The sequence below is a fragment of the Ahaetulla prasina genome, chromosome 2, assembly GCF_028640845.1.
Source record: "Ahaetulla prasina isolate Xishuangbanna chromosome 2, ASM2864084v1, whole genome shotgun sequence".
Lineage (NCBI taxonomy): Eukaryota > Metazoa > Chordata > Lepidosauria > Squamata > Colubridae > Ahaetulla > Ahaetulla prasina.
Genome location: NC_080540.1, coordinates 7,104,721 through 7,229,388, shown reverse-complemented (window position 1 = coordinate 7,229,388; position 124,668 = coordinate 7,104,721). Strand labels below are relative to the sequence as shown.

At 41.5% G+C, this 124,668-nt stretch overlaps 6 protein-coding genes across 9 annotated transcripts; all 6 read left to right on the top strand.

The window, feature by feature from the left end:
• The first annotated feature begins 3,169 nt into the window (after positions 1–3,169).
• LOC131189562 (uncharacterized) lies at positions 3,170–53,766 on the top strand. Its single transcript, XM_058165735.1, is given in 19 exon segments — positions 3,170–3,269; positions 6,527–6,681; positions 12,708–12,834; positions 19,747–20,774; positions 20,776–20,876; positions 22,368–22,492; positions 40,080–40,591; positions 41,578–41,692; positions 41,820–41,902; positions 42,507–42,633; positions 43,362–44,524; positions 46,464–46,531; positions 48,244–48,380; positions 48,838–48,955; positions 49,633–50,137; positions 50,404–50,518; positions 50,645–50,727; positions 51,389–51,515; positions 52,433–53,766. Coding segments are annotated over 19 exon segments (5,259 nt in total). The 3' UTR covers positions 52,903–53,766.
• A 6,729-nt stretch (positions 53,767–60,495) lies between these two features.
• LOC131191227 (zinc finger protein 883-like) lies at positions 60,496–67,628 on the top strand. 3 transcript variants are annotated; one of them, XM_058169139.1, is made up of 6 exons: positions 60,496–60,984; positions 62,017–62,593; positions 62,857–62,971; positions 63,102–63,184; positions 63,750–63,876; positions 65,727–67,628. In XM_058169139.1, the coding sequence occupies exons 2-6, from the start codon at positions 62,432–62,434 to the stop codon at positions 67,187–67,189; spliced, it is 1,950 nt and encodes a 649-aa protein (XP_058025122.1). In that variant the 5' UTR covers positions 60,496–60,984; positions 62,017–62,431; the 3' UTR covers positions 67,190–67,628. The 3 variants fall into 3 exon arrangements, with proteins under 3 accessions (XP_058025122.1, XP_058025121.1, XP_058025123.1); XM_058169138.1 differs by having other exon boundaries at positions 60,496–62,593; XM_058169140.1 differs by having other exon boundaries at positions 60,500–62,593; positions 63,132–63,184; positions 65,727–67,627.
• A 5,131-nt stretch (positions 67,629–72,759) lies between these two features.
• Positions 72,760–79,003, top strand: LOC131191230 (zinc finger protein 626-like). Of its 2 annotated transcripts, XM_058169144.1 has the most exons (6): positions 72,760–72,824; positions 73,876–74,433; positions 74,697–74,811; positions 74,911–74,978; positions 75,642–75,768; positions 77,338–79,003. In XM_058169144.1, the coding sequence occupies exons 2-6, from the start codon at positions 74,029–74,031 to the stop codon at positions 78,324–78,326; spliced, it is 1,704 nt and encodes a 567-aa protein (XP_058025127.1). In that variant the 5' UTR covers positions 72,760–72,824; positions 73,876–74,028; the 3' UTR covers positions 78,327–79,003. The 2 variants fall into 2 exon arrangements, with proteins under 2 accessions (XP_058025127.1, XP_058025128.1); XM_058169145.1 differs by lacking the exon at positions 72,760–72,824 and having other exon boundaries at positions 74,309–74,433; positions 74,590–74,811.
• Positions 79,004–85,449: 6,446 nt separating this feature from the next.
• On the top strand, positions 85,450–86,010 carry LOC131189553 (zinc finger and SCAN domain-containing protein 16-like). Its single transcript, XM_058165717.1, has one exon. It carries the CDS (start codon positions 85,450–85,452, stop codon positions 85,963–85,965), a length of 516 nt encoding a protein of 171 aa, XP_058021700.1. The 3' UTR covers positions 85,966–86,010.
• Positions 86,011–87,135: 1,125 nt separating this feature from the next.
• LOC131189552 (putative zinc finger protein 56) lies at positions 87,136–102,052 on the top strand. The gene is made up of 3 exons (XM_058165716.1): positions 87,136–87,256; positions 89,407–89,772; positions 101,925–102,052. Exons 1-3 carry the CDS (start codon positions 87,136–87,138, stop codon positions 102,050–102,052), a joined length of 615 nt encoding a protein of 204 aa, XP_058021699.1.
• Positions 102,053–102,156: 104 nt separating this feature from the next.
• Positions 102,157–105,882, top strand: LOC131189551 (zinc finger protein 429-like). Its single transcript, XM_058165715.1, has 2 exons — positions 102,157–102,383; positions 104,697–105,882. The coding sequence occupies exons 1-2, from the start codon at positions 102,157–102,159 to the stop codon at positions 105,844–105,846; spliced, it is 1,377 nt and encodes a 458-aa protein (XP_058021698.1). The 3' UTR covers positions 105,847–105,882.
• Positions 105,883–124,668: the final 18,786 nt, after the last annotated feature.

Below are 124,668 nucleotides of genomic sequence, written 5' to 3'. Positions count from 1 at the left end.
CTTGTCACTTCCCGCTTGGACTATTGCAATGCTCTCTACATGGGGCTGCCCTTGAAGTGCACCCGGAGGCTGCAGCTAGTCCAGAATGCAGCTGCGCGGGTAATAGTGGGGGCAACTCCCATGTAACACCAATCCTGCGCAGCTTGCACTGGCTTCCTGTGGTCTTTCGGGTGCGCTTCAAGATTTTGGTTACCACCTTTAAAGCGCTCCATGGCTTAGGACCCGGGTACTTACGGGACCGCCTGCTGTTACCTTGTGCCTCCCACCGACCCGTACGCTCACACAGAGAGGGCCTTCTCAGGGTGCCGTCCGCCAAGCAATGTCGGCTGGCGGCCCCCAGGGGAAGGGCCTTCTCTGTTGGAGCTCCTACGCTCTGGAATGAACTTCCCCCTGGTTTACGTCAAGTGCCTGATCTTCAGACCTTTCGGCGTGAGCTGAAAACGCACCTATTTATTCAAGCGGGACTGGATTGAAATTTTATTGGGGTATTTATGTTTTAAGATTTTAAATGGTTTTAAAATTTTGGCCACATTATAATATTTCTTTTTAACTTCTTTTTAATGTTTATATATTGAATTTTTACTTGGCTGTACACTGCCCTGAGTCCTCCGGGAGAAGGGCGGTATAAAAATCGAAATAAATAAATAAATAAATAAATAAATTGTTTTAAAGATTAATTGGGTTTTGGGAAAAAATAATCAGGATGCTGCCAGGAGGGAAAGCTTCCACTTTCCATGATGGCCAAATGTGTTAACGGTTAACCTCTTGCGCCGCAGAGTTTTTTTCCTTTTGTAGCTCTTTCTGAGTATCACCTGCTGGTTTTTTTTGAAGCAAGCAGTTTGCTGCCTTTTGTGGGTCCCAAGAAAGGATCTGACACATGGAGCTGTACCTCCCACTGGGAATTCTCGGGGTGAATTAATTTCCCACTGCCAGGAAGTGATTGTGTTTGTGATGGCTGATGCCAAAGTGTCAGTCATCTTTTGGAAGTCCCACTATCTAGCTTACTTATTTATAAAAATTATTGGCTGCCCAACTTAACACAGTGTAACTCTGGGAGGCTTACAATTATAGAAGTATATATATATATATATACTTGCTCCCAGAAGCATGAAGCTGAAGCCTGAAGATGACAAATGAGACTTCGTCGAAACGTTGCTAAGACACTTCCAATTTTACACGGGAGAAAACCCGAACAACCAAAGACCTACATATAGATAGATAGATAGATAGATAGATAGATAGATAGATAGATAGATAGATTAGATAGATAGATATAGATATAGATTATATAGATATAGATATGGAGAGGGTGGGGTCAGAATGGGGCAGAGATGGGCTCAATCAATAACTTCCATTGTGATGCTCCTCCATTAGAGCTCCAATTCAATTGTCAGAACCAGATCTTTAGACCCTTGTGAAAGGGGCTGATGTCACATGGGGGGTGGAGACATTCCAGAGAGCAGGAACGACATCAGAGAAGGGTTTTCTCTTCGACCCCACCAGCCAGAATAATGGGGCCAATGGGTTCTGCATCATGCCTCTCTTGCTATCTTGCCAGGACAGGTTTTGACTTCCCCTCAAGACCAACAATTCGATAATCATTCATCAAAAAAGATCTGGGATCCATTATACTGTGACACATTTCCAACAGATGGAAGTTGTAGGGATTTTAATGCAGCTGTCAGTAAGATTTTAACTGTTGGAGGGTTTCAAAAAAATCTCTAAGAAATGTGTCCCTGTAGAGTGTTTGTTCCCTCATTTACAAACAAAGGAGAGAGAAGGTCATGGCAAGCCGTGACTTGTACACACATTCTAATACTCATACCTTCTCACAACACATCAGTATTGGGAGAAAATGTCTCAGAAGCATCATTTTGAAAGATGGCCAACCCATCCCTCTGAACCCAAAACCTTCCCAAATGTCCAGCTCTTCAGGAGGATGTAGAGATTTCATGTAAACGTGAGGATGTGGCTTTTTTAAAGGAAAACACCAGGGACTGATCCTCTTCTGGGCTATCCTGCTTATCCAACTCTCCTTTGTGATATCTTGGGTTGGCCCCATTCCACTGTTGATGGCCACTCTTTTAGACCATATATATATAGATACATCTATCTTAGCAGAGTTAATCTTATTGGGTTACACAGCACACTGTATTCCCCCCCCCCAAATGTTGCAGTGGGAACATTTAATCAAAGAAAATCTCTCAAAAGTCAGGATTGAACCAACAGCCTGAGAGTAAGTGAAACTGTGTCCTCCGTCCTTCATTCCACCAGCTGAGCTCTGGAAGGACACAAAGCATGGGGAATAACATCTCATCAACTCTTGTGACGCTGCAATCGCCAGACTGAGACGGCCGGCAAGAGTTAAGGCCATTCTGATTGAGAGCTGCCCATTCCTGTCATTTCTATGGTGTAGTGGTTATCACATTTGCCTCACACTCCAAAGGTCCAAAACCAGGTAGAAACACATCTTTTTTTCAGCATTTTGTTTTCTATTTTATTGCTGAGGGAATGAATGAGGAGAGGCAGATTTTGAGCCAGCAGTCCAGGAAGGCTGGTTATCCCAAGTCAGCAGATAGTGAAAAAACAAAGCCTGTCTTGAGTTTCAACTCCTAGAATTGTGAGAATGAGGGAAATTGGAGGGTTTCCCACCCATAGACTTCCTGAATCATCTTAAGCACAGGAGGAGGTGGGAGGAGGAGTTCTCCTGAGATGCATCCAGAAAACTAAGGATCTGAGATTGATCTTCAAAGAAAAAGCTTCAACAAAGATTTCTTCAATATTTGCAAATCACACACATTTCCCAGACATTAAGAAGAGGACGTTCTAGAACTGCATAGATGACGGCCACCTATTTGGAAAGGCAAGATTTTAGAGAGACGCTTTTCTTCCAACCCCAATAAACTATCAATAGACCTGGAAAACTATTTTAATTGGTTTCACTGAAAGGCATCGCAATCCTCCCAGTGTGATGAAATGTGCTTCAGTGGTGCCATCAGCCAAAAGCGGTGTGATCCTATTCTGAATTCTGCAGAAGATGCCCATTTTGTTCGTAGGATCTCTCGGCTTGAATTGGTGAAAGAAAATTCTTATATTATTCTTGGGATTATCTGTTACTTGGGAATCTTGTTTCTTTGTTCAGGGTGTTATATCTTTTGAGGAAGTGACCATGTATTTCTCTGAGGAGGAGTGGTCTCAGCTGGATCCTGCCCAAAAAGCTCTCCATGGGGAAGTCATGATGGAGAATTCCAGGAATCTGGCTTATCTGGGTAAGAACCCCCATCTGTGCTCAGAAACAAAGAGAAGGCATGGGAGGGCTTACAAAATTTTGATAAAAAGAATCACTTTTTATTTATATCCTGCCTTTATTATTTTTTGCAAATAACTCAAGGCAATGGACACAACCAGTACTCCCTCCTCCTATTTTCCTCCTAACAACAACACTCTGGCATGGATTGGGCTGAAGAGAGACTCGCCCAAAGTCACCCAGCCAGCATTCATGCTTAAGACAGAACTAGAACTCGGAATCTCCCAGTTTCTAGCCTGGTGTCTTAACCATTGGACTGAACTGACTGAGATGTGCCCACTTGTGTTCTGAGTTTGGCATCATTCTAAGTTGAGTGTGGGAAGTTATTGCCAACCAGAAATTTTATTGACTGTCAAATATTTTACTCTGCAGACAAGTGGAGATTTTTCATTGAAGTTGGGGAGCTGGTGGGTCTGTTGCTGTCCCAGCATTATACAGTGTCCAAAGCCCTTTGGGGGTTTGTGGCCCCATGGAATTGTTCCAGGTTGCCAAGGGGCTCACACACACTGGCGCTCAAAGATTAGATCAGGCCTTTGTCTTAGTTTTGTTGGGATGTCACCCAATTCTGATACATGAGAATTGTTGGGAGCCCACTTGGAAATCTGTCTTTGAAAAAATGTAGTTTGAAATCTTCATGCTTGCAACAAAACAGCCAAACACACTGAATATTCTTTTGCTAATTTTCAAAAGAAAAGATTGGACCCTTCTCCTTGTTTTACATTTTACATTCTTCTCTTTCAAGGCTATAATGAGCAATTGAATAATTGTAAGGAACAGTTTCAACTGATCCATCTAAAAGAGAAAAACAGGAAGGTTGCAGATCAGGTGCAAACAAAGGTTGAAACAAACCGATCACAAAGTGAAATTAAAAAAAGCTTTCCTTTGAGCAATAGTGTTCTAAGCCATACAATCATCAATACGGGAGAAATACCATATAAATGCATGGATTATGAAAAGAGCTTTAATAAATCAGATCATTTTTGTTTCAAATGATACCGGTGCTTAAGAATGACACCAAATTACAGGAATGGCAAAAGGGGGTTAATAACTTTGTATGGATGCGCAAAAAGCCAAGAATAAAATTAAAAAGAATGCAGGATATAAGGGAAAGGGGGGGTCTTAAAATGCCTAATTTAAAATTGTATTATGAAGCAGTTGTCTTATCATTAATTACTGATTGGATTAATTTGACTGAGGAAAGAGTTTTGAATATAGAAGGTTATGGTTTGTTATATGGGTGGCATGTCTATTTATTATATGATAAGAAAGTAGATAAAATATTTAAAAATAATATAATTAGAAATGCATTATTGAGGGTCTGGAGGAAATATCAATATAAATTAGATGGAAAGATTCCAATATGGGCAATCCCGAGACACATGATAGAAAATATAAATATATATCAAAAGATGGAGGTAGTTACCTATAAAGAACTTCTTTGTATGGAAAAGGGGGAATTACAATTAAAATCCAGAGAAAAGATGGGGGAAGAAGGGAAAAATTATACATGGTTCCAATATGGACAATTACAAGCTAGATGGAAACTAGATCAAAAAATAGGTGTTAAGCAAACTGAGGATAATTTGTTAAAACAAATGAGAGATCAAGGCCAACAGCATATTAAGAGGTTGTATAATGTATTAGTAGAAATAGACTCAGAGACTGAACTGGTTAAGGATTGTATGATTAAGTGGGCACAAAATTTTCAGCAACCAATAATGTTGGAAACTTGGGAAAGAATTTGGGTGAGGAATGTTAAATTTACACAAGCGCAAAATATGAGAGAAAATTTTTATAAGATGTTTTACAGATGGCATTTAGACCCCAAAAAGTTGTCATGTATGTATTCTAATGTACAGGCTAAATGCTGGAGATGCGATTGTGAAGATGCCACTTATTACCATATATGGTGGACTTGTAAAAAAGTTAAAGCATTTTGGATTAAAGTATGGTGGATCATGCAGAATATTTTGAAAAAGAAGATTAAGTTTACTCCGCAGTTCTTTCTACTAGGAATAATTATGGATTGTACAGCTATAGAGACTAAATTGATTTTGAACTTAATAACAGCCGCAAGACTTTTGATTGCTCAATATTGGAAGAAAGAAGAATTACCTACAATTGAAGAATGGACACTCAAAGTATCAAATCTGGCAGAAATGGCTAAAATCTCTGCTTATTTGAAAGACTATACACAAGAAAAATATATTTTAGAATGGAAAATGTGGATTGATTATATTCAAAATAAGTATCAGATAAAAAAATATCAAATAGCATATGAGTAAATTTAGGAAATATTTTGTATTAGGTATATTTCTGAAGGAGAGGGGAATTGAGAGTGTGATTAAGTGTGGAGTGACTAGAGATTATAATTTAGGAATTATTTTGGATTATGATTGTTAGTTTTGATACCCTGCATTTTGTTCTGGGAAGTCGGGTGGGGGTAAGGGGAGGAACTGGGGGTTGAGGGTAGAGAGGGAGTGATGGTTAATGTACAGGGATTATTGAAGAATTAATGTAGGGTCGGGTCTGCCCAGTTACCATTTTAGAATGGTGGGGAGGGAGAAAAGAGAGAGTAGGAGGTAGGAAAGAGGAGAAGAGGAAGGAAGAGGGGTAGAAGAGGGAGAAGGAGTGGAGGGTGGAGGGAGGAGAGGATGTAGATAAGAGAAGGAGAGGAAGGTTTGGAAAGAAGGTAGAAGAAGGTAGAAGAGGGAAGAGTGTTAAAAAGGGGGGTGGTGACTGGGCAAGCCCGACTAATTGTATATAACTGTACATTGGATGAATTATTTGATATGATTGTAAAAATAAAACTTTTTTATAAATAAATAAATAAATAAATAAATAAATCAGATCATATCATTTCCTATAAAGAGACACATTCGGAAGACAAAAAATATATCTGCATGGATTGTGGAAAGATCTTCTGTTAGAATTACTCTCTTACAATCCATCAAAGGAATCACACAGGAGAACGACCTTATAAATGCATAGAGTGTGGAAAGGCCTTTAATTGTAGCACTAGTCTTAATGTGCACAAGAGGATTCACACAGGAGAGAAGCCTTTTCAATGCACAGAGTGTGTCAAGGCCTTTAATTGTAGGAGTCATCTTAATCGCCACAGGGTGGTGCACACAGAAGAGAAACCATATCTATGTCTTGAATGTGGAAAGAGTTTTAAGTGGAATTGTGTTCTCACCTCCCATAAAATGATACACACAGGAGAGAAGCCATATAAATGTATAGAATGTGGAAAGGCCTTTTCAAGAAGATACACTCTCACTTGCCATAGAAAGATCCATAAATGGGAGAATCCACATGGTGTTCTGGCTTACCATAAAAAGAGCATAAAAATTCGAGAAGCCATGTCAATGCAGGTGATAAAAATAACAATTCAGATTTACTGTGTGAGATGGGACTGAGAAAATATTTTTCAATATGAAGTATCTGTGTCGCTGGCTCCTCCCCGCAAACCTGAACACATACATGTTCTATGGAAGAAGGTTCAGAGGAAGAGCTCTGAAAGGAGCCACAACAGTGGGAAGTCCTATAAACACATATGCAAAAGTTTTTTTTCAGCAAAGGCCAAATTCTGTTTTCCTGTGGAATGACAAAGTCTCAGATAAAAACTAAAATGGATTTTTTTTTATATGTATCTGTAGCATTAGATCAAAGGAGTACACTTTGTATGATTATTTAACAGGTGATCAATATATTCCAAAGGAAAAGGGGAATTCAAAGTATTTTGGCATCAGAAGCTGTTGAGCATCAACTGAGGAAAGGGACTTTTGAAAACTGTAGAGCCTGAAATAAAGTTAGGACAATCACTGCAGGAATTGGCAGTAGAGATCTGCCACATTGGGATGTGATGGAATTCGCTAAGGAATTACCACTACTATGTGTTTAGGAATCTCCCTCCATCTTGAAATCATTTACTCAAAAGAGAGCTTAGCAATATGCTGTCAGATCTCTGAGGCAGCCAGATAGGAATCATGGCCAGACAGGCTAACTCTATTGTAAGGCTATTGTACTACTACTATTCATAATCTGTTGTAAGGCTGTATTAATAGAATTGTGCAAGTCTGAAAGTACAAATCTGTCGTTGCTTAAAGTTGCTTCTAACTGTGAGGTGGAATGCATATGCATTGAATAAATAAATAAATAAATAATGAATAAATAATGAATAACAGTCTGATACATCAATGCACAGTTTTTAAGATTTTTTCCTTGCCCGTTATACAGCTGCATCCTCCTCCACCTTTTATTTGATATTTCCCTGAGTAGCATCTTTTTCCCTTCTCCCTCAAGGTGATTCCTAGAAACATTTACAAGTTCCTAGTGGTGTGGAAATATCCATACCTTTACATTTATTAGCTGTGTCCAAAGGCAGTAACGGTCAAGGAAAGTTCTTTTAGAGGGAAATGACTGACTAGCCGAGCATTCAAGAAGAAGCTTGATGAATCAGATTTTATAGGACTACATGACATACAGAATACATATGGGAGAATATTTGTAGCTCAGGGTTGAGATGAGGGGGTCCTTTGTGGTCTCTAAGTTTGGTCATTTTGCCATTTTTGGGCTGTTCTTTTGGCTGTCATTGGCCCATTTTTCGACCTGTTTTGGGCCGATTTTTCAGCCATTTTGGACCCAGTTTTCAGTTCGTTTTGGGCCTGTTTTTTGACATGTTTTGGTCCATTTTTCAGCCTTTTTTGGTCCATTTTTGGCCTGTTTTTCAGCCATTTTGAGCTCTGTTTTTCCCCCATTGTTCGGCCTGCTATGGGCCTTTTTTCGGCCTGTTTTTGGGCTGTTTTTTGTGCTATTTTTTGTGGTGTTTTTGGCTTGCTTTTTGGCCGTTTTGGCCCATTGTTTGACCCATTTTCAACCTGTTTTTCAGCCCGTTTTGGTCCCATTTTTGGCCTGCTTTTCAGGGGTTTTTTGGCCTTTTTTGGGACGAAAATGGCCCATTTTTTTCTGTTTAGGCCTAGTTTTTTGGCTGTTTTTTGTGCCATTTTTTGTGCTCTTTTGGGCCCATTTTTTGGCTATTTTTGTCCTTTGTTTGACCCATTTTCCACTTAATGTTCAGCCCATTTTGGTCCCATTTTTGGCCTATTTTTCAGGGCATGTTTTGACCTGTTTTGGGACCAAAACAGCCCATATTTTTCCTTTTGGGCCTTGTTTTGTGGCCTGTTTTCAGCCAGTAGAGTGCTTCAGGAGGCCATGGAGGGTGATATCGAGGCGCGGGTGATGTACATAGCCCGTCTTAGCTGCCAGAGGCACTGTGGGCCTGTCCTTTCATATTTGGAGACTGGCCCCACGGATCGGATTTAAGCACCCTGGCTGCCAGAGGAGGCCTATGGGGGTTGAGTTTGACAGCCCTGTTGTAGATGATTCCTGTTTCTTTGGGGGCAAGGCCAACTTTCCGCCTGCCTTCTGTGGCCATGCCCTTCTTTTGCAGGGTCCAGAGAAAAGAAAAAGAATAGAAATCCTCTAGAATTGAGGACGCCGACCAGAATTGAGCACAAAATTTCTATTGCTAGACAAGAAAGTTGTTCAGTGAATTTTGCCCCATTTCACATTTTTTATTCCCACAGTTGTTAAGTGAATCACTGTAGTTGTTAAATTAATAAAAAGGTTGTTCAAAGAATCTGGCTTCTCCATTGATTTTATTTATTAGAAGATTGCAAAAGGTGATCTTCTAATAGGACCCAGGAACACTGTAACTGTACACTGTAACACTATAAATATGAGTCAGTTGCCAAGCATCTGAATTTTGATCACAGGATCATGGGGATGGTGCAGTGTTGGTAAGTGCAAAAAATGGTCATGAATCATTTTTTTTCCAGTGGCATTTGGATTTTGAATGGTCACTGAATTATTGTCAATCAAGGACTATCTGTGCATGGCTGGCTTGATATTTGCTTTGTCAGGCATACCTATTCAATGATTGCTGACCTTTTTAGCCCCTAGGATTATTCTGAGTTTCAACTCCTAGAATTGTGAGCATGCAGGGAGAGGGAGGGTTTCCCACCAATAGTCTGCCCGAATCACCTTAAGCACAGGAGGAGGTGGAAGGAAAAGATCTCCTAAGGTGCATCCAGAACAACTAAGCATCTGAGCCTGATCTTCAAGAAAACGAACTTCAACAAAGATTTCTTCAATGTTCACAAATCACACACCGTTCCCACACATTAAGAAGAAGAAGTTCTATAACTGCATAGGTGATAGCCACCTATTTGGAAAGGCAAGACTTGTAGAGAGACGCTTTCCTTCCAATCCCATGCCCATCATCCCTGGGCCCCATGGAACCTGCTCTGATCAGTGCCTTGATGAAGGTATCTGTTCTTTTATGTACACTGAGAGCATATGCACCAAGACAAATTCCTTGTGTGTCCTATCACACTTGGCCAATAAAAAATTCTATTCTATTCTATTCTATTCTATTCTATTCTATTCTATTCTATTCTATTCTATTCTATTCTATTCTATTCTATTCTATTCTTTGCAGGATCCCCTGGTATAGCGCACACAGTCCACCAGGGGTCTCCCTCGGCAGCGCTTGGAAGGGATGGTCAGCCTCCTTCCAGAGGGAACTGAGCATGCGCCTGGCTCTTTCGCGAACTCAAAACTTTCCGGGAAAGGCTGAAAGCGTGCCTGCTTTTTCTACGACGTCCGATTCTTCTCCCGCTCGCTGTGAATCTTGGCTTGAGTCAGGAGGCCGAGAGGCTGTAAGGAATTCTCTCACCGGGGGAGATCCAGGCGGGGCTCGGAGTGAGTGGGGGTCTTTTCTCTGAGGGTGGAGGCGAGCATGGAGCATGCAAAGCTTCATCAAGTTCCAAGTAGCGGAAAGGGCGGGGAGGGGGGGGAGCTCGGGGTCCCATATTCCCCAGCCATCCCTTGGAAGAAGGAACACGCAGGGCAGCTCTGCACCTGCCGGGTTTTCTCCAGGAAGAAAATCAGGGTCGCCAGAAAGTGTGGATCCATTTACCCTCCGTTCCCTCCGGCAAACCTCTGCATGCGGGGAGAGGGAGAGGTTGCCTTTCCAAAACACACAGAATGTCTTGATTCCTGCACAATTTCCTGCAAATTAATTGGCCCTTTTTCAGAAGGGGTTTCCCTCATCTCCCCTTTCCTGGGCCGAGAAAAGTGACCGGCCAAAGTTCCTCCGGTTGCTGCAAGGCTGCAATTCCGTGTGTAAAGAGTCGAGTGCAAGGCGTGTAAGGACTGGAACTCGGTTTCCCGCCTTTCCCCACCATCTTTTTGGTGTCTCTGCCGGTAGGCAAGCAAAGAGCCTGTTACAATTGCCTTGTTAATTCTGGCATGCTTTTTTTTTTTTTTGGTGACTGGAGACATAATCTGGATTGTGCAAAGGGTTGTAGGCAGCAACAAAAATGATATGATGTAAATAATTAGGAAATAGAAAGCCAAAAGATATTTTTAATGGATTCATGCAATATTTTGATTCCTTGATAGAAGTTGAGGCAGAGGAGTCCTAGCAAATTTTCCCCAAACATAAAGAAGTATATCTAATAAAATCCCGCCTTCCCCTCCTTTGTGGAACTTGGTGGGTTCGTAAGAATTTCTTTTGTTGCTTTATTTATTATTTATTAGGATGCTTGTGTTTTGCATTTCAGTTCTGTAAGCTGTAAATCTTTTCTGATTCCTCTGGAGACCGAAATATCTTGTGAGGGAAGAGGGCTGAATGGCGTTAGGAGGTTTGGCCAGACCTCTTATGATTAGGAAGACCTGGGGAGATGCATGGGTCCATTTTGGAGCTGGATTAGAGACCAGAGAGAAGATGGAGGGACAATGCCCAGCAGATGCAGGATCTGGAAAAGGCCGTCCAGTTGCTCAGCCTTGGAACTATGGGAAGAATAGGGCAAGTCCTGGGCAGAAGAGCCAAGAAGAGGAAGTCAGCACTTTAGAAGTCCAATGGTGTGACTTTAGCAAAGTGCAATTCCAGGAGGGGAAGAGTCCCCGAGATGTTTGCACCCAGCTTCACCGCCTTTGCCGTCAGTGGCTGCAGCCAGAAAGACACACCAAGGCTGAGATGCTGGACTTGGTGCTCCTGGAGCAGTTCCTGGCTGTCCTTCCCCCAGAGATGGAGAAATGGGTGCGGGAGTGTGGAGCGGAGACCAGTTCCCAGGCGGTGGCCCTGGCCGAAGGCTTCTTGCTGACCCCGGAGTCTGAGAAGATGCAAGCAGAGTTGCAGGTGTGAAAATATAATCATGGCAGTTTTAAAGAGAATCTTTCTGAATTTGTCAATGTCTCTCTGGCAGAATTTTCTGGGCTTATGAGCTGCTAAGATCTCTTGTTCTATTCTTCTTCCGGAGGATGAATTTGGGCCAATTTTTCTATTCTTGCTTTCCAGCTTAACTGATGGACATTGGTGTCTGCTGGGCTGAGTGTTCAATATTGATAATTCATTTCTATGTCTCTACTGTTCCTTCCTTTCTCATGCCACATCTTATCCACAAGTCCTTGCAAGCTATCACTGAGAATCCGCAGGGGTGGAAAGATTCATCAGAATCCTCTCAAGAGCTGCTATTCAAGGAGAGCTTCCAGAAAGGTCAAAGTCAGGACATCACAACAGGTAACAGAAGCTCTTTCCACGGGACATGAAGTTTGGACATCCATCCATCTGATTGTTTTGTTCATCTTGAGTGGAATCTCTCCCTTTTTTAACAGTCTGCTTCTACCATTTTTTATCTCTCTCAGATAATAGAAAGCTCTCATTATTTTTAGAACAACCTTCTGTTTGTGATAGAACTGAAAGACTGGCTGAACTTCTACCTCAGGTAAGAGGAGAAATATTGGAATGGTCCACGAAACTTGGAATGGTTTCATTTTATTCTGTATAATATTCAATGAGTAATATTGCTGTTTTCATGCAACACAAATTATAGATCAGATCATTGAAAATTCTCACTTGGCATAACCTGCCTATCTTTTCTGATAAGCTTTCTCCACCCTCTTGGTTCAGGCTCAGATTTCATTGACCAGAAGTTGCTTTGACCGGAGATCTTCCTCTTGTCTCCCAGGGTCATTCTCCACTACCATTACAAGGTCTATCAACACTTCCAACACAGATGGATTTCCCCTTTATTTCCTTCTGCCAACTCTAGGAATAATTGGAGGCAGTGATAAGTAGTGGGTTTAATACCTAACTATCAATCAACCAAAAACACTATTTTAATTGGGTTCACTGAAAGGCATCGCAATCCTCCCAGTGTGATGAAATGTGCTTCAGTTGTGCCATTAGTCAAAAGCGGTGTGATCCCATTCTGAATTCTGCAAAAGATGCCCATTTTGTTTATAGGATCTCTCTGCTTGAATTGCTGAAAGAAAATTTTCAACATTACTTTTGGGAGTATCTGTTAATAGGCAAACTTGTTTCCTTGTTCAGGATTTTGTGTCTTTGGAGGAAGTGACCGTGTATTTCTCTGAGGAGGAGTGGTCTCGGCTGGATCCTGCCCAAAAAGCTCTCCACGGGGAAGTCATGATGGAGAATTCCAGGAATCTGGCTTATCTGAGTAAGAACCTCTGTGCTCAGAAACGTAGAGAAGGAATGGGTGGGTGGAGGACTTAAAATTTTTTGATAAAAAGAATCACTTTTTATTTATGTCCTGCCTTTGGTATTTTTTGCAAATAACTCAAGGCAATGGACACAACCAGTACTCCTTCCTCTTCCTATTTTTACCCCAACAACAACGCTATGATATGGTTTGGGGTGAAGAGAGACTCGCCCAAAGTCATCCAGCCAGCATTCATGCTTAAGACAGAACTAGTACAGGTAGTCCTCGAGTTATGACCACAATTTTTTTATTGAAAAGGTTTTACAACAACAATTAAATTTTCCCCCTCCCCTCCCCCCCTCCCCCTTCTTCCCCCCTCCCTCCAAAACCCCCCTCCCCCGCCCCGACTTCCCGGAGCAAACACAAGGTATAGTTCAATAAACAAACAGTCATACATTAAATTTTTAAAATCTAACACAAATATAATCTTTCTCTCTCATTATACCTGACTTCTTCCATTAAAATCAAAACAACATCCTTCATTCAAAGACAATCCGAAATTTCTTAATCTGATATCTATTTTGAATATAATCAATCCAATTCTTCCATTCATTTAAATATTTTTCTTGAGTACTGTCTTTCAAGAAGGCTGAGATTTTAGCCATCTCAGCCAAATTGGAAACTTTCAATATCCATTCTTCTATTGTGGGTAATTCTTTTTTCTTCCAATATTGTCCAATCAACAGTCTTGCTGCTGTTATTAAGTTCAAAATCAACTTAGTCTCAATCACTGTACAGTCCGTTGTTATTCCCAAAAGGAAAAATTGCGGTAGGAACTTTATCTTCTTCTTCAGAACATTCTGCATAATCCACCAAATTCTTATCCAGAAAGACTTAATTTTCTTACAAGTCCACCATACATGAAAATATGTAGCATCATCACAATTACATCTCCAACATTTCGCTTGCATATCTGGATACATACATGATAATTTCTTAGGATCTAAATGCCATCTATAAAACGTCTTATAAAAATTTTCCTTAAATTCTGCGCTATGTAAATTTAACATTTCTAACCCAAATTTTTCCCGTGTTTCCAACATTATTGGTTCTTGAATATTCTGTGCCCATTTTATCATACAATCCTTTATTAAATCTCTTTCAGAATCTATTTCTATCAACACAGTATACAATCTCTTTATATGCCCCTGGTTTGATTTCTAATTTGTTTAACCAAATTTTCTTCATTTTGAATAATACCAATTTTCTGATCTTCTTTCCATCTAGCCTTTAACTGTCCATATTGAAACCAAGTATAATTCCTCCCTTCTTCTTTTAATGTATCCAAAGATTTTAGTTGTAGATTTCCCCTCTCATTATATAAAAGATCTTTATAAGTAATCATTTCTTGTTCCTGTTCTATATTTATATTCTCTACTGCATGTCGAGGACTTGCCCATATAGGAATTTTATAATTTAACTTATAATAATATTTTTTCCAGACACGCAGAAGAGAAATTCTCAACACATGATTCTTAAAAGCTTTATCTACTTTCTTATCATACAATAAATATGCATGCCAACCATATAATAAATCATAACCTTCTATATTCAAAATCCTTTCCTCCGTCAAATTAAACCAATCACTTATTACCGAAAGAACAACTGCTTCATAATACAGTTTTAAATTAGGCATTTTTAATCCTCCTCTTTCCCGTGTATCTTGCATTATTTTCATTTTGACTCTCGCTTTTTTCCCTTCCCATATAAATTTATTAATTCCAATCTGCCATTCTTCCAAATTTTTGTCTTTCTTAATTATTGGTATCATCTGAAACAAGAACAAGAATTTAGGCAAAACATTCATTTTTATAGCTGCTATTCTCCCCAACAAAGATAATTGTAATTTTTTCCAAGTATTCATTTCCTTCTGAATTTTTTTCCATAACACATCATAATTATTCTTATACAATTTTACATTTGATGAAGTAAGAAAGACTCCTAAATATTTAACCTTTTTTACAATTTCAAATCCTGTTATTTCCTCTAGTTTTTCTTTCTGATTCTTAATCATATTTTTGTTAACACTTTTGTTTTGTTTTGATTCACTTTAAACCCTGAGACCCTTCCATATTGATTAATTACTTCCAACAAATATACACTCGAATTTATAGGCTGAGTCAACATAACAACCAAATCATCTGCAAATGCTCTGACTTTATATTCATGTCTTCTAATTCTAATACCCTCTATCTCCCTTAACTCTCTTATCTTATCCAATAAAGGTTCCAAAGACAAAATAAACAATAAAGGTGATAAAGGACACCCCTGCCTTGTTCCTTTCGCAATTTTAAAACTATCTGTCAAACTACCATTAATTATTATCTGAGCTGTTTGCTCTCCATAAATTGCCCTAAGTATTCTTATAAAACCATTTCCAAATTGCATTTTGTCTGTTAATTTAAATAAAAATTCCCAATGCAAACGATCAAAAGCTTTCTCTGCATCCAAAAATATAAACGCTGCCGGAATCTGATTTTTCTTTTCCAAATATTCCAATAAATTCACTATCTGCCTAACATTATTCCTCATTTGTCTCCCTTTTATAAAACCAGACTGGTCAGTATGAATCCTTTGTTGTACAATTTCCATTAACCTATTTGCCATTATTTTCGCAAAAATCTTATAATCATTATTCAAGAGTGAAATCGGTCTATAATTCCCAGGCTTAGTACAATCCTGATCCTCTTTTGGTATCAATGAAATAAAAGTAGTCCTCCATGATGGTGGCACTCCTCCTCCCATCAGTATCTGATTAAATAACTCCATAAGTGGACCAACTATCTCATCCTGTAACTTTTTATAATATATTGCTGTAAGTCCATCTGTGCCCGGGGATTTCCCTATTTTTAATTGCTTTATTACCAAAATAATTTCCTCAGAAGTTATAGGCCGATTCAACTCTTCCCTTTGTTCATTAGTTAAACCTTTAACCTTATATTCTTTCAAATATTTATCAATATCCATATTCAATATTGTATCTCTGGCATATAAATTTGTATAATATTCCAAGAAAGCTTTTTTAATTTTATCCTGTTGAAATCCTGTTGAAATCTCATTTTACCCTTATATTCAATTCTTTCAATACGTGCTTTCTGTCTTTTCCTTAACATGTAAGCCAACCACCTCCCTGATTTATTGGCATTACAAAAAGTATTATGTTTAGCATATTGTATATTGGTTGCCACCTGATCTGCCATTAACATATTAAATTGACACTCTAATATCTTTATCGCCTCATTAATTTTTAAATCATGTGGATTATATACCAGTAATTGTTGTTTCCTCTGAATTTCCTCTTCTAAATCCCTATGCTGTTTTTGTAATTTTCTCCTCTGTCTACTATTAATATATATCAAATTACCTCTCATAAAGGCCTTGCTAGCATCCCACACCATTTCTATCGAAGTTCCCATATTCAAATTATAATCAAAAAATTCTTTCATTTGTTTTTTACATTGATTTACATTATCCTCATATCTAAACAAATTTTCATTTATTCTCCATGATCTTCTTCCACCTTCATATTGCAACTCCATCCATACCGGACTATGATCAGTTAAACACCTTGGAAATATCTTTGTTTTCTTAACCCTAGAAAGCAAGTCATTGGTAATTAATATAAAATCAATACGTGAAAAAGATTGGTGCCTGTCCGAAAAATAAGTATAGTCTCTATCATCAAAATTCTGCCTTCTCCATATATCTTTCAACTCAAAATCTTCCATCAAATCAAAAAAAGATTTAGGCAGTTTTGCATGCATAGGAATTTTCTTAGAAAGAGTTCTTTTATCTTTTCTAATATCCATTACACCATTCCAATCCCCTAATATAATAAATGTTTTATAGTCCCAAAGAGTCAATTTTTCATGTAACAGTTTATAAAATTTTTCTTGTTGATTAGGTGCATATATGCCAATCACAAGTGTCTTTTTTCCTTCTAAAATCAATTCAATAGCAATATATCTTCCTTGAATGTCCGTTTCAATTAATTTAGCTGATATATTTTTCTTCAAATATATAACTATACCATTTTTCTTATTCGGAGCAGAAGAAACAAAATGTTTACCTAATTTCGAATTAATCAAATATTTCTGATCTGATAATTTTATATGTGTCTCTTGCAAACATATCACATCGTTTTTAAATTGTTTCAAATAATGAAATATTTTTCTTCTTTTCTGTGCTGAATTCAAACCATTAACATTCCATGTCAAAAATTTATTTGCCATCACTGGCCTCTTGAAGCTTCTGAGCAATTAGCTGAAGACTCTCACTCTTCGGCTTGGCTCCTCCCACAGCTTCAGTAGTAGAATCCCGTCCCTGTCTTTGAAGTCATTCCTCTATCTCCATACGCCTAATAGCTCCCCTTGTCACTCTTTGTTCTTGAGGTTGTTCTGGAGGTACTGACATCACAGGTGTGGTTTCAACTTCCCCACTCTGTTTCTCTTGAAGACTTTTATCCACTGTTTCTACATTCACTTTCAATACATTAAAAAGAAAATCTTTTGCTTTCAACTCAGTATCAATTCGATATCTCCTGCCTTGACAAAATACTGTTAAGCCAATTGGAACCTCCCATTTGTATTGAATCTGATGCTTCTAAAGCTCTTGTGTAAAAAATCTAAAGTCCCTTCTATCCTTTAACATTTTAGCAGGGATCTCTTTCAAAACCAACACCTCCTGTTCTCCTATTTGCAATTTCTTTTGGTATGTAGCTTGCAAAATCTGATTTCTTATTGTAGAAGTCAAAAAATAAATTACAATGTCTCTTGGGAGCTTTTTCTGCCTCGCTACCCAAGAATTAACCCTATATGCCTTATCAATTTGAAAATCAACTTCTCGAGGGTCCATTCCTAACATTTCAGCTAAGGCTTCTGATATAACTTTTTTAATATCTTCTTCCATCCGATCCTGGAGACCCCTAATTCTCAAAGCCTTCTCCAACGCTCTATATTGCAATACCACCACATGGTCCTCATTTTTATCCACTTTATTTTGGAGCTCTCCAACTTTATTATCCAAATACTGATTTGCTTGACTAATTACTTCCACTTTATCCTCCATTACTTCCAAATTTTTTGCCAAACTTTGAAAAACCATCAATAAATCATCTCTAATTTTTTTATTAGTCTCTTTAATTTCTTCCCTAAGTTGATTCTTCACACCATGAATATTATTCATAATTTCTTTAAATCTCTCTTCAGAAACTCTGTTCTGTTCCTTTAACATATCTTCCAAGTTAGTTTCAGACCCCCTTCTCGTCATGGGAGCTTTTGGTGGCTTAAAAGCCATTTTAATTTAAGTAAAGTCTCTAATTAGAATTGTAAAATCTCAAAGTCTCAAAAAGTCTCTATTAAAGTTGTAAAATAAAAACTTTCACCTTGCGTCCTATGGAGAGCTTCTATTCAGCTAAAATCCACAAAGACGAACTTCACTTTCTCTCACAAGCAGCCTCCAATCCACTTCCTCTCAGATGCCATTTTTTCCTTCACTAAGTTAAAGTGAGAAAAAGTTTTCCCCTTTTTTTTAAAAGAAGTAGAAATCAGCTCTCTTCTTGCTTCCCCAGTAATCGATCACTTGTATTTGTCCCCCTCTGCTTCTGGTATTCAAAACGGAATCAATTGAGCAGAGGTGGGCGTCTTCCTCTTGTCCTGCCTAACTAGCAGGATCTACCCGAGTCTGGAGTAGGGCTGGGTTGGGCAGGCACCCCTCCGAGACTCTGCATAAGAAAGCAGAGCCCCTGGGGCAATCTTCTGCTATCCAGCCACTCTTGCTAATCTCTTTCACCCAGAGAAAAGCTTTGAAGCTGGCTAACAGCTGTTCTCCACTGTTACACCAGCTTTTACAAGATCTCGGTTTGGGACGCCATTCCAGACGTCCTCCGGGGAAGACGGAAGCCACCGGAAGTCGAGTTATGACCACAATTGAGCCCAAGATTAATGTTGCTAAGCGAGAAATTTGTTAAGCGAGTTTCCCCCCATTTTATGACCTTTCTTGCCACAGTTGTTAAGAGAAGCACTGCAGTTAAGTTAGTAACACGGTTGTTAATTGAATCTGGCTTCTCCATTGTCTTTGCTTGTCAGAAGGTTGTAAAAGGGGATCACATGACCCCAGGACACTGCAATTGTCATAAATATGAACGAGTTGTCAAGCATCTGAATGTAAATTACATGACTATGGGGATGCTCCAATGGTAAAAAGTGTGAAAAAAGTCACTTTTTTCAGTGCTGTTGTAACTTTGAATGGCCACTAAATGAACTATTGCAATTTGAAGACTACCTGTGCTCACAGTCTCCCAGTTTCTAGCCTGGTGCCTTAACCATTAGAACAAACTGACTGAGATGCGTCCACTTGTGTTCTGGGGTTGGGAAGGTATTGTCATCCAGAAAGTTAGATGTTATTTCTGATTTTAAAAAAATCACCTTTTATTTATATACAGCGGACACATCTAGTACTCCTTCCTCTTCCTATTTTCCCCCTAACAACAACACTGTGGCATGGGGTGGGTTGAAGAGAGACTGGCCCAAAGTCACCCAACCAGCATTCATACTTAAGACAGAACTAGAAGTCACAGTCTCCCAGTTTCTAATTCCCATGGAATTGTCCCAGGTCGCCAAGGGACTCACACATACTGGCGCTCAAAGATTAGATGAGGCATTTGTCTTACTTTTGTTGGGATGTTACCCCATTCTGATACATAAGAATTGGGAGCTCATTTGGAAATTGTCTTTGGAAACAATGTAGTTTGGAATCTTTATGTTTGCAACAAAACAGCCATAATATATTGATGATTCTTTTGCTAAATTTCAGAAGAAAATGTTCGATCATTCTCCTAGATTGCTACATTTTACATTTTTCTCTTTCAAGGTTATAATGAGCAAGTGAATAAGAATTGTAAGGAACAATGTCAACTGGTCCATCAGAAAGAGAAAAACAGAAATTTTGCAGATCAGATGGAAACAAAGATTGATGAAACAAACCAATCACAAAGTGAAATTAAAAAAAGCTTTCCTTCAGCCAATCATCTTAGCCATACGGTCATTGATACGGGAGAAATACCATATAAAGGCATGGATTATCAAAAGAGCGTTAATGAATCAGAGAATCTCATTTCACATAAAGAGACACATTCAGAAGATAAACCATATACCTGCCTGGAATACGGAAAGACCTTCTGTTATTATGACTCTCTTACAATCCATCAAAGAAATCATACAGGAGAAAGACCTTATAAATGCATGGAGTGTGGAAAGGCCTTTAATTGTAGAAGTAATCTTAATTCCCACAAGAGGATCCACACAGGAGAAAAGCCTTATACATGCATGGAGTGTGGAAAGGCCTTTAATTGTAGCAGTCGTCTTAATTCCCACAAGAGGATCCACACAGGAGAGGTGGGATATCAATGCATGGAGTGTGGAAAGATTTTTAATTGTAACAGTCATCTTAATTCCCATAAAAGGATCCACACAGAAGAGAAACCATATCAATGTCTTGAATGTGGAAAGAGTTTTAAATGGAATTGTGTTCTCACCTCCCATAAAAGAATCCACACAGGAGAGAAGCCATACATATGTATGGAATGTGGAAAGGGCTTTAGGAAGAATTGTGATCTTACAGCCCATAAAAGGATCCACACAGGAGAGAAGCCATATATATGTATGGAATGTGGAAAATGCTTTAAGCAGAACAGTGATCTTTCTTCCCATAAAAGGATCCACACAGGAGAGAAGCCATATCAATGTATGGAGTGTGGAAAGACGTTTACTTCTAACAGGAGTCTTAAAAATCACACGTTGATCCACACAGGAGAGAAGCCATATCAATGTACGGAGTGTGGAAAGGGCTTTAGGAAGAGTTGTCATCTTACATCCCATAAAATGATCCATACAAGGGAAAAAACCCTATGAATGCATGGAGTGTGGGAAAAGCTTTTCAAGAAGATGCACTCTTATTTGCCTTAGAAAGATCCACAAATGGGAGAAGTTGTATCAATACAGGTGATGAAAATAACTGAATTCAGATATACTGTGTGAGATGGGGACTAGAGATAACCAATGGGACCGAGAAAGTATTTTTCAGTCTAAAACCAGTCATGTCACTGGTTTCTCCCCATAAACCTGAACACCTATATATTTTATGGAAGAAGGTTCAGAGGAAGAGCTCTGAAAAGGAGCCACAACTGTGGAATGTCCTATAAACAGACATGCAGAAGTTTTTCTCCAGTGAAGGTGCCAAATTCATAATTCGAATTTGATAAATTTAACTTATCAATTTAGTTCACAGACTGTCAAGGTTACATCCCTTTTCTCTCTCTTATGTCTTCCAGATTTCACATTTACCTGTAGATATCACTGTTGCTCTGCTCCCCTCTTTCTTTTAACTATATCTCCAAGCAAGTTATAAAATGCTATGTTTATAAGAAAAACAAAGTTCATATAGTCATTTTTATATTAACCAATAGTTCCAAATTTAACATTTAAGGTATCCAGTCCAAATTTCTAATTTTACTCTTGAACCAGATCCTTATAAGCCAGTTTCTGTTTTTATAATGGCTCCAAAAGCCTTCCTCGCAGTTTTTCTTCCGGAGGTGGGAAAAAACCCCAATCCCATCACTTTTTTTTGTGTCACACTTTTCTCTGTTATTCCCCGGAAGGCTTTCTTTAATAAAATTTAAAAATCTAAGAGTCCTGTATTAAAAATATCTCACCTGGATCAATCACACCTTCCTTCTGTCTTCTTGCTCTTCTATTGACTGCCCCAGCTTCGTAGCAGCTCGCAATGGCCATCTTCCCAGCTGTCAGTTTAGGGAGCCTTCTTCAGATTAGTCAGGGAGTTTGTGGGCTCCCTGAGATCGATGGAGTGTTTTCCCCTTGTTTATCACCCCTACGAGGCGATTTAGTCCGATTAGGACAGACCAGCAGCTGGGATTTCAACGGTCCCACGTTGAACCGTGCGACGTCAGCAATGCCCCCAAGTGATCATCTCACTGCGACGTCAGCCATGCCCCCAAGTGAATCATTAGTTGTTAAATTAGTAAGATGGTTGTTCAGAGAATCTGGCTTCTCCATTGATTTTATTTGTTAGAAGATCGGAAAAGGTTATGACATGACCCCGGGAAACTGTATCTGTCATAAAAAGGAGTCAGTTGCCAAGCATCTGAATTTTGATCACAAGACCATGGGGACGGTGCAGTGTTCGTAAGTGTGGAAAATGGTCATGAATCATTTTTTTCCAGTGGCATTGTGATTTTGAATGTTCACTGAATTGTCAATCGAGGACTATCTGTGCATGGCTGGCTTGATATTTGCTTTGTCAGGCAAACCTTTAGGATGACAGCTGACCTTGTTGGACCCTAGGAGTTTTCTGTTGCCTAGAAAGGGAGCAGCCTCATGTCCTAGCAGAGAGCATCAAGGAAGCCAACCATGGAATATATAATGAGAGGAAAGCAAGGAATAGCTGGTTTTGGGGGGAAAGGGTGGCTGTTCCAGGACCCTGGAGAACCTCCAGGACAAGTTCCTAGGAGTTGCCTTAACCTTGCCTGAAAGGGACACCACCCCCGATCAATTAGGTGTCTTCATCCTCTGCATTCTGAAAGAGAAAACTCATGCTGCAGGTAACCCAATAGTTAGTTAGAAAAAATCAGAGCCCTCAGAGGAAGAGCTGGATGCATCCCACCCATTTCATCCTGGAATCATCAAGCAGGCCATCCCTGGGTGAGCTCACACCACCATCCTTCTGGTTAACAGCCAGACATGCTAACCCCTTGGGCCACAGAGACCCAACACAGGCCTCCCTCTAAGCTCCCTGAGCTTGAACATCCATAGCTGGCACTGGCTAGATAGCAATGCAATAAGGTATACTAGTTAGAAGACCCAGGGTGTTCCTCTCTCCATCTACCAGAGATATGAATCTTCCGAGTGAGAGGCTGACGCCAAGCTATGTGCTCAATCTGTGGTGCAAGAGGTTAGGGCTGTTAACTAGAAGGATGGAGGTTTGAACCCACCCATGGATGGCCTGTTTCATGACATAATCCAGAAGTGAAGGTAATGGATTATTATTGTATGGAGGTTTTCAACTGAGGCCTTCAATTACCACACTTGTCAATTATTTTTCTCCTAGAACCGTGATGGCGAATTTATCGCATGCATGATAGAGGGGGCACACAGCACCCTCTCTGATGGCATGTGAGTCGTCACCCCAGTTCAGCTCTGCCCTGCATGCGCGTGCAGCTTCCACCAGCCAGCTATTTTTAGGGTCTCTGCCACGCATGTGTGGGAGGCGGTGTGTGTGCAGGGGGTGTCCCATAATCGTGCAGGGGGTCATGTGTGGATGCGTGGAGGAATGATGTGTGGAGCCGCACGTGGGGGCAAGTGTGTGAGCGCACACAAATTGCATTTTGGGCACTCAGTCCAGAAAAGGTTAGCCATCACTGTCCTAGAATTTAAATATTACTTTTACCCTCCGGAATGTAATACGAGGATGAAGACCTATCACCTCTCGAGGATTTTATTGGCCACAGACCAGAATGTGACTTTTTCAAAGGAAACGCCAGGGACTGATCCTGGTCTGGGCTATTGGGCTTATCCAACTCTCCTTTCAACTCACCACCATCCTTCTGGTTAACAGCCGGACATGCTAACCCCATGGGCCACAGAGACCCAACCAGTGGTGAAATCTAAATTTCTTTCCTACCGGTTCTGTGGGTGTGACTTGGTGAGGTCATGTGACTGGGTGGGTGTGGTTATGTAACCATGTGACTGGGATTGAAAGACAGAAACTCACTAACAATGTCCTGCTGGAGCAGGGTTTGACTAGATGCCCTTCAGATCCCTTCCACCCCTGGATTATCCTCTGAAGCTGCGTCTAGTGCCAGGTTTGTAGTCCTTCTCCTTTTTCCTTCCTTCCTCCCTTCCTTCCTTCCTTCCCTCCCTCCCTCCCTCTCTCTCTCTCTCTCTCTCTAAAACAAACTCCCCACCCCCTAATTTTTTGCCTTTACCCCTCATTTTTTTCCTAGCAGGCTTCAGCTTTTTTACCTTTTAAACGCATTTAAAATTTTAAAATTTTAAAAAAATTAAAAGACTTTGATGATCCCAGCTGAGTTGCCTGATCATTAGAGGCTTTTTTTTTTACTTTTAAAAGCATTTTTTTACAATCTCTTCGGCTGAATAGGTTGTAAAAAATGCTTTTAAAAGTAAAAAAAAAAAGGCTCTGACGATTGTGTGTCCCCAGCTGGGCATGGGTGGGTGGGGGATTTTTGCTACCAGTTCTCTGAACCACCCGCTACCGGATCAGCTGATCTGGTCCTAACCGGGAGCATTTCACCCCTGAACTCAACATATGTCTACCCCCTAAACTCCCTCAGCTTGAACATCCATAGCTGGGGCTGGGTAGACAGCAATAAGACACATTATTCTCTCCCACTATCAGGTGTGAAAATAAATGTTGGACGTAAATATTTCTTACCGTGAGGCAGAATCTCAACAGCCGTGCCAGCGATGTAGGGGCATCATGCACCATGAATCTGGGATTCAGGTTCGAATCCTAGCTGACACACAACTTTTAACTTTTGCCCTTCTAGGATGGGCAGGTAACATGACCAGATTTAAGTTTTCATTCCAGATTTTGTTTTTGGTGGGAGAAAAGGAGCTGCACTACAAAAAACAAAGAACAGCTGTAGCAGAGTTATGAATCTTCTGATTGAGGGAGGTTGACATCAAGCACTATGCCAAATCTCTGTAGTGCAAGAGGTTAGTGCACCTGGCTGTTAACTAGAAGGTTGGGGGTTTGAACCCACCCATGGATGGCCTGTTTCATGACATAATCCAGAAGTGAAAGTGATGGATTGTTATTATATGGAGCTTTTCAACTGGGGGCTTCAATTCCGACACTCAATTATTTTTCTCTTACAATTTAAATATTAGTTTTACTCTCTGCAATGTAAAACGGGTGAACATCTATCACTTCTTGAGGATTTGATTGGTCACAGACCAGCACTGGAATGGTGTCTTCCTTAGGGAAGTTTAATAAGGAGCAGGCCACACGGGACTGGTAAAGGGGTGAAATCTAAAAATTTTCCCTACCGGTTCTGTGGGTATGGATTATTTGGAGCGCATGGTTTGGTGGTCAGGTGGGGTTTAATGGCCAGGTGATTTGGTGGGCGTGGCTTGGTCATGTGACCAGGTGGGCATGCTTGGTGGTCATGTGATCAGGTGGGCGTGGGTTGGTGGTCATGTGACTGGTGAGGCTTGGTGGTCATGTGACCAGGTGGGTGTGGCTAAGTCTATGTCACTTTGCCCTTTTTGACCTACAAAAAGAAAATACGCCAATTTCATGCAATTAATGCTTAAATAGTAAACAAAGTACACAAAACAATAAGAGGTACACAAATACTTACAAAAGAGCAATACAAGTGTTGTCTTTGACGTCGCTTCTTGCTCCAATGATAATGACCTATAAAAAGAAGATATACCATGATATACAAATCTAACCATTTAATACTTAAACAAGAATAAAAGAAGTACACAAAACAATAAAAAAAGGATAAAAGAGGTACACAAATACTTACCTAAAACTGTTAGTTGTCTTTAGCTATAAGATGTTTCCACATAGCTATTTCAGTGGCACTCTCCTCACTTCCGCTTTTGTTGAACTTGATGCGCGGATCATTGGCTGAGCGATGGTGTTCTCTGAACCACTTTTTCACTGCAGGAGTAAGGTCCCGTTTTGGAAGAGGTAGGCCAGTAACACTGATGGTCATGAGGCTGGTTAAATTGGAAACAGTTAAGCGACTTCTGCTCTGAACATATGAAGTTCATTTTTGAAAACCCCCTTTCCGCTTCTGCAGAACTTATTGCAATTGTTCTGAGAATTTCTTTTGCTTTTTTTTAATACTGTCAGGAATTGCATACCTCTTCGAATCTTTTAACACATGCGCCACAAAATCTCTTTAGTTGTTGATGTTAATGTTGTAATTGAAAATGTCACTAAATGCGCGCAGTTGTTCTTCAGCTACTGTCCATTGAACTATTATTTCCTCAAAATCCCAGTACTCTGGCACCAAAAAATGTAGAAACTAGTTTGTGGTGTCTTGCAATTGGCTACCAGTTTTTAAATGTTCACAGTCCATCAGTCGTTTCTGCAAATTTTTTATGGCTTTCTAACAGTTTTTCCTGATGAAATCCAACAAATCGATGAATTTCTATGAAGCTTATATTTCTGAAGCTTTCTGAAGTAATTAGTCCATCAACTTTTCTTTCATATGGGCCCTTTCCCTTTGTAAGCAGTTCAAATGCTTTTATTGATCTTGTCACCAATTTTTCAGCCTTTATTATGTCCGTATTGCATGCTTGCAATGCAGTTGAAAGAAGTGAGATTTCCTCCAAAATATCAATCATCAACGCCAAATCATTTAAGAAATATTTACTTTCCAGACGGGCAGCCATACCAGAGTATTTTGCATTTGCATGAAAATATTGATGCAGCACTGGATAAGCATACCACACAGCTATGGTTGCCCTTAAACTACAGGTAGCCCATCTTGGCCCAAAAACCAATCCTTATGATGTTAATGTCAAGTTCTTCAGATATTTCGTCAAATTCAATCTGGTTTATTTATTTATTTATTTATTTATTTATTTATTTATTTATTTATTTATTTATTTATTTATTTATTTTGTCATAACAATATATGTAGGTATCATACAAAAAGATTATATAATATATAAACACATATATGAGTAAATATAAGGAGGTATAAGCATATATGTATATAGGAAGAAGAAAAGAAAAACAATAGGACAGGAACGGTAGGCACGTTTGTGCGCTTATGCACGCCCCTTATGGTCCTCTTAGGAATGGGGTGAGGTCAATAGTAGAGAGTTTTTGGTTAAAGCTTTTAGGATTATGGGAAGAGACCACAGAGTCAGGTAAAGTATTCCAAGCACTGATGATTCTGTTACAGAAGTCATATTTTCTGCAATCTAGATTAAAGCGGTTGACATTAAGTTTAAATCTATTGGTTGCTCTAGTATTATTGCAATTGAAGCTGAAGTAGTATTTAACAGGAAGGACATTACAATAGATGATTCTGTGAGTTAAACTTAGGTCTTGTCGAAGGCAACGGAGTTCCAAGTTTTCTAAGCCTAGGATTTCAAGTCTGGTGGGATAATATTTACAATATTTACAGACCCCTCGCATCCTGGACATAAACTGTTTCAACTCCTACCCTCAAAACGACGCTATAGAGCACTGCACACCAGAACAACTAGACACAAGAACAGTTTTTTCCCGAAGGCCATCACTCTGCTAAACAAATAATTCCATCAACACTGTCAAACTATTTAATGAATCTGCACTACTATTAATCTTCTCATAGTTCCCATCACCAATCTCTTTCCATTTATGACTGTATGACTATAACTTGTTGCTGGCAATCCTTATGATTTATATTGATATATTGACCATCAATTGTGTTGTAAATGTTGTATCTTGATGAACGTATCTTTTCTTTTATGTACACTGAGAGCATATGCACCAAGACAAATTCGTTGTGTGTCCAATTACACTTGGCCAATAAAAATTCTATTCTATTCTATTCTATTCTATTCTATTCTATTCTATTCTATTCTATTCTATTCTATTCTATTCGGTATTTTGTTGTTTTCAGAGGAATGGAGAACTCTTCTTGTAAAATATTTCTGGACACGTTCAATTGTATTGATGTCAGAGATGTGGTGAGGGTTCCAAACAGGCGAGCTGTATTCTAGAATTGGTCTAGCAAATGTTTTATATGCTCTGGTTAGTAGTGTGTTTTTGGAAAAGAAGCTACGCAAGATTAGGTTTACAACTCTTAGAGCTTTTTTTGCTATGTAGTTGCAGTGGGCTTTGGCACTTAGATCATTTGACCTGAAAACTCCAAGGTCTTTAACGGGATGGGGGTCATCTGTAAGGTAATGCCCATCAAGTATGTACTTAGTGTTTGGGTTCTTTTTTCCTATATGTAAGACTGAGCATTTGCTGGTTGAGATTTGGAGTTGCCAAGTTTTAGACCAAGCGGTTAGATGATCAAGGTCTTTTTGAATGATAGATGTATTGTCTGTGGTGTTAAATAGTTTGACATCGTCAGCAAAGAGAACACAATTACTTGAGATATGGTCACAAAGATCATTAATGTATAGTATGAAGAGTGTTGATCCAAGGACGCTGCCTTGAGGGACGCCACTCTTGACAGGAACAGGATTTGATAGAGCATTGCCAATTTTGACCACTTGTTGTCTGTTAGACAGAAAAGCAGATATCCATTTGTGAAGGGGTCCTGAGATGACATAGGATTTTAGTTTTAGGAGAAGTTTATCGTGTACTACTGAGTCAAAAGCTTTGCAGAAGTCTATGTAGATTGCATCTATTGTTTTGCCTTGATCAAGATTTGTAGTCCATATGTTTTTACAGTGGAGAAGTCACAGGGTGGCTCAGGCTGTAAGATAGCCTGTTATTAAATACAGCTGCCTGCAATTACTGCAGGCTCGAGTCCCACCAGGCCCAAGGTTGACTCAGCCTTCCATCCTTTATAAGGTAGGTAAAATGAGGACCCAGATTGTTGGGGGGGGCAATAAGTTGACTTTGTATATAAATATACAAATAGAATGAGACTATTGCCTTACACAATGTAAGCCGCCCTGAGTCTTCGGAGAAGGGCAGGATATAAATGTAAATTAAAAAAAAAAAGTTGTAAGTTACATGATAATTTTTTCCAGAAAGCAAATTGTTTATTGGAGAGTAGGTTGTTAGTTTCTAAGTGTGAGGTAATGGATTGGTTGATGATCGATTCCATGACTTTGCAGGTGACGCAGCACAAAGAGATCAGTCTGTAATTTCCGACTAAGCTGGGGTCTCCTTTTATGAAGATAGGGATGACTGTGGCTAGTGACCAAAGTTTGGGAAGGGAACTGGTAGTGAAGGCTTTATCAAAGATAATGCTTAGGGGTTCTGCTATATTAATGGAAAGTTTTTTTTAAGAAGTATGCACATAGTCCATCGGGTCCAATAGATAGCGATGGTTTTAAGTTATGAAGAGCTTTTTCAATGTTATTTTCTGTGAAATCTATATGAGTTAAGTCATCATAATCATTGCTGGTACGTTTGTGGAATATCGGATGTGTGTTATCGGAGTTAACAAAAACTGAGCCAAAGAAAATGTTGAAGAGGTTTGCTTTAACTGTTTTGTCATTGCATTCTTTGTTGTTAGAATCTTTTAGTGGTGGGATGGATCTTGAGTCTTTAAGTTTATTGTTAACAAAATTATAAAAGGCACGATTGGAATTTGTGCACAAAAGGTTCTCTTCTTGCTTGGTGTGGTAATTTGTGCATTCAGTTTTTATTTGGTTGCATATATTTCTGTAGCGGATTTTGAAATTTTCAACATAGCCTTTTTTGTTTCTTTTCCAGAGGGATTTTTTTTTGATTGAAGCTTTTTTATTGATATGGGTAGTTTGCTTTTCCTGATCATGGTAGTCATTTGTGGTACATATAGTTTAATGACTCTATTGATTTCAAGTAGGAAGACTCTATAGTGGTCTTCAGCGGTTATGCAGGTTGCAAACAGATTTTGCCAGTCCAGAAATGAAAGATCATTATTTATAAGGTCATAATTGGCTTTTTTGAAGTTGTAGTTGGGAATACTATTGTTATGACGATTTAAGTATGGACGTATATTGAGACGAAAATCAATCATGCAGTGGTCACTGTTGGAAAAAGGTTCTTTAATTTGTAGTCCGTAAATTGAATTTGGGTTGTTGCAGAAGATGAGATCAAGGCAGTTGTTGAGTCTTGTATTGTTAGTTACAAGTTGTTCAAGACCTAGGTTTGTAACAGCATTGTACAGTGTAGTATGGATTGGGTCAGTTGAACATTCATTAGTTATCCAGTTAATGAGAGGTAGATTTAGGTCACCCAGGAAGATGAGAGGATATGGGCAAGAGGTAGCCCATGTTAGCATTGAGGTTAGCATATTTGCATGGTTAATGTCATAGTCAGGGGCTCTGTAGCATAGTAAGAATCGAAGAGTAGTGTTAAGGGATAGGTCGCATACAATAGTTTCAGGAAGAGAAAGTTTATGTGCTACTTGGATATTTTTTAGATTCAGTGACTTTTTGTAAAAGATAGCCACTCCGCCACCTCTTCGGTTTTCACGATCTGATCGATAGACTTGATATTCTTTGTTTGAGATAATAGAGTCAGGAAGGGATGAGTTCAGCCATGTTTCACAAACAAAAATGATATCAAATGTGCCACTGTTTAACAAGAGGATAAATTCAGGTAATTTGTTAACAATGCTTCTTGCATTTATCAATTTGCATTTGAGATCTGTAGTGATTGGTGTTGAAGAGGTAAGGGGCGTGCATACCTAGTTTTGGATGTTAGTAGGTTGGGGGTTGTGTACAACAGATGGTTGTATAGATGGTTGGATGGTAGTTTGGCTGGTTGGATGGATGGTTGTTTGGATGGCTGGTTGGGTGGCTGTTTGGATGGCTGGTTGGGTGGATGTTTGGATGGCTGTTTGGATGGTTCTTATTGGATTGCTGAAAAATGGAGCATATCTTATCAATAAATATTTTAGTGATTTACTTGCTTTATTTCCTTTATTTCCGACCCGGATACAGCACGGAGACAGCTTTGGTCGCATTGGTGGATGATCTCTGGAGGGCCAGGGACAAGGGATATTCCTCTGCCCTGGTCCTATTAGACCTCTCAGCGGCGTTTGATACCATCGATCATGGTATCCTGCTGCGCCGGTTGGAGGGATTGGGAGTGGGAGGCACCGTATATCGGTGGTTCTCCTCCTATCTCTCCGACCGGTCGCAGACGGTGTTGACAGGGGGGCAGAGGTCGACCGCGAGGGGCCTCACTTGTGGGGTCCTTCAGGGGTCGATTCTCTCGCCCCTGCTGTTCAACATCTACATGAAGCCGCTGGGTGAGATCATCAATGGTTTCGGGGTGAGATACCAGCAGTACGCTGACGACACTCAGCTGTACTTTTCCACCCCGGACCACCCCAATGAAGCTGTTGAAGTGCTGTCCCGGTGTTTGGAGGCTGTACGGGTCTGGATGGGGAGAAACAGGCTCAAGCTTAATCCTCCAAGACGGAGTGGCTGTGGATGCCGGCACCCGATTCAGTCAGCTGCAGCCGCGGCTGGCTGTTGGTGGCAGTTACTGGCCCCAAAGGATAGGGTGCGCAACTTGGGTGTCCTTCTGGATGATCGGCTGTCGTTTGACGATCATTTGACGGCCGTCTCCAGGAGGGCCTTCCACCAGGTTCGCCTGGTCCGCAGTTGCGCCTTCCTTGATCGGGATGCCTTATGCACGGTCACTCATGCGCCTGCTACCTCTCGCTGGATTACTGTAATGCTCTCACATGGGGCTCCCCTGAAGTGCGCTCGGAGGCTTCAGTTAGTCCAGAATGCAGCTGCGCGGGTGATAGAGGGAGCTACACGAGCTCCCATGTAACACCGCCTCCTGCGCAGACTGCACTGGCTGCCTGTGGCCTTCCGGGTGCACTTTAAGGTGTTGGTTACGACCTTTAAAGCGCCCATGGCTTAGGACCTGGGTACTTACGGGACCGCCTGCTGTTACCATACGCCTCCCACCGACCCGTACGCTCCCACAGAGAGGGACTTCTCAGGGTGCCGTCCGCCAAACAATGTCGGCTGGCGGCCCCCAGGGGAAGGGCCTTCTCTGTGGGGGCTCCCACACTCTGGAACGAGCTTCCCCCGGGCTTACGCCAAATTCCTGACCTTCGGACATTTCGTCGCGAACTCAAGACTCACCTTTTTATCCGCGCGGGGCTGGCTTAAATTGGGATTTTAAATTTTAAATTTATTAATTTTAAATGGGGTTTTAGTAGAGTAAATTTTAATCATTGGGCTAATTTAAATAAGTTTTTTAAATTGGATTTTAAATTTGTATATTGTATTGCTGGTTTTTATTATGCCTGTACACCGCCCTGAGTCCTTCGGGAGAAGGGCGGTATAAAAATTAAATAAAATAAATAAATAAAATAAATAAATAAATTATGGCGTCATCTAAAACAAGTTGAAGGCAATGGTTCAAGCAGTGCCATATGATGATGTTTGGAAACTTTTACTATTCTGGTGCTCACTCCAGATTTTCTTCCAAGCATAACGCTGGCACCATCAGAGCAGAACGCTATTAAATTTCGGGCACAGTGGGTGACTCCATACTTGACTTGCTGCTTTCTTCAGTTTCAAGTGGTGGAAGTGGCGGTGCTTGTGGTGCTTGGGATGGTTTTGGATCCACTTCTGATGGTGGTTGTGCAAGTTTTGGTTTCTTGGCCAAGAAACCCATCAAAGCCTTTTCATCCTTCCTGTTAGTAATAGTAACAACAGAGTTGGAAGGGACCTTGGAGGCCTTCTAGTCCAACCCCCTGCCCAGGCAGGAAACCCTACACCATCTCAGACAGATGGTTATCCAACATCTTCTTAAAAATTTCCAGTGTTGGAGCATTTACAACTTCTGCAGGCAAGTCGTTCCACTGATTAATTGTTCTAACTGTCAGGAAATTTCTCCTTAGTTCTAAGTTGTTTCTTTCCTTGATCAGTTTTCACCCATTGCTTCTTGTTCTACCCTCAGGCGCTTTGGAGAATAGCCCCTCTTCTTTGTGGCAACCCCTGAGATATTGGAACACTGCTATCATGTCTCCCCTAGTCCTTCTTTTTATTAAATTTATTAAATTTATTTGTTAAAGGCGGCAGCTACTGCAAAAGGAAAAAAAGGAGCTTTGTTAGCTGAGGACACACAATGTAAAAGCACACAAAAAGGTCAAAAAGCTCAAAAACCAACTTTCACACTTTACACACATACACAACCCAACTGACTCACTCACAATGCAAAAGCAGCTGTACTTCACCCAAAATGGCCCCTGCGAGCAGGAACCTCACAGAGCCACAAAAACCAACTTTCACACTTTTTCCACACAAAATATCACATACAGCTTTGTGAGATTTTGTGTGTTTGTGTAGTTAGAGTGAAACTACAGAAACACACCAAATCTCAGAAAGCTGCACAAATATTTTATTTTATTATTTTATTTTATTTATATTTTTAGATAAAAGCAGCTAAATTTAAAACTTCCTAAATTTGAAATGGTTATGTCTAAAAAAAAAACCTCCTTAAAAAATTCCCAATTAACTTTTTCTAAAGCTGCCCCCACAAAAAAAATCAGTTACTTACCCATTTGAAGGTACAACACAGGCAGGCAGGCAGATTCAGTTGCTAGCTGATGAAATTGATTGCAGGCAGGCAGATTCAGTTGCTATCTGATGAAATTGATTGCAGCAGGCGAAGCAAGGCAGGTGTTACGACCAATGGCTTGGAATTCGGTCTGAAGAGCGAAGGTAAGCAAGCTGGAGGCTGGGGGGAAGGTGGGTAGTTAGCTAGGCAACTTAGCCAGGCCAGGCAGGTGGACCCGGGGGGGGGGGGCAGCATGAGGCCCGCAAACGATCCCTAGTGGCTGCGTGAACTACGCGAGCCTGGGGATGGGGGGAGTGACACGCTAGGCCACAACTGGAAATGCTTATCTTTTTGAGTGAGCGGCAGTCGGCGAGGTGTCCTAGCAAGGCAAGTTCTGACCAGGCAGGCGTCTGTGAACTTCTGAACGAAGTAACTGGGCTGCGTGGAAAGGGGGATTTATATAGACCAGGGGTAGGGTGGGTGGGCCGGAAGCACCGAGTAGCAGGAAAAGCGAGTGGCATGAAAAGCAAGTGGCGTGAAAAGCGAGCAAGCTGGAAAGAAGCAGCAAGCGTGCGACCAGGTGGGAATTTTTTTTTATTTTTTTTTATTTTTTATTTTGTCATATCAGTATATATAGGCATTAACATGAAATGAAATAGCTATATAATATATAAGCATATATATGAGCATAAGTATGTAATAACTATATTAATTGGATGTAATGAAAAGAAACAATAGGACAGGAACGGTAGGCACTTTTGTGCCCTTATGCACGCCCCTTACAGTCCTTTTAGGAGTGGGGTAAGGTCAATAATAGATAGTTTTTGGTTAAAGATTTTGGGATTTTAAGAAGAGACCACAGAGTCAGGTAGTGTGTTCCAAATGTTAATGACTCTGTTACAGAAATTATATTTTCTGCAATCAAGTTTGAAGCGGTTAACATTAAGTTTAAATCTATTGTTTGTTCTTGTATTGTTGCAATTGAAGCTGAAGTAGTTTTCAACAGGTAGGACATTGCAATAGATGATTCTATGAGTTAAGCACTGGTCCTGTCGGAGGCGGAGGAGTTCTAAGTTTTTTAAACCTAGGATTTCAAGTCTGGTGGCATAAGGTATTTTGTTGTTTTCAGAGGCGTGGAGAACTCTTTTTGTAAAATATTTCTGGACACGTTCAATTGTGTTGATGTCAGAAATGTGGTATGGGTTCCAGACAGGCGAGCTGTATTCAAGAATTGGTCTAGCAAATGTTTTATATGCTCTGGTTAGTAGTGTTGTGTTTTTGGAAAAGAAAAAAAGAATGGGTGGGTGGGGAGGGATTATTTCTATCGGTTCTCTGAACCACCTGCCGCCATTGCTACCGGTTCAGCCGAACTGGTCCAAACCAATAGCATTTCACCCCTGGACTGATCTTGTTCTAGGCTATTGTGCTTATCCAACTCTCCTTTGTGATATCTCAGGTTGACCCCATTCTACTGTTGGTGGCCACTCTTTTATTTATTTATTTATTTTATTAAACTTTTATTAACATTTAAAATCCTAAAATACAGGTTAAAATATATCTATAACAAAAATACATTCGTAATAATTATACAATTCAACATCATTCTGACAGTACATAATTCTTAACTTTGTACATCTATTCCCACATATTCCTACTTAATCATCATATTTAAACATATTTTGTATCTTATTTTATTCTATACATTCCTTATTTTTAATTTCTGTCCATTGATACCAATTTTCCCAAGTTAAATAGTATTCCAAGTCTTCCTTATTATTTAAGTTTGTCCATTTCTGCACATTCGAAAATTTTCCGGATTATTGCACAGTCTGTTGGTATAGTGGACAATTTCCAGGCTTGTGCGAGTACGATTCTTCCTGCTGTGGTTATGTGAATAATCAAATATTTAATCCTTTTAGGGTAATTTCCTTTAATAATCCCCAGAAGAAACAGTCAGGTTTCAATTCTATATTATAGTGTGTGATTTCTTTTAGCCATTTTTGTATTTGAATCCAAAATTTTTTGACTTCTAGGCAAAGCCACCATACATCCAGCAATTAGGTTTTAGGTTGGGGTACATTGGTGGCCACTATTTTAGATCATTTATATGTCCTAGCAGACATCTTATTGGGTTACATAGCACACTGTATTCCCCCCACCCCGCCAAATGTTCCAGTGGGAACATTTAATCAAAGAAAATCTCTCAAAAGCCAGGATTGAACCAACAGCCTGAGAGTCAGTGTCCCCCGTCCTTCACTCTACCAGCTGCGCTCTGGAAGGGCACAAAGCATGAGGAATAACATCTCATTAATTCTTGTGATGCTGCAATCGCCAGACTGAGACGTCCCAGCAAGTGATAAGGCCATACTGATTGAGAGCTGCCCATTCCTGTCGTTTCTATGGTGTGGTTATCACATTTGCCTCACACACCAAAGGTTCAAAATCAGGCAGAAAACACTTCTTTTTCTCAGCATCGGAGCCACTCCTTGCGCAAAGAGAAGGCAGGAAAAAGGCTGCATCGCTAAGACAAGCAAGAACCTCATTCTATTTTCTATTTTATTGGTGAGGGAACGAATGAGGAGAGGCGGATTTCGAGCCACCAGTCAAGGAAGGCTGGTCTTCCCAAGTGAGCAGATAGTGAAAAATTAAAGCCTGTCTGAGTTTTAACTCCCAGAATTGTGAGCATGAGGGAAGAGGGAAGGTTTCCCACCCATAGCCTTCCTGAATCATCTTAAGCGCAGGAGGAGGTGATCTCAGGTGCATCCAGAACAACTAAGCATCTGAGCCTGATCTTCAAGAAAACAAGCTTCAACAAAGATTTCTTCAATGTTCACAAATTACACACAGTTCCCACACATTAAGAAGATTAAGTTCTAAAACTGGATAGATGACGGCCACCTATTTGGAAAGGCGAGACTTGTAGAGAGACGCTTTTCTTCCAATCCCTTCCCCCTCATCCCTGGGCCCCGTGGAACCTGCCTTGGTCTTTTGCGCTCTTACAGGATCCCCTGGCATAGCGCAAAGAGTCCACCAGGGGTCTCCCTCGTCAGCGCTTGGACGGGATGGGCAATCCCCTTCCGGGGGAAACTGAGCATGCGCCTGGCTGTTTCACGAACTGAAAACTTTCCGGGAAAGGCTGGGAGCCTGCCTGCTTTTTCTACGGCGTCCGATTCTTCTCCCCCTCGCTGTGAATCTTGACTTGAGTCAGGAGGCCGAGAGACTGTAAGGAATTCTCTCACCGGGGGAGATCCAGGCGTGATTCGGAGTGAGTGGGGGTCTTTTCTCTGAGGCTGGAGGCGAGCCTGGAGCATGCAAAGCTTCATCAAGTTCCAAGTAGCGGAAAGGGCGGGGAGGGGGCGAGCTCGAGGTCCCATATTCCCCAGCCATCCCTTGGAAGAAAGGGACACGCAGGGCAGCTCCGCACCTGCCGGGTTTTCTCCAGGAAGAAAATCAGGGTCGCCAGAAAGTGTGGATCCATTTACCTTCCGTTTCCTCCGGCAAACCTCTGCATGCGGGGCGAGGGAGAGGTTGCCTTTCCAAAACACACAGAATGTCTTGATGCCTGGATAATTTCCTGCAAATTAATTAGCCCCCTTTTTTACAAGGGGTTTCCCTCGCCTCCCCTTTCCTGGGCCAAGAGAGGCTTTGTATGCAAGGCTGCAGTTCCGTGTGTAAAGAGTCGAGTGCAAGGCGTTGTAAGGACTGGAACTCCGTGTCTTCCTTTCCTGCCTTTCCCTACCATCTCTTTGGTGGCTCTGCCGGCAGGTAGATAAAGAGCCTGTTGCAAAAGAAGGCCCGTGTATTGGATGGTGGCTTCTGGCATGATTTTGTTTTTCTGTGTGACTGGAGACATAATTTGGATTGGGCAAAGGGTTATAGGCAGCAACAGAAACAATATGATGTAAATAATTAGGAAATGGAATCCCAAAACATATTTTATTTTTTTTAAATGATATTTATTAAATTTCCAACATATTAAAACAGAAAATACAAAAAACACAGCAAAAGGAAAAAAAAACACAGAAAGAAAGACACAGCAAAAATTTAACACTAATGGCAGCTTTTCCATATCGGTATCTCTATCATAACAAACATATTTTCAAAGATTCTAATTCTATCTTGAATTACATCCTTATTTCAATTATAGTAATATCTATTTACAATTTGGTTTCATATCCTATACAATTTTACATTCTCCGTATAATATTTAACAAATTATCCCTTAGATTTTGCGTTTACTCTCAAGCCAGGAGCACCATGTGTTCCAAATTTGATAGTACTCAGTCTCTTCCCTCGCCTTCATTTCCAAAGACAGTCTGTCCATTTCTGCACAGTCGTGTATTTTTTTACTATAATTTGGTCTGGAGGAATATCTGATTGTTTCCAATTTTGTGCTATGACAATTCTACTTGCAGTTAATATATGTAAAGTTATATATCATAATTTTTTCTCCATTTTCCCTTCAAAAATGCCCAAAAGAAATAGTTCTGGTTTCATCACTATCCTGTGTTCTATTATCTCTTTGACCCATTTTCTTATCTTGCACCAACATTTTCTAATCTTAGGGCAGGTCCACCACATATGGTAAAATGTTCCTTGTTTATTATGCCCACATCTCCAGCATTCTGTACGCTGATGATACTCAGCTGTACTTTTCCACCCCGGACCACCCCAATGAAGCGGTCGAAGTGCTGTCCCGGTGCCTGGAAGCCGTACGGGTCTGGATAGGGAGAAACAGACTCAGGCTCAATCCCTCCAAGACAGAGTGGCTATGGATGCCGGCACCCCGGTACAGTCGGCTGCAGCCGCAGCTGACTGTTGGGGGCGAGTTAGTGGCCCCAAAGGAGGTGGTTCGCAACTTGGGTGTCCTCCTGGATGGACGGCTGTCCTTTGATGAACATCTGGCGGCCGTCTCCAGGAGGGCTTTCTACCAAGTTCGCTTGGTTCACCAGTTGCGTCCCTTCCTTGACTGGGATGCCTTATGCAGTCACTCACGCTCTGGTCACGTCTCGGTTGGATTACTGCAATGCTCTCTACATGGGGCTGCCCTTGAGGTGCACCCGGAGGCTACAGTTGGTCCAGAATGCGGCTGCGCGAGTAGTAACAGGAGCCGCCCGCAGCTCCCATGTAACATCACTGCTGCGTAGTCTGCACTGGCTTCCTGTGGTCTTTCGGGTGCGCTTCAAGATTTTGGTTACCACCTTCAAAGCGCTCCATGGCTTAGGACCCGGGTACTTACGAGACCGCCTGCTGTTACCCTATGCCTCCCACCGACCCGTACGCTCTCACAGAGAAGGTCTCCTCAGGGTGCCGTCCGCCAAACAGTGTCGGCTGGCAGCCCCCAGGAGTAGGGCCTTCTCTGTTGGAGCATCAACGCTCTGGAATGAACTTCCCCCTGGCCTACGTCAAGTGCCTGATCTTCGGACCTTCCGTCGTGAGCTAAAAACATATTTATTTATTCAAGTGGGACTGGCGTAATGGTTTTTATAGTTTTAATCTTAAATTGGGGTTTTTATTGGGTTTTTTAAATTTTTTATAATTTTAAATTTAAACTTTTAATTATCAGCCTTTTGTAATTTGCTAGGTTTTAATTGTTGGTTTTAATTGTATATGTATTGTATTTTATCTTTGGCTGTACACCGCCCTGAGTCCTTCGGGAGAAGGGCGGTATAAAAATTTAATAAATAATAAAAATAAAAATAATTCTGGGGACCAATTCAAGAACATCTTGGCCAATCTTGGTAGTGGCAAATGCCATTGATAAAACATTTTGTAAAGATTCTCCTTATATGCAGCTGACATCGTTAGTTTGTAGTTTGTCTCCCATAATTTATCCCATTGATCTAATTGAATACTGTGTCCAAATTTTTTTGCCCAACTAATCATTGTTTCTTTCGCCATTTCTTCTTCCATTTTAAATTTTAACAAAAAATTGTATGTTCTAATAATCATTTTTCCCCTGTTCCTAATAGTATATTATCAAGTTCCAATTGTTCTCTATATATAACGTATTGTTCCTGATCTTTTTATATTTTGTTCTAATTTGCAGGTATGGCCACCAGTCATTTTTTATTCCCTGGTTTTTTAGATCCTGTACTGATTTTAAATTTCCAAGTTCATTTAATAATTCTGAATACCTTACTACGTATTTATGTCCAATACATTGGGGTAAATTATGGCCTCCATTGTTGATATCGAAACTGGGATTTTCATATAATGATTTTACCTTATATTATTCCAAATAGTTATCAAAGCATTTTGCACATATTTTAAATGTATTTATCCAATATTTTGATTCCTTGAGAGAAGTTGGGGCAGAGGATTGCTAGCAAACTTTCCCCAAACATAAATAAGTACATCTAATAAGATCCCCCCTTCCCCCTTGCATTGGTTGATGACTTGTTAATTGTGGCTTGTGGACTTCACCCAAGGGTTTGGGCCAGAAAGTTCATGGGGTTCTGCTCCTCTGAGTTTTACTAGAAATTCAAATGCTGATTGAGCTCCTTCCAAATTGATTTAGATAGGCATTCACATGGTTGTTTTTGTGTACCTGGAGACATAATCTGGATTGTGCAAAGGGTTGTAGGCAGCAACAGAAATGATTTGATATAAATAGTTAGGAAAAGAAACCCAAAACAAATTTTAAATGTATTTATCCAATATATTGATTCCTTGATAGAAATTGAGGCAGAGGATTGTTAGCAAACTTTCCCCAAACATAAACAAGTATATCTAATAAGATCCCCCCTTCCCCCCAAAAGAGAACCTTTGTAGAAATTGGTGGGTTCATAACAATTTTGTTTTTTGGTTGGTTTGTTTTGTTTATGGAGGAGGATGCTCAGTATTCAAATTTGCCACCCTATTGAACACTCTTGTGTTTTCCATTTCAGTTCTGTAAGCCGTAAATCTTTCCTGGTTCCTCTGGAGACCGAAATATCTTGTGAGGGAAGAGGGCTGAATGGCGTTAGGCAGTTTGGCCAGACCTCTTGTGATTAGGAAGACCTGGGGAGATCCATGGGTCCATTTTGGAGCTGGATTAGAGACCAGAGAGAAGATGGAGGGACAACACCCAGCAGATGCGGGATCTGGAAAAGGCCGTCCAGCTACTCAGCCTTGGAGCTGTGGGAAAAATGGGGCAAGTCCTGGGCAGAAGAGCCAAGAAGAGGAAGTCAGCAGTTTAGAGGTCCAATGGTGTGACTTTAGCAAAGTGCAATTCCAGGAGGGGAAGAGTCCCCGAGATGTTTGCACTCAGCTTCACCGCCTTTGCCGTCAGTGGCTGCAGCCAGAAAGACATACCAAGGCTGAGATGCTGGACCTGGTGCTCCTGGAGCAGTTCCTGGCTGTCCTTCCCCCAGAGATGGAGAAATGGGTGCGGGAGTGTGGAGCGGAGACCAGTTCCCAGGCGGTGGCCCTGGCTGAAGGCTTCTTGCTGACCCAGGAATCTGAGAAGATGCAAGCAGAGTTGCAGGTGTGAGAATGTAATCATGGCAGTTCTAAAGAGAATATTTCTGAATTTGTCAATGTCTCTCTGGCAGAATTTTCTGGGCTTATGAGCTGTTAAGATCAAAATGCAAAACAAAATGCACCGGTACCGTATCTGTGGCACCTTGCTCAATAGTAGTACCTGTGAGAGGGATCTTGGAGTCCTAGTGGATAACCATTTAGATATGAGCCAGCAGTGTGCAGCAGCTGCCAAAAAAGCCAACACAGTTCTGGGCTGCATAAACAGAGGGATAGAATCAAGATCACATGAAGTGTTAGTGCCACTTTATAATGCCTTGGTAAGGCCACACTTGGAATATTGCATCCAGTTTTGGTCGCCACGATGTAAAAAAGATGTTGAGACTCTAGAAAGAGTGCAGAGAAGAGCAACAAAGATGATTAGGGGACTGGAGGCTAAAACATGAAGAACGATTGCAGGAACTGGGTATGTCTAGTTTAATAAAAAGGACTAGGGGAGACATGATAGCAGTGTTCCAATATCTCAGGGGTTGCCACAAAGAAGAGGAAGTCGGGCTGTTCTCCAAAGCACCTGAGGGTAGAACAAGAAGCAATGGGTGGAAACTGATTAAAGAAAGAAGCAACTTAGAACTAAGGAGAAATTTCCTGATAGTTAGAACAATTAATAAGTGGAACGACTTGCCTGCAGAAGTTGTGAATGCTCCAACACTGGAAATTTTTAAGAAAATGTTGGATAACCATCTGACTGAGATGGTGTAGGGTTTCCTGCCTGGGCAGGGGGTTGGACTAGAAGGCCTCCAAGGTCCCTTCCAACTCTGTTGTTATGTTATGTTATGTTAAGATCTCTTGTTCTTCCAGAGGGTGAATTTGGGCCAATTTTTCTATTCTTGCTTTCAAGCTTAACCGATGGACATTGCTGTCTGCTGGGTTGAGTGTTCAATATTGATAATTCATTTCTATCTCTCTACTCTTCCTTTCTGTCTTGTCCACAAGTCCCTTCAAGCCATCACCGAGTATCCCCAGGGTTGGAAACACTCATCAAAATCCTCTCAGGAGCTTCTATTGAGCGAGAGTTTCCAGGAAGGTCAAAGTCAGGACATCACAACAGGTAACAGAAGCTCTTTCCATGGGTTATGAAGTTTGGACATCCATCCATCTGATTGTTTTGTTCATCTTGAGTGGAATCTCTCTCTCTCTTTTTTAACAGTCTGCTTCTACCATTTTCTCTCTCACAGATAATAGAAAGCTGTCCTTACTATTTTTAGAACAACCTTCTATTTGTGAGAAAACTGAAAGACTGGCTGAACTTCTACCTCAGGTAAGAGGAGAAATATTGGAAAGGTCCACAAAACCTGGAATGGTTTCATTTTCTGTATAATATTCAATGAGTAATATTGCTGTTTCCATGCAACACAAATTATAGATCAGATCATTGAAAATTCACACTTGGCATAACCTGCCTGTCTTTTCTGATAAGCTTTCTCCACCCTCTTGGTTCAGGCTCAGATTTCATTGACCAGAAGTTGCTTTGACCAGAGATCTTCCTCTTGTCTCCCAGGGTCATTCTCCACTACCATTACAAGGTCTATCAACACTTCCAACACAGTTGGATTTCCCCTGTATTTCCTCCTTACCACTCTAGGAAAAATTGGAGCCAGCGATAAGTAGTCGGTTTAATACCCAACTATCAATCGACCAAGAAAACTATTTTAATTGGTTTCACCGAAAGGCATCACGATGCTCCCAGTGTGATGAAATGTGTTTAGATTGTGCCATCAGCCAAAAGCGGTGTGATCCCATTCTGAATTCTGCAGAAGATGCCCATTTTGTTCATAGGATCTCTCTGCTTGAATTGCTGAAAGAAAATTCTCACATTATTCTTGGGATTATCTGTTAATAGGGAAACTTGTTTCCTTGTTCAGGATTTTGTGTCTTTGGAGGAAGTGGCCGTGTATTTCTCTGAGGAGGAGTGGTCTCAGCTGGATCCTGCCCAAAAAGCTCTCCATGGGGAAGTCATGCTGGAGAATTCCAGGAATCTGGCTTATCTTGGTAAGAATCCTGTCTATGCTCAGAAACGTAGAGCAGGCATGGCTGGGTGGAGGGCTTACAAATTTTTCATTAAAAAGATTATTTTATTTATATCCTGCCTGTATTATTTTTTGCAAATAACTCAAGGCAATGGACCCAACCAGTACTCCCTCCTCCTATTTTCACCCTAACAACAACACTGTGACATGGGTTGGGCTGAAGAGAGACTCGCCCAAAGTCACCCAGCCAGCATTCATGCTTAAGACAGAACTAGAACTCAGAATCTCCCAGTTTCTAGCCTGGTGCTTTAACCAATCGACCAGACTGACTGAGATGTGCCCATTTGGTTCTGAGTTTGGCATCATTCTAAGTTGAGGGTGGGAAACTATTGCCATCCAGAATTTTTATTGACTGTCAACAATTCTGCTCTGCAGACAAGTGGAGATTTTTCATTGAAGTTGGGGAGCTGGTGGGTATGTTGCTGTCCCAGCATTATACAGTGTCCAAAGCCCTTTGGGGGTTTGTGGCCACATGGAATTGTCCCGGGTCCCCAAGGGGCTCACACACACTGGTGCTCAAAGGGTAGATCAGGCATTTGTCTTACTTTTGTTGGGATATCACCCAATTCTAACACATGAGAATTGTTGGGAGCCCACTTCGAAAAAACAAATATATTGATGATTCTTTTGCTAAATTTCAGATTTGAATATTCTCCTAGTTTGCTACATTTTACATTTTTCTCTTTCAAGGCTATAATGATCAAGTGAATAAGAATTGTAAGGAACAATGTCAACTGATCCATCAGAAAGAGAAAAACAGGAATTTTGCAGATCAGATGCAAACAAAGATTGATGAAACAAACGAATCACAAAATGAAATTAAAAAAAGCTTTCCTTCAGTCAATCGACTTAGCCATACAATCATTGATACAGGAGAAATACCATATAAAGGCATGGATTATCAAAAGAGCGTTAATGAATCAGAGAATCTAATTTCACATAAAGAGACACATTCAGAAGACAAACCATATATCTGCCTGGAATGCGGAAAGACCTTCTGTTATTATGACTCTCTTACAATCCATCAGAGGAATCATACAGGAGAAAGACCTTATAAATGCATGGAGTGTGGGAAGGCCTTTAATTGCAGAAGTAATCTTAATTCCCACAAGAGGATCCACACAGGAGAGAAGCCTTATACATGCATGGAGTGTGGAAAGGCCTTTAATTGTAGCAGTCGTCTTAATTCCCACAAGAGGATCCATACAGGAGAGATAGGATATCAATGCATGGAATGTGGAAAGAGCTTTACTTGTAACAGTCATCTTAATTCGCATAAAAGGATCCACACAGAAGAGAAACCATATCAATGTCTTGAATGTGGAAAGAGTTTTAAGTGGAATTGTGCTCTCACCACCCATAAAAGGATCCACACAGGAGAGAAGCCATACATATGTATGGAATGTGGAAAGGGCTTTAGGAAGAATTGTTATCTTACATCCCATAAAAGGATGCACACAGGAGAGAAGCCATATCAATGTATGGAGTGTGGAAAGAGTTTTACTTGTAACAGTAGTCTTAATTCCCACAAGAGGATCCACACAGGAGAGAAGCCATATCAATGTATAGAGTGTGGAAAGACTTTTACTTCTAACAGTAGTCTTAAAAACCACAAATTAATCCACACAGGAGAGAAGCCATATCAATGTGTGGAGTGTGGAAAGGGCTTTAGAAAGAGTTGTGATCTTACTTCCCATAAAAGGATCCATACCAGGGGAAAAAACCCTATGAATACATGGAGTGTGGAAACAGCTTTTCAAGAAGATACACTCTTACTTACCATAGAAAGATCCACAAATGGGAGAAGTATCAATACAGATGATACAATCTGTATCATCAATACAGATGAAAATAACTGAATTCAGATATACTGTGTGAGATGGGGACTAGAGATAACCAATAGGACTGAGAAATTATTTTTCAGTCTAAAAGCAGTCGTGTCACTGGTTTCTCCCCATAAACCTGAACACCTATATATTCTATGGAAGAAGGTTCAGAGGAAGAGCTCTGAAAAGGAGCCACAACTGTGGAATGTCCTATAAACAGACATGCAAAAGTTTTTCTCCAGTGAAGGTGCCAAATTCATAGTTCGAATTTGATAAATTTAACTTATCAATTTAATTCACAGGTTGTCAAGGTTACGTCCCTTTTCTCTCTCTTATGTCTTCCAGATTTCACATTTACTTGTAGATGTCACTGTTGCTCTGCTCCCCTCTTTCTTTCTCTTTTAACTGTATATCTCCAAGCAAGTTATAAAATGCTATGTTTATAAGAAAAACAAAGTTCATATAGTCATTTTTATATTAACCAATAGTTCCAAATTTAAAATTTAAGATATCCAGTCCGGATTTCTAATTTTACTTTTCAAGCAGATCCTTCCTCACAGTTTTTCTTCCACAGGTGGAAAAAAAATGCAATCCCACCTCCTCTTTAGAGTTACACTTTTCTCTGTTATTCCCCGGAAGGCTCTTATTTAATAAAACTTAAAAATCTAAGACTCCTGTATTAAAAGTGGCTTTACCGGTGGCTGCCCCAGCTTCGTAGCGGCTTGCAATGGCTGCCTTCCCAGCTGTCAGTTTAGGGAGCCTTCTCCGGCTCATTCAGGGAGTTTGTGGGCTCCCTGAGATTGATGGAGTGTGCTCCCCTTGTTCATCAACCCTACGAGATGATTTAGGTCTGATTAGGATTGACCAGCAGCTGGGATTTCCATGGTTCCATGGAAATCCCCGTGAGGCACATCATCTCGCCGCCACATCAGCCATGCTCCTAACTGAATAACTAGTTGTTAAATTAATAAGATGGTTGTTTAGAGAATCTGCCTTCTCCACTGATTTTATTTCTTAGAAGATCGCAAAAGGTTATGACATGACCCCAGGACACTGTAACTGTCATAAATATGAGTCAGTTGCTAAGCATCTGAATTTTGATCAGAAGACCATTTGGGATGATGCAGTGTTTGTAAGTGTGAAAAATAGTCATGAATCATTTTTTTCCAATGGCATTATGATTTTGAATGGTCACTGAATTAATGTCAGTTGAGGACTATCTGCATGGTATATGCTTGATATTTGCTTTGTCAGGCAAACCTTTAGGATGACAGCTGACTTTGTTGGACCCTAGGAATTTTCTGTTGCCTAGAAAGGGGGCAGCCTCATGTCCTAGCAGAGAGCATCAAGGAAGCCAACCATGGAATATATAATGAGAGGAAAGCAAGGAATAGCTAGTTTTGGGGGGAAAGGGTGGCTGTTTCTTGTCCTGGGAGAACCCCCAGGACAAGTTCCTAGGAGTTGCCTTAACCTTGCCTGAAAGGGACACCACCCCAGATCAATTAGGTGTCTTCATCCTCTTTGCATTCTGAAAGAGAAAACTCATGCTGCAGGTAACCCAATAGTTAGTTAGAAAAAATCAGAGCCCTCAGAGGAAGAGCCTGATGCATCCCACCCCTTTCATCCTGGAATCATCAAGCAGGCCATCCCTGGATGAGCTCACACCACCATTCTTCTGGTTAACAGCCAGACATGCTAACCCCTTGGGCCACAGAGACCCAACACAGGCCTCCCGCTAAGCTCCCTCAGCTGGCACTGGCTAGATAGCAATGCAATAAGGTATACTAGTTAGAAGACCCAGGGTGTTCTCTCCATCTATCAGATGTGAAAATAAATCTTGGGCATAAATATTTCTGACCTTGAGGCAGAATCTCAACAGCCGTGCCACTGATGTAGGGGCATCATGAATCTGGGACTTAGGTTGGAATCTTGGCTGGCAAACGCCTTTTAACTTTTGCGCTTCTAGGATGACCAGACCAAGTTTTCATCCCAGATTTTGGTTTTGGAAGGTGAAAAGGAGCTACACTACGAAAAGCAAAGAACAGCTATAGCACAGATATGAATATTCCGAGTGAGAGAGGCTGATGCCAAGCCATGTGCTCAATCTGTGGTGCAAGAGGTTAGGGCTGTTAACTAGAAGGATGGAGGTTTGAACCCACCCATGGATGGCCTGTTTCATGACATAATCCAGAAGTGAAGGTAATGGATTATTATTGTATGGAGGTTTTCAACTGAGGCCTTCAATTACCACACTTGTCAATTATTTTTGTCCTAGAACTGTGATGGCGAATCTATCGCATGCATGATAGAGGGGACACACAGCACCTTCTCTGATGGCATGTGAGTCGTCACCCCAGTTCAGCTCTGCCCTGCATACGTGTGCAGCTTCCACCAGCCAGCTATTTTTAGGGTCTCTGCCATGCATGCGCGGGAGGCGGTGTGTGTGCAGGGGGGAGTCACACAATCATGCGGGGAGTCACGTGTGCATATGTGGAGGGATGGAGTGTGTGGAGCCGCACGTGCATGCGCGGGGGGCAAGTGCAGGGCTCACACATTTCATTTTGGGGGTTTGAGCATGCACACGTGCATTTATGTGTGCACTTGCAGACTTTGGGCACTCAGACCGGGAAAGGTTAGCCATCACTGTCCTAGAATTTAAATATTACTTTCACCCTCTGGAATGTAAAACGGGGAAGAAGACCTATCACCTCGCGAGGATTTTATTGGCCACAGACCAGAATGTGACTTTTTCAAAGGAAACACCAGGGACTGATCCTGGTCTAGGCTATCATGCTTATCCAACTCTCCTTTGTGATATCTAAGGTTGGCCCCATTCCGCTGTTGGTGGACATTATTTTAGATCATTTATATATCCTAGCAAAGTTAATCTTGCTGGGTTACACAGTGCAAATGTTGCAGTGCGGACATTTAGTCAAAGAAAATCTCTCAAAAGTCAGGATTGAACCAACATTCTGAGAGTAAGTTAAACTGTGTCTCCCATCCTTCACTCTACCAGATGAGCTCTGGAAAGACAAAGCATAAAGAATAACATCTCATTAAGTCTTGTAATGCTGCAATTGCCAGACAGACTGCCTGCAAGCGATAAGGCCGTGCTGACCGAGAGGCGGTACATATCTGTTGTTTCTATAGTGTAGTGGTTATCACATTTGCCTTACATGTGAAAAGTTCAAAACAAAGGTTGATCCTCTCAGCATCCAAGCCATTCCTTCCGCAGGAAAAGGCTGCATCGCTATTAAAAGCAAGAACTCCATTTTGTTTTCTATTTAATTGGTGAGGGTATGAATGAGAGGCTGATTTCAAGCCACCAGTCAAGGAAGGCTGGTCATTCCAAGTGAACAGATAGTGAAAAATTAAAACCTGTCTGACTTTCAACTCCCAGAATTGTGAGTTTAAGGAAAGAGGGAGGGTTTCCCACCTTAAGCACAGGAGGACTTGGAAGGACAAGATCTCCTGAGATGCATCCAAAACAACTAAGGATCTGAGACTGATCTTCAAGAAAACGAACTTCAACAAAGATTTCTTCAATGTTCACAAATTACACACAGTTCCCAGACATTAAGAAGAGGAAGTTCTAAAACTGATAGATCAGTTCTAAAACGGTGCTAAAACTGATGACGGCCACCTATTTGGAAAGGTAAGATTTATAGAGAGACACTTTCCTTCCAATCCCATTCCCATCATCCCTGGCCCCCATGGAACCTGCTCCGATCTTCTGCACCTTACAGGATCCCCTGGCATAGCTCACAGAGTCCACCAGAGGTCACCCTCGTCAGCACTTGGAAGGGATGGGCAGGCCCCCACTTCCAGAGGGAACTGAGCATGCGCCTGGCTCTTTCGAGCATTGAAAACTTTCCGGAAAAGGGTGGGGGCGTGACTGCTTTTTCTACGGCGTCCAATTCTGCTTCCTCTCGCTGTGAATCTTCGGTTGAGCCAGGAGGCTGAGAGGCTGTAAGGAATTCTCTTCCGGGGGAGATCCAGGCGTGAGTGGGGGGGGGTCTTTTCTCTCAGGCTGCAGGCGAGCCTGGAGCATGCAAAGCTTCATCAAGTTCCAAGTCGCGGAAAGGGCGAGGAGGGGGGGAGCTCGAGGTCCCATATTCCCCTGCCACCCCGTGGGAGAAAGGGACACGCAGGGCAGCTCCGCACCTGCCGGGTTTTCTCCAGGAAGAAAATCAGGGTCGCCAGAAAGTGTGGATCCATTTACCCTCCGTTCCCTCCGGCAAACCTCTGCATTCGGGGCGAGGGAGAGGTTGCCTTTCCAAAACACACAGAATGTCTTGATTCCTGCACAATTTCCTGCAAATTAATTGGCCCTTTTTCAGAACGGGTTTCCCTCGCCTCCCCTTTCCTGGGCCGAGAGAAGCGACCGGCCAAAGTTCCTCCGATTGTCTTTGTATGCAAGGCTGCAATTCCGTGTGTAAAGAGTCGAGTGCAAGGCGTGTAAGGACTGGAACTCAGTTTCCTCCTTTCCTGCCTTTCCCCACCATCTCTTTGGTGTCTCTGCCGGCAGGCAAATAAAGAACGTGCTACAAGAAGGGTTTGCATTGGATGGTGGCTTGTTAATTGTGGCTTTGGACTTCACCCAAGGGTTTGAGCTAGAAAGATCATGGGGTTCTGCTCCCCTGAGTTTTACTAGAAATTCAAATGTTGAGTGAGCTCCTTCCAAATCGATTTAGATAGGCACTCACTTTTTTTTTTTTTTTTGGTGACTGGAGACATAATCTGGATTGTGCAAAGGGTTGTAGGCAGCAACAGAAACGATTTGATATAAATAATTAGGAAAAGAAACCCAAAACAAATTTTAAATGTATTTATCCAATATATTGATTCCTTGATAGAAATTGAGACAGAGGATTGTTAGCAAACTTTCCCCAAACATAAACAAGTATATCTAATAAGATACCCCCTTCCTCCCCAAATAAAACCTTTGCAGAAATTGGTGGGTTCATAACAATTTTGTTTGTTTGTTTGTTTGTTTATGGAGGAGGATGCTCAATATTCAGATTTGCCACCCTTTTGAACATCCTTGTGTTTTGCATTTCAGTTCTGTAAGCCGTAAATCTTTCCTGGTTCCTCTGGAGACCCAAATATCTTGTGAGGGAAGAGGGCTGAATGGCTTTAGGAAATTTAGCCAGACCTCTTACGATTAGGAAGACCTGGGGAGATGCATGGGTCCATTTTGGAACTGGATTAGAGACCAGAGAGAAGATGGAGGGACAATGCCCAGCAGATGCAAGATCTGGAAAAGGCCGTCGAGCTGCTCAGCCTTGGAGCTATGGGAAGAATGGGGCAAGTCCTGGGCAGAAGAGCCAAGAAGAGGAAGCCAACAGTTCAGAGGTCCAATGCTGTGACTTCAGAAAAGGAAAATTCCAGGAGGGGAAGAGTCCCCGAGATGTTTGCAGTCAACTTCACCGCCTTTGCCGTCAATGGCTGCAGCCGGAAAGACACACCAAGGCTGAGATGCTGGACTTGGTGCTCCTGGAGCAGTTCCTGGCTGTCCTTCCCCTAGAGATGGAGAAATGGGTGCGGGAGTGTGGAGCAGAGACCAGTTCCCAGGCGGTGGCCCTGGCCGAAGGCTTCTTGCTGACCCAGGAGTCTGAGAAGATGCAAGCAGAGTTGCAGGTGTGAGAATGTAATCATGGCAGTTCTAAAGAGAATATTTCTGAATTTATCAATGTCTCTCTGGCAGAATTTTCTGGGCTTATGAGCTGTTAAGATCTCTTGTTCTCTTGTTCTTCCAGAGGGTGAATTTGGGCCAATTTTTCTATTCTTGCTTTCAAGCTTAACCGATGGACATTGGTGTCTGCTGGGTTGAGTGTTCAATATTGATTATTCATTTCTATCTCTCTACTTTTCCTTTCTTTCTTGTGCCACATCTTATCCACAAGTCCTTGCAAACTGTCACCGAGTATCCCCAGGGGTGGAAACATTCATCAAAATCCTCTCAGGAGCTTCTATTGAGCGAGAGTTTCCATGAAGGTCAAAGTCAGGACATCACAACAGGTAACAGAAGCTCTTTCCATGGGATATGACATTTGGACATCTATCCGATTGTTTTGTTCATCTTGAGTGGAATCTGTCTTTCTATTTTTTAAACAGTCTGCTTCTACCATTTTTTATCTCTCACAGATAATAGAAAGCTGTCCTTACTATTTTTAGAACAACCTTCTCTTTGTGATAGAACTAAAACAGTGGCTGAACTTCTACCTCAGGTAAGAGGAGAAATATTGGAAAGGTTGACGAAACTTTGAATTGTTTCATTTTATTATGTATAATATTCAATGAGTAATTTTGCTGTTTCTAAGGAAGATAAATTTTAAATCAGATCATTGAAAATTCACACCCGGCTTAACCTACCTGACCCTTCGGATAAGGTTTCTCCACCCTCCTGCCTCAGGCTCAGATTTCATTGACCAGATGCTGTCTTGACTGGAGATCTCCCTTCTGTCCCCAGGGTCATTCTCATTACAAAAACTTCAAACACTTCCATGAAGGTGTGGAGTAGGGGAAAGAGTTGATCCCTCAGTGGATAAAGCAGTCCACTGGCAAAATATCAGATGGATTTCCCTTGTATTTCCTTCTGTTCACTCTAGGAAGAATTGGACCCAGTGATAAGTAGTTGGTTTAATATCCAAGTATCAATCAACCAAGAAAACTATTTTAATTGGTTTCACTGAAAGGCATCACAATCCTCCCAGTGTGATCAAATGTGCTTCAGTGGTACCATCAGCCAAAAGCGGTTTGATCCCATTCTGAATTCTGCAGAAAATGCCCATTTTGTTCATAGGATCTCTCTGCTTGAATTGGTGAAAGAAAAATCTCACATTATTCTTGGGATTATCTGTTAATAGGCAAACTTGTTTCTTTGTTCAGGGTGTTATGTCTTTTGAGGAAGTGGCTGTGCATTTCTCTGAGGAGGAGTGGTCTCAGCTGGATCCTGCCCAAAAAGCTCTCCATGGGGAAGTCATGCTGGAGAATTCCAGGAATCTGGCTTATCTGGGTAAGAACCTCTGTCTGTGCTGAGAAACGTAGAGAAGGCATGGGTGGGTTGAGGGCTTACCAATTTTTTGATAAAAAGAATCACTTTTTATTTATGTCCTGCCTTTAGTATTTTTTGCAAATAACTCAAGGCAGTGGACAATAACCTGTACTCCTTCCTCTCCCTATTCTTCCTCAACAACAGCACTATGATATGGGTTGGGGTGAGAGAGTCCCAAAGTCACTCAGCCAGCATTCATGTTTAAGGCAGAACTAGTACAGGTAGTCCTTGTGTTACGACTACAATTGTGCCCAAAATTAATGTTGCTAAGCAAGAAATTTGCTAAGCATGTTTTGCCCCATTTTATGACCTTTCTTACCACAGTTGTTAAGTGAATCACTGTAGTTAAGTTAGTAACATGGTTGTTAAATTAATCTGGCTTCTCCATTGACTTTGATTGTCAGAAGGTCATAAAAGGGGATCACACGACCCTGGGACACTGCAACCATCATAAATATGAACCAGTTGTCAAGCATCTGAATCGGGTGAAATCCAGCAGGTTCTGACAGTTCTGGAGAACCGGTAGCGGAAATTTTGAGCAGTTCGGAGAACCGGCAAATAACACCTCTGTCTGGCCCCAGAGTGGGGTGGGAATGGAGAATTTGCAGTATCCTTCCCCTTCCATGCCCACCAAGTCACGCCCACAGAACCGGTAGTAAAAAAAATTTGGATTTCACCACTGATCTGAATGTAAAGCACATGACCACAGGGATGATCCAATGGTCATAAATGTGAAAAATGGTCTTAAGTCACTTTTTTCCAGTGCAATTGTCTGACTGAAATGTGCCCACTTGTGTTCTGGGGTGGGGAGGTATTTCCATCCAGAAAGTTAGATGTTATTTCTGATAAAAAAAATATTACCTTTTTTTTATATCCAGTGGACACACATTCCCATAAAAGGATCCACAAAGGAAAGAAGCCATATAAATGTATGGAGTGTGGAAGGACCTTTTATTGTAGCAGTCATCTTAATTCCCACAAGAGGATCCACACGGGAGAGAAGCCATATCAATGCATGGAGTGTGGAAAGGCCTTTAATTGTAGCAGTAATCTTAATTCCCACAAGAGGGTCCACACTGAAGAGAAACCATATCAATGTCTTGAATGTGGAAAAAGTTTTAGGTGGAAAGTTGTTCTCACCTCCCATAAAAGGATCCATACAGGAGAGAAGCCATATAAATGTATGGAATGTGGAAAGAGTTTTAGGTGGAATTGTGATCTCACCTCCCATAAAAGGATCCACACAGGAGAGAAGCCATATAAATGTATGGAATGTGGAAAGGGCTTTAGGAAGCATAGTAATCTCTCGGACCATAAAATGGTCCATGCAAAGGGAAAAACCCTATGAATGCATGGATTGTGGAAGAAGCTTTTGAAGAAGATACCCTCTTACTTGCCATAGAAAGATCTACAATTGGATTGGAGAAGCCATATCAATACAGGTGATGAAAATAACTGAATTCAGATATACTGTGTGAGATGGTGACTAAAGATAACCAATGGGACTGAGAAAGTATTTTTCAGTCTAAAACCAGTCGTGTCACTGGTTCCTCCCCACAAACCTGAACACATACATATTCTATGGAAGAAGGTTCAGAGGAAGAGCTCTGAAAGGAGCCAAAACTGTGGGAAGTCCTATAAACACACATGCAAAAGTTTTTCTCGAGCAAAGGTGCCAAATTCTGTGGTCCTGTGGAATGACAAAAACTATAATGGATTTATTTTATACATGTCCCTGTAGCATTAGATTAAAGAAGTACAGTTGGTGTGATTATTTAACAGGTGGTCAATATATCCCAAAGGAAAAGGGGAATTCAAAGTATTCTGGCATCAGAAGCTGTTGAGCATCAACTGAGGAAAGAGACTTTTGAAATCTGTCACATTGGGATGTGCTGCAATTCACTAAGGAATTACTACTACTTTGGTTTTTGGAATCTCCCTCCATCTTGAAATCATTTACTCAAAAGAGAGCTTAGCAATATGCTGTCGGATCTCTGAGGTAGCCAGACAGGAATCATGGCTAGATAGCCTAACTCTATTGTAAGGCTATTGTACTACTACTATTCATAGTCTGTTGTAAGGCTGTATTAATAGAACTGTGCAAGTCTAAAAGTACAAATCTGTCATTGCTTAAAGTTACTTCTACCTGTGAGATGGAAGGCATATGCATTGAATAAATTAATAATAAGTATCAGTCTGATACATCAATGCACATTGTTTTTAAGATTCCTTCTTTGCCGGTTATGCAACTGCATACTCCTCCACCTTTTATTTGATATTTCTCTGAATAGCATCTATTTCCCTTCTCCCTCAAGGTGATTCCCACAAACCTTTACAAGTTCTTAGTGCTGTGGAAATATACATACCTTTAAATCTACTAGCTGTGTCCAAAGGCAGTAACGGTCAAGGATGGTTCTTTTAGGGGAAAATGACTGACTAGCCAAGCATTCAAGAAGAACCTAGATGAACCATAAACATATTTTATAGGACTACATGACATAGAGAATAAATAGGGGAGAATGTTTGTAGCTCAGGGTTGAGATGAGGGGTCCTTTGTTGTCTCTGAGCTTGGTGGTTTTGCCTTTGTAAGGTTTTTGAGTTCAGCTCAGAATCTAATAAATCCAATGAAACTCTGAATACGAGGCTACTGATAATCACCTTTTATTCCTACAGAAACAAAACTGGCGATCTTTAATCTCCCGTTTTAAACAGAGGAGGCAGAGAGAGAAAAAGCAGGCGCATGCAAAAAAAACTTTCTCAGACTTCCTATAGTTCACACAGCTTGCACAGATTGTCATAGTGTTAGAAACATTATTTCATATCACGCAAACCTCATGATTTTCTCAGCGCTTTGAAAACAATGAACCTTAGAAAGGAGGAAAAGGATACATTTTCTGGCATATAATCCAGAGCTTTGTTAAGGAATGCTATCACATTAGTTTGCTGAGAATACACATTTTAAGTTACAGCAAACAGGCAGAATGGAGTTCCTCTCAGCAGCAATTAACAAAAGCTGAATTAGGTTATACTCTGTGTATGCTCTAATCCTTGGGCAGTTTTTTCAGCCGTTATTGGCCTGTTTTCAGCCCATTTGTCAGCCATTTTGGACTCAGTTTTCAATTCTGTTTGGGACCACTTTTTGACCCATTTTTGGTCCATTATTTGGCCCATTTTTGGTCTGATTTTGGCTCGTTTCCAGTCCATTTTTAGGCCAATTTGGTCCTGTTTTTCAACCTTTTGGGGCCCGTTTTTCAGTCATTTTGGGCCCATTGTTTGGCCTGGTTTTTTTTACACTTTTGGTCTGTTGTTCGACCCATTTTCTACCTGTTTTTTAGCAGATTTTGGCTGTTTTTCGGCCCATTTTTCAGGGCATTTTTACCCTGTTTTGGGACTAAAACGGCCCATTTTTTCCATTTTGGCTTGTTTTGGGCTGGTTTTTTGGGCTGGTTTTGGCCAGCAGAGTGCTGCTGCAGGCCATGGAAGGTGAAAACGGGGCACGGATGATGGGTGCAGCTTGTGTTGACTCCTTTCATAATTTTCAGGCTGGCTCCGCAGGCTGGATTTAAGCACCCTGTGGCCTGGATGTGGCCCGCAGGTGTTGAGCAATGGTAGCTTATTTGGTTCCAGTAGATTCCATGAATACTTAAAAGGACGATTCCCAAACAAAGCACAAGACTTACTGTATTTTTTGGACTATAAGACGCACCAAGATTTCAAAGAAGTAAGCAAGAAAAAAAAAGTTTTTGCCCTCCCCAGCCCACAGGAGCACTCTGCAGGCCTCCGAAAACCTCTGCGAGCCGTTTTTGCGAAAAATGGGACATGCGGGGCAGGGCTTCAGGAGGCCAAAAATGGCTGTATTCAGTGTATAAGACGCACCAACATTTCCACCCTCTTTTAGAGAGGACGAAAAATGTGTCTTATACTGCGAAAAGTACAGTAACGATGCAACCCTTTGTTTCAGCCCAAACAATCTTTTCTGTCCCTTTTCCTATGTCAGTGACCTTTCCAGCAAGGCCAACTTTCTGCCCACCTTCTGTGGCCATGCCCTTCTTTTGCAGGGTCCAGAGAAAAGAAAAAGAATAGAAATCCTCTAGAATTGAGGACGCCGACCAGAATTGAGCACAAAATTTCTATTGCTAGACAAGAAAGTTGTTAAGTGACTTTTGCCCCATTTCACAATTTTTATTGCCACCGTTGATAAGTGAATCACTGCAGTTGTTAAATTAGTAAAAAGGTTGTTCAGAGAATCTGGCTTCTAAATTGATTTTATTTATTAGAAGATTGCAAAAGGTGATCTTCTAATATGATCCTGGAACACTGTAACTGTCATAAATATGAGTCAGTTGCCAAGCATCTGAATTTTGATCACGGGACCACGGGGATGGTGCAGTGTTGGTAAGTGTAAAAAATGGTCATGAATCATTTTTTTCAGTGGCATTGTGATTTTGATTGGTCACTGCATTATTGTCAATCAAGGACTATCTGCATGGCTGGCTTGATATTTGCTTTGTCAGGGAAACCTATACAATGACTGCTGACCTTTTTAGCCCCTAGGATTACTCTGTTGCCTAGAAAGGGGGCAGCTTTACGTCCTAGCAGGGAGCATCAAGGAAGTCAGTCATGGATTATAAAGTATAATGAGAGGAAAGGAAGAAATTGCTGGTTTGTGGAGGGGGAGGGTGGCTGTTTCAGGACCCCGGAGAGCTCCCAGCACAAGTTCCTACCAGTTGCCTTAACCTTGCCTGAAAGGGACCTCCCCCACCCCCGATCAATTAGGTGTCTTCATCTTCTTTGCATTCTGAAAGAGAAAACTCATGCTGCAGGTAACCCAATATTTAGTTAGAAAAAAATCAGAGCCCTCAGAGGAAGAGCCGGATGCATCCCACCTGTTTCATCCTGGAATCATCAATTTTTGATTGCAGTGCTATTACTATGCAATCTATAGCTATTTTTCTTGAGGCTCCATGCTAGACCTCAGTACTATGAATGACACTACTACTCCCTCATAGTGTCTTAATTGTCCTGTAAAGAGTGGTTTAATTGTTTTTAAAGTTTAATTGGGATTTGGGAAAAAATAATCAGGATGCTGCCAGGAGGCAAAGCTTCCATTTTGCATGATGGCCAGATGCGCACACCACAGAGTCTTTTCCTTCTTCAGCTCTTTCTCTGAGCATCACCGGCTAGTCGTCTTTGAAGTGAGCACTGCCTTTTGTGGGTCCCAAGATGGGATCTGACACATGGAGCTTTACCTCCTACTGGGAGTTCTCTGGGTGAATTAATTTTCCATCAGGTCCCATCAATGGGTCTCCCAGGAAGTGATTGTGTTTCTAATGGCTGATGCCACAGGGTCAGTCATCTTCTGGAAGTCCCACTGTGTGACTTATTTATTTATAAAAATTATTGGCCAGCTGACTTAACACAGGGTAACTTTGGGAGGCTTAGAATCATAAAAGTAAATATATATACAGATGGAGGGTGGGGTCAGGATGGGAAAGAGGTAGGATCAATCAACCACCTCCATTGTGATGCTCCCCCACTGGGGCTCTAAGGTAATTGGCAGAGCCAAATCTTTAGATGCTTGTGAAAGGTCAGGAGGGTTGGGGCTTATATCACATGGAGGAGGGAGACGTTCCAGAGAGCAGGAACAACATCAGAGAAGGATCTTCTGCTGGACCCCACCAGCAAGAATAATGGGGTCGATGGGTTATGCATCATGTCTTTCTTGCAAGCTTGTGTGGGACAGATTTTGACTTCCCCTCAAGACCATAAATGTAATCAGTCATCAAAAAAGATCTGGGATCCATTATACTGTGACACATTTCCAAGAGATCGAAGTTGTAGGGATTAAAATGCTGGTTTCTGTAAGATTATAACTGTTGGAAGGTTTCAAAAAAATCTCTTAAGAAATGTGTCCCTGTAGGATGTTTGTTCCCTATTTACAGACAAAGGAGAGAGAAGGTCATGGCAAGCCATGACTTGTATGCACATTCTAAATACAGACCTTTATTATTTATTTATTTATTTATTTAATTAATTAATTATAAACAAGTACAAGGAAACAGGTAACAGTATAGACATAGACATGGACACATGAAATTTTTTTGGCACAAACAAAAGGATATAAAGAAGCAAAACATAGCCATAAACATATAAAATGAATACATATAAATGGGAAGAGTAGGACAGTGACTGTAGGCATACTGGCATGCCCCCTTAGGGATCTCTTAAGGAACATGGAAGGCCCATGGTAGACAGTTTAAGGTAAAAGGTATGGGGATTAGAGAGACTAACAACAGGATCAGGTAGAGTGTTCCAGACATTTACTACTCTATTGCAGAAGTCATATTTCCTACAATCAAGATTAGAGCAAATTACATTGAGTTTGAATCTATTGATGGTCCTTGTGTTATTACAGTTGAAATTAAAGTATCATTTACAGGTAAGATGTTTTGGTAAATAATCTTATGAACTAAGCTTAGGTCGGAACGTAGACGGCATAGTTTGAGGCTATCCAGACCTAAAATTTCAAGCCTGGTGGTATAGGGAATTTTATTTTGAGCAGAGGATTTGAGTACTCTTCTAGTAAAATATCTCTGGACCCCCTCTAATGTATTGATGTCTGAAATACAATGAGGATTCTAGGCAGGTGAGCAGTATTCAAGTATAGGTCTGGCAAAGGTTTTATATGCTCTAGTTTGAAGTATAGCATTACCAGAGAGAAAACTTCGTAAAATAAGATTGACAACTCTTAATGCCTTTTTTGCAATGATGTTACAGTGAGCTCTGGGGCTTAGATCTTTTGAAATGAGTACTCCTAGATCCTTGACAGAGTGTGGGTCAACTTTTAGACTGTTTCTGGCCAGCAAATATTTAATGATCTTATTTCTATTGCCAATGTGCAGGACTGAGCATTTGTTAGCAGAGATTTGCGTTGCCGATTTTTTGACCATTCAGATACATAATCTAGGTTATTTTGAAGGGTAGTAGAGTTGTCTGTTGTGTTGAATAGTTTAACGTCATCGGCAAAGAGGACACAGCTGCTTATAATTTGATCACAAAGGTCGTTGATATAAAGCACAAAGAGTGTTGGACCTAGAGTGCTGCCTTGGGGAACACAGCTTTTAACAGGTGCAGGATTTGATAGGGCACTGCCTATTTTGACCACTTGTTGCCTGTTTGACAGGAACGCAGCTATCCAATTATGCAGGGGTCCAGAAATGCCATAAGATTTTAGTTTCAGAAGTAGTTTGTCATGCACTACTGAATCAAAGGCTCTACAGAAGTCTATGTAAATTGCATCTATTGCTTTGCCCTGGTCGAGTTGAGAGGTCCAAATGTTTTGTATGAGTTGCAGATTATATGACAATTTTTTCCTGACACCAAATTGTTTATCAGAGAGTAGGTTATTTGTCACTAAGTGGAGGATGATGGATTGGTTTATGATGGATTCCATGACTTTACACGTGACACAGAAAAGAGAGATTGGTCTATAAATCTCAACAAGGCCGGGGTCACCTTTTTTGAAGATAAGTATGACTGTTGCTAATGACCATATGTCAGGCAAGGAGCTCATTCTAAAAAATACTTCATAGATGATGCTTAGAAGTTGAGCTATGGCGGAGGAAAGCTCTTTAAGAAAGAAGGCACATATTCCATCAGGACCAATAGGTAGAGATGACTTTAGTTTTAATTTCCTTATTGATAAAGGTAATTTGTTCTTTTTGGCTTTGGATGTTACTAATGGTACACATAGATTAATGGCCTTCTCACAACATTGCAGTATTTGGAGAAAATGTCTCAGAAGCAACATTTTGAAAGATGGCCAACCCATCCCTCTGAACCCAGAACTTTCCCAATTGTTCAGCTCTTTAGGAGGATGTAGAGATTTCGTGTAAATGTGAGGATGTGGGTTTTTCAAAGGAAAACACCAGGGACTGATCCTTTTCTGTGCTGTTGTGCTTATCCAACTCTCCTTTGTGATATCTCAGGTTGGCTCCATTCCACTGTTGGTGGCCACTCTTTTAGACCATATATATATCCTAGCAGAGCTTAATCTTATTGGGTTACACAGCCCATTTTATTTTGCCCTCCAAAATCTTGCAGTGGGGGCATTTAGTCAAAGAAAATCTCTCAAAAGCCAGGATTGAACCAACAGTCTGAGAGTTAGTGAAATTGTGCTGTCCCACCCTTCACACTACAGATGAGCTCTGGAAGGACACAAAGCATGGGGAATAACATCTCATTAACACTTGTGATGCTGCAATAGCCAGACTGAGATGGCCGGCAAGCGCTAAGGCCATACTGATTGAGAGCTGTCCATACCTGTCGTTTCTATGGTGTAGTGGTTATCACATTTGCCTCACATGTCAAAGGTTCAAAACCAGGTAGAAACACATCTTTTTCTCAGCATCAGAGCCACTCCTTGCACAAAGAAAAGGCAGGAAAAGGCTGCATCGCTAAGACAAGAACCCCGTTCTATTTTCTATTTTATTGGTGAGGGAATGAATGAGAAGAGGCTGATTTCAAGCCACCAGTCAAGGAAGGCTGGTTATCCCAAGTGAGCAGATAGTGAAAAAACAAAGCTTGTCTGAGTTTCAACTCCTAGAATTGTGAGCTTGAGGGAAGAGGGAGGGTTTCCCACCCATAGTCTGCCTGAATCACCTTAAGCGCAGGAGGAGTTGAGAGGAGGAGATCTCCTGAGGTGCATCAACTAAGGACTTTTTCAAATATTGTTTCAGTTTCCAAACAACCTTCTGATGCTAAGGAGTTCTACTCCCTCTCCCCACCTGAAAAGAAATCCGTTCGAAATGCAAAACACAAGCAGAGGAGAGGAGTTTCAATTTCAGTTTCACAGCAGCAAGCAGGGGATAGGATAGGGGAGGCTTCTGTGGGGCAAGCCTGAGCGAGAGAAGGGGAGAGGAGAGGCCGATCAATTAATTTTCAAGCTGTAAGTGTTGATTTATCAAGCCCTCAAGAAAATGAGTTTCAACAAAGATTTCTTCAATGTTCATAAATTACACACAATTCCCAGACATTAAGAAGAGGAAGTTCTAAAACTGATAGGCCACCTATTTGGAAAGGTAAGATTTATAGAGAGAAACTTTCCTTCCAATACTATACCCAGCATTCCTGGCCCGTGGAACCTGCTCTGGTCTACTGCGCTCTTACAGGATCCTCTGACACAGCGCAGAGTCCACCAGGGATCTCCTTTGACAGCGCTTGGAAGGGATGGGCTGCCCCCTTCCGGAGAGAACTGAGCATGCGCCTGGCTCTTTCGCGAACTCAAAACGTTCCGGGAAAGTGGGGGGTACTTCTGCTTTTTCTACGGCGTCCGGTTCTGCTTCCTCTCGCTGTGAACCTTCGGTTGAGCCAGGAGACCGAGAGGCTGTAAGGAATTCTCTCCCAGGGGGAGATCCAGGCGTGACTCGGAGTGAGTGGGGGTCTTTTTTCTGAGGCTGGAGGCGAGCATGGAGCATGCAAAGCTTCATCAAGTTCCAAGTAGCGGAAAGGGCGGGGAGGGGGAGAGTTCGAGGTCCTGTATTCCCCAGCCATCCCTTGGAAGAAAGGGACACGCAGGGCAGCTCCGCACCTGCCGGGTTTTCCCCAGGAAGAAAATTAGGGTCGCCGGAAAGAGTGGATACATTTACCCTCATGCGGGGAGAGGGAGAGGTTGCCTTTCCAAAACAAACAGAATCTCTTGATTCCTGCACAATTTCCTGAAAATTAATTGCCCCCCCCCTTTTTAAAAAGGGGTTTCCCTCGCCTCCCCTTTCCTGGGCCGAGAGAAGCGACCGGCCAAAGTTCCTCTGGCTTGCTTGTATGCAAGGCTGCAATTCCGTGTGTAAAGAGTCGAGTGCAAGGCATGTAAGGACTGGAACTCAGTTTCCTCATTTCCTGCCTTTCCCCATCATTTCTTTGGTGTCTGTGCCGGCAGGCAAATAAAGAATGTGTTACAAGAAGTGCTTGCATTGAATGGTGGCTTGTTAATTCTGGACTTCACCCAGGGGTTTGGGTCAGGAGGTTCATGGGGTTCTTCTCCCCTGAGTTTTACTAGAAATTCAAATATCAATTGAACTCCCTGCCTAATCAATTTAGATAGGTACTGACATCAATTTGTGTGTGCGCGCCTGAAGACATCATTTGGATTGTGCAAAGGGTTGTAGGCAGCAACAAAAATGATTTGCTATAAATAATTAGGAAATAGAATGCCAAAACATATTTTAAATATATTTATCCAATATATTGATTCCTTGACAGAAGTTGAGGCAGAAGAGTGCTAGCAAATTTCCCCCAAACATAAAAAGTATATCTAAAAAGACATCCCCTTCCCCCCAAAATAAAACCTTTGCAGAAATTGGTGGGGTCAGAAGAATTTCTTTTGTTTATTTATTTATTTATGGAGGAGGATGCTCAATATTCAGATTTGCCACCCTGTTGAACACTCTTGTGTTTTCCATTTCAGTTCTGTAAACCATAAATCTTTCCTAATTCCTCTGGAGACCGAAATATCTTGTGAGGGCTGAGGGCTGAATGGCGTTAGGAGGTTTGGCCAGACCTCTTTGATTAGGAAGACCTGGGGAGATGCATAGGTCCATATTGGTGCTGGGTTAGAGACCAGAGAGAAGATGGAGGGACAACGCCCAGCAGATGCAGGAGCTGGAAAAGGTCATCCTGCTTCTCAGCCTTGGAGCTGTGGGAAGAATATGGCAAGTCCTGGGCAGAAGAGCCAAGAAGAGGAAGTCAGCAGTTCAGAGGTCCAATGTTATGACTTCAGCAAAGTGCAATTCTAGGAGGGGAGGGGTCCCCGAAATGTTTGCACTCAGCTTCACCGCCTTTGCCGTCAGTGGCTGCAGCCAGAAAAACACACCAAGGTTGAGATGCTGGACCTGGTGCTCCTGGAGCAGTTCCTGGCTGTCCTTCCCCCAGAGATGGAGAAATGGGTGAGAGAGTGTGGAGCAGAGACCAGTTCCCAGGCGGTGGCCCTGGCTGAAGGCTTTTTGCTGACCCAGGAGTCTGAGAAGATGCAAGCAGAGTTGCAGGTGTGAGAATGTAATCATGGCAGTTCTAAAGAGAATATTTCTGAATTTGTCAATGTCTCTGGCAGAATTTTCTGGGCTTATGAGCTGCTAAGATCTCTTACTCTATTCTTCTTCCAGAAGATGAATTTGGGCCAATTTTTTATTCTTGCTTTCCAGCTTAACTGATGGACATTGGTGCCTGCTGGGCTGAGTGTTCAATATTGATAATTCATTTCTATCTCTCTACTCTTCCTTTCTGTCTTGTGCCACATCTTATCCACAAGTCCTTGCAAGCTGTCACCGAGTATCCCCAGGGATGGAAAGATTCATCAAAATCCTCTCAAGAGCTGCTATTCAGGGAGAGTTTCCAGAAAGTTCAAAGTCAGGACATCACAACAGGTAACAGAAGATCTTTCCATGTGAATATGAAGTTTGGACATCCATCCATCTGATTGTTTTGTTCATCTTGAGTGGAATCTCTCACTCTCTCTCTTTTAAGAGTTTGCTTCTACCATTTTCTGTCTCACAGTTAATAGAAAGCTGTCCTTACTATTTTTAGAACAACCTTCTCTTTGTGATAGAACTAAAAGAGTGGCTGAACCTCTGCCTCAGGTAAGAGGAGAAATATTGAAAAGTCCATGAAACTTGGAATGGTTTCACTTTATTCTGTATAATTTTCAATGAGTAATATTGCTGTTTCCAAACAAGACAAATTTTAGACCAGATCATTGAAAATTCACACCTGGCTTAACCTACATATCCCTTCAGATAAAGTTCCTCCACCCTCACTACCATTACAACACTTCCATGAAGGTGTAGAGTAGGGGAAAGAGTTGATCCCTCAGTGGATAAAGCAGTCCACTGGCAAAAAATATCAGATGGATTTCCCCTGTATTTCCTTCTGCCCACTCTAGGAAGAATTGGAACCAGTGAGTTTAATAAACTATCAATAGACCAAGAAAACTATTTTAATTGGTTTCACTGAAAGGCATCGCAATCTGCCCAGTGTGATGAAATGTGCTTCAGTGGTACCATCAGCCAAAAGCTGTGTGATCCCATTCTGAATTCTGCAGAAGATGTCCATTTTGTTCATAGGATTTCTCTGAATTGTTGAAAGAAAACTCTTACATCATTCTTGGGATTATCTGTTAATAGGGAAACTTGTTTCCTTGTTCAGGATTTTGTGTCTTTGGAGGAAGTGACTGTGTATTTTTCTGAGGAGGAGTGGTCTCAGCTGGATCCTGCCCAAAAAGCTCTCCATGGGGAAGTCATGCTGGAGAATTCCAGGAATCTGGCTTATCTGGGTAAGAACCTCTGTCTGTACTGAGAAATGTTGAGAAGACATGGATGGATGGAGGGCTTAGATATTTCTGATAAGAAAGATCACTTTTAATTTATATCCTGCCCTTATTATTTTGTGCAAATAAGTCAAGGCAATGGACACAACCAGTACTCCTTCCTCTTCCTATTTCCCCCCAACAATAATGTTGTGATATGTGTTGGGCTGAAGAGAGACTGACCCAAAGTCACCCAACCAGCATTCATGCTTAAGACAGAACTAGAAATCACAGTCTCCCAGTTTTAACCATTGGTCCAAACTGAGATGTGCCCATTGTGTTTGGCATCATTCTACGTTGAGGGTGGGAAGCTATTGCCATCCAGAAATTTTATTGAGTTTCAAAGATTCTCCGTAGACAGATGAAGATTTTTCGCTGAAGTTGGGGAGGTGGTGAGTATGTTGCTGCCCCAGCATTATACAGTGTCCAAAGCACGGGTGAAATCTAAAAATTTTCTTTAACGGTTCTGTGAGCGTGGTTTAATTGATGGGCGTGGCTTGGTGGTCAGATGACTGGGTGGGCGTGGCCAATAACAATAAATAATAAAAATAATAAAGTATACAAAACAATAAGCGGTACCAAAAACCAACTTTCACACTTTACACACACACACAACACAACACAACACAACTGACTCACACACAATGTAAAAACACTTCACTTCACCCAAAATTGCCCCTGCAACATGCAGGAACCTCACACAGCCACAAAAAGCTCAAAAACCAATTTTCACACTTTACACATACACAACACAACACAACACAACAGACTCACACACACACAAAATGCCACATACAGCTTTGTGAGATTTTGTGTGTTTGTTTATTTAGAGTGAAACACTACAGAAACACACCAAATCTCTGAAAGCTGCACAAATATTTTATTTTATTATATTATTTTATTTATATTTTCTAGATCAGGGGTCTCCAACCTTAGTAACTTTAAGGTTTGTGGACTTCAATTCCCAGAGTTTCTCAGCCAGCAAAGCAGTCAAATTGAGTTGCTGACTGAGATGGATTTCAGGCAGGCAGAATCAGTTGCTAGCTGATACAACTGATGTAAAGCATGGCTTTCCCAGCCGGAAAGGAGCAGTATAAGGTAAGTGCTTCATTGCAGCCCAGAACCTCTTAAAAGGAGGTTTTCTACAAGCTATTCGGCTGAAGAGCTTGTAGAAAACATGTTTTTAAGGTTCTGGTGATGAGGAACTCAGCTGGGATCGCCAGAGGAGCCTTTTAAAACTTTTTTTTTACAACCTCTTCGGCTGAAGAGGTTGTTAAAAATACACAAACTTTTAAAGGGTTCTGACGATTTCAGCTGAGCTGCGGAATCCTCAAAGGCTTTTTTTTACTTTGAAAGGCATGTTTTCGGCTGAAGAAAAACTGCTTTTAAAAGTAAAAAGAAAAACCTCTGATGATGGTGCGGCTCAGCAGAGGCAGGTGGCGGGGCCAGGGATTTTTGCTACTGGTTCTCCGAACCACCAGCCGCCATCGCTACCAGATCAGGCAAGCCGGTCTGAACTGGGAGCACCCTTTGGGAGTTTCTAGCCCTATGGAATTATCCCAGGTTGCCAAGGGGCTCACACACACTGGCGCTCAAAGATTAGAACAGGCATTTGTCTTAGTTTTGTTGGGATGTCACCCAATTCTGATACATGAGAATTGATGGGAGCCCATTTTGAAATATGTCTTTGAAAATATCGTAGTTTGGAATGTTCATGTTTGCTACAAAACAGCCAAAATATATTGATGATTCTTTTGCTAAATTTCAGATTTGAATATTATCCTAGTTTGCTACATTTTACATTTTTCTCTTTCAAGGCTATAATGAACAAGTGAATAAGAATTGTAAGGAACAATGTCAACCAGTCCATGCGAAAAAGAAAAACAGGAATTTTGCAGATCAGATGCAGACAAAGATTGATGAAACAAACCAATCACAACGTAAAATTAAAAAAAGCTTTCCTTTGCCCAATCGCCTTCTTAGCCAAGCAATCATCAATATGGGAGAAATACCATACAAATGCATGGATTATGAAAAAAGCTTTAATAAATCAGATCATCTCATTTCCCATAAAGAGACACATTCAGAAGACAAACAATATACCTACATGGAATGCGGAAAGGCCTTCTGTTATTATGACTCTCTTACAATCCATCAAAGGAATCACACAGGAGAACAACTTTATAAATGCATGGAGTGTGGAAAGGCCTTTAATTGTAGCAGTCGTCTTAATGTGCACAAGAGGATCCACACAGGAGAAAGACCTTATAAATGCATGGAGTGTGGAATGGCGTTTACTCGTAACTGTTATCTTACTATCCACAAGAGGGTCCACACAGGAGAGAAGCCATATAAATGCATGGAGTGTGGAAAGAGCTTTACTCAAAGCAGTAGTTTTAATTCTCACAGGGTGGTCCACACAGGAGAGAAGCCTTTTCAATGCATGGAGTGTGGAAAGAGCTTTACTCAACGCTGTAGTCTTAATTCCCACAAGAGTGTCCACACAGGAGAGAAGCTTTATCAATGCATGGAATGTGGGAAGGCCTTTACTCGTAACAGTCGTCTTATTACCCACAAGAGGATCCACACAGGAGACAAGCCTTATAAATGCATGGAGTGTGGAAAGGCCTTTTTTCATAGCAGTTCTCTTAGTTCTCACAAGAATGTCCACACAGGAGAGAAGCCTTATCAATGCATGGAGTGTGGAAAGACTTTTACTCGTAGCAGTCGTCTTAATTCCCACAAGAGGATCCATACAGGAGAGACACAATATCAATGCATGGAGTGTGGAAAGAGCTTTACTCGTAATAGTCATCTTAATTCCCATAAAAAGATCCATACAGGAGAGAAGCCATATCAATGTCTTGAATGTGGAAAGAGTTTTATGTGGAATTGTGCTCTCACCTCCCATAAAAGGATCCACACAGGAGAGAAGCCATATAAATGTATGGAATGTGGAAAGGGATTTAGGAAGAATTGTGATCTTTCTTCCCATAAAAGGATCCACACAGGAGAGAAGCCATATCAATGTCTTGAATGTGGAAAGAGTTTTATGTGGAATTGTGCTCTCACCTCCCATAAAAGGATCCACACAGGAGAGAAGCCATATAAATGTATGGAATGTGGAAAGGGATTTAGGAAGAATTGTGATCTTTCTTCCCATAAAAGGATCCACACAGGAGAAAAGCCATATCAATGTCTTGAATGTGGAAAGAGTTTTATGTGGCATTGTGCTCTTACTTCCCATAAAAAGATCCATAGAAGTGGAAAAAACTTATGAATGCAAGGAGTGTGGAAAGAGCTTTTCAAGAAGATATACTCTTACTTTTCATAGAAAGATACATGAATAAAGTTAGGACAATCACTGCAGGAATTGGCGGTAGAGATCTGCCATATTGGGATGTGCTGCAATTCACTAAGGAATTACTACTTTTTTGGGTTTTGGAATCTCTCTCCAGCTTGAAATCATTTACTCAAAAGAGAGCTTAGTAATATGCTGTCATATCTCTGAGGTAAGCCAGACAGGAATCATGGCCAAACAGGCTAACTCTATTGTAAAGCTATTGTACTACTACTATTCATAGTCTGTTGTAAGGTTGTATTAATAAAATGGTGCAAGTCTGAAAGTACAAATCTGCTGTTGCTTAAAGTTGCATATGGATTGATTAAATAAATAAATAAATGAATGAATGGATGAATAAATAATAAATAACAGTCTGATACACCAATGTACATTGTTTTTAAGATTTTTTCCTTGCCCGTTATACAGCTGCATACTCCTGCATCTTTTATTTGATATTTCCTTCGGTAGCATCTTTTTCCCTTGTCCCTCAAAGTGATTCCCAGAAACATTTATAAGTTCCTAGTGCTGTGGAAATATACATACCTTTAAATTTATTAGCTGTTTCCAAAGGCAGTAACTGTCAAGGAAGGTTCTTTTAGAGGAAAATGACTGACTGGCCAAGCATTCAAGAAGAAGCTAGATGAGTCATAAACAGATTTTATAGGAATACACGATATATAGAATACATACGGGAGAGTATTTCTAGCTCAGTGAGATGAGAGGTCCCTGGTGTTTTCTGAGTTTAGTTATTTTGCAAACATTTCATTAGCCAACCTAGGTGACATCATCAGTGCTAGTAATAGTTGTTTTTGTTCTCTGTTTTATATTTTAGTGGCTTGCCCTTTCACTTTTGATGGGGTTGATTATAAGAGGTTCTTTGGTTGGGCTGCTTAATGTAAACTTGCTTGGCAGTTCCTTGTTTGGGGAATTTACTTCTTGATTGTTGATCTGGGCTAAATGTGGAGTTAATCTGTGGTTTTCCAGGTGCTAATTACTGGTGAGCACATGTTTTGGTCCTTTTGTTTCCCTTTTGGCTTGTTGATTGACTCTTTTGCATAGAACATAAATATTGTTTATATTTACTGTATGTGTCTACTGATGGCTCATTTGTTAGGGTGCCGGTCTTCTAAAGATTCCCTAGCATTTTTGGACTTGGCTTGGACCAGGGCTTAACTATGGTTAAGTCTATCCACATGTTGTAGGATTAAAGAGTTTTCATCATGTTTTCTGACTGGTAGTTGGTGTTTATGTATGCATTCTGCCAGTTTTCTGTCTGTCCTACATAGTGGCTGTTGCAGTACTTACACTCTATGTTAAAGCTAGATGATTTCTGTTTCTTCTTTGGGGGCCTTTCAGAAACCACAACAGATGGCAGTGGTCCCTTAATTGGTTCTAGGAGATGCCCCTGAATACTTAAAATGACAATTTCCATAGAAATCACATGACTTAACCATGCAACCCTTTGTTTCAGCCAGAAGAACTTTTTCGTATGTCAGTGACCTTCTTAGCATGACCAACTTTCTGTCCGCCTTCTGTGGCCATCTCCCTATTGCAGGGACCAGAGAAAAGAGAAAGAATATACGGAATCCTCTACTTATGACCAGAATTGAGCACAAAATTTCCTGTGCTTGATGAGAAAGTTGTTAAGTGAATTTTGCCCATTTTATGACTTTTCTTGCCACACTTGTTAAGTGAATCACTGCAGTTGTTAAATTAGTAAGACGGTTGTTCAGAGAATTTGGCTTCTCCATTGATTTTGTTTGTCAGAAGATCACAAAAGGTTTTCACTTGCCTCCAGAAGTTGTGAATTGTCGAACACTGGAAATTTTAAAGATGAGATTGGACAACCGTTTGTCTGAAATGGTATAGGGCTTCCTGCCTGAGTACGGGGTAAGACAAGAAGACCTCCAAGGTTCCTTCTAACTCTGTTATTCTATTCTATTCTACAATGAGAGAAACCAAGGAATAGCTGGTTTCAGGACCCTGGAGAGCTCCCAGCACAAGTTCCTAGGAGTTGCCTTAACCTTGCCTGAAAGGGACACCACCCCAGATCAATTAGGTAACTTCATCCTCTTTGCATTCTGAAAGAGAAAACTCATGCTGCAGGTAACCCAATAGTTAGTTAGAAAAAATCAGAGCCCTCGGAGGAAGAGCCTGATGCATCCCACCCATTTCATCCTGGAATCATCAAGCAGGCCATCCCTGGGTGAGCTCACACCACCATTCTTCTGGTTAACAGCCAGACATGCTAACCCCTTGCGCCACAGAGACCCAACACAGGCCTCCCCCTAAGCTCCTTCAGCTTGAACATCCATAGCTGTGGCTCGCTAGACAGCAATAAGATACACTAGTCAGTATCCCCAGGGTGTTCCTCTCTCCATTACCAGAAGTGAAAATAAATCTTGGACATGAATATTTCTTAGCTTGAGGCAGAATCTCAACAGCCGTGCCAATGATGCACCATGAACCTGGGACTCAAGTTTGAATCTTGGCTGGCACACGCCTTTTAACTGTTCCCCTTCTAGGATAGGCAGGCAACATGACCAGACCAAGTTTTCATCCCAGATTTTGTTTTTGGTGGGAGAAAAGGAGCTAGACTACGAAAACCAAAGAACAGCTGTAGCAGAGTTATGAATCTCCCAACTGAGGGTGTCTGATGCCAAGCCATGTGCCCAATCTCTATGGTGCAAGAGGTTAGTGCACCTGGCTGTTAACTAGAAGGTTGGGGGTTTGACCCACCAATAGACAGTCTGTTTCATTACATAATCTAGAGGTGAAAGCGATGGATTATTATTGTATGGAAGTTTTCAACTGAGGCCTTCAATTCCCACACTGTCAATTATTTTTCTCCTAGAATTTAAATATTAGTTTTACCCTCTGCAATGTAAAACAGGGGTAAACATCTCTCTTGAGGATTTGATTGGTCACAGACCAGCACTGGAATGGTGTCTTTCTTAGGGAAATTTAATCTAATAAGGAGCAGCCCACGTGGGGAGCTATCCAGGGTGCTGAATGCTGTCTTCTGGCACATGCAATTTTTGATTGTAGTGCTATTACTATGCAATCCATAGCTATTTTTCTTGAGGCTCTGTGCTAGAAGTCCTCAGTACTACGAATGACACTATTACTATCCCATAGTGTCTTTTAACTGTCCTGTAAAGCAGGAGTCTCCAACCTTGGTCCCTTTAAGACTTGTGGACTTCAACTCCCAGAGTCTCTAAAGCTGGCTGAGGGACTCTGGGAGTTGAAGTCCACAAGTCTTAAAGGGACCAAGGTTGGAGACCTCCTCTGTAAAGAGTGGTTTAATTGTTTTTAAATATTAATTGGGATTTGGGAAAAAATAATCAGGATGCTGCCAGGAGGCAAAGCTTCCATTTTGCATGATGGCCTGATGTGTTCACCCCTTACACCACAGAGTCTTTTCCTTCTTCAGCTCTTTCTCTGAGCATTACCTGCTAGTCTTCTTTGAAGCGAGCACTGCCTTTTATGGGTCCCAAGATGGGATCTGACACATGGAGCTTTACCTCCTACTGGGAGTTCTCTGGGTGAGTTAATTTTCCATCAGGCCCATCAATGGATCTCCCAGGAAGTGATTGTGTTTCTAATGGCTGATGCCACAGGGTCAGTCATCTTCTGAAAGTCCCACTGTGTGACTTATTTATTTATAAAAATTATTGGCCAGCTGACTTAACACAGGGTAACTTTGGGAGGCTTAGAAATCATAAAAGTAAATATATATACAGATGGTGAGGGTGAGGTGAGGATGGGGCAGAGGTGGGATCAATCAACCACTGTGATGCTCCCCCACTGGGGCTCTAAGGTAATTGGCAGAGCCAAATCTTTAGACCCTTGTGAAAGGTCAGGAGGGTTGGGGCTTATATCACATGGAGGAGGGAGACATTCCAGAGGGCAGGAACAACATCAGAGAAGGATCTTCTGCTGGACCCCACCAGCAAGAATCATGGGGCCGATGGGTTATGCATCATGCTTTTCTGGCAAGCTTGTGTGGGACAGATTTTGACTTCCCCTCAAGACCATAAATGGAGTCAGTCATCAAAAAAGATCTGGGATCCATTATACTGTGACACATTTCCAACACATGGAAGTTGTAGAGATTTTAATGCAGCTGTCCATAAGATTTTAACTGTTGGAAGGTTTTTTTTAAAAAATTCTAAGAAATGTGTCCCTGCAGAGTGTTCCCCCCACCTCATATACAGACAAAGGAGAGAGAAGGACATGACAAGCTGTGACTTGTATGTACATTCTAAATACATACCTTCTCACAACACTGCAGTATTTGGAGAAAATGTTTCAGAAGCAACATTTTGAAAGATGGCCAACCCATCCCTCTGAACCCAGAACCTTCCCAATTGTTCAGCTCTTCAGGAAGATGCAAAGATTTAATGTAAATGTGAGGATGTGACTTTTTCAAAGGAAACACCAGGGACTTCTGGGTTATCGTGCGTATCCAACTCTCCTTTGTGATATCTCAGGTTGGCCCCATTCCACTGTTGGTGGCCACTATTTTAGATCATTTATATATCCTAGCAGAGCTTAATCTTATTGGGTTATACAGCACACTTTATCCCCTCCCCCCAATATTGCAGTGGGAATATTTATTCATAGAAAATCTCCCAAAAGTCAGGATTGAACCAACAGTCTGAGGGTAAGTGAAACTGTGTCCCCCGACCTTCACTCTACCAGCTGAGCTTTGTAAGGGCAGAATGCATGAGGGATAACATCTCATTAACTCTTGAGATGCAGCTTTTTCTCAGCATCAGAGCCATTCCTCGCTGAAAGACAAGGCAGGAAAAGGCTGCATCACTAAGACAAGCAATAACCTCTTTCTATTTTCTATTTTATTGGTGAGGGAATGAATGAGGAGAGGCTGATTTCAAGCCACCAGTAAAGGAAGGCTGGTCTTCCCAAAGTGAGCAGACAATGAAAAATTAAAGACTTTCTGACTTTCAACTTCCAGAATTGTGAGCATGAGGGAAGAGGGAGAGTATAGTCTGCCTGAATCACCTTAAGCACAGGAGGAGGTGGAAGGAAAAGATCTCCTGAGATGCATCCAGAACAACTAAGCAACTGAGCGTGATCTTCAAGAAAACGAGCTTCAACAAAGATTTCTTCAATGTTCACAAATCACACACAGTTCCCAGACATTAAGAAGAGGAAATTCTAAAAGTGCATAGATGACAGCCACCTATGTGGAAAGGTAAGATTTATAGAGAGACGCTTTCCTTCCAATCCCATGCCCATCATTTCTGGCCCCCGTGGAACGTGCTCTGGTCTTCTGCACTCTTACAGGATCCCCTGACACAGCGCACGATTCCACCAGGGGTCTCCTTTGACAGCGCTTGGAAAGGATGGGCAATCCCCTTCCAAAGGGAACTGAGCATGCGCCTAGTTCTTTTGCGAACTCAAAACTTTCCGGAAAAGGGTGGAGTTGGTTCTGCTTTTTCTACGGCGTCTGGTTCTGCTTCCTTTCGCTGTGAACCTTCGGTTGAGCCAGGAGGCCGAGAGGCTGTAAGGAATTCTCTCCCAGGGGGAGATCCAGGCGTGACTCGGAGTGAGTGTGGGGTCTTTTCTCTGAGGCTGGAGGCGAGCATGGAGTATGCAAAGCTTCATCCAAGTCGCGGAAAGGGCGGGGAGGGGGCGAGTTCGAGATCCCATATTCACCTTCCACCCCGTGGGAGAAAGGGACACGCAGGGCAGCTCCGCACCTGCCGGTTTTCTCCAGGAAGAAAATCAGGGTCGCCAGAAATTGTGGATCCATTTATCCTCCGTTTCCTCCGGCAAACCTCTGCATGCGGGGCGAGGGAGAGGTTGCCTTTCCAAAACACATAGAATGTCTTGATTTCTGGATAATTTCGTGCAAATTTCTTGGCCCCTTTTTCAGAAGGGGTTTCCCTCGCCTCCCCTTTCCAGGGCCGAGAGAAGCGACCTGGCAAAGTTCCTCCGGTTGGCTTTGTATGTAAACCTGCAGTTCCTGTATAAAGAGTCTAGTGCAAGACATGTAACGACTGGAACTCGGTTTCCTCCTTTCCCGCCTTTCCCCACCATCTCTTTGGTGGCTCCACCGGCAGGCAAATAAAGAACATTTTACTAGAAGGGCTGTGCATTGGATGGTGGCTTGTTAATTGTGGCTTCTTGAGTTCACCCAGAGGTTTGGGCCAGAAGGTTCATGGGGTTGTGCTGCCCTGAGTTTTAGTAGAAATTCAAATGTTGATTGAGCTCCTTCCAAATCGATTTAGATAGGCACTCACATGATTTTTTTGTTACTGGAGAGATAATTTGGATTGTGCATAATGTTGTAGGCAGCAACAGAAATGAATTAATATAAATAATTAGGAAATAGAAACCCAAAACATATTTTAAATGTATTTATCCAATATTTTGATTCCTTGATAGAAGTTGAGGCAGAAGAGCGCTAGCAAACTTTCCCCAAACATAAATAAGCATATCTAATAAAATCCCCCCTTCCTCCCCAAATAAAACCTTTGCAGAAATTGGTGTGTTCATAAGAATTTCTTTTATTGCTTTATTTATTTATTTATTCAGTAGGATGCTCAGCATTCAAATTTGCCACCCTGTTAAACACCCTTGTGTTTCTATTTCAGTTCTGTAAGCCGTAAATCTTTCTGTTTCCTCTGGAGACCAAAATATCTTGTGAGGGAAGAGGGCTGAATGACAGGAGGTTTGGCCAGACCTCTTTGATTAGGAAGACCTGGGGAGATGCATTGGTCCATTTTGGTGTGGAGACTAGAGAGAAGATGGAGGGACAATGCCCAGCAGATGGAAAAGGCCGTCCTGCTTCTCAGCCTTGGAGCTGTGGGAAGAATGAGGCAAGTCCTGGGCAGAAGAGTCAAGAAGAGGAAGTCAGCAGTTCAGAGGTTCAATGCTGTGACTTTAGCAAAGTGCAATTCCAGGAGGGGAGGGGTCCTCGAGATGTTTGCAGTCAACTTCACCACCTTTGCCGTCAGTGGCTGCAGCCAGAAAGACACACCAAGGCTGAGATGCTGGACCTAGTGCTCCTGGAGCAGTTCCTGGCTGTCCTTCCTCCAGAGATGGAGAAATGGGTACGGGAGTGTGGAGCAGAGACCAGTTCCCAGGCGGTGGCCCTGGCCGAAGGCTTCTTGCTGACCCAGGAGTCTGAGAAGATGCAAGCAGAGTTGCAGGTAGGAGAATGTAATCATGGCAGTTCTAAAGAGAATATTTCTGAATTTGTCAATGTCTCTCTGGCAGAATCTGGGATTATGTGTTGCTAAGATCTCTAGCTCTATTCTTCTTCCAGAGGATGAATTTAGGCCAATTTTTCTATTCTTGCTTTCCAGATCAATCGATGGACATTGGTGTCTTCTGGGCTGAGTGTTCAATATTTATAATTAATTTCTATCTCTCTACTCTTCCTTTCTTTCTCTTGCCACATCTTATCCACAAGTCCTTGCAAACTGTCACCGAGTATCCCCAGGGGAGGAAAGATTCATCAAAATCCTCTCAAGAGCTGCTCTTCAGGGAGACTTTCCAGAAAGTTCAAAGTCAGGACATCACAACAGGTAACAGAAGCTCTTTCCATGTGAATATGAAGTTTGGAATCCATCCATCTGATTGTTTTGTTCATCTTGAGTGGAATCTCTATCTCTCTTTTTTAACAGTCTGCTTCTGCTTAGAACAACCTTCTATTTGTGATAGAACTGAAATAGTGGCTGAACTTCTGCCTCAGGTAAGAGGAGAAATATTGAAAAGGTCCATGAAACTTGGAATGGTTTCATTTTATTCTGTATAATTTTCAATGAGTAATATTGCTGTTTCCTAGCGAAACAAATTTTAGACCAGATTATTGAAAATTCAAACTCAGCATAACATAACTGTCCCTTCTAATAAGCTTTCTCCACCCTCCTTCTTCGGGCTCAGATTTCATTGACAAGATTGACTTTCATTGACTGGAGATCTGTCTCCAAGGTCATTCTCATTCTCATTACAAACTCTTCCAACACTTTCATGAAGGTGTGGAGTAGGGGAAAGAGTTGATCTCTCAGTGGATAAAGCAGTCCACTGGCAAAAATAACAGATTGATTGTCCCTGTATTTCCTTCTGCTCACTCTAGGAAGAATTGGAGCCAGTGATAAGTAGTGGGTTTAATACTGAACTATCAATCATCCCAGAAATTTTTTTAATTGGTTTCACTGACAGGCATCACAATCCTCCCAGTGTGATGAAATGTGCTTCAGTGGTGCCATCAGCCAAAAGCGGTGTGATCCCATTCTGAATTCTGCAGAAGATGCCCATTTTGTTCGTAGGATCTCTCTGCTTGAATTGGTGAAAGAAAAATCTCACATTATTCTTGGGATTATCTGTTACTTGGGAATCTTGTTTCTTTATTCAGGATGTTGTGTCTTTGGAGGAAGTGGCTGTGCATTTCTCTGAGGAGGAGTGGTCTCAGCTGGATCCTGCCCAAAAAGCTCTCCATGGGGAAGTCATGCTGGAGACTTCCAGGAATCTGGTTTATCTGGGTAAGAACCTCTGTCTGTGCTCAGAAAAAGAGAAGGCATGGTTGGGTGGAGGACTTAGATATTTCTGATAAATAGATCATTTTTTATTTATGTCCTGCCTTGAGTATTTTTTGCAAATAACTCAAGGCAATGGACACAACCAGTACTCCTTCTCTTCCTATTTTCCCCCAACATCAATGCTATGATATGGATTGGGCTGAGAGAGACTGGCTCAAAGTAACCCAGCCAGGATTCATGCTTAAGGGAGTAATAGTACAGGTAGTCCACGAGTTACGACCACAATTGAGCCTAAAATTAATGTTGCTAAGCGAGAAATTTGTTAAGCGAATTTTGCCCCATTTTGTGAGCTTTCTTGCCACAGTTGTTAAGTGAATCACTGCAGTTAAGTTAGTAACTTAACATGGTTGTTAAGTGAATCTGGCTTCACCATTGACACTGCTTGTCAGAAGGTTGTAAAAGGGGATCACACGACCCTGGGACACTACAATTGTCATAAATATGAACCAGTTGTCAAACATCTGAATGTAAATCACATGACCCCGGGGGTGGTGCAATGTTCATCAGTGTGAAAAATGGTCTTAAGTCAATTTTTTTCAGTGCTGTTGCAACTTTTAATGGTCACTAAAAGAACTATTGTTCATTGAAGACTACTTGTACTCACAGTCTCCCAGTTTCTAGCTTGGTGCCTTAACCACGGGACCAAACTGACTCAGATGTGCCCACTTGTGTTCTGGGGGTGGGAAGGTATTGTCATCCAGAAAGTTAGATGTTATTTCTGATAAAAAATATCACCTTTTTTTATATCCAGTGGACACAACTAGTACCCCTTCTTCTTCCTATTTTCCCCCTAACAACAACACTGTGGCATGGGTTGGGCTGAAGAGAGACTGGCCCAAAGTCGCCCAACCAGCATTCATGGTTAAGACAGAACTAGAAGTCACAGTCTCCCAGATTTTAGCCTGGTGCTTTAACCATTGAACCAAACTGACTGAAATGTGCCCACTTGTGTTCTGAGTTTGGCATCATTCTAAGCTGACGTTGGGAAGCTATTGCAATGCAGAAATTTTATTGAGTTTCAAAGATTCAGCTCTGTAGACAGATGGAGATTTTTCACTTGAAGTTGGGGAGCTGGTGGGTATGTTGCTTCTTCAGCATTAAACAGTGTCCAAAGCCTTTTGGGAGTTTCAGGCCCCATGGAATTGTCCTGAGTCCCCAAGGGGCTCACACACACTGGCGCTCAAAGATTAGATCAGGCATTTGTCTTAGTTTTGTTGGGATGTCACCCAATTCTGATACATGAGAATTGGTGGGAGTTCACTTGGAAATATGTCTTTGGAATCATGGTAGTTTGGAATCTTCATGTATACAACAGAACAGCCAAAATATATTGATGATTCTTTTGCTAAATTTCAGATTTGAACATTCTCCTAGTTTGCTACATTTTACACTTTTCTCTTTCCAGGCTATAGTGAGCAAGTGATTAATATTGATGCTTCTTTTGCTAAATTTCAGAAGAAAAGGTGTGATTATTATACTAGTCTGCTTTATTTTACATTTTTCACTTTCAAGGCTATAATGAGCAAGCAAATAAGAATTGTAAGGAACAATGTCAACCGGTCCATCTGAAAAAGAAAAACAGGAATTTTGCAGATCAGATGGAAGCAAAGATTGATGAAACAAACCGATCACAAAGTGAAATAAAAAAAAAATTTCCGTTGCCCAATTGCCTTCTTAGCCATGCAATCATCGATATGGGAGAAATACTATATAAAGGCATGGATTCAGAAGGCAGACCATATACCTGCCTGGATTGCGGAAAAACCTTCTGTTATTATGACTCTCTTACAATCCATCAAAGGAATCACACAGGAGAACGACCTTATAAGTGCATGGATTGTGGAAAGGCCTTTACTTGTAACAGTCGTCTTAATGTGCACAAGAGGATCCACACAGGAGAAAGACCTTATAAATGCATGGAGTGTGGAATGGCCTTTACTCAGAGCAGTTATGTTAATATCCACAAGAGGGTCCACACGGGAGAGAAGCCATATAAATGCATGGAGTGTGGAAAGGCCTTTAATAGTAGTAGTAATCTTAATTCACACAGGGTGGTCCATACAGGAGAGAAGCCTTATCAATGCATGGAGTGTGGAAAGAGCTTTAGTCAAAGAAGTAGTCTTAATTCCCACAAGAGTGTCCACACAGGAGAGAAGCTTTATCAATGCATGGAGTGTGGAAAGGCCTTTACTCGTAACAGTCGTCTTATTACCCACAAGAGAATCCACACAGGAGAGAAGCCTTATAAATGTATGGAGTGTGGAAAGGCCTTTTTTCAAAGCAGTTCTCTTAGTTCCCACAAGAGTGTTCACACAGGAGAGAAGCCTTATCAATGCATGGAGTGTGGAAAGACGTTTACTCATAATAGTTATCTTAATACCCACAAGAGGATCCACACAGGAGACAAGCCTTATCAATGTATGGAGTGTGGAAAGACTTTTACTCGTAGCAGTCGTCTTAATTCCCACAAGAAGTTCCATACAGGAGAGATGCGATATTAATGCATTGACTGGGGAAGGGGTTTACTCGTAACAGTTGTCTTAATTCCCATAGAAGGATCCACACAGAAGAGAAGCCGTATCAATGTCTTGAATGTGAAAAGAGTTTTATGTGGAATTGTGTTATCGCCTCCCATAAAAGGAACCACACAGGAGAGAAGCCATATAAATGTATGGAATGTGGAAAGAGCTTTAGGAAGAATTGTGATTTTACTTCCAGTAAAAGGATCCAGACAAGGGGAAGAAATGTATGAAGGCATGGAGTGTGGAAAGAGCTTTCCAAGAAGGTATACTCTTACTTTCCATAGAAAGATACACGAATAAAGTTAGGACAATCACTGCAGGAATTGGTGGTAGAGATCTGCCATATTGGGATGTGCTGCAATTCACTAAGGAATTATTACTTTTTGGGGTTTTGGAATCTCACTCCAGTGTGAAATCATTTACTCAAAAGAGAGCTTAGTAATATGCTGTCATATCTCAGGTAAGCCAGACAGGAATCATGGCCAAACAGGCTAACTATTGTAAGACTATTGTACTACTACTATTCATAGTCTGTTGTAAGGTTGTATTAATAAAATGGTGCAAGTCTGAAAGTACAAATCTGCTGTTGCTTAAAGTTGCTTCTAACTATGAGATAGAGGGCATATTCATTGAATAAATAAATAATAAATAACAGTCTGATACATCAATGCACATTGTTTTTAAGATTTCTTCCTTGCCAGTTATGCAGCTGCATACTCCTCTACCTTTTATTTGATTTTTCTCTGAGTAGCATCTTTTTCCCTTCTCCCTCAAGGTGATTCCCAGAAACATTTACAAATTCCTAGTGCTGTGGAAATATCCATACATTTACATTTATTAGCTGTGTCCAAAGACAGTAGCTGTCAAGGAAGTTTCTTTTAGAGGAAAATGACTGACTGGCCAAGCATTCAAGAAGAAGCTAGATGAGTCATAAACAGATTTTATAGGACTACACGATATATAGAATACATACGGGAGAGTATTTCTAGCTCACTGAGATGAGGAGTTTAGTTATTTTGCAGACATTTAGTTAGCCAACCTAGGTGACATCATCTGTGCTAGTAATAGTTGTTTTTGTTCTCTGTTTTATATTTTAGTGGCTTGCCCTTTCACTTTTGGTGGGGTTGTCTGTCTCATCTCTCTCTTTCTCTCATCTCTCTTTCTCTCTCTCTCTCTCATCTCTTGCTCTCTCTTTCTCTCTCTCTCTCTCTCTCTCTCATTCTGATTTTCCAGTGCTCTCTCAGTCTCGTCAGTGCTTCTTTGGTGTCTGTTGAAGCTGGATGCACCTTGGTTGCTTGGGGAGACTCATGACCTGCTCTCTGCCTCGAGACACTTGCTTGACCTAGCTGCAGCTGATGCTCCGTGTCGTAATGGGCTCTAGGAGGAGGAGGGGACACTCTCTCCCCCATTGTGAAGCACGCTAAATTTAAGTGCTGCGCAAGGCGCTGCAAGAGCAGCAAGCAGGCCATGGAGGCAGCGAGAGCAGTGGCGTCAGCTGCAGCCGGGCCAGTCAGAGGAAGTCATGCGTCTCCCAGTTGCGCAGCATCAAAAGGGCCAGAAGAAATGCCTGCGAGACCCAGCAAGAGATGAAGCTTCGCTCCCACTCTGGAATATGGAGTGAATCTCCATCCTCTGCCCTGACTTTCTCAGGCCAGGCGATGAGTGACTGGGAGGGGAGGGCAAGGGGCAGGGCCAGCCAGTGGTTGGATCATCTGACAGGGAGCCACAAAAGGGGGATGAAAGAGCTGTGGGTTGCCGACACCTGTTGCTTCAGCCCACCTCTGCTGCCATCCCTCCCTCTTGCCGCAACAGCACCATTACCTCATTCTGGCCGGCAAGTGCTGCGCTACTCCTTGCACATTGCACCACCTGCAAAGTTGCACATTGCACATACCACCCTCTACAGCGGAGATTTCCAGCCCCACCACAAGCTGACTGGCCAGTCCCATATTCCAGAACTCTAGTCACAGGACTGGCCCATTGGTCATCCTGGAGCAGCTCCTCCACCTGGGTGCACTGCGGAACACCAACATTTTCTTGTGGACCACCAATGGTCCACGGACTACCAGCTGGTGACCTCTGTTATAGATGATTCCTGTTTCTTCTTTGGGGGCCTTTCAGAAACCAGAACAGACAGCAGTGATCCCTTAATTGGTTCTAGGAGATGCCACAAATACTTAAAAGGACAATTCCCAAACACGCATGACTTAATATGTGACCCTTTGTTTCAGCAAGAAGAACTTTTTCTGTCCTTTTCCCTAAATCAGTGACCTTCTCAGCAAGGCCAACTTCCTGTCCGCCTTCTGTGGTCGTTTTCCTCTTTTTGTAGGGATGAGAGAAAAGAAAAAGAATATACGGAGTCCTTTACTTATGACCAGAACTGAGCACAAAATTTCCCATACTTGAGGAGAAAGTTATTAAGTGAATTTTGCCCATTTCATGACTTTTCTTGACACAGTTAGTAAGCGAATCACTGCAGTTGTTAAATTAGTAAGGTTGTTCAGAGAATCTAACTTCTCTATTGATTTTATTTATTAGAAGATTGCAAAAGGTTATGACATGACCCTAAGACACTGTAACTGTCATAAATACGAGTCAGTTGCCAACCATCTGAATTTTGATCACAGGACAATGGGGATGGTGCAGTGTTTGTAAAATGGTCAAAAATGGTCATGAATCATTTTTTTCCAGTGGCATTGTGATTTTGAATGTTCACTGAATTATTGTCAATCGAGGACTATCTATGCATGGCTGGCTTGATATTTGCTTTGTTAGGCAAACCTTTACGATGACTGCTGACCTTGTTGGACCATAGGAGTATTCTGTTGCCTAGAAAGGGGGCAGTCTCATGTCGTAGAAGAGAACATCAAAGAAGCCAACCATGGATTACAGTATATAATGAGAGGAAAGCAAGGAATAGCTGGTTTTGGGGGGAAAGGATGGCTGTTTCAGGACCCTGGAGAGCTCCCAGCACAAGTTTCTAGGCGTTGCCTTAACCTTGCCTGAAAGGGACACCACCCCAGATCAATTAGGTGTCTTCATCCTCTTTGCATTCTGAAAGAGAAAACTCATGCTGCAGGTAACCCAATATTTAGTTAGAAAAAATCAGAGCCCTCAGAGGAACAGCCAGATGCATCCCACCCCTTTCATCTTGGAATCATCAATTTTTGATTGCAGTGCTATTACTATGCAATCTATAGCTATTTTTCTTGAGGCTCCATGCTAGACCTCAGTACTATGAATGACACTACTACTCCCCCATAGTGTCTTTTAATTGTCCTGTAAAGAGTGGCTTAATTGTTTTTAAAGATTAATTGGGATTTGGGGAAAAATAATCAGGATGCTGCCAGGAGGGAAAGCTTCCATTTTGCATGATGGCCAGATGCGTTCACCCCTTGCACCAAAGAGTCTTTTCCTTCTGCAGCTCTTTCTCTAATCATCACCTGTTAGTCTTCTTTGAAGCAAGCACTTTGCTGTCTTTTGTGGGTCCCAAGATGGGATCTGACACATGGAACTGTACCTCCTAGTGGGAGTTCACTAGGTAAATTAATTTTCTATCAGCTTCCCACCAATGGGTCTCCCAGGAAGTGGATGTGTTTGTGATGGCTGATGCCACAGGGTCAGTCATCTTCTGAAAGTCCCACTGTGTGACTTATTTATTTATATAAATTATTGGCGAGCTAACTTAACACAGGGTAACTTTGGGAGGCTTAGAATCATAAAAGTAAATATATATACAGATAGTGAGGGTGGGGTAGAGGTGGGATCAATCAACCACCTCCACTGTGATGCTCCCCCATTGGGGCTCTAAGGTAATTGGCAGAGCCAAATTTTTAGGTCCTCGTGAAAGGTCAGAAGGGTTGGGGCTTATATCACATGGGGGAGGGAGACGTTCCAGAGGGCAGGAACAACACCAGAGAACCAGCCAGAATAATGGGGCCAATGCAGGGGTGAAATCCAGCAGGTTCTGACAGGTTCTGGAGAACTGGTAGTGGAAATTTTGAGCAGTTCGGAGAACCGGTAGTGGAAATTTTGAGTAGTTTGGAGAACCAGCGAATACCAACTCTGGCTGGCCCCAGAGAGGATGGGAATGGAGATTCTGCAGTATCCTTCCCCTGGAGTGTGGTGGGAATCGAGATTTTGCAGTATCCTTCCCCTCCACGCCCACCAAGCCACACCATGCCCACCAAGCCATGCCACAGAACCGGTAGTAAAAAAATTTGGATTTCACCACTGGGCCAATGGGTTATGCATCACGCCTCTCTTGCCAAAAAAGATCTGGGATCCATTATACTGTGACACATTTCCAACAGATGGAAGTTGTAGGGATTTTAATGCAGCTGTCAGTAAGATTTTAACTGTTGAAAGGTTTCAAAAAAATCTTTAGAAACGTGTCCCTGTAGGGTGTTTGTTCCCTCATTTACAGACAAAGGAGAGAGAAGGACATGGCAAGCCGTGACTTGTACGCACATTCTAAATACGGACCTTCTCACAACTCTGCAGCATTGGGAGAAAATATCTCAGAAGCAACATTTTAAAGATGGCCAACTCATCCCTCTAAACCCAGCAGTCTTCAGGAGGATGTAGAGATTTTATGTAAATGTGAGGATGTGGCTTTCTGAAAGGAAAACACCAGGGACTGATCCTATTCTGGGCTATCCTGCTTATCCAACTCTCCTTTGTGGTATCTTAGGTTGGCCCCATTCCACTGTTGATGGCCAGTCTTTTAGACCATATATATATCCTAGGACAGTTAATCTTATTGGGTTACACAGCACACTGTATTTTGCCCCCCCCCACGTTGCAGTGGGAACATTTAGTCAAAGAAAACCTCTCAAAAGTCAGGATTGAACCAACAACCTGACAGTCAGTGAAACCGTTTCCCCTGTCCTTCACTCTACCAGCTGAGCTCTGGAAGGGCACAAAGCATGAGGAATAACATCTCATTGATTCTTGTGATGCTGCAATAGCCAAACTGAGATGGCCAGCAAGCAATAAGGGCATGCTGATTGAGAGCTGCCCATACCTGTCGTTTCTATGGTGTAGTGGTTATCACATTTGCCTCACACGCCAAAGGTTCAAAATCGGGCAGAAAACACTTCTTTTTCTCAGCATCAGAGCCACTCCTTGCGCAAAGAAAAGGCAGGAAAAGGCTGCATTGCTAAGACAAGCAAGAACCCCATTCTATTTTCTATTTTATTGGTGAAGGAAGGAATGAGGAGAGGAGGATTTTGAGCCACCAGTCAAGGAAGGCTGGTTATCCCAAGTGAGCAGATAGTGAAAAATTAAAGCCTGTCTGAGTTTTAATTCCTAGAATTGTGAGCATGTGAAGAGGGAGGGTTTCCCACCCATGTCTGCCTGAATCACCTTAAGCACAGGAGGAGGTGGGAGGAGGAGATCTTCTGAAGTGCATCCAGAACAACTAAGGATCTGAGACTGATCTTCAAAGAAAATGAGCTTCAACTAAGATTTCCTCAATGTTCACAAATCATACACAGTTCCCAGACATTAAGAAAAGGAAGTTCTAAAACTGGATAGATAACAGCCACCTATTTGGAAAGGCAAGACTTTTAGAGAGATACTTTCCTTCCAATCCCATGCCCATTATCCCTGGGCCCCGTGGAACCTGCTCTGATCAACACCTTGATGAAGGTATCTTTTCTTTTATGTACACTGAGAGCATATGCACCAAGGCAAATTCCTTATGTGTCCTATCACACTTGGCCAATAAAAAATTCTATTCTATTCTATTCTATTCTTTGCAGGATCCCCTGGTATAGCGCACAGAGTCCACCAGGGGTCTCCCTCGGCAGCGCTTGGAAGGGATGGTCAGCCTCCTTCCAGAGGGAAGTGAGCATGCGCCCGGCTCTTTCGCGAACTCAAAACTTTCCGGGAAAGGCTGAAAGCGTGCCTGCTTTTTCTACGACGTCCGATTCTTCTCCCCTCGCTGTGAATCTTGACTTGAGTCAGGAGGCCGAGAGGCTGTAAGGAATTCTCTCCCAGGGGGAGGTCCAGGCGTGACTCGGAGTGAGTGGGGGTCTTTTCTCTGAGGCCAACCTCAAGAAAGCTTCATGAAATTCCAAGTCGCGGAAAGGGCGGGGAGGGGGGGAGCTCGAGGTCCCATATTCCCCAGCCACCCCGTGGAAGACAGGGACACACGGGGCAGCTCCGCACCTGCCGGGTTTTCTCCAGGAAGAAATTCAGGTGGAACCATTTACTCTCATGCGGGGCGAGGGAGAGGTTGCCTTTCCAAAACACACAGAATGTCTTGATTCCTAGACACTTTCCTGCAAATTTCTTGGCTCTTTTTCAGAGGGCTTTTTCCCCTCACCTCATCTTTCCAGGGCCGAGAGAAGCAACCGGCCAAAGTTCCTCCGGCTGGCTTTATGCAAGGCTGCAATTCCGTGTGTAAAGAGTCAAGTGCAAGGCGTGTAAGGACCGGAATTCTCTTTCCCCATTTCCCGCCTTTCCCTACCATCTCTTTGGTGGCTCTGCCGGCAGGCAAACAAAGAACCTGTTACAAGAAGGGCTTGCATTGAATGGTGGCTTATTAATTATGGCTTCTGGAGTTCACCCAGAGGTTTGGGCCAAGAGGTTCATGGGATTCTGCTGCCCAGAGTTTTAGTAGAAATTCAACTGTTGATTGAGCTCCTTCCAAATAGATTTAGATAGGCGCCCACATAGTTTTTTGTGAGTGCGACTGGAGACATCATTTGGATTGTGCAAAGGTTTTTAGGGAGCAACAGAAATGATGTGATATAAATAATTAGGAAATAGAAACCCAAAATATATTTAAATGTATCCATTTTTTGATTCCTAGATAGAAGTTGAGGCAGAAGAGTGCTAGCAAACTTTCCCCAAACATAAATAAGTATATCTAATAAGATCCCCCCTTCCCCCCAAAAACAAAAACCTTTGCAGAAATTGGTGGGTTCATAAGATTTTTGTTGTTGTTTTATTTATTTATTTATTGAGGAGGATGCTCAGCATTCAAATTTGCCGCCCTCTTGAACACCCTTGTGTTTTCCATTTCAGTTCTGTAAGCCGTAAATCTTTCTGTTTCCTCTGGAGACGGAAATATCTTGTGAGGAAAGAGGGCTGAATGGCGTTAGGAGGTTTGGCGAGACCTCTTCTGATTAGGAAGACCTGGGGAGATGCATGGGTCCATTTTGGAGCTGGATTAGAGACCAGAGAAAAGATGGAGGGACAACGCCCAGCAAATGCAGGATCTCGAAAAGGCCCTCCAGCTGCTCAGCCTTGGAGCTGTGGGAAGAATGGGGCAAGTCCTGGACAGAAGAGCCAAGAAGAGGAAGCCAACAGTTCAGAGGTCCAATGCTATGACTTCAGGAAAGGGCAATTCCAGGAGGGGAGGGGTCCCCGAGATGTTTGCAGTCAACTTCACCGCCTTTGCCGTCAGTGGCTGCAGCCAGAAAGACACACCAAGGCTGAGATGCTGGACCTGGTGCTCCTGGAGCAGTTCCTAGCTGTCCTTCCCCCAGAGATGGAGAAATGGGTGCGGGAGTGTGGAGCGGAGACCAGTTCCCAGGCGGTGGCCCTGGCCGAAGGCTTCTTGCTGACCCAGGAGTCTGAGAAGATGCAAGCAGAGTTGCAGGTATGAGAATGTAATCATGGCAGTTCTAAAGAGAATATTTCTGAATTTGTCAATGTCTCTCTGGCAGAATTTTTTGGGCTTATGAGCTGCTAAGATCCCTTGTTCTATTCTTCTTCCAGAGGGTGAATTTGAGCCAATTTTTCTATTCTTGCTTTCCAGCTTAAGCGATGGATATTGGTGCCTGCTGGACTGAGTATTCAATATTGATAGTTCATTTCTATCTCTCTACTCTTCCTTTCTTTCTTGTGCCACATTTTATCCACAAGTCCCTTCAAGCTATCACCGAGTATCCCCAGGGGTGGAAAGATTCATCAAAATCCTCTGAAGAGCTGTTCTTCAGGGAAAGTTTCCAGGAAAATGAAAGTCAGGACATTTCAACAGGTAACAGAAGCTCTTTGCATAGGATATGAAGTTTTGACATCTATCCATCTGATTGTTTTGTTCACTTTGAGTGAAATCTGTCTCTGTTTTTAACAATTTGCTTCTACCATTTTCTGTCTCAAAGATAATAGAAAGCTGTCCTTACTATTTTTAGAACAACCTTCTATTTGTGATAGAACTAAAAGAGTGGCTGAACCTCTGCCTCAGGTAAGAGGAGAAATATTGAAAAGTCCATGAAACTTGGAATGGTTTCCTTTTATTCTGTATAATTTTCAATGAGTAATATTGCTGTTTCCAAACAAGACAAATTTTAGACCAGATCATTGAAAATTCACACCTGGCTTAACCTACCTATCCCTTCAGATAAGGTTTCTCCACCCTCACTACCATTACAACACTTCCATGAAGGTGTAGAGTAAGGGAAAGAGTTGATCCCTCAGTGGATAAAGCAGTCCATTGGCAAAAAATATCAGATGGATTTCCCCTGTATTTCCTTCTGCCCACTCTAGGAAGAATTGGACCCAGTGATAAGTAATCGGTTTAATAATTAACTATCAATAGACCAAGAAAACTATTTTAATTGGTTTCACCGAAAGGCATCACAATCCTCCCAGTGTGATGAAATGTGCTTCAGTGGTGCCATCAGTGAAAAGCTGTGTGATCCCATTCTGAATTCTGCAGAAGATGTCCATTTTGTTTATAGGATCTCTCTGCTTGAATTGGTGAAAGAAAATTCTCACATTATTCTTGGGATTATCTGTTAATAGGCAAACTTGTTTCTTTGTTCAGGGTGTTATGTCTTTTGAGGAAGTGGCCGTGTATTTCTCTGAGGAGGAGTGGTCTCAGCTGGATCCTGCCCAAAAAGCTCTCCATGGGGAAGTCATGATGGAGAATTCCAGGAATCTGGCTTATCTGGGTAAGAACCTCTGTCTGTGCTCAGAAACGTAGAGGAGGCATGGGTGGGTGGAGGACTTAAAATTTTTTAATTAAAAAGATCACTGTTTATTTATAACCTGCCTTCATTATTTTGTGCAAATAACTCAAGGCAATGGACACAAGCAGTACTCCTTCAGCTTCCTATTACTGCCCCCCCAACAACAGTGCTATGATATGGGTTGGGCTGAGAGAGACTTGTCCAAATCATCCAGCCAGTAGTCATGTTTAAGGCAGAACTAGTATAGGTAGTCCTCGAGTTGCGACCATAATTGTGCCCAAGATTAATGTTGCTAAGCGAGAAATTTGTTATGTGAGTTTTGCTCCATTTTATGACCTTTCTTGCCACTGTTGTTAAGTGAATCACTGCAGTTAAGTCAATAAAACAGCTGTTAAATGGTTCTGGCTTTTCCATTGTCTTTGCTTGTACAAAGGTCGTAAAAGGGGGTCACAGGACCCTGGGACACTGCAACTGTCATAAATATGAACCAGTTGTCAAGCATCTGGTTGTAAATCACATGACCACAGAGTTGCTGCAATGGTCATCAGTGTGAAAAATGGTTTTAGGTCACTTTTTTCAGTGCCATTGCAACTTTGAATGGTCACTAAATGAACTGTTGTACATGGAAGAGTACCTGTGCTCACAGTCTCCCAGTTTCTAGCCTGGTGCCTTAACCACTGGACCAAACTGACTGAGATGTGCCCACTTGTGTTCTGGGGTGGGGCGGTATTGCCATCCAGAAATTTAGATGTTATTTCTGATAAAAAAGTATTACCTTTTATTTATATCCTACCTTTTTTATTTTCTGTGAATAACTCAAGGCAGTGGACACAACCAATATTCCTTCCTCTTCCTGCTTTTCCCCAGCAACAATGCTGTAATATGGATTGGGCTGAAGAGATACTGGCCCATAGTCACCCAGCCAGCATTCATGCTTAAGATGGAACTAGAACTCACAGTCTCCCTGTTTCCAGCCTGGTGCCTTAAGCATTGGACCAAACTGAATGAGATAGAATAGAATAATAGAGTTGGAAGGGACCTTGAAGGTCTTCTAGTCCAACCCCCTGCTTAGGCAGGAAACCCTACACCACTTCAGACAAATGGTTATCCAACATCTTCTTAAAAATTTCCAGAGTTGGAGCATTCACAACTTCTGCAGGCAAGTTGTTCCACTTATTAATTGTTCTAACTATCAGGAATTTCTCCTTAGTTCTAGGTTGCTTCTCTCCTTGATTAGTTTCCACCCATTGCTTCTGCCTTCAGGTGCTTTGGAGAATAGCTTCACTCCCTCTTCTTTGTGGCAGCCCCTGAGATATTGGAGCACTGCTATCATGTCTCCCCTAGTCCTTCTTTTCATTAAACTAGACATACCCAGTTCCTGCAACCGTTCTTCATATGTTTTAGCCTCCAGTCCCCTAATCATCTTTGTTGCTCTTCTCTGCACTCTTTCTAGAGTCTCAACATCTTTTTTACATCGTGACCATTTGTGTTCTGAGTTTGGAATCATTCTAAGTTGAGTTTGGGAAGCTATTGCGATCCAGAAATTTTATTGACTTTCAAAGATTCTGCTCTGCAGACAGATGGAGATTTATCATTGAAGTTGGGGAGCTGGTGGGTATGTTTCTGCCCCAGTGTCCAAAACCCTTTAGAAGTTTGTGGCCCTATGGAGTTATCCCGGGTCTCCAAGGGGCTCGCACACAGAGAGCATAGTTTGTAATCTTCATGTTTGTAGCAGAACAGCTAAAATATATTGATTCTTTTGCTAAATTTCAGAAGAAAAGGTGTGATCATTCTCATAGTTTGCTACATTTTATATTTTTCTCATTCAAGGCTATAGTGAGGAAGTGAATAAGAATTGTAAGGAACAATGTCAACTGATCCATCTGAAAGAGAAAAACAGGAAGTTTGCAGATCAGATGCAAACAAAGATTGATGAAACAAACCAATCACAAAATGAAATTAAAAAAAGCTTTCCTTCAGTCAAAATAAAAAATAAAAATAAATAAATAAATAAATAAAAATAAATAAAAATCGACTTAGCCATACAATCATTGATACTGGAGAAATACCATACAAATGCATGTATTATGAAAAGAGCTTTAATAAATCCGAGCACCTCATTTCCCATAAAGAGACACATTCAGAAGACAAACAATATACCTGCATGGAATGCGGAAAGACCTTCTGTTATTATGACTCTCTTACAATCCATCAAAGGAATCACAAAGGAGAAAGACTTTATAAATGCATGGAGTGTAGCAATGCCTTCACTTGTAGCAGTAATCTTAATTCCCACAAAAGGATTCACAAAGGAAAGAAGTCATATCAATGCATGGAGTGTGGAAAGAGCTTTACTCGTAGCAATGATCTTAATTCCCACAAGAGTATCCACACAGGAGAGAAGCCATATAAATGTATGGGATGTGGAAACGGCTTTAGGAAAAAAATTGATCTTACTTCCCATAAAAGGAACCACATAGAAGAGAAACTATATCAATGTCTTTAATGTGGAAAGAGATTTAGGTGGAATTGTGGTCTCATCTCCCATAAAAGGATCCACACAGGAGAGAAGCCATATCAATGTATGGAATGTGGAAAGGGTTTTAGGAAGTATTGTGATCTTACATTCCATAAAATGATCCATACAAAGTAAAAAAAACCCTATGAATGCATGGAGTGTGGAAAAAGAAGAAGATACCCTCTTACTTGCCATGGAAAGATTCACAAATTTGAGAAGCTATGTCAATGCAGGTGATAAAAATAACTGAATTTAGATTTTCTGTGTGAGATGTGACTAGGGATTACCAATAGGATTGAGAAAGTATTTTTCAATATGAAGTATCGGTGTCACTGGTTCTTCCCTACAAACCTGAGCACATACATGCTGTATGGAAGAAGGTTCAGAGGAAGAGCTCTGAAAGGAGCCACAGCTGTGGGAAGTCCTATAAACACACATACAAAAGCTTTTCTTCAGCAATAGTCTGCCAAATTCTGTTTTCCTGTGGAATGACAAAATCTCAGACAAAAACTAAAATATATTTTTAAATAGGTATACCTGTAGCATTAGATTAAAGTAGTACACTTTGTATGATTATTTAACAAATATATATACCTGTTAAATATATTCCAAAGGAAAAGGGGAATTCAAAGTATTTTGGCATCAGAAGCTGTTGAGCATCAACTTAGGAAAGGGGCTTTTGAAAACTGTAGAGCCTGAAATAAAGTTAGAACTATCACTGCAGGAATTGGCAGTAGAGATCTGCCACATTGGGATGTGATGGAATTCACTAAGGAATTACCACTACTATGTGTTTAGGAATCTCCCTCCATCTTGAAATCATTTACTCAAAAGAGAGCTTAGCAATATGCTGTCAGATCTCTGAGGTAGCCAGACAGGAATCATGGCCAGACAGGCTAACTCTATTGTTAAGGCTATTGTACTACTACTATTCATAGTCTGTTGTAAGGCTGTATTAATAGAATTGTGCAAGTCTAAAAGTACAAATCTGTCGTTGCTTAAAGTTGCTTCTACCTGTGAGATGGAAGGCATATGCATTGAATAAATAAATAATAAATATCAGTCTGATACATCAGTGCACATTGTTTTTAAGATTCCTTCCTTGCCAGTTATGCAACTGCATACTCCTCCAACTTTTATTTGATATTTTCTTGAGTAGCATCTATTTCCCTTGTCTGTCAAGGTTATTCCCACAAACCTTTACAAGTTTCTAGTGCGTGGAAATATCTACACCTTTAAATCTATTAGCTGTGTCCAAAGGCAGTAACTATCAAGGAAAGTTCTTTTAGAGAAAAATGACTGACTGGCCAAGCATTCAAGAAGAAGCATTCACTGAAGAAGATGTTGAAAAAGCTCTTCGCAAACTGAAACCATCCCTATCTATAGGACCTGATGGACTACATGCATACTTCTTAAAAAAGCTTTCCACTAATATAGCAGAACCCCTAAGCATAATCTTTGGAAAAGCCTTCACGACCAGTTCCCTTCCCAAACTTTGGTCATTAGCCACGGTCATCCCTGTCTTCAAAAAAGGAGACCCAAGCTTAGTTGAAAATTACAGACCAATCTCTCTATGCTGCGTCACCTGTAAAGTTATGGAATCTATCATCAACCAAGCCATTACCCTCCACCTAGAAACAAACAACCTACTCTCTAATAAACAATTTGGTTTCAGAAAAAAAATTATCATGTAACTTACAACTTCTTCACTGCAAAAACATATGGACTACAAATCTTGATCAAGGCAAAACAATAGATGCAATTTACATAGACTTCTGTAAAGCTTTTGAATCAGTGGTACATGACAAACTTATCCTAAAATTAAAATCCTACGGCATCTCCGGACTCCTCCACAATTGGATAACAGCGTTCCTGTCAAATAGACAACAAGTGGTCAAAATAGGCAGTGCCCTATCAAATCCTGTTCCTGTCAATAGCGGCGTTCCCCAAGGCAGTGTTCTTGGACCAACACTCTTCATATTATACATTAATGATCTCTGTGACCATATTAAAAGTAATTGTGTTCTCTTCACTGACGATGTCAAACTATTTAACACTACCAACAATACAGCTACCCTTCAAAAAGACCTTGACTTTGTGTCAGAATGGTCAAAAACTTCGCAACTCCAAATCTCAACAGGCAAATGCTTAGACATTGGAAAAAAGAATCTAAACACTAAATACAAACTCGATTGACATTATCTTACAGATGACCTCCCACCCAGTTAAAGACCTTGGAGTTTTCATATCCAATGATCTAAGTGCCAAAGCCCACTGCAACTACATCGCAAAAAAGACTTTAAGAGTTGTAAACCTAATCTTACGTAGCTTCTTCTCTAGAAACACTACACTACTAACCAGAGCTTATAAAACATTTGCTAGACCAATTCTTTTTTTCCCCAAATTTTTTTTATTTTTTCCATAATAATTCCAACATCATATTAATGTACAATCTGTTATCCATCATTGATCATTAATTTTTATTTATTACGAAATCGGGCCTGCCCGACTGCCACTTCCTTTCTTCAACCTCCCTCTACCTTCTGCTACTTTCCCCTTCCTTCATCTCCTTCACTTTACTACTTCCTCTCCTCCTTCTCCACTCCTCCCTACTTCCACCCTTTCTAACTTTCTTATTCCCCACCACCTTCTCACCTCTTCCCTACCTACCTTCTTCCCTCTTCCTCTCTCCCCCTTCTAAAATGGCAGTCGAGCAGCCCCAATCTCATTTCAAATTATAATTTCATATAAATCGTTACTGTACATTGATAACCATTCCATATATCATTTCCACCCCTCTCTCCCTCTCTCCCCCCTCCCCTTCCCCCCACTCCCCCGGACATCCCAGAGCAAATACCGGGTATTATAACCAACAATCACAAGCTAAAATATACTAAATATACCTAAACTCCCACCCTTCTCTAAAACTTTAAATCTCCTTACAATAAAAGTGAAAAGATAAGAAAGAATAACAACAACACCAAAAAAAGAACAATACAAGTACAGTCTTCCCTTCATAGATTACTTCTTCTTACAGTCCATTTTTAAAATTAGTCTATCTTCTCAAATTCAAATTTTCTCCACTTATATTTTTTCAAATTTCATAAGTCCATTTCTTAAATTACAGTCCAACTTCTCGAACTCAAATACTCATCACTTATATATTTCTTCAGTTGCCATAACGTTTACTGCCCAATCTTCATATATTACTCCATCAATCGAATATCATTACGAATAAAGTCTCTTAGATACAATATTTACTTAACTTCATAACTTTTGCTATCTATAGATTTATATCCAAGGCATATCAATTAAAACAAATGATCATTTAAATTACATCCAAAATATAACAATAAACAATTAACATCATTATAACCACAACATTATCTAAATTCATAAATTTTTATTTCCATCCTTCAAAATTAAATAATATCTTCCCATAGGTTTATACCTTACATATAACAAATAACAAAAATCCTATAATTTATATCCTAAACAAATCAATTCTAAAAATTAACCATAATCATCATATTCACATCTTAAACATTCCTCCCCTCTCCTATTCTATTTTCCATCATCTCCAGACCAGTTAACTTAGCATCTAACAACAAAGAATTCCCACTCTTTAAAACATTAGTGTAAAAATTTCTTGCTTTCATAACTGTATTAAGAAAATACTTTCTACCTTTAAAATTTACTGACAAACCCATTGGAACTTCCCATCTAAAATATATTTGATGTTTCTTAAACTCATCCACTAAAAAAGCAAATTCTCTTCTCTTTCTTAACATTTTAGGAGGAATTTCCTTCATCATTTTTATATCTTGTCCCATTATTTGAAATTTATTTTTATAAAAGGCTTGCAGAATACCATACCTAACCTTTTTAGTTGTAAAATAAATAACCACATCCCTCGGTAATCTATTTTTTCTTGCCCACCAAGAATTAACACGATAAATTCTTTCAATATTAATCTCAAAGTCTTTTGGTTCCACACCCTTTATCTGAGCAAAAGCTTGTGTAAAAATCTCTTTGAATTTTTCCTTCCTACCTTCCTTCAACCCCCTCACCCTTATAGCATATTCCATTAATCTATATCGTAATATTACTCTTTCTTCATTTGCCCTATCTACCTTAACCTGTATATCTTCTATCTTATTATCTAGATTCCAATTATTTTGATCCTTTTGAATTTCCTCTATTTTCCTTTGCAACTCTAAATTGACTTTATTAAGTTCTTCCAAACTATCCTCCATCTGAATACAAGACCTTAATATTTGCAAAATTGCATCCTTTACCATTCATTTCCCTCTTCTGCTCTTCCACCACTTCCTTAAAATCCAACATCTCTTTCTCCATTTCATCAATTTTTTGATCTATTTTTGAAAAATGAGCCTCCAGAAACTCCTGTAAAAAATTCCTTAATTCCTCCTTAATATCTTTTAATTTTCGTATCTGAACTGAAGAAATTTCAAAGTTTTTAGTAGCTGTTGGTATTATTTGCTTAAAAGCCATTTTTAAAATATATAACCTACCCAATAGCAAAAAAGGAAAAAAGAAAAGAAAAAAAAGAGTTAAAAAGGGAAGATTCAAAAGGCTTTCTTTCTAAATCAGTATAATTCCAAAAAAAGAAGAAAAAATATAAATCAGAACATTCTTATTTCTTCCATTTAATCAGAATCTTCTCGTATACCTTCTGGTTCCACGCTGGCTGTTAATAAGCATTTCCTTAACTTTTGTTTCCAATACACAAATCGCCATTTGCTTACATTCCACAAAATGCCATTTGCTTTCTTCTCTCCTATCTTCGCAACAAATATATATCTTCGCTTACGGTCTTATTGCAAACAAATGCTAGAACTCCAGTTTCTACTCTATCCGCGTTACAATCCTTCACAAATCCATTTCTGTTGCGGAGATTGGTGCTAGACCAATTCTTGAATACAGCTCGCCTGTACCACATACCACATGTACCCATACCACATACCACATGTACCCATACCACATTTCAGACATCAATACAATTGAACGTGTCCAGAAATATTTTACAAGAAGAGTTCTCCACTCCTGAATACAACAAAATGCCTTATGCCACCAGACTTGAAATCTTGGGTTTAGAAAACTTAGAACTCTGCCGCCTTCAACAGGACCTGTGTTTAACTCATAGAATCATCTATTGAAATGTCCTTCCTGTTGAAGACTACTTCAGCTTCAATCACAACAATACAAGAGCAAACAATAGATTTAAACTTAATATTAACTGCTTCAATCTTGATTGCAGAAAATATGACTCCTGTAACAGAGTTATTAATACTTGGAACACACTACCTGACTCTGTGGTCTCTTCTCAAAATCCCCAAAGCTTTAACCAAAAACTGTCTACTATTGACCTCACCCCATTCCTAAGAGGTCTGTAAGGGGCGTGCATAAGAGCACAAAAGTGCCTACCGTTCCTGTCCTATTGTTTCCTTTCATTATATCCAATTAATATAGTTATTACATACTTATGCTCATATATATGCTTATATATTATATAGTTATTTTCATGCTTATGCTTATATACAGTATACTGTTGTGACAAAATAAATAAACTAAAATAAATAAAAATAAATAAAGAAGCTAGTGACTGGTGAAACAAGCTGAGGGGAGAGTATTTTAAGGGAATTAAAAGAGGAATTGGAGTTGCAGGAAGGTATTTTTGGAAGAGAAATAGGGGCAAGAGTAGATACTTTGAAAATTAGATAATGGAATAAGGCAGACAAGGGAGAAATGTTTAAAATGATTTGTCAAGATGTGGAAGCAGATAGAGAGAATGATCCAAGAGAGGAATATGGGAGGCAGGTTAAGAAACAAATAATTAAAGGTTTAAAGCTGGCAAAAGACAATGGAGAGAAAGGGAATTAATTAAGGGTATTAAGCATGTTTGAATAATATGGTGATTGGCATAAAAATAACATATTGAAATGCTGAATAATTAAATAATGGAAGATTATAAATTAATATAAATTTGTCTGTTATTAGAACTAAATGTTAAATGTAATGAATATTATTAATATTCTGTTCCTAGTAAAAGGAACAATACTTAGAATATGATTGGTATAAAAATAATGTTGAAATATTGAATAATTAAATAATGAAAGATTATCATTCAAGAAAAATATGTGTATTATTATCAGAACTCTAAGCTTGTCAAACGTAGTAAATATGATGAATATTATTTTATTTGTATTAAAATATGGATAGAAAGGGAATATTTTTAAATATAAGAGTGGCATAATTAAAAATTAGAAAGGGGATGGAAATTAGAGAGGAAGATTAGTGGAATACACATTTTTATATAATAAGGTGAAGTAGTAATAATTGGAATTTAGAATTTCAATGATGGAAATATTGAGAATGTTTGAACAATATGTTCCCTTTGATTGTATCCAATTCATATAGTTATATCATGCTTATACTTATATATACTGTTGTGACAAATAAATAAATGAATAAATAAATATGGTGATTGGCATAAAAATAACATACTGAAATATTGAATTTAAACAATTGAAAATTATAATTGAATATAAGTACGTGTATTAGTATTAGAACTATATAAGTGTAAGGTGTTTGAATGCAGCTCAGTCTGATAAATCCAATGAAACTCTGAACACGAGGAAACTGATAATTAGCTTTTATTTCTAGCTAGTGTTGTAACCTAGGCTTACTGAGTCATTAAAACACATGAGTAATCCCAAAAACCTCTTTTATTGCAACAGCTGTGAATTACTTTCATTCCCAGCTGAGTCCCAATTAGTTGCAAAAAGTTCTTTGGGAGAAGTCCTTTGGGATAAATCACCAATCTTTATCTCTCTTGACACGCTGCCAAAGACCTACTTTGCAAAGCCACACGGAGTCCAGAATCAAACAGAGATGCTGACTGGGAAAAGAATTAACAATGCTGCTTTCCTGCAAAGGGCCCACGTGCTTTTGCTCCTCTTTTAAGCCTTATGGGAGGAGCCAATCATCTCTAGACCTTTTTCCCATGTCATCCCTTTTGTTTTAACTGTTCTTGCCTTCTGGCAGCTCTGCGCATGCGCGCACTAGGAACAGGCTCCTCCTGTTCCTCTGCCTCTCTGAAGTCCGACTCTGGAGGCTCTGGAGTCCGTGCATAACTCCCAGATTGCCCTGGCCCCATCTGTCATGTCCCACTCCTCCTCTGACGGCCGGGTCGGGGAAGTCCGTATCAAGCGTGGCTGCAAAGCCTCTGCAGCTTTGCCAAAGTTCTGTCAGAGTTCTCAGGGCAGGCAGGAGACCAGGATGTGACTTCAGCAGTCCAAGTTAGACTTTGCCTGACTCAAAGAATGCCAGAAAGCAGATCCTTTATATAGGCCATGGGGTGTGGCTCCATGACTCAGCACTTATCCAGGCCTGCCCCTCCCTTCCTTTTGCTGATGTCGCCTCTCCATTCTCCGGAAGTGTGGATCTATCCATTGCATCGTTTCGTCCCCGGCTGCCGGTAATCCCAGCTCGTGGCTGGCTTCAGGCGTACATGCTATCGGAGGGAGGTTTGTTTGCTCGGTTTGTCCGGGCATGGTGCCAGGGCTGGGGGCTGGAGGCATGCCAGGACATTCTTCTGTACTATCAGTCTCTGGCTGAGATAGCAGGAGATGAGAGGGGCCCGGCTGTGGTGGGGAGGGGGGCGAGCGAGGCACAACACCATCTCTGCCTCCAATGCAGAGCCCTCGTCTGAGCCTTCCCCAGATTCTAGGACTGGCCCATGTTCCTCCCTAGCCTCCTCACTGTCCAACTTCGCTGCCAGCGCCGCAGTCTGTTGGCAGACCACAACAGATAGAAAGCAAAACTGGGCGACCCTTTTTAGTCTCCCACCTTAAACAGCAGGCAGAGAGAAAAGCAGGCGCGCACAAAAAACATCAAACAGGCAGAATCCACATTTTGCATTTCACAAATTACTTGGCAATTTGCCTAGAGGCTTTATCTTTGCAGTTGGTACCTTAGGTTACAATGGAGCTCAGCTCAGCAGCAATTAACAAAAGTTATTATTATTATTATTATTATTATTATTATTTAAATTTTTATACCGCCCTTCTCCCGAAGGACTCAGGGCGGTTCACAGCCTGGTAAAAAATACAAAATAATACAATATACATACGATTAAAATATAATTAAAAAACTTATTGAATTGGCCACCGTTAAAAATTTAGAATAAAACCCATTAAAAAACCCATAAGTTTAAAAACTAACCCAGTCCAGCGCAGATGAATAGGTGAGTTTTAAGCTCATGACGAAAGGTTGGAGGTCCGGAAGTTGACGGAGTCCTGGGGAGTTCATTCCAGAGGCGGAGCCCCACAGAGAAGGCCCTTCCCTGGGCCGCCAGACGACACTGTCGCGCCGACGGCACCCTGAGGAGTCCCTCTCTGTGAGAGCGCACGGGTCGGTGAGAGGTATTCGGTAGCAGCAGGCGGTCCCGTAGATAGCCCGGCCCTATGCCATGGAGCGCTTTAAAGACGTTCACCAACACCTTGAAGCGCACCCGGAAGGCCACAGGTAGCCAGTGCAGCCTGCGCAGGATAGGTGTCACATGGGAGCCACGAGGGGCTCCCTCTATCACCCGCGCAGCTGCATTCTGGACTAACTGAAGCCTCCGGATGCCCCTCAAGGGGAGCCCCATGTAGAGAGCATTGCAGTAATCCAGACGAGACGTCACAAGGGCGTGAGTGACTGTGCATAAGGCATCCCGGTCTAGAAAGGGGCGCAGCTGGCGCACCAGGCGAACCTGGTGGAAAGCTCTCCTGGAGACGGCCGTCAGGTGGTCTTCAAAAGACAGCCGTTCATCCAGGAGAACGCCCAAGTTGCGCACCCTCTCCATCGGGGCCAATGACTCGCTCCCAACAGTCAGCCGTGGACTCAGCTGACTGTACCGGGATGCCGGCATCCACAGCCACTCCGTCTTGGAGGATTGAGCTTGAGCCTTTTCCTCCCCTTCCAGACCCGTCGGGCTTCCAGACACCGGGACAGCACTTCGATAGCTTCATTGGGGTGGCCCGGTGTGGAAAAGTACAGCTGGGTGTCATCAGCGTACAGCTGGTACCTCACACCGAAGCCACTGATGATCTCACCCAGCGGCTTCATGTAGATGTTGAACAGTAGGCGAGAGAATCGGCCCGGCGCCACCCCACAGGTGCGGCGCCGCGGGGTCGACCTCTGCCCCCCCGCCAACACCGTCTGCGGCCGGTCGGAGAGATAGGAGGAGAACCACCGATAAACGGTGCCTCTCACTCCCAATCCCTCCAACCGGCGCAGCAGGATACCATGGTCGATGGTATCGAAAGCCGCTGAGAGGTCTAATAGGACCAGGGCAGAGGAACAACCCCTATCCCTGGCCCTCCAGAGATCATCCACCAACGCGACCAAAGCCGTCTCAGTGCTGTAACCGGGCCGGAAGCCGGACTGGAACGGGTCTAGATAGACAGTTTCCTCCAGGTGCAGGGGAAACTGATATGCCACCATACTCTCTACAACCTTCGCCGCGAGACCGGACAATAATTACCTAAAACAGCCGGGTCCAGCCGGGTCCAGGGAAGGCTTCTTGAGGAGGGGCCTCACCACCGCCTCTTTCAAGGCGGCCGGAAAGACTCCCTCCAACAAAGAAGCGCCAGAATCCCTGAGCCAGCCTCGTGTCACCTCCTGAGTGGCCAGCACCAGCCAGGAGGGGCACGGGTCCAGTAAACACGTGGTGGCATTCAATCTACCCAGCAACCTGTCCATGTCCTCGGGAGCCACAGGGTCAAACTCATCCCAAACAATATCACCAAGACCACCTCAGGCGCTCATCTGAATCGCCACAATTTTGGTCCAGACCGTCCCGAAGCTGAACGATTTTATCGTATAGATAACCGTTAAACTCCTCAGCACGTCCCTGCAACGGGTCATCCCGCTCCCCCTGGTGAAGGAGGGAGCGGGTCACCCGAAACAGGGCAGCTGGGCGGTTATCTGCCGACGCAATGAGGGAGGAGGCGTAGCAACGCCTCGCTTCCCTCAGTGCCACTAGGTAGGTCCTAGTATAGGATCTAACTAGTGTCCGATCAGCCTCTGAACGGCTGGACCTCCAAGAACTCTCTAGGCGTCTTCTCCGGCGTTTCATCCCCCTCAGCTCCTCGGAGAACCAGGGAGCCGGTTGGGATCTGCGCCGGGTCAGAGGCCGCAGAGGCACGACACGGTCTAAAGCCCCAGCCGCAGCCCGTTCCCAGGCTGCAGCTAGTTCCTCTGCCGTGCCGTGAGCCAGACCCTCAGGGAATGGCCCAAGCTCCATCCGGAACCTCTCTGGGTCCATCAGGCGCCTGGGACGGTACCAACATAATGGTTCCGTCTCCCTGCGGTGTTGGGTGGCGGTCAGAAAGTCCAGGCGAAGGAGAGAGTGATCTGACCATGACAAAGGCTCTGTGACTATATCTCCCAAGTCCAGATCCTTCAACCACTGACCAGAGATAAAAATCAGGTCCAGTGTGCCTCCCCCAATGTGAGTAGGGCCATCCACTACTTGAGTCAGGTCCAGGGCCGTCATGGAGGCCATGAACTCCCGAGCTACTGTCGATGACGAGCCAGCAGATGGCAAGTTAAAGTCCCCCATGACTAAAAGTCTGGGGGTCTCCACTGCCACCTCGGCAAGCACCTCCAGGAGCTCGGGCAGGGCAGCTGTCACGCAGCAAGGGGCCAGGTACGCCACCAGCAAGCCCATCTGACATCTATGACCCCACCTCACAAGAGGATTCACACCCGGCAATCTGAGGTACAGTGGTCTCCCTCGGCTCTAGACTCTCTTTAATAACAACGCCACCCCCACCCCTACCCTGGGCCCTCGGCTGATGGAATGCACGGAAACCCGGTGGGCACATCTCAACCAGGGGCACGCCCCCTTCAGTGCCCAACCAGGTCTCCGTAACGCCTATAATATCCGCGGCACCCCCCTGAATCAGATCATGTATTAGGGGGGCCTTATTGGCCACGGACCGTGCGTTGCATAACATCAGACGAAGGCCCAGGCTCTGAGGGTCTTGACCATCCGGGGAACGGGAGAAGTCAGGGGGATCGGGGCACGCGATCGCCTGTATACATCGAACGCGTGACCCCCTAAACCGATGCGATCCCCCCCTTCCGCCATATCTGCCCCTCCCACTTACCGTGCAGATGGACTCACCCTCACACAAAGGAACACACTCCCCATAACCTCCGAACCCATTTGATAGTCGCCACGAGCATGCGCTGGAACTGGTTTCCCTCCCGACGGGCTACCCCCATCACCCACCCTAACCCTCCCACCCACCCCCAACCCGAACCCGTCGGTTTCCCTCCCCCCCTTAAAATTTCCATTAAAACTCCCACCCGGGTTTCCCCAACACCCGCCTACCCTCCCACCCTTAAAATCCCTCACCCTTAAAATCCCCATTAAAACTCCCCTTAAAAAATCTATTAAAACAATTAGTTAAAAATCCCCTAAGTCTCCTGGATTTAGCATGCCAACTCTCGGGGTTCCAAAACCCGTCCTCAAGGTGGGCCCTCGGTAGTGTGGAGGGCCAAACCTGCGAGAGAGGGGAATCTCGCAGGGCAAGAAGGTCCGCAGTTGAAAATCTTCGCATATCAAAAAGTACGGTAAGCAGCCCATCGAAGCCGGTCAAGATGTCAACCACAGCAGAGCGGGCTCTCAGGCTGGCAGGACGGACATGGACATCTAGGGCTCCATGGGGCCGCTTCTCCATCTCAAACCCAGCGGCCACCACTGCCCTAGGTCCAGATGACACCCAATCGAATCAGTCACTCTCCTCTGAGCCAGTCTAGCCAACCAATGATGTTTAGAAGACTATATGGTCTTAATCACAGTCTTAATCTTGGTCTTAGTCTTAGTCTTAGTGAGGACACAATCCAGGACAAGCCCATCAGATGATAAGGCCATCGCCGACAGCCAGGATCCCAGCTGACGCCGACGCCGCCACCATGGGCCATCCTAGTCCAAACTGCTGAGGGTCCAATGAGGCCAACCTCACCTCCAGCTCCAACTCCCTTTCAAATTGGGCCCTCAGATGACTCTTCGGGCCCTCTGCCTCTCATAAGTCCGGCCCTCTGCCTCTCCAGCGTTGATGGAAAAGAAACCTCTGTCCCATGAGGAGGTCGCTGCTGCCGCCGCCGCCGCTGCAGCCCGAAAGCTACACCGCGACCGCCGCGGCCAGCGCCCCAGCACAAGGGCCCAAAGAGAACGCTGATACCTGCCACTCATCCCCGGCCTCACCAGCACAGATGGCAAAAGGGCTGGTGGACAAAAGGCTCCAGCGCCGAAGCTCAAAAGGCTCTCCAGTAACAGAGAGCGATGACAGAAAGCTCCCAGTCCCCTGAGGAAGCCGCCGCCGCCGCCGCCGCCGCCGCCGAAGACCCGGAAGTTCGGAGGCCCAGCCGCAGCCGCCGCAGCAGCAGCAGCCGCCCCAGCAGGAGCCTGGAGAACGCCAGCCGGCCCGACCGTTCCCAGGCCACTAGCTCATCCAGCCTTACCCCGTTCGCCGCTTCTGATGTTCCCCCGGCCGGGGCTGGGACCGGAAGGTAAAAAATAGCCATCTCCCGGTCCCAAGCCCCCGAAAAGGCCGCTCCCCCGTTCCTATTAGTTCAATTAGGTTATACTTTGTGTATGCTCTAATCCTTTCATTAGTCTGTTAAGTACAACAAATATGATTATTAATATTTTATTTGTAGTAAAAAGTGTGACATTAGAATATGATGATTGGGATAAAAATAACATTGAGATATTGAATAATTAAATAATGTAAGATTATAATTCAATAAAATGTGTACTATTATCACAACTATATAAGATTGTCAATTGTAGCAAATATGAAGAATATTATTTTATTTGTACTAAAATGAAAGACGCTAAGGTGCCACACTGTTCACACATTGAAATATTTGTAAAAATATAAGAAAAAACTTGGAAAAAAAGAAGCTAGATGAGTCATAAACAGATTTTATAGGACTACACGATAATACATATGGGAGAATATTTCTAGCTCAGTGAGATGAGGGGTCCTTGGTGTTCTTTGAGTTTACTTATTTTTCAGACATTTCGTTAGCCAAACTAGGTGACATCATCAATGCTAGTAAGGAGTGGGGTTTGCTCTCAGTGTATATTTTAGTGGCTTGCTCTGTCACTTTTGGTGGGGTTGGTCATAGAGGTTCTTTAGTTGGGCTGTTCGATGTTAGCTTGCTTGGAAGTTCCTTGTTTGGGGAATTTACTTCTTGATTGCTGACCTGGGTTAATTTTAGAGTTAATCTGTGGTCATCTAGGGGCTGATTGCTTGTGAGGTGTTTTGGTCCTTTTGTTCCCCTTTCAGCTGGTTAATTGTCTCTTTTGTATAGAAAGTAGATATTGTTTAAATCTACTGTATATGTCTACTGATGGCTAATTTATTAGAGTGCCAGTCTTCTAGAGGTTCCCTAGCCTAGTGTTTTTGGGTTTGGTTTGGTTCAGAATGGTTACAGTTTCCCAGTTCAAACTATGGTCAAGTCTATCCACATGTTTTAAAATTAAGGAGTTTTCATCATGTTTTCTGACTGGTAGTGGTGTTTATAGATGCGTTGTGCCAATTTTCTGCCTGTTTGTCCTACATAGTGGCTTTTGCAGTCATTACACTGTATGTGTAGATGATTCCTGTTTCTTCTTTGGAGGCCTTTCAGAAACCAGAACAGACAGCAGTGGTCCCTTAATTGGTTCCAGGAGATGCCCTGAATTCTTAAAAGGATGATTCTCAAACACACAACTTGTGACCCTTTTTCTCTCCCTTATCCTATGTCAGTGACTTGCCTAGCAAGGCCAACTTCCTGTCCACCTTCTGTGGTCATCTCCCTCTTTTTGTAGGGACCAGAAAAAAGAAAAATAATACATATACATGTAGAAAGTTAGATGTTATTTTTGCTTTAACCATTGAACTAAATTGATAGAGATGTGCCCACTTGTGTTCTGGGGGTGGGGAGGTATTGCCATCCAGAAAGTTAGATGTTATTTCTGATAAAAATACTGCCATTTATTTATATCCTATCTTTGTTATTTTTTGCAAATAACTAAAGGCGGTGGACACGCCTAGTACTCCTTCCTCTTCCCCCCTAACAACAACACTGTGGCATGGGTTGGGCTGAAGAGAGATTGGCCCAAAGTCACCCAACCAGCATTCATGCTTAAGATGGAACTAGAACTCAGAGGCTCCCAGTTTTTAGCCTGGTGCCATAACCATTGGACCAAACTAACTGAAATGTGCCCACTTGTGTTCTGAGTTTGGCATCATTCTAAGTTGAGGGTGGGAAGCTATTGCCATCCAAAAATTTTATTGACTTTCAAAGATTCTGCTCTGCAGACAAGTGGAGATGATACTTTTCATTGAAGTTGAAGTGCGTATGTTTCTGCCCCAGCATTGTACAGTGTTTAATGCACTTAGCGAGTTTGTGGAATCATGGAATGGTCCCAGGTCACCAAGCAGCTCACACACACTGGTGCTCAAAGATTAGATCAGGCATTTGTCATAGTTCATTGTGATGTCATCCAATTCTGGTACATGAGAATTGGTGAGTACTCACGTGGGTAACATCGTGGTTTGGAATTTTCATGTTTGTCTGTAAAACCGCCAAAATGTATTTTGCTAAATTTCAAAACTAAAGGTTTGATCATTTTCCTAGTCTTGCAACAGTTTTCATTTTTCTTTTTCAAGACTTTAATGGAGAGAGAGAAAAGAATAAAAATTACAAAGAACAATGCCAAGCGATACAGTGGAAAGCGGAAAAAGGGAAGTTTGCAGATCAGATACAACTAAAGATGGATGAAACAAAGAGATCACATAGTGGAATTAAAAAAAGCTTTCCTCGGCTCAGTTTGCTTCCTAACTATACAAACAACAATACAGGAGAAGAACCATATAAATGCATGGAGCTTGGAAAGAGCTTTAATAAATCTGATCATCTCATTTCCCATAAAAAGACATATTCAGAAGAGAAACGATATACCTGCAGGGAGTGTGGAAAGACTTTCCGTGATAATCATTCTCTTAGAACTCATGAAAAGAAATACACAGGAGAACGGCCTTATAAATGCATGGAGTATGGAAAGACCTTTAGTTATGGTAGTAATCTTACTATCCACAAGAGGATCCACACAGGAGAAAAGCCATATCGGTGCATGGACTATGGAAAGTCCTGTTCTCATAGTAGTTGTGTTAATTCCCACAAGAACATTCACTCAGGAGAGAAGCTGTCTAAATGTGTGGAATGTGGAGAGAGCTTTAGGTGGAATTCTAATCTTACATCCCATAAAAAGATTCATACAGGAGGGAAGCTATATCAATGCATGGAGTGTGGAAAGACCTTTACTTGTAGCAGTACTCTTAATTCTCACAAGAGGATCCACACAGGAGAGAAGCCATATCAATGCATGGAATGTGACAAGACCTTTACTTATAGCAGTACTCTTAATAGCCACAAAAGGATCCACACAGGAGAGAAGCCATATCATTGCATGGAGTGTGGAAAGACCTTTACTTGTAGCAGTACTCTTAATTCTCACAAGAGCATCCACACAAAAGAGAAACCATATAAATGCACGGAGTGTGGAAAGGCCTTTACTCGTAACAGTAATCTTAATATCCACAAGAGGATCCACACAGGAGAGAAGCCATATCAATGCATGGAGTGTGGAAAGAGCCTTAGTTGTAGTAGTAGTCTTACTTACCACAAGAGGATCCACACAGGAGAGAAGCCGTATCAATGTATGGAGTGTGGAAAGACCTTTACTTGTAGCAGTACTCTTAATTCCCACAAGAGGATCCACACAGGAGAGAAACCATATCGATGTGTGCAATGTGGAAAGGGCTTTACTCGTAGTAGTAATCTTAATTCCCACAGGAGCATCCACACAGGAGAGAAGCCATATCAATGTATGGAATGTGGAAAGGGCTTTAGGTGGAATTCTGATCTCACTTTACATAAAAAGATCCACACAGGAGAGAAGCCATATAAATGTATGTAGTCTGGAAGGATTTTTCATTGTAGCAGTAATCTTAATTCCCACAAGTGCATTCACACCGGAGAGAAGCCATATCAATGTGTGGAATGTGGAAAGGCCTTTAAGAAGAATTGTGATCTTACTTCCCATAAAGGGATCCATATGGGGGAAAAAACCATATCAATGCATGCAGAGTGGGAAGAGCTTTGCAAGGAGTTATACTCTTACTTGCCATAGAAAGGTCCACATACAGGAGAAGCCATATCAACACAGGAAATGTGGGAAGAGCTTCAGTAGAAATACAGGTTTTCCTCAGCTTATGACTGCAATGGAGAGGATAAGCAGGCCCAAACTGAGGGTGAGCAAAAGAAGATGGCCCACATCCCAATCCACTACAGGTAGTCCTCCACTTATGATCGTAATTTAGCTTATGATCAAATTATGTTTGTAAGTGAAACATTTATTAAATGAGTTTTTCACATTTTATGACTTTTCTTGCCACATTTGTTAAATGTATCATTGCAGTTGCTAACTTAGTAATACAGTAGTTAATTGAATCTGGCTTCCCCATTAGCTTTGGTTATTGTAAGGTTACAAAAGGTGCTGACATGACCCGAGACACTGCAACCTTCATAAATATGAGTCAGTTGTCAAGCACCTGAATTTTGATCATGTGACCATGGGGATAATGCAATGGACCTAAGTGAAAAATTGTCCCTTTTTTCAGTCTTCTTGTAACTTTGAACAGTCATTAAATGAACTGTTGTAAGTCAAGGACTACTAGTAGTCTAAAATCTGATGCAAGGACCATTTGAGCAATAATCCAATAAATACTAGACCTTACTAGATATACATGTATAAATTGCCTTTCTAGTGCAAACCAGAAAAAGGTGGATCCCAAATCCTGTTGCTGTTCTAGCTAAGTAGGAGGTTAAAACAAAAAAGTGAGTTTCAGTGGAGATTAAGCGCATTAATTGCCCTTTTAGTAATTTGCCCAGCCTATTATTTAACACGTGCAGATTTCCCAATCATTTGAAGCAATTCCATCTGAAAAATATATAACTGCTTTGTCTCAACAAGAGAAAATGTGGTCAGCATTCCTTCAGTAGAGCTGATGTACAGGCAGAAATTCAGTCCTCAATCTCTTATCAGATTTTCTTGTTTTGTTTACTCTTTTTACAATTTGACATTCCACCCTTGCTTCTAAGTCAGTGGTTCCCAACATGGGCCCCACGCCCCACAGGGGGGCAATTTGATTTTTAACGGGGGCAAATGGAACCTTGTTTAAACCAATTTAATAGCCTTTTAGGCTTTCTCCCCGTGATTAGGAGTTCACTTTTTGAATAGTAAGAATTATATGTCACAGGGAGGGGCATCAGGATTTTAGAGATGCTTAGGTGGGGCATGGCCAAAAAAAAGGGTTGGGAACCATTGTTCTAAATGGAATGCAAATGTCAGCAATAGCTGTGGAAGAAATCTGTAAAGAGAAGGAGATTTCACGGATGCTGAATTGGAAAAAAATAAAAACAGAGGCTGTGTGTATTAAATATGTGATTTTTTTTATCCCTTCCCTTTCCTTGTTCTTGCTCCAAATAAAACAGTAAAAGGATAATTTTGGCATCAAAAAGAGTCAACCATCAACTGAGAAAAGGGATTTTGAGAAACTGCAGGGCCTAAAATAAAGTTAGTTCAATCACTGCAGGAATGGTTGGGAAGTATCTGCCACGTTAGAAAGTGCTGCAATTCACAAAGGAGTTACTACTTCATGCTGATGAAAACTGAATTCAGGTCTACTGTGTGAGACGGTGACTAGAGATAACCAATAGGAACGAGAGAGTATTTTTCAGTCTAAAATATTGTTGATGTCACTGGTTCCTCACCATAAACCTGTAGGCGTACATATTCTATGGAAGAAGCTTCAGATGAAGAGTTCTGAAAAGAAGCCACAACTGTGGGAAGTCCTATAAACCCAAATGCAAAAAAAAATTCTCTAGTGAAGATGCCAAATTCTGTTTCCCTATGGAATGACAAACTCCCAGACAAAAACTAAAATGGGGTGTGGTTTTTTTTGGTACATTTATCTGTAGCCTTAATTTAAATTAAAGAAGTACAGTTGATAACGATTTCTTTCCAGTTATATAGTTAATGAATTTGCCTCCAACTGTGAGATGGGCAGTATACAGTATACATTTAATAAGTAATAAATAACAGCCTGATACATTGGGACACGTTATTTTTAAGGGTTTTTTGGGGGGGACTATTATGCAGCTACAGGCTCTTTCTCCTTTTGTCACAAAGTTTTTTTAGGCAGGATGTATTTCTCTTGCCCCTCAAGAGATCCCCACAGATCAAGTTCCTGTAGTGTGGAAATAGCTTCATATTTAAACCTATTCCTTGTTGTGTCCAGTAACTATCAAGAGAAAAATGATTTATCTAGCCAAACATTCAAGAAGAACCTAAACAGGTCATAAACATATTTTATAGGATCACGTGACACGTATGATACACATGGAACAGCGTTACATGGATAATAAAATAGCCATGAAAGGAAAATGTCTATCCAAATTGTCAAAGGTCTTCTCTATGTCTGAAAATTTCATTCCTGCTTGCTTTTCATTGTTTCAAATATCAAACATAATTATCACATTCAGTCAAAAACACAAATTTTATTAGAGGTTATCTGATACGTCTTGCTATTGCCTCAATATTTCTATTCTGTTCTCGGAAATGGCAAAAATCTCAGCATATTTGAAAGACTGTTCACAAGAGAAATTACACAGTGGAATGGAGAAGATGGATTGACTATATTCAAAATAAATATCAGACTAAGAAATATCAAATAGGTTTTGAATGAACAAAGTGTAATGGAAATTAAGGCTCTATGGAGAGATGAGAGTTTATGGACAGTTAGCATAAGTTTAGTTTAGTTCGTTAGAAGTTTACTACACCCTGTATTTTGCTCTGGGAAGTCTGGGTGGGTGGGGGGGTGGGGGAGGGAGAGGGGTGGGGGGGAGGTAGGGGGAGGGGGGATATTTGTTAAAACCTTGTAAAACTTTTTCAGTTAAAAAAAAATATTTCTGTTCTGCTCTGATAAGATAGGCACATCAGTACATCATGAGGTATTCTGGGCCTACCTTCTTTTCTGGCTGTTTTGTCGGAATTCTGCAGCCGGCGTCCCAATGAAGTCAGAGCCTCTGAAAGGAACGTGTCGTTTTATATAAATAAATGTATTTAGCATCTCCTCTAGATTTACATCAAATAAGATAGGCACATCATTACATCGTGAGGTAAATCATGAGGTAAATCTCAGAACAGCATACAGAGGCCAGAGAAGAATAAAAGGCGGGAAAAAAGGGAAACTCCCCCTTTGACACCTAGCAACCAATCATAAGGTAGATTGCCTCATGCAGGAGCCTGCACTCTTCAACTATGTTTTTTGGCTCATTATACAATTTATTGGTCCAGCCAGCTATTAAATATCTTGAACCCCTCCAATTTATAGCTGTACAGCATTGAAACCAAGTTCTTTCACAAGATCTTTGTGTCTTTGTATATTCAAAGGCTTTGTCATGACGTCAGCTAAATTAATTTCTGATGGACAATAAATTAGGCCATTACATTTTCTTTCACTGCTTCTCTGACATTACAATATTTTATGTCAACATGCTTGCTTTTGGTTTTTACTCTCTGACCTGTTGCCAGTTGTATACATGCCATTTGTGTTATCTTCAAATATTCCTTTGTTATACCAGCTATACTGGTATAGTTCCTTTTACTCCAATATCCAAATCCTTTTAAAACTGTATATACCGTGTTATCCCTGAACACATTTCTGACAATGCTATGAACTCCACCTCAGCTGTAGAAATGGCAACTGAAGTCTGTTTTCTAGATTTCCAACCAACTAGTGTGTCTGCAAACATTATAATAAATCCTGAAATTGACTTTCTATCTTGTACATCATTAACTCAATCACTCCCTACAAAACATTTCAATTCAAATTCATGTGATGGTTGCAAATGCAATGCAAAATCCATAGATCCCTTTAAATAGCATAGTATTTTAATTCCTAACCATTGTTGCTTTGGCTTTGGGCAACTAACCTTGCTTTATATTGTACTTCATCATTCATCAAAAGTTTCTTTTTGTACACCCATCTGCACCTAACAACTTTTTTGTCCCTCTGGCAATCTTATTGGAGTAAAAATCTTACATGTCTACATAGGAACATTTCATCATTCCTCTTTCCATTTCTTTTGTTGTGTTAGAGGTAAATTTAATACTTCTAGGTAAGTTTGGGGCTCATAAAAATATTACATACTTTTACTATGAATCTGGATAAACACTTATTTGCTCTTTCAGACCTCCTTGGAATAAAATGTTCCTGTTTCACAAGAATCCCCTCTCTAGACCCTGAACTATTCTCAGGTTTCTGTTTAATGCGCTTGTTCAATGTTCATTTATTGGAGACCTCTGACTAACAGGCATTAAAATTTCAACATTGTGTAGGAAGTTAGCACCCACCCCTCTCCTAGGAAAATGAGATATTTTAGGAAATATTTAAAGGACAGAATATTTCCCCTAAAAGGGAGGCAGAATCTCAGCCCCCTCCCTTGTCAATGGGGCATTAAGGCCTGGGCCAATCTATTCTACATAACAAAGATCTACCTCCTTCAGGCAGAGCCATAATAGGAATCCCAAAGCCCTTTCATTACATCATCACCCAGCAAGGCTCAACCAAGCTTGGGACTCAAAAACACAACCTACAAAGTTACCCCTGCATGGTTCCATGGGAGTCTGACAACCAATCAGAATACAAGCTCAAATTCAAAAGCCCAGAGAGGGTATAAAACCCAGGCACTCTCAGCATCTCTTCCCTTTTTTCCTTCGCCCAAGATCTTCAAGGCATGTGATCCTGTCCACCATTAAAACCATCTTTCCAAGCAGCCACCATGTTCCCAGTGTCTTTCTCCCCACTTGGAACTGAACCCAGAAGGACGTTTCTTCCAACAATTGGCATGTACCTTTCCCCAATTCTCATGTTCAAAAAAATGTGCAGAATGTGAAATAATAATATTTTTGTCCATCTGTAAACCTATATGCCTTTGATCCTGACTGACCTATACATTTCAATTCCCTTGCTTTTGGCTGTCCTTTCCTTCTAATTGTTTTGGGGATGTGCACCTATGCACCGCTGCCAAAGATTCTTTGTGCCAAACAGGGTTGTCTTTTATTGCTGAACTCCATAGTCTATTGACCAAATAATTGGCAGTTAAAATTGCCTCACCCCAATGCAGCTTACTCATTCCTACATCTGTTAATAATGCATCTTTCATAATTTGTAATACTCCAGTCCTGTGTTCAGCAACTCAATTCTCTGCCCGAATGTAGGGGTTCATTCTATGGGTTATATCCCTATGAGATTGTCAATGGGTGACCAAGGCCTTTAGGCTTTGAATTAATTCCCATCTCAGAAGGTGTTCTTCATCCTGACCAATGGTCAAGTTACTTCCTGCTATACCATCTTTTCAATGGGAGCAGCATCTCACCCAAGCACGAGTCAGATTCCATCAGGACCAGAAGGGTCCTGACACTCCCAGTACCTGCCCTCCCCAGTACCTGACACTACAGCCTATGAGCAGCTGCAAGCAGGAGTTTGGGTGCATCACAAAGTGCATCAGAGAAAGAACAGGCTGTCTCTAAGGTGGAAAGATCCATATTTGGTGTATTAGTTACTCATAGCAATGCCAAGCTTGAAGGCCTGACTTTGAGAGTTCATCTAAGCCACCTAAAGTGCTCTCCATCTTCAGAAACCCCAGAAGAAAAATCCAACAGAGTCATTGTTCTCGGTTCCCATGAAGTGAGTGGAAGAAAGAGACACTCATAACATAACAACAGAGTTGGAAGGGACCTTGGAGGCCTTCTAGTCCAACCCCCTGCCTAGGCAGGAACCCTACACCATCTCAGTCAGATGGTTATCCAACATTTTCTTAAAAATTTCCAGTGTTGGAGCATTCACAACTTCTGCAGGCAAGTCGTTCCACTTATTAATTGTTCTAACTGTCAGGAAATTTCTTCTTAGTTCTAAGTTGCTTCTTACTTTGATCAGTTTCCACCCATTGCTTCTTGTTCTACCCTCAGGTGCTTTGGAGAACAGCCCGACTCCCTCTTCTTTGTGGCAGCCCCTGAGATATTGGAACACAGCTATCATGTCTCCCCTAGTCCTTCTTTTTATTAAACTAGACATACCCAGTTCCTGCAACCGTTCTTCATATGTTTTAGCCTCCAGTCCTCTAAATGCACCAAAGTATAAGACGCGTCTTAGTTTTTGGGGAGGAAAATAAGAAAAAAGCTGATTGGCAGGTGGATTGGCTGCCCAGAATACCCCCAATCAGCTGTTCCTAGAGGTGAATTTTAGCAACAAGTTCCTTGGTTGTGAGCTCTGTGCCTTGCTTTTTTTGCTTTTTTTTCCCTGCCTCTGAAAGCCTCCGAAACAGCTTCAGAAAAAAAGTCTCTGAAGCTCTGTTTATGGGCTTTTTTTTCTGAAGCTCTGTTTGGGATACTGGAGATCAAAACGGAGAAGACCTGCACAGCCAACATGGATTTTCCTTTGGTGCTCAGGTAGGTGAGTATGAAAGAGACCCAGACACCACAGAAGACCAGCATGCTGAAAGTTATCAGCATTGAAGGCCCCAGGCAGGTTCCTGACTAGAAAAACAAGTAAGTAAATGACAGTTAAGAAACTCATATAGCTTAGAACTGTGATGGCGAACCAATGGCACATGTGCCATAGGTGGCACATGGAGCCATATCTGTGGGCACACGAGTGTTGCCCTAGCTCAGCTCCAACGCACATGTGAATGCTGGCCAGATGATTTACGGGCCTTCCGGGCCGTCTGGAAGTTGGGAAACGGGCTGTTTCCAGCCTCTGGAGGACCTCGGGTGGGGTGGGGAAGGCCGTTTTTTCCCTCCCCAGGCTCCTAGAAAGCTTCTGGAGCCTGGGGAGGGCAAAAAATGGGCCTACAGGGCCCACCGTGCCATCGCATGCCAAAAGCGGGGGGAGCGTGGGGGTCATGCGCTCATGCACAGGGGGGCAGGGCGCATTGAATTATGGGTGTGGGCATGTATGCATGCTCCCTCCCATGCTCCCCCCACTTTTGGCACATGACGGCAAAAAGGTTAGCCATCACTGGCTTAGAACAACATAAAACATGGTAACAGAGCCTTCATTGCATTGAAGGATGATCTCTCCAGGCTGGGAGTGCATGTCAGAGTCAGGGAACGAGGGAGAAACTCCCTGTCAGGGTTCCAACAGATACCCTAATTAAATCATGAGCCTCAAGCCAAGCTTCAAAAGAAATCCAGTTATTTATTAGGAGCTTCAGGTTGGCACGTTCCAAGTGAAACCAATTCTAACCCCATGTAATTTATGGCCAAAACTTGACTCTGTTCTCCTCTTCCCCCAGGGTGTGTCATCAGTCACATTCACCAACGAAGCAATTTTGCGGGTTGTAGAGATCACTCTCCTCCGGTCACTGTGGGTAACCCTGGGAGACAGCCTTGAGAGAGATATGTCTGGAATGTGCTTTTGTTTTTGGCTGTAATGCTGCTTCATCATTTTCCCATCCTCCTTGCCTATGGCAACTTGAGACCAGGCCAGGGATGCTTTGCGAGTTGACACTCCCAGCCATATGACACGTGAAATTTTGGATATCAGAATGAGAAAGGATGATGGAGTTGGCCAAGTTCTTCCCCAACTATCTTCTCATCCTCGTATCAACCTTTTAAATTTTCAAGATTGTTTTTTTCTGCTATGAATTCAAGATGGACTGAGATGTATATGTGTATGTGTATGCATACATATATGTCTTGGTGTCATTTTTGTATAATTTAGCATTTTTTGATGCTGTGTTGTTATATTAGTATTGTTATCATCATTATCATTATTATTATCATCATTTTCTTATTTTTGAGAGCAGTTTCATTCTAATGTGTGCCATGGTTTATACAAGAAAAGACAATTAAGGTTATTGAATTCAAGTCAGTTTAATTCAGACTTCCAGAGACTATTTCATGGGCATTTTACTGGAAAATATTGTAGAGTTGGAAAGATGAACAACATAAAGAGATATTATATCATCCTTGGTGGATATGAAAAAAGCTTTAAAAATACTTTCAAACTCATATAGATACAGAGGATTTTAAAGATAACAATTCCATTTAAGTCCAAATGTTTTATTTGAGGGTTGATGAATAAACAATTAGAAAAATGCCATGTAAGATTGTTTCAATATAGTGTATGATTAGCATAGAATAGAATAGAATAGAATAGAATAGAATAGAATAGAATAGAATAGAATAGAATAGAATAGAATAGAATTTTTATTGGCCAAGTGTGATTGGACACACAAGGAATTTGTCTTGGTACATACTCTCTCAGTGTACATAAAAGAAAAGATACCTTCATCGAGGTACAACACATACAATACTTGATAGTCATAGGCTACACTTAATGATAGTTATAGGCTACAATTAAGCAATCAGGAAACAATCAATTACGGTATAAATCGTAAGGATACAAGAAACAAAGTTACAGTCATAAGTGGAAGGAGATGGGTGATGGAAACAATGAGATGATTAATAGTAGTGCAGAATTAATAAATAGTTTGACAGTGTTGAGGGAATTGTTTAGCAGAGTGATGGCTTTACTGTGGCAAGATTACTATAGGCAGAAAGTTTCTGAAGATTCTGCACCACCCACTATGAAGGAATGGTTGTTGAAATTGACAGGAACTGGCTGAGATGGACACACTGACATTTTTGGCATATCAACAAGATTCCCGTTGCAGAAGTGACATGTTTCAAAAACCTGGGTGTGGTATCTTAGACTTCAGGTAGGCTAAGGACACTGAACAGATATAGTGCCTTGATGATTAAAAAATATCACTATCTTCCAAACACCCTTTAATTATTTCAAACAAAATCATTGGCCCTTTATGTAAGGCAGAAGTGTCAAAATCATGGCATCACATTTTCATCACGTGACATATCACAACTTTTTCCCCCTTTGCTGAAACAGGGGTGGGTGTGGCCAGTGTGTCACCCAGCTAACCTGCGGGCCATGAGTTCGACACCCCTGATGTATGAAGAACATGCTTGGGCCATTTTCTACCTTGTGGGCTGTTGGAAAATGTTCAGACTTAAAATTCCTCTGTCTCACATTTCTATATTTCTTTTAGTTGTAAGCTGCTTCTTCGTATTCAGGTCTGGTCTCAGAATGATAATGTAGCACTTGGGGATGAAGATGCAGCCCAGCAGCCCAGCACTGGAGGCGAAGATGGAGAAGACCTGCACAGCTACCATGTATTTCCTTTTGGTGCTCAGGTAAGTGGGCACAAAACTCACCCAGACACTGCAGAAAACCAGCATGCTAAAAGTTATCAGCTTGGCTTCGTTTAAAGTCCCAGGGAGATTTCTGGCCAGGAAAGCCACTGTGAAGCAGATGGCAGCCAAGATACCCATGTAATTAAGGTTGATGTAGAACATGACAACAGACCCTTCGTTGCATTGCAGGACGATCATTCCAGGCTGGGAGTGCATATCAGAGTCAGGGAATGGGGGAGAAACTTCCAGCCAGATAGAGCAGATGATAATTTGAACAGCAGAACAAGAAAGGATGATGGAGTTGGCCAAGTTCTTACCCAACCATTTCTTCACTTGGTTTCCTGGTTTTGTGGCCAGAAAAGCCAGCACCACTGTGATTGTTTTAGCCAGGAGAGAAGAAATGGCAACTGAGAAGATGATGCTGAACACCGTTTGTTGTAGAAGGCAGGTGACCTTCCTTGGTTGACCAATGAAGAAAAAAGAAGACAAGAAGCAAAGTAGGAGGGAGATCAGGAGGATGTAAGATAGGTCCCGGTTGTTGGCTCTGACAATGGGAGTTTCTTGATATTTAATGAATATGATTAAAACAAAGTCTGCAGTTAAGAACATGATCAGGGCAAAAGAGACCAGGATGATGCCTAGATGTTCTCCATAAGACAAGAAGGACAGAACTTTGGGGATACATTGGACCCCGTCCTCATTTGGATATTGATCATCCAGACACTTGGTGCATTTTTCCGTATCTGAGAATACCAAAATGATTATTTGTTTTAACAATCTTTAAGAGAGCTGATTTCAACCAACTTAGAGAGTTCTTGCTGAGGTTTCCATGACTGGAAACCCTCAATGGGGAAATGCATCTTTTAGCTTTGACTTTCAAGAAAATACTCTGGATGAATCTACTTCCACAAAACCTGCTCTTTTCTTTGAGGTCACCCACCTTCCTGAGTGGAGATGGTCCCGTCTGGATAAGGAATGCAATCATAGCAGCAAACTGGGTCTCCTTCTTGAGACTGCTTGACAAATCCAGGACGACAATTTTGCACACATTTGGACTGAGGCAGAGACTAAACAGACAGACAATTAATGCCAAAGAAAATGTGTTAGAATTTACCATCCCTGGAAAACGGAGGTGAACATGAATATTAATCAGAATAGAGCTGGAAGTCTTCTAGTCCGGCCCCCTGCTCAAGCAGGAGATCCTATATACCATTTCAGACAAGTGACAGTCCAGTCACGTCTTAAATACCTCCAGTGATGAAGCACCCACAGATTCTGAAGGCAAGCTGTTCCACTGGTTAATTGTCCTCATTGTTAGGAAGTTTCTTCTTAATTCCAGATTGCTAAGTAGTAGCTTCACTTAGTTAATATAAACTCTCTAACTAGTTAGAAATATTTGCAGGAAATGCAGCCACTGACATATTCTTCATTTAGTTAATCCTTTTTGCTTTTGGAATAAAGGACTTTTCTACCTAATTAAGTCTGGAGGGATGGAATTAACAAATGTTTTAAGCATCAATTAGTAACCTGTGGGTTGTTTTTTTTCATGATTGTACCAACATCATTTCCTCTATTTTTCATGTATCCATGACTTTAAAGTATGATGGTATATTCTAGTTAAATTTTAGAATAATTTTCCCCCTAAAAGATTTATTAAAGTTTTATTCTGTTAGATTTATAAAAATAGAATAAAACTGTGGTGAAGAAAGAAACGTATGGCTGGTAGGATCTGCAAAGGATTCTTAAAGGCTATAAAAATATTGCAAAGCTGCTCTCCTTTGAAAGTAGTGTATAATAGTCTCCCGGTTAAGAGGTAGGAACATCTATATCTCTCCCACCTTGTTGTGCAACTGTAGCCATGACAGAATATCTCTATTGATAATAAATCTCTGCCTTTCAAAACTCCCCAGTTGCTTGTCAATGGGATCCAACCTGGGAAGAAACACCCGGCTTACGACGTTCAGATCTGCTGCTACATCTCCATTTTGGTCCAAGTACAATTTCCTATGGGAAATATTGCAAAACTCATTCTTCTCCAGAAATGGATGGAACTAGAATAGAAAATTCCAAGAATTTTCAAAACAGAAAACAAGAATAAAATAAATAATAAAAAATATTCTTATTTTTACGTTTGAATCTTTCTTTTACCGTTGTCTTAATTTGCAAATATGGTGAGCTGGGAGAGCAGGTGTTACCACTATCTTCAAAAGTGAAAAGGACTCAGATAAATTAGTCAATGATATGTTGAAAAAAGCATGCATCGACAAAATATATAATTGACCAAATTTGTCTATTAAAGGGAACATTTAGAACACATCACAAATAACCAGAGCAAAGAAACAAACAAAAATATTCAGAAATTCCTTGGAAAAAACAGGGTGGTTATCAGAAACCATGGCATTCTCAAGAAGAAAGTTGCCAGGCTAATCTTCCAGGTAGACCAGATGGGAAATATGACTACCTGAGCTTTTTCTACATGATTGTAAAGGTACATTAAGAGACGCTTGCAAATCTTATTGTACAAATCTCCCACCAACTATTTTTACAACCTGAGAAGTTAGAGGAAACCTTAAAAAATTATATTTTTTATTTTCATGTGCACACCATTTTTATTATTTATACAAATAACTCAGTGCTGCTATTTTTTTCTATTTCCCCCACAAAATCTACCCTGTAAGGTAAGTTGGGGTGACAGTCCAAAGTCACCCAGCTGGATCTCATAGTTAAGGTGAGATCTCCTACTATCTAGCTTGATGCCATACCATATTTGTAAATATCATTGCACTTTCTTAATAGATTTATGAATGCTGGTGATATAACTTAATTTCACCAAAATATTAACAACGCACTTCCTGATGTGAGGATGAGAAACTTGAACCTTAAGGGAGGGCTGAATACTATGATAATTAAGTGTATAAAAATCATATTAAAAATTCTACTGATATGATTTTCAGTGTTTCTCATAAAATTGGGGAGTTATGAATAGTTCCTGGTTATCTATTCTTCTACACTGTTATTAATACAGCTTTTTGATAAATTCCGATTTTGTGATGCAACATTTATATCAATACATTGGGATGTCAAACTTGCGTCATCACGGCAATTCCATGTGACGTATCACAACTTTCCGCCGCCTTCGCTAAACCAGGCATGGGCATGGCCAGTGTGTGACGCATCTGGCCCGCAGGCTGTGGATTTGACACCCGTGCAATACATAAACAAAGCTATTTTGATGTCATTCTAGGAATAAAGAGCTTCCAGAAAAGTATTTATGTATTTATGTTTCCCTTAATGTCTTCCCTTAGACACATGGAGTTTTCATGTCAAATGATCTAAGTGTCAAAGCCCACTGCAACTACATAGCAAAAAAGGCCCTAAGAGTTGTAAACCTAATCCTGCGTAGCTTCTTTTCCAAAAACACTACACTACTAACCAGAGCATATAAAACATTTGCTAGACCAATTCTAGAATACAGCTCGCCTGTTTGGAACCCTCACCACATCTCTGACATCAATACAATTGAGCGAGTCCAGAAATATTTTACAAGAAGAGTTCTCCATTCCTCTGAAAACAACAAAATACCTTATCCCACCAGACTTGAAATCCTAGGCTTAGAAAACTTGGAACTCCGTCACCTTCGACAAGACCTAAGTTTAACTCACAGAATCATCTATTGTAATGTCCTTCCTGTTAAAGACTACTTCAGCTTTAATTGCAATAATACAAGAGCAACCAATAGATTTAAACTTAATGTTAACCGCTTTAATCTAGATTGCAGAAAATATGACTTCTGTAACAGAATCATCAGTGCTTGGAATACTTTACCTGACTCTGTGGTCTCTTCCCATAATCCTAAAAGCTTTAACCAAAAACTTTCTACTATTGACCTCACCCCATTCCTAAGAGGACCATAAGGGGCGTGCATAAGCGCACAAACGTGCCTACCGTTCCTGTCCTATTGTTTTTCTTTTCTTCTTCCTATATATATATTGATGCTTATACCTCCTAATATTTACTCATATATATGTTTATATACTATATAATCCTTTTTATATGATGTTGTGACAAAAATAAATAAATAAAATAAAAATAAATAAACATGTACATAAGAAGTGTGCATCTGAGGCAAAGTGCAGTCTTAAAAACATCATTCTCGGTAAGTGCTTTTGTGATTGCAATTTTGTTTCGAATATCTGCTTTAGTTCTGTGCAACACTTGTTTTGTAGCTGTTTTTTTGTGGTACTTTTATTAACTTTGGATTCTGTCCTATTTGTGTATAAATTGCTAGTTTACATGGACAGATTGCTTGTCTAGAGTCTTTGGTTTGTGCTGTTTGGACAGAAATTAGGTGTCTGACTCAGTTGGTGGGTTCTTTTGAGTTGCCAGTGCCATGCTATCAGCCCCCTGTTCCACATAGGCCCTGCATGAGAAAGACAGTACAGACAATTGTTGGATCTGTCAGAGTGAGAGCTGTAGACCATAAATATGATGCATAATAGTTGTAGTGTTCCTGCTGAACTTAATAGGGATTCTAAGGTGGCAGGTTCAGCCATTTGTAATTATAATGACACAACTGGGCAAGGGATTGTGGTCCATGAGGAAGAAGTTGTCTTGGAGAAGGGAAGATCTGCATCAGGTGTTGCAAATCAGCCATGAGGAGTGAGTAGGGTATCTAAAAAAGAGAAGGCACCTTCTGGTTGATGACTCAGCTGTAAGAGGTGCCTATTTAGGAAAGGATGTGGACCAGGTCTCTCAAGGTTAGTGCTGTTGTGGCTTGCTGGCGGCCAGCAGAGCTGGCAGCAGTCAGACAGTGAGGAGGTTGGGGAGGAACATGGGCCACTCCTGAGGGCTGGGGAAAGCTCAGATGAGGGCTCCGCATTGGAGGCAGAGAGGGAGCTAGACAGCAGTGAGGCAGAGGAACAGCTGGAGCCTGTTCCCTGTGTGCGCATGTGCAGACCTGCCAGAAGACAAGAACAACTCAGAAAGCAGGGTTGACTTGGGAGTAAAGCCACACCTTGGAGGTGATTGGCCCCTCCCGAGGAAACAAAAGAGGAACGAACGGGGAGTGGGCTTTTGCAGGAAACAATTTGTTTGTTCCGTGACTCTCAGAGATTCTGTGCCAAATTTTGCCTTGTACTGTGTTTGGAAACTAGTTACATGACAGCTTTCCAAGCGAGATAAGGTCTGTGTTGATAAATATTCCTTTGAAAAACTGTTTGGACAGGCCTCGCTGACTGTTAATGAAAAGAATTCACAGTCGTGTAAATAAAAGAGGTTTTGCCGGGACCAAGACTCTGCTTCTTGCTTTTTAAGGGAGCCTAGGTCAGAACAAGTGCAACCCCACCCAGAACTAAAGATGTTAAATTACTGGATCTTGAAGATCCATGCAGCAGAAGCTATTTGGTCTTGCTTGGCTCAGCCAAAACCTCTTGTCCCCCATCCCCACAAAATTATTCTCTGAGTAATTAGATTGGCCAAGCTGTTGGCCTTTGGTAGCACAACCAGGACGAGAAGGTACCTCTCCTCCCTTGGAGTTTCATGGATCCTGGTAGGGACTCCATACCTGCCATGGCTGCATCCTCGGAGTCTCCAGTGTCTTTTCAGTCTTCTTGCTTCTCCTCCTGGATCGGGAAGAATATGCAGCTTTCAAGGCATCAGCCAGAGTCCTAATAACACTGTGCAGATGGAGGTGAAAAGAGATCAATGTCCTTCTCTTTTCCTCTACAGGCCTCAGTAATGCTCTCTGGGTGCATCTTTTCCGACCTTTGACAGAAAAAGCATGCTTTGAAAAAGAACAGTGAAAATATCCGTTTTCCAATTGCACAAAGAGTTTGGTTCCAAAGGGATCATCTTCTGGCCTTTTCTTTTCCTGAAAAGCAAAGCTCCAAATACTATGGACATAATTTGTAAAGGCTCTCCCATCCTAATACCAAATGATCGATGCTTTCCAGTATCCAGACTTTCCCTTCAATGGGTCCTGGAACACCGTTTAATGTTAACTGCAAAGTATGAATTCTATCCCAAGTGTTAACATGCTCTATGTAGTTTACAAAGACATTGACTTGTTTCCATTTAGAGATGGCATCCCTGAGGGGTGTTGTATGTCCAATTGCTGAGAATCGTTGTGCTATAACCACACAAATTCCATTGTCGACAAGCATATGAATAAAAGTCCTCATGAAATTCTCTCCCTCCTCTGTGTCTGAAGCAAAGAGACCAATCAAGGTCCATCTGAAATGAAGGAGCAATTGGACAATTGCTGGATATGTGATTCCTTTTTTGGGGGGAATCCGGTAGAAAAAAGGAAATTGACTTTTATCACTGAGAGTCTCTGAAACAATTGCATCACTAATCTGCAAAAGCAATGAAAAATGCTATGCTGTATTTGGGGTCAGATCAAAATACTAGATTTTAATAAATCCAACTTGCTGCTCATGAATATATTAGAATAGTATATTGTTAATTGTCAAACCATATCAAGACACAGTATATAACAAAATACAGAATACATAACATTAGCAAGACTGTACAAAAAAAATGTAAAAAAAAAGGATAAATAATGCAAATCTTATTTCTGTACCATATTAGCAGTAAAAGGAAACCAGGCTACGAAAGAACACAATGGCTGGACAGTTGACACCATCAAAGCTGACACCAGCCAGAGCACAGAACAACTCAAAGAAGTACTACAAGATCAGATGATGTGGACAGATCTGGCCCATGGAATTGCCATGAGTAATTATTTTCAAATAAATGCCTCTATTATATGTTGTTGTTGAATTCTGACCACATAGAAAATACTTAAGCCCTTGTTCTAAATCAATTCCTTTAATGAAGAGGGGGGCTTAGATTCAGTCTCACAAAAAACTCCCCTAGATAAGGAAAGATGTTAATTCACTCTATTGGCCCATCATCAGAAACAGCCATTTATGGCTATGATGCCATTTCCAGAGACCATAAATTTGAGTTTTATTTATTAATAATCACAAAAATGATGGAAGAGAATATTTAAAGCTCATTGCTGAAATGTAGGCTCCTTGGTATTTTCTGAGTTTGATTGTTTTCTTGCAGATGTTTCATTACTAAACTTGATAACTTCATCTGTGCTAGGAGGGAATGGGGTTTGTTCACATATTTTTATTCTGGGAGCTTGCCTAGACATTGTGGATGGAAATGGTCTTGCTGGTTCCTTGGTTGGACATTATTTAGACCAGGATCAACACATTGCAGCAACACAGAACATCACAAAAAAGGAAACAGATCATCTATACAGCATGTAGATGATCAAAGTGTGATAGCCGTGTTCCAATATCTCAGGGGCTGCCACAAAGAAGAGGGACTCAAGCTATTCTCCAAAGCACCTGAGGTTAGAACAAGAAGCAATGGGTAGAAACTGATCAAGGAGAGAAGCAACTTAGAACTAAGGAGAAATTTCCCAACATTTAGAACAATTAATCAGTGGAACAACTTGCCTCAGAAGTTGTGAATGCTCCAACACGGGTGAAATGCTCCCGGTTCAGACTGGATTGCCCAATCCAATAGCGATGGCGGTGGGTGGTTTGGAGAACCAGTAGCAAAAATCCCTCCCCACCCATGTCCAGCTGAGCCGCACAATCATCAAGAGGTGTTTTTTTTTTAACTTTTAAAAGCATTTTTTCTTCGGCCGAAAAAATGCTTTTAAAAGTAAAAAAAAAGCCTCTGATGATCGCACGGCTCAGCTGGGATCATCAGAGGCTTTTAAAAGTACTTTTTTTACAACCTTTTCGACTGAAGAGGTTGTAGAAAAAATGCTTTTAAAAGTAAAAAAAAAAGCAAAAGGGAATTGATAGTGTGATGGTGTGATGGTGTGAAATGGAATATGTTTTATGTTATATTTTAGATTATGTTTGTTAGTTACAATACCCTGTATTCTGTTCTGGGAAGTCTCGGGGAAATGGGGGAGGGAAGATTATAAATTGATTGATTGTCTTTGTACAGGAATAATGGTAGAATTAAAAAAGTTGGAATGGTGTAAAGTCGGGACTGCTCGGTAACCACTCCCGAAGGGAAAGGGTAAGGAAAGAGGAGTAAAGGAAGAAAGTAGGTAGGCAGGTAGGTAGGTAGGAAAGAAGGGAGGGAGAAGAAAGGATAGGAGGAGAAGAGGAGGAGAAGATAGAGGGTTAGAATGGTAGTGAGAAGTGGGAAAGAGGTGGGGAAGTAGGAAAGCGAGGAGAAGGATAGTGGGGAAAGTCGAAGAAGGATGAGAAGGGTAGAAAGGATTAAGGGAGGGAGTGGCGGTCGAGCAGCTCTGATGGAGTATAATTTGAGTATAGGATTGATTGTTGGATAAGTGATTGTATTGTACACTGGTCAAATTGTGGGAATTATTATGGAAAATAAAAAATTTTGCTCAGAAAAAAAAAAGTAAAAAAAAGAAGTTGGCTGTGCCCACCCAGTCACATTACACCCCCCCAGAAGCCATGCCCACAAAGCCAGTAGTAACAAATTTTCACCCCTGCTCCAACACTGGAAGTTTTTAAGAAGATGTTGGATAACCATTTGTCTGAAGTGGTGTAGGGTTTCCTGCCTAAGCAGCTTCATCAAAAACTCCCTGACTGACCAACTTAATATAGCACAACTAACACAAATTGTGAAAAGGATAATACTGCTGTACAGTAGAAACAGCTCAGAAACTACCAACAAACTATTACAACTAAATGGTATCATTATAGGACACAAATCAAGTAAAGCTCTCCAAAATATCCAGCAGCCCCAGAAGAAAAAAACAAAACAAAACAAGACAGGAGTCCTGTATAATATAGAGTGTAAGGACTGCAACAGACACTACATAGGACAAGATTGTCAGAACGTATCCATGGATGCCAGCTATCTGTCAGAAGACCCTTTGATAAGTGCACCAGCGTGCCTACCATCCCTGTCCTAATGTTCCTTTTTTTTTTGTTTACATTTATATCCCGCCCTTCTCCGAAGACTCAGGGCGGCTTACAGTGTATAAGGCAATAGTCTCATTCTATTTGTATATTTACAAAGTCAACTTATTGCCCCCAACAATCTGGGTCCTCATTTTACCTACCTTATAAAGGATGGAAGGCTGAGTCAACCTCGGGCCGGGCTTGAACCTGCAGTAATTGCAGGCTGCTGTGTTCTAATAACAGGCTCCTTACAGCCTGAGCTATCACGGCCCTTTTTACTTACTCTTTTCATGTATTCAAATTATGTTTATACTTTTATCTGTTATCTTATATATGCTTGACAAAATAAACAAGATAAATAAACATAGAGCAGTTATTAGAGGGTAGAAACTAAATCTTCTCAACAAGGGGCCGTGATAGCTCAGGCTGTTAAGGTCAGGTCCTGCAATATAGGATTAAGTGAAGTAAAGAGTATTAGGACCTCAACTGGAGGGCATGCAACTCCATCACACTGAATAACTTACAAGCGAGGCTGACTAGAAGGAGCCAT

What these genes read in the sequence shown, in the direction of transcription:
- LOC131189553 (XM_058165717.1), top strand. Translation starts at nt 85,450, where the DNA reads ATGGCGTTAGGAGGTTTGGCGAGACCTCTTCTGATTAGGAAGACCTGG.
- LOC131189552 (XM_058165716.1), top strand. Translation starts at nt 87,136, where the DNA reads ATGTCTTTTGAGGAAGTGGCCGTGTATTTCTCTGAGGAGGAGTGGTCT. An exon ending in CAGGAATCTGGCTTATCTGG is followed by an intron (nt 87,257 to 89,406) that starts GTAAGAACCTCT and finishes TTTCCCATAAAG; the next exon opens with AGACACATTCAGAAGACAAA. An exon ending in AGAAGAGAAACTATATCAAT is followed by an intron (nt 89,773 to 101,924) that starts GTCTTTAATGTG and finishes CTGCCTCTCCAG; the next exon opens with CGTTGATGGAAAAGAAACCT.
- LOC131189551 (XM_058165715.1), top strand. Translation starts at nt 102,157, where the DNA reads ATGACAGAAAGCTCCCAGTCCCCTGAGGAAGCCGCCGCCGCCGCCGCC. An exon ending in GCCGGGGCTGGGACCGGAAG is followed by an intron (nt 102,384 to 104,696) that starts GTAAAAAATAGC and finishes TCCTCGGCTCAG; the next exon opens with TTTGCTTCCTAACTATACAA.
- LOC131191230 (XM_058169144.1), top strand. Translation starts at nt 74,029, where the DNA reads ATGGAGGGACAATGCCCAGCAGATGGAAAAGGCCGTCCTGCTTCTCAG. An exon ending in AAGTCAGGACATCACAACAG is followed by an intron (nt 74,812 to 74,910) that starts GTAACAGAAGCT and finishes CTTTTTTAACAG; the next exon opens with TCTGCTTCTGCTTAGAACAA. An exon ending in CAGGAATCTGGTTTATCTGG is followed by an intron (nt 75,769 to 77,337) that starts GTAAGAACCTCT and finishes TTCACTTTCAAG; the next exon opens with GCTATAATGAGCAAGCAAAT.
- LOC131191227 (XM_058169139.1), top strand. Translation starts at nt 62,432, where the DNA reads ATGCTGGACCTGGTGCTCCTGGAGCAGTTCCTGGCTGTCCTTCCCCCA. An exon ending in AGATGCAAGCAGAGTTGCAG is followed by an intron (nt 62,594 to 62,856) that starts GTGTGAGAATGT and finishes CTTATCCACAAG; the next exon opens with TCCTTGCAAGCTGTCACCGA. An exon ending in TGGCTGAACCTCTGCCTCAG is followed by an intron (nt 63,185 to 63,749) that starts GTAAGAGGAGAA and finishes TTCCTTGTTCAG; the next exon opens with GATTTTGTGTCTTTGGAGGA.